Below are 122,752 nucleotides of genomic sequence, written 5' to 3'. Positions count from 1 at the left end.
AAGTCATTTTTGACTATCACAGCTTCAAATGCTTATGCTAAAACATGTTAACAGGTTAAACAGAACAATCGATTTCTGAACTCAGCTATGAGCCCCAAAAAACTGAATCCATCTATTTTCAGTTCATGATTAGGACATAGAGATTTGGGGCCTGCTCTGATAGGCACAGGGCTTACATGGGATAGTGTAGAGCAGTGTTTCTCAGCTTGGCCCTTGAGAACCTCCAGACGGTGTGTGTTTTTGGGAGGGAGCAGAAATATGGAATGTCAGGGAGGGAGCAGAAACGTGTACCATCAGGGGCTCCCCAAGGACTGGGTTTAGAAATACTGGTGTAGAACATGTTAAGCTGCACAATTACTCATTAAGCACAATATAATTCACCTGAATCTGCATCTTATCCAGGCAACACAGAGCAGGGGACACCTTGGGCAGGACGCCCATCTATCTCAGGGAACTTGCACAAACACTTGGTATTTAAGAAAAGCCCCATATCACAGGAAGAACATGCAAACTCCGCATGCACAGAGTGTGGGTGGGAATTCTTCTCTCAGCCCTGGAGGGGTGAAGCAACAGTGTTACCCGCCATTGTTAGAATATTACAGTCATGATTGCAAATGAAAGCATTCAGCCGTGAAATGAAGGAGGTGCACAACAGTTTGGTTCACAGGTGGCTAAAACTGCTCCTGCTTCCTGTTGCTATTCAGTTATCGTTATTATTTCTTTTTAATAACATATACATTGGCTCTGTTTTCAAGATTCTAATTAAAGGGAAACAAGGAACAGCACTTTTCACGCATGAACCATTTTACTTATGCACTATGGGTAAAAGTAGCCAGCATCTCTTGAAGGAGTGACCTGAATTCCCAGAGTAGATATATTTGTCCAAGTAGCAGAGTGTTGGGTATTCAGTCCAATCTCTGCTCCAGAAAACCACATGAATGTTTTGTTTAAAAGCCATAGTAATAACAGGTATTAAACACATATTAATTAAAATACATTCTAATATTAGAACCAATATGTGAACCTCAAATCCGTCACAGAGCCTGTGTTCGAGAAAATGCATCTATAAATAAAAGCACTGCAGTCACATGACATAAGTGCCCCACACAAACATATGGGTCATATATAATCCAGCCCCAGAATATTTGGAGTGGAATATAAATATATTCCAAACAGGTAACAGCATATTTCAATTCATATTCTGAACTTATGTAAAAAATAATAGTAAAATTAAATGCAAAACATATTGCAGTACATGTTGTGTTTCTCTCCAAAATACATGACCGTTTGAGCTTTCCTGTAGATTCACTTTTGAAATGTGAGTTTTTATGGAAAAGATTATATATAATCAAAAACGTTAAGTTTTCCTGTAATTCTAATAGTGTTCTGCTGTAAAACACATGAAGGTGGCTGCAAAACATTTCAACAACTGAGGACTCAGATCACCAGAGTGGTTTTTATTATAATAAAAAATGTCTATAGAGAAGAGTCAGTGGGACAGAATAAGTCCAGGAGCAACTGGATCATTTGAATACTTTTTGATAGGAACATATTTTGGGTTTTGCAGTTTAAAGAGCCGATGGCCTGTGTGGTTCTGTGTCTTCCCCTGTGAGCCCGCGGTGTTTATATGATCAATCCAGTGAAACCCTTTGAAATGGTGAACACTTCTAAAAGTGCTTTAATTTTCTGCTTTCTGTGTCCTCTGAGAGTATCAGATGATACCCATTTACCTTCCAAACACTGATAGATATCCATCTATCATTCTGTTTGTGATTTTGCCTTTATAAAGCTGCTTTATAAATCAACTATATGATATTAAGTCAGCCCCTGTGTTGGGGTAGCGTGTGGATCAGCGTGTGGATCAAGTCTCTGTGTCTGTGATCAGAAGGTTGCCAGTTTGAGTCCAACCTCAGCATCTTGAGCTGGACCCTTGACCCCTGGGTGCTGCTATGGATGGCTGCCCTTCATGGTCATCTAGGGAGAACAAGTTGGGGGAGGCATGAAAAGAATTTCCCCTTGGGGGTCAATAATTGTTATTATATTTAATTAGAAAATCGATTGAGCCTTTACACTTATATTTTGATTCCATCTACCTGGGTGACACATTGAGGAAATGCCTCAAGTGCTTAGCTTGCTTGCAGTTGTTACAATATTGATTCCCATCTTCTGGAGAATTTGGTATTTATGGGTGTAATGTTTTAGCTCAAAACATTTTGGAAGGTATGATGATTTTTGCACATCAGTTCCCAACATACAGCAGGCTCACATGAGTACATTTAGTCTTTCCTTGAGGATAACTTGCAATTCAGTGCTATTTTGGATTACTTTGGCTCAGAAAGAACATAAGAACATAAGAAATTTACAAACGAGAGGGGGCCATTCGGCCCATCAAGCTCGTTTGGGGATTTTAAAGGACTGGTTAGTTTCTGAAGTATAACAAATAGTGTTACTTGCATAGATGTGATACTGTATCAAATCCCATTATTTCTAAAAATTTACAATTTACTGCGTCTTCTGAGCCCTTTATTACAAAAATCTACAACATACTGTGCATCTGATGGCACCGTAGTCCTGGAAAGGATTCAACCTTCTGCTTTGGCTTCTTCTGTCCCAGTTATCCCTTTTGGAGTTAAAGATTTTTTTAAAAAAAGGAATTGTGAGCAATTTCTGACAGGAAGGGACATAGTGGTATTTCATTGGTCAGTAGTGTTGAGTTGCAGATAATGTGCCTTTGCTCCTTTGAAGTTTCAAAGATGGAAAAAACATGAATATTTCCATATAATCTGAACATATAAAGTATTATCCTGGGATTTCCATAATGTGTCAAGTGTGACTGCAGGCAGGGTTATGTTTCGCAATTAAAACCTATTTGTATTAATAAGCTGTGTTCTGCTTTGCCCACAGAACTGAAAGCACAGTAGATGGAGGCACAAGCCAGAGTGTTGGTCCAGCCCTATGTGTGACAAAGAAAGTCAATTTGTGCAAAGGGCATATCCAGCTTCCCAGGGAAGATGGGCCTTTAGCAACACCTCGATGAAAAGGGGGGCAGCATTGTTCTGCCATTTGGCCAGCAAATCTATTGTAATCCTTCAAACATTAAAAAAGGAATGAGTCATGCAAGTTTTGCATCAAAGGGATTTTTTTTAAATCCAATTACAGCACAGCATGAACACCAACGTCAGTTTCTGTAAGAATTACTTAGCAAATAAATTGAACACAGATCTTGAAAAATGCTAAACTGGCAATACTTCCCCCCGACCTTAAAGTTAAAGGGCCCTATTTTAACGATCTAAAGCACACACTACAAGTTCTTTTAGGGCGTGGCCAACACACTTTTGCTAGTTTAATGGCAGAGAAATAGTCACTGCGCCAGGTCCATGGTCCAGAAGGATTGTACTTAGTCTCGTAATTAGTTATGAGTGTGTTTGGGCCATGGCATGCTATAAACCAATCAGAATGTAATCTCCCATTCCCTTAAAGAGCTAGGTACGCTTGCACCTTGGCGAATTACTATTATAATGGCCGATTTGCCAGGCAGTAGAAAAGAACACTTTTCTGCAGAGGAAACTTGTGCATGAAGTGAAAGTGCATCAGTAGACTGTTGTGTTTATGGGTTATATTTTTGTGTTTGTGGGTTATATTTTAATAAAAACACAGAACTCAGGACTATGACTGTAGCGGTCCTTTTCTTCTTCACACTCTCAACAGAACACTGTTTGTAATAATAATAAACAATAAACTCCAACTCAAATATGTTATGTGTTTGAACTCAAATATGCAAAATGTTTCAGTACAATCAACATATTTTAAAGTTTGACTGTCCCTTATTGATTTCTTATTCTTACAAGATAATGTTTTTCTTGAAAGTTAGAGTTACTTTGCTTTACAGGCAAGACCTGTGGTTGTGGGACAATCACAGGTTCTGGTGGAACCTCTGCAGCTCTTGACTTAAATAAAATGGTTCTGACAGTGTGTGGCTGTAGTGAGGACACTTGGAACACTTCTGGAAAACCTCTGGGAACACTTCTGGCCATTACTGCTACTGAGAAATTTGTGAACATGAATGGTCCGACGAACTCGACATGAATTCTCTGCCAGGGAAATGCAGGCCATTCCCAGGGATGAAGAGATGCTGCTTCTAGAATCTTCTGAACACGCTGGCACCCAGAACAGTGCATATGAAGCTGCTCAATGCCAATGCCTTCATTTTGACCACACCAAAATGACCAATGTGTAGCTCCTCCAACACTTTAGCTCTGAGCTTGGATGGTTCCACAATTCTCAATTGTCACATAAGGCAACCCTCTTCAAGGGCAAGTTCATCACTGGGCTGGTAAAAATGGAGAAACTGGGGTAGGTCTTTTCTGGTTCCACTTTTCATCATTTGTACTGTAATATGGAGACTCTCAATTTTACTGAAGGAAAATACATCGACAGGAGTGCTCCCTTTTGAATGTTTTGATGTGTTACCTTTTCCAGAGGTAGAAAGGACAGTGCATCAGCATTTGCAAGATTATGAGTCCTCTTGAATTCAATCTTGTACTTGTTGTCGTTAGGTCCAATCACTCAGGGCTGTAGCCCCAAGTATTTTAGCCCCAATGCCAATCTTCCTTCAAAAAAAAAAAAAATAGCGGGAAACTCCCCTGGTGTCCACCCATAAACAGAGCCCACCTCTGCATTCTTGCTGCTGTGGTGAGCGGAACACCCCTCTGTGGGTTGACCATGCAGACTAGCAATGTTGTGCAAGTTCACAGTTAACAAGAACTAGCTCAAAGTTCAGTTCACACAGATTAAAATGAACTAGTTCACATTCATAGTTCACATTTTAGAATTTTGAATGAAGCTCACAGTCCCAAAAATGAACTAGTTCACGTTCATGTCTGCTGATTTTTTATGAGCTGCTCTGGATCCAAAGTGAAATTTTTGATCATCAATCCAAACATCACTAGCATCACCCACCATTAGAACGCTCTCGGAGTTTACTTTATTGACATAAACAAATAGTGTCACAACTAGTGCATCAGAGCATACCAACACTGATCAAAGCAAGAAACAAGGAAAATCAAGATCAGTGGATTTGTGCAAAAATTTTTATTTTTATATCTTGTACTCACAACATAACAACATAACCAGGGTGTTGAGCACACTTCTGAGAACATGGCACACAAACGCAGCTCATAAAGTACTGATAAAGCTAGCTTCATATTCAATATTCAGTTTTCCAGATTTTAACAAAAGCAAGCCAGACAATTTTAATCACAGATTCATGATGTCCAGTACATGACAGTGATGCACACCAATAATTTTTGCAAGCCCTTTTACTAACTGCGTTTAATCTTGTTAAAGGCTATGAAAATAGGCTGTAATGGGATGTTGGTTCAGCATTTAGAGTAAATGGCAACTCTTGCACCCCCCTTGCATTTCCAGACTCCTTCATGGGTGAAATTTAAATACATTTTTTAATGTTGGATTGTGCACTTCACATTCACTTGTAGTCAGGTGCCCCGAGTGTCCATTCATAGCACACAGGGTGTAATAACTGTTATAAGTACTCTACAATAACATGAGACAGAGACGTCTAGTAAAGTGTGCTTTTAAAGTTTGTCTGTGGGGGGCTATCCATACCCCATTGGATTTCCATATACAGAGTGGTACCTCAGAAATCGAACTTAATCCATTCAGAACTCAGGTTCGAATCTTAAAAAGTTCGAATTTTCCCCATAAAAAATAATGGAAAACCAATTAATTGGTTCCTGGCCCCAAAAAATTACACCTAAATATATTTTTCTTAGCATTTAAACACAAAATGAACAGGATAAAACAAGAAGAGCATATACTGTACTAAACACATCCAAGCACATTTATCAAAACAGTAATTTGTAAAGTAAGAAAATGTATCCAATGTGTAAGTTTAAAAAAAAAACGTGTCCTGCCCTGATTCACTCCTTGCGTGTGCCACGCCCCCTCGTTAACCTCACGTGGAATCCCCGTTTGATCAGCTGTTTCTTCTTGTTGTCATTAGTCCTCTGTATTTAATACGCGTTTCAGTTTGTTTCCACAGTCCGGTCATTGTATTGTCCGTCTGCATTTTGCCTGCCTTACCTGTAATTAAACCCCGTATTCCACGATACCCTGACATCTGCGCCTTTGTCTCCGTTCTGTCCCTGCTCGGCAGGACAATATTATTATAATTAAATGTATTAATGGTTTATTATTAATGATGTTAAAAAAATAATAAGAAATCTTTATTTTTAAATGTATTTTATTATATAATAATAATTACTGTTACTGTCTATCATTGTCTAAATGCATTTTTACTGTCTAAATACAGTGGTACCTCGGTTCTCGAACTAGAGAATTTCTTGAAAGTCGAACAAATCAGTTTGACCTACAACTCGATCTGAATATCAGAAGTTAAACCGTGAACGCTGACCTAATATAAATTGTACGCGCCAGGAAATGAGTCATACTACAATGCAATTCTTACTTGAATGCCTTCTTCACAGACTGGACGATTAACCAAATAAAGCAGCGTAACATTACAGTAACTAACAATAAATAAACCACTAACTTACGTGTACTATTAGAGCATTTATGTAATTTATTTAAACTTTATTTTACCAGGTAAATTAACTGAAAACCAGTTCTCACTGCTTTACGTGATATTCGGGAGAAATAGCAGATTACGCATAGAAACTACCTGGGATACAAACGTCCTGCGTGTAACTAAACTCTTCAGCCAATAAGGGCAAAGGTGTGTCGTCACGGAGGCGGTTCCAGTTTGTGCAGCCGGGTGAGAGGTCGCAATGCATCTAACCGTAATGCATTGCGTCAGGGTCAGAATGCGTTGCTTTAAGCCAGCGCTATAAGCAAGTCGAATGCACCCAATGACTGGACTGGAGAAACAAACTGAAACGCGGACTTAATACAGAGGACTAATGACAACAACCAGAAACAGCTGATCACAATGGGATCCCACACGAGGTTAACAAGGGGGCGTGGCACACGGAAGGAGCGGCCGATCAGGGCAAGACAGGGGTAATGTTGGGAACTTGGGATAAGATCTTTATCGTTTTGGTAGCCATTAAGAAAAAAATGCTCTTCTTGTTTTATCATGTTCATTTTGTGTTTAAATGCTTAAAAAAAAACATGTTTAGGTGTAATTTTGGGGCGCCGGGAACCAATTAATTGGTTTACCATTATTTCTTATGTGAAAAATTCGATCAGAACTCGAACTTTTTAGGATTCGATCCGGAGTCCGGAACGGATTAAGTTCGAGAACCGAGGTACCACTGTATATGTATTCAGCTAGTGTAAACATGCACGATGCTATCACAGCGAATGCAAGTCTGAGACTGAAGCCTTACCCTTTGTTTCGGCTGAGAGACATGCTGCGTGACTCATTTTCCCGCGCGTACAAGTTATCTTAAGTCGGCGTTCACGGTTCGACTTCTGAGATTCAGATTGAGTTCTTGGTTATTTTTTTTCTTCAAACTGGTTGTTTTGACTTTTAAGAAATTCGAGTTCTAATGAGTTTGAGAACTGAGGTACCACTGTATGATTATCACTAAGTGTGTACTGGACTTTATGCAACTATTATACATTCAAACATGTCCAGCTATCCTTGTTTACTGCTGCTGAGATGTAAGTTGTGAATGTCACGACGTGACAACTTGGTGGCGATGTGTAGTTATCTGTAGAAGACGGGAATGACGAAGGATGGGGGAGGGGATTATAGATGCCATCTGACTGAGGAAGTTAATTCACTGACCAGATTACCCTGACTGCAAGTTTACTGCAAATTTAATGACGCATTATTCACAGTCAATGTTGGCGCATTATTGGTTGACTGAATAATTTATTGATACATTACAGTTTTACAAAATATTGGGTTAGCATGTAAACTTAAATTGACTGGTACAACACCACTGATCAAGACCATCAGGTAATAATTTTCCACGGTGCGATTCTAGGACATTATAATATATCGAATTTCATACCACAATATGAAAGTTATTTTTTTGCCAAGTATTGTTACTTCTGGTGTGTGAGCATCTTTCACTCTCACCAGAGTGAACGACATTCACATTCATTAATTGCAAGGTAATGTGTTCAGTGCACTGTTCACCAAAAAATGATTGGCATTCAATTAGCACATTCATGCACAACATTGGACACTAGTAGCTAGTGGTCTGTGATAAGGGTACACTCTGTCTCATACATATATCGGTTGAAACATTTTACACCCCAAGCCAGATTCAAAGTCTCCTGCGGAATCTGTGCATAATTCTTCTCTGCCACAGTCCCCGATCGTGATGCAAATGCTACTGGACATTCAAAATTTTAAAGAATCCTCTCAGCCTCCACGCGATCCAGCTCACTGGCTACTTTGTCACGGATGCCATAAGGAACTGGACGGGCTTTGTGACACTTTGGTGCAGCGCTTTCATTTAACACCTTTGATGTGTTTCAGCTTGCCAATGCCAGGCTTCACTACTGCAGAGACATCATCCAGTGCTTCACTCAGTTTGCTATCCATTGACTGTATTTCAAGGGATACAGCAGGCAGACTGTTGACTGATCAGTAATCTATTTGTAGTTGTTGCAGCCAATCACGACCCCACAATGCTGTTCCTCCTGTTTTTTTCCACATAAAAGCCCATGCTGGCTTGTTAGTCCTTATATTTCATCGGCACAGGTGCTCCACCAATGGGAATTTTCTTTTCTACAGTGTAAGTTCTTAATTGGATGTCTGCAGGCTTCAACTCGGCATATTTAAAGTTTTCTTCAAACCCAGACTGGAGAATAACTGATGCTGCAGAGCCAGTGTATAAAATTACATTTTAATTAATTTGCCATTCACTAAGCCATATTACTCAACTTTTGGCAGCTTTTACAATGAAAATGAAAAAATTAACGAGTCCCGTGTCAATCTCATCATCAGATTTTTCATTGACAGCATGCAAATTACTGCTCTCTTAGAAAGTTCTCTTTATCTTTTTGTCTTTTTTGTCCTCTCCCTGGTACAGTCCATTTATTTTGTCTGCCTGACATGCCCTTTGTATGTGTCGAACTTTGTTACAATATCTGTATGTTTCACTTTTGGACTGACACTGGTGAGGTGTATGCGAGCTCTGTCACAATGATAACAACTCCTTCGGCGCTTCTGTTTAAAAGTTGCCGTTGTGTTTACATTTGTTTTAGTCCCTGAATTCAACTGCTGCTGCTCCCAATTGAAGCAATTTCAACTGCTCTTTTAAACCTGAGTTGCGCTTCATTTAGGAGCCGTTTCTGAATTCCTTCATGTAGAATTCCACAAATTAAACTTCTCTCAAAGCACGGTTGAGTCCATCTCTGAACTAACAATTTCTTTAATTCAGCTGCCTAGGCTTAAATGGACTCCCATTCCATTTGATTCCATTTGAGAAATCAAAATCTTTCAGCAATTAAAAGTGGTTTCAGCTCTAAATTTTCCTGCTTTATTTTCACAATATCCACAAAACTCATTTCAGCTGGTTTATCGGGGCAGTTAAACTCCTACGCAAACTATACAGTATGTCTACATCAATTATCAGCTGAGCAATCAAAAGTGTCAATTTTCATGATGTAGCCAGCTATGTCTTCTTTATTATTAATTTAACCCAGTACTCACTGATTATGAGGTTATTAGCGAAGCCCTCAAGCTGCACTTGTTATTAAGTTAATTTAATCCATTTTCTCTTTTCAACTTGAACGATCATTTCAATCCTCTTCCCCTTTGAAGAAAAAAAAATGTTTTGAGTTCCACTGGTGGGTTGTCTGGGTTCTTTTTCGGAAAATGCGTTGTCGCCAGTGTTGTGTTTGTGGGTTATATTTCAATAAAAACATAGGACGCAGGGCTATGACTGTAGCGGTCCATTTCTTCTTCACACTCTCAACGGAGCACTTTTTCTAATGACGTAATACTAATAATATACAGCAAACAACCAACAGTTTATGCAAATGAACAATACCAGTCCTTATTATGTTAAATACACTTCGCAGACCATCTACAGCACTGGTCACCAACTGTGCTCCTGGATGTGTACCACCCTGCAGAGCTTAGTTTAACACAGTTGACCTTAATTTAACACAGTTGATGCAGATAATCAGGCCCTTCAGTATTTCAGTATTAGAGCCACTAAGCTTCAACATAGCTGGCTCCAATACTTATCTGTATCAAGGGTGTTAAATTAGGGCAGCGCCTAAGCTCTGCAGGGTGGAAGAAATCCAGGAACAGGGCTGGTGGCCACTGATATATGGCAACAGCAGGATTCCACCAAAGCAGAGGTCGTCATTCCCGCAGGACCTGCAGCAATGGAGTGTGGATTTTACGCATGTGTGGACGATGCATTTCATCATGCAATCGTTTTGGTGGCGTAAGAATAGGTGAAAGGATTCCCCTCTCTACCATCCCCCTGACATCATTCACAGCATAACTCTCACACTATTCTGAGTGCCTTATTATACTGATTATTTATAAACAGTTTTTTTTTGCTTATGATGCTGATGATGTGATAATGATCTTGTCTGTCATTTACTGTGTTCAGACTTCAGAATTTACAGAGATCACCCAATAGCAAACACACGAATGCACTTTGTGTAAATATGCTTTCATTGAATTCATATAAATATACTATTGTAAATTTCTATGCATTATGTAACTTGAAATGAAAATGAAAGGCTAGAATTATTACATGAGTTGATACTGATTTGAAAGAAGTACACCATCCATCCATCCATCCATCCAGTCTTGGTCAGTGTTGCAGAGATACCTATTCCAAGCAGAAGAAGAAGTAGAATTCCTTCTAAAAAATATAATTTCTTCTAAAACATAAACAGTCTAATATTGGGAGTCTGAGAGAATTACACTTCCAGGAACGCCATACCACATTGCAAACGGGATTTACCAGAAAACATGTTTGGATAAAAAATACATTATCGGGAGACTACAGCTTGAAATCATGCGGCTCCAGTGATGTGCCTTTTTCAGGCCCTGTGAGGCGGTGAAGCAGCTCCCAGTCCGCAGAACCAAAGCTGATGAGGTGTAAATTGTGGAGATTTTCCCAGCCCATGAGGCTCCTGCAGGTAAACACTGCCTGTTCAAATAAAGCTGCCCTCCTTATCACAATAGGAGCATAGCTGTAATGGATCTATAGTGGCCAGATTGGGTATCATGCTTTCATACCATAGTTTCAGCTCCTGTATTCAGGGCCGGCGTGCATAATTCCTGGACCTGGGACAAACTGATTTCTACAGGGCCCCCGCATAAGGATCACTGTCTTTCCTGCCCCCCACCCCCCATTTCCCCAGTTGTTTCCCCCAAATGCCAGACCTGCCTGTAGCACTGTGAGGTAACTTCTGTTTCTAAACAAAGTGAGATTCATCTTTGAGACAAAAATGCAGTAAGATGACTATTAAGGTTAATTTTACAAAGCAGATGTTCCAAATTATTTAATAGAATTTTTCCACAGCAGACCAGCCACATTTTACTGATCATGTTGGCTGGTAAAATGACCATCTATCTGTCTTCCAGCTGTTTATTCTGGTTAGGGTCAGGGGGGGCCTGGACCCTGTCCCATGCAGCACTGGGCACAAGGTTGGGGTACATTCTAAACAGGATGCCAGTCCATTGGAGAGAACACCCACGCAGTATTACAGATTTGGTTATTATAATCATGAATTACACATAGACATTAAAACTTCAATTCAACTTTTCATTAGTACATGGTGCAGCTTCTGTACATGCAGTCCTTGACTGCTTTGATGATTTGCTTGCGCTAAAGTTGAGACACTGAATGTTTTAATAGTCGATTTGACTATGTCTGGGTTAGGCTTTTTCTACACAGGAAGATACTTTTTGATAAACAGCTGCCTGTACAATATATGCACAATATGTTTTTTTAGCAGGGTAGGGCAGTATTTCCCAGTCCAGTCCTCTGGGACGTGCAGTCAGTCCATATTTTTGCTCCCTCCCAGCCCCCTACCGGGAGCAAAAATGTGGACTGTCTGGTAGGGAGCTCGGAGGGAGCGAAAATATGGACTGACTGCATGTCCCCGAGGACCGGACTGGGACACACTGGGATAGGGTATACATTATAAGAAGGCCCCAGCCAGGGTAAACTGGGCAGACACCTTTCCAATGACCATTATATTCTTCAGTCTAGCCTTGGTATTATAGCGCAAAGCATGACATATGACACATACTCCCTAATTGGTGTGCGTTCTGTTTTTGACAAATACTCATTTTATGCTCATAATAATTTTCTTGTGCTAAATGCACATACTGATAATAAAATGGCACAGTAAAGAAGAAGAGGACGGCTTATGATTGTAAGTTGTCACTTTTCCTAATTCATGCAGGGTAACCAGGATATTGCCCTGTCCAGTGATCTACAGTGTAATACTGTATTAGTACTGTGCAGCAGAAACATCTCCAGATGTTACCACATCCACCATCACTGTCATTAACCTCAACTGACCTGTAGCTCCCTGTGGGTGTGCCTGTCACCTTGTCACATCTTATGTGACATCCCCACTCCACTGTTTCCTATGTAGTCTCTTTCTGTTGCAAGCAATTTGGGCCAAAATATATCAGTGGCTGCCTGCACATCAAATTTTATGTGACACACTCATGAGTCAACCCTGGAACGGCCTCAGTGTAGCTAGCTGTGGGTTTGGCTTCACACTGCATATTTTCAACCCAGATTGAGTACGAGCTGACAAACACTGATCGAAGTGGGCATCTTTTTCAGAGATGGGGTGGCCAGTATGGACTTCAGATTGCGTGGCTTCTGTACTGGGGTGACATGAAAAATGTAGCTACATAAGATCCCTGAAGGCACCCCTGCTGGCCTGATGTCATGGAGAATACCCTTTCCAGGACAGAGACATTCCAAACTGGAGCCCGAACATACTCGCCTAGTGTTCTCCCTAAGGGGTATCACTACCAATGTCAAAGCGGGTAAAGCATGACTGCTTTTCCAACTTTTTAGGAAAAGCTACACCACTCCTGGCAAATTAATTAAAAAAAAACTATTTCTGGGATGATTTCAACTGTTGCATCATCTTCACTTTAAACAACTTCTGCAAAACTGCATATGGGTACTTCCTATCGAATCGTAATGTTCTAATAACAACTATTCATTAAAAGATTAAGCCTAAAAGAAGTGATTAAGCATATGCAAAAGTAATAAAATGAAGGTAACTTATCATCTTGAGGTCATTTGGACAAAATGTAATAAGGGAGCAGAACTTCCAGATCCCCACTGATGGAGCGTAACCAGCTTTTAGCTACTCAGACATAATGTTGAAATGTTAATATTTTAAACTTCCAACATTTCTAAGTCATTTCCTTGTGGTTTGGGGACACCTTAAAGATGGTAATATCTTCCCAGCATGCAGATGCATGGATCAAAGGATCTAAGCTGTCATGTGACATGATCTTCTTTTAATTCCCCCTCTTCACATTGTTTTTTTTTGTGTGTTCAATACAAGTGAGTCTGCCTTCTTTACCTGTTTTGACTGAGGGTTTGGGTTTTGCGCAGGTAAGAAAGGAGAGTTATGACAAACGTGATCAAATGAGAGATAATAAAATATTGGGCAGACCATTGAAAATCCTCCTGTATATAAAACCCATCAATAAATTAAATCGAACCTTTTCGTTTAGTTCAGTTGGTGCATTTTTTCTTGTATTTTTATCTTTCTTCATCCAGTTCATGTTATTGTCATTACTGTTCGTGTTATGGCAACAGTGCAATGACAGGAAGTGGTTTAATGTTTGCTGGGTAATGTGCTGCCTAATTAATGAGTGAAACAGCCCTTTTAAAATGGTAACAAGATGTTCCCAGATCATTAAGACTTTTAGTAAGTAATACATTTTCATGAGGATAGTTTGTTGATAAATTACTAAGTTTTAATGTACAAATGGTTTGTATCCTATGTATACAACATGAAGCCATAACATTAAAACCACCTACCTAATATTGTGTAGGTCTCCCCTGTGCCACCAAAACAGCTCTGTCCTGTCGAGGCATGGACTCCATAAGACCCCTGAAGGTGGTATCTGGCACCAAGACGTTAGCAGCAGCTCCTGTGAGTCCTGTAAGTTGCGAGGTGGAGCTTCCATGGATCAGGCTTGTTTGTCCAGCACATCCCACTGATGCTTGATTGAGTTGAGACCTCAAACCATTCCTGAACATTTTTTGCAGTGTGGCATTATCCTGCTGAAGGAGGCCACAGCCATTGGGCAATACCATTGCAATGAAGCGGTGTACTTGGTTTACAACAATGTTTAGGTAGGTGGTAGTTATCAAAGTAACCTCCACATGAATGCCAGGACCCAAGGTTTCCCAGCAGAACATGCCCAGAGCATCACACTGCCTCTGCCGGCTTGCCTTCTTCCCATAGTGCATCCTGGTGCCATCTCTTCCCAGGTAAAGAACGCACACATCTGGCCATCCACGTGATGTAACAGAAAATGTGACTCATCAGACCAGACCACTTTCTTCCATTACATCATGGTCCACGGTCCCATTGTAGACAGGGGTCAGCATGAGCACCCTGACCGGTCTGTGGCAATGCAGCCTAATACGCAGCAAGCTGTGATGTCCTGTGTGTTCTGGCACCTTTCTATCATAGCCAGCATTAACTTTGTCAGCAATCTGTGCTGCTGTAGCTCTCCTGTGGCTCTGGACCAAACAGGCTAACCCAAGCTCGCCACACACATCAATGAGCCTTGGGCAGCCATGACCCCGTTGCCGGTTCACCGGTTGGCCTTCATTAGGCCACTTTTGGTAGGTATTGACTACTGCATACCAGGCACACCCCACAAGACTTGCCATTTTGGAGATGCTCTGACCCAGTCATCTAGTCACTACAATTTGCCCCTTGACAAAGTCTCTCAGATCCTTACACTTGCCCATTTTTCCTGCTTTCAGCACATCAACCTCAAGAACTGACTGTTCACTTGTTTAATATATAATGACACCCATGATAGGTGCCTTTGTATGAGATAATAAATGTTATTCACTTCACCTGTCAGTGGTTTTAATGTCATGGCTGGTCGTTGTATATGTCATAATTAAGCAATGAATAAGTTATGGATAAAAATGTACAAACTATATAAAAAGTGATAGATAAGCTGACAGTGTAACAACAGGAGTTTAAGTAAGAAAAGAATCAGTGGATGGGGAACATTTATTGCTTCTCTGCTATTGTGACTATGGTGATAGAAATAGTGGTTTTACCTCATAATGTGCACATGAGTCATCTAATTGTTGATGATGCCTTTCCTGAAAATGACTTGATATTTCAGCTGCAAAATGAAAGCTGGAGATATTATTTATTAATGTGCACGACGCATGGTCGAGCTAAATACTGTAATCTTGAAAACTACACACCTATAGGCTGTTATTATAACATTAAAAAAAACTTCCATCAGGCCATTTTACATAGAGCTTGCCATGTCCTTTAGGTATGAGCAAAGTGTGGCCTCATTCTTGGCAAATATTTCATGGATCTGGTGCTCAGAGATGACACTAGACAAAAGCCACAAAGCAGACGTCAAAATGAATTTTAATGACCACAGCTAGCAGCCTCTATACACAAAAAAGGTGCTTTTCAATATTCAATTAGGTGAAAAAAAATCATTTGTCCATCCATCCATCCATCCATAGATTCATTCATTCACCTTCTATACTACCTGTTCTATACCAAGATGTGGGGGTCCAGAGCCTATCCATGAAACAACTGCAAAAAGAAAAAACTAAAATATGAACATAGATTTTAGCATGGAGGACAGCCTCACCTGACCTTAGGAAGTATATGACTCTGAATCTGAGCATCATTTTGACAGTGTAGCAAACCTGCCGCAGCATCCCAGCGTGAAAATCCACACAACCCACCGTGTGTTGCTCACGTTACCTGCAGTCATGGTGCAACACAGCGTAAAACAATACAGGCTTCGATGCACACAAACCCTCTCATGTTCCGTGGTGGGTCCTGATTTACTGAGCTACGCTCAAAGCAGGCCGCTCTCACGTGTCAGCTCCTACCCGTGTGGCTCCTGGCTACATCTGTGTACCTCAAAGAAGCTCCATAATTTCAGGGTATTCTGGTGCCCAAAAAATCTGAAAGCAAAAGCTGACACTGCCTGTTACACAAGCAACAGCAATGACATCATTGTCAAAAAATACATAAATACAGAAATATAAATTATTGCAAATTAACGTTTTACATACTTATACCAGTGCAAGCAGAAGGTCTAGCTTGCTGTCGGCGATACTTTAATCTTGCAAAAGTGTGATAGATTCATTAAAAAAAGCTTCAGTTTCATAACAAGATACAATATACTTTGCTGTTCAGAGCGAAACAGATCCACATTTCTTAAAATAGATAAGTAGGTTGTTTTCTGTGGGGGAATTTGGTAGCAGAGAACTACAAGGCTCACATCATTTTCATATTCCTCTGTATATCATTAATTATAAAAATACAAATTACAGGTCTTTTTATGAATACATTTTACAGCTTTTGTCATCATGGTGTGTTTATATGTATGTGCGTGTATTTATAATATTTTGCTTGATTTTTTTTACATCCTTTTCAGCATAACATAGCCAAAAGCATTCTTGCATGCTTCACACACCACTGAAGGCTGTGAGAATACAAATGCGGGGAGCTTTTTTGAAAATGGTTACATATGTGGTGAATGAAATATATATGCGTTACACATCAACAGCTGAACAGGAGACTTACTGGACCTACTCAGACAGATAAGTGCAGAGTAACCAACGGCTGATTAGTTCTTGAGTATATTATGGGCTGAGAGTCCTGCACCTGGACCACAAGAGACCTCCCACAAATAACCCGGCCCTGAACACACAGATCACTAGACACTCCAAACAGGTCCAAGACATTTATTTATATACCACACCGCAGTTAAGCTATAAAAAGCTTCTCGCTGTTCCCTCTCAAGTTCCGTGTGATATCAAACCCAGTTCTTTGTAATCTCTAAGAAAGTACTTGGTAAAGAGGAGCCTGGTCTGTATCCCAAGCACACTCCCAATCTCTGGTAAGTGCAGAGCAAGCATTGAATAAATAGCTACAAATAAATAGAGGTGACCCATTTTCCAATGGCCTGTCCTGACTGTCCACTCATGGGATCTAAGTAAGTCTTGCTTGCTCTTTCATTCACACCCAGATATGTATGAGGGAAAGGTCTAGGGGAAAGGTCACAGGCCTGCTCTGTGTTCTTCCTTCCAAATTCCCTTCCTGCCATGATGGAGCCTTATCTGACCACCTGTTCACTCGACTGAATAATAACAAATGCAATGATCCCTCACCTGAGATGTTAAAGTACCCTGTAGATAAGGATCCTCCCCTAACCTCCCCCAGAGCGGCATGCAGCCTGGTTATGGTTGGCCAGCCTACTAAGCAGCGAGGTGTCATCTTTCCCTCTAATTTGTCAACAGCAGTCTCCTGTCTCTAAACAAGCGCTCACTGTGTTCACCCTCTAAAGACCCCAGATTCTGCTCTCGCCGCTCTCCACGCTCTCAAAATCACTTTAGAAACTTTCCACAAACTTTTCAAGGCATACGCACAAGCTTACCTCCCACTCGACCTATTCTGACAGGTACAAGCATAAGGAGGGTAACCAGACGTAGCTCATCCTGACACAGACTTCCAAATTTCACTACATCCTTACTGTAGGCTGCCAGCCCTTAGACAAATAACTGTCCATGATAAAAAAATAAAAATATACCATGTAGATCTGCAGCGTTAGGAAATCATCTTTCAGATTTATCCTGTTTCTTCCCCTATCTACCTAATTTTTTTACTCTGAGGATTGAAAATGCATCTTGATCATTACAATATTTTGGTAAACAAGACAGATATATGAGAAAACATGCATGGATTTATGGATTCGTTAGCACTGAAGACACAATATTTTGAAAATTATATGTCCATTATTCACTTCTCCCCATAACCCTGTTCTGGACTAATGGCTAGAAGATGGATGGATGGATAGATGGATGACAGATGGATGGATGGGGGAAGGGATGGATGAATGGATGAGTAATCACTTATATAATTCTGAGCCTAGACCAGGGGTGGCCAATCTTATCCGCAAAGGGCCAGTGTATATGCAGGTCTTTGGGATAACCTGTAGGTCAGCTGTTCAAACCCAGGTGTGAAGACTCCTCAGCCAATCATCCTCTAATTAGTAATCTAATGAGGGAGTTTCAGCAAAAACCTGTGTACGCAGTGGCCTTTTATGGATAAGATTGCCCACCTCAGGCCTAGACCCTATCCCAGAATGCACAGGGCATGGCAGTGGGCACACCCCAGACAGGATGGCAGCTTATCAAAGGGCACATATATAATGGAAACATAGAGTAACCAGTAAACTAAATGTCTTTGGACTGTGGGAGGAATCCAGAAGCAACCTACATAAACACAGCCAGGGACAGGCCACCATGCCTTTCCCTGAGCCGCTGTGCCAGCCTCATACACAGAAAAATCAACTTGGGGATTTCAGCAATGGTGTCCGTGATGGAGCCACAGGGGTTACTTACAAAACCCGGAAAACAATATATGACAGGCAACATCTACGAGGAACCAGAGAGCAGAATGAGAGCTGGAGAAATGCAGGTAGTTATCTCTATCGGAGCCATAAGCCAGGGTAGGAAATGATCTGGAACAGGAATGGGCGTACTTAGAAGAGTGCTGCTGGGGACACTAGTGCCACATTAACTTTCCTTTACTTTCCCAACGAGGTCATGAAAATGGTTAAGATCGCGATTATTCCCCACACCATCAGGGCTACTGAACCATCTGGCTGGATCAGATGTGACACAGCATATAAGGTTCTACTAAAAAATAATATGGGATACTTCACTTTATGTAGTTGACTCACCTACGTTTAATAAAACCCAGTCTCATTACTGCATAATGATTTGCAAATAAAGGTAAGGGTGCATATACATACTGTATGAGCTCATGTCATTAGACAAACCTTCTTGTTAATGCAAAAAGCAGATCGTATGGCATGGAGAGATGTGGTCAAAAGGTTTACTTTCTGTTCGACCACTGCGCAACTGTGCCGACCCCTGTTCAGTCATTTGCTATATTATTTTATTTTTGATAATGTGTTACTACATTAAGTCCACACACATAATAACTATAACCAATACAGCTGCATGAATAACGCAGTTTATAGCGTTTTCTTTCAGTTATAAGAAATCTTTATATCGTTTGCTACGGTCCCGGTAAGGTTATATACACACAAATTGTGAGACGTCACTTCAGAGAGAGGAGGGGCGTCACTTCTTAGTCATTACTTTTTTGCAGCGTTAACGTAGTTCTTCTCAATTCCCATCACGTTCCTTTTTACGTGACAAGGTCTTAACGTCTGATTTGTTTAATTAAAATAACCACCTTTAAAAGAGACATATCTCGAATCAAGTGAGTATACTTTTTACTAATAAATACTGTACGTGGAAGAAAGCACGTGCAGGTTTCAAACTTAGCAAGAATGATACACTTTGAAAATGAACTGTTATAATACATGTTCATTGTATTGAATTAATTAGAGAAATGCGTGAGGTGTACTTTTTTTAATACTCTATAATTTATTTTATCTAAACATTATATAAACATTATCCAAAATTATAGTTCCACAAAGTGCTGTTGATAAAAGTCTTGCTGAAGAAATTAAAATCAGCGCTTGCAAATAATAGTGATTGAATTAGTTATCCGCGATATGCATAATTTCAAAACACATATGCAAATGCAGTTTTGTCGTAATATTTATTGTAACACAGCAGTTGCATTGGTATAGAATGAGCGTATATTTACAAATAGTTTTTGTATGTACGCATTTTAGGATTTCCAGTAAATGATGCAGATAAATGAAATGGAAGTATGTCTAAGAAATTGCTGGATTGATTTATGAAACATTTTATAACACATTGTAACAATTTGAAACATTGTACAAACCCCCAAAAAGGATTTAATGATGTGTTGGTCTGTAATAATTTGGAAGCAGTTACTATTTCTTTCACAGATCAAAAATACTAAATATTTTATACAAATTTATTAATGGAAATGGTCTTTATCCGTGGCTCTGTGTAGTTCGGCTGGTTAAATGAAATGGAAATGATTTTATTAAAGAAACGAGCCCAGCCAGAATCTCCATTCAGCCAGTTTTTAAAATGCAGCGTTATATCGGCCTGGCTTTACAGACTGCCATGGGCTGCACAATGAATTCATCAGTCTCTCATTTTGGAAACAGGAGCTAGTGGTGACTATAACTGGGAGAGGCTTTCAGTTTGCTGGTCAGGGGTGTGGCCGGTTTATGAAGCATTTATATACCACAGCGTCCAGTACAAACGGGTAGCCGTAGGCAATCGGTGGTACAGTAGATAAAAGAGACCACTGCAGGAACCGCTGTGAAGTATCCGCTCCTCGCTTGGCTGTTTAAATTATAATCATCAAGCTGTCAGGGCACTCTTTTCCTCAGGATGCCCCGGTAGGCATCCTGCATCCTGCAAACATTTGGCAATCTTCTTGCAAACTAATTGAGTTACTGGGGTAAAACAATCGGCTCATTGCTGACATTTGCAGTGACGTGCGTTCAAGACGTCAAGAAATAAAGGGTGCAGATGACTGGAACAGTTTAGTTGCTAAGGGATTTCGTCCCCCCTGCACTAAACAATGGACCTTCCATAACCCAACCTGACTTTTAATTGCTCTAAACCAGTGTTTCCAAACCGCTCACGGGGACCCCCAGACAGTATACGTTTTCGCTCCATTCCAGCTGCGGACTGTCTGGCAAGGTGCTGGGAGGGACTGTGGAAAGTCTGGGGGTCCCTGAGAACCAGGTTGGGAAACACTATTCTAAACACTTTCTTTTTGTTAGTCAATCAGTTCATATGAGGGAGGGGGCTCGTGTGGTAGGTGTTATTTATGCTCCTGGGCAACAAAGATCCCCCTCCTTGCTATAACTTGCTATAATCTTCTCTTCTCTTCTCTTCTCTTCTCTTCTCTTCTCTTCTCTTAATGTGCTCCATATACTGTAAGTTATTCTGGACACCCTCACTGTACATATTTATTAATGAAAATTACAAACACATTTTGTATAATACACAAATACATTTTTGTTAATGTCAAAATATTACAAGTATGCACCCTATGATTGAACTATTGTGGTCAACAAAGTTAACACATTCCAATACCGTGTGACCTATAATGAAATGAGACCAATGCATATTAAAAATTATAGAATTATTGTAGAATCTCTTTAAGTGTATCTGCAGTGTGGCAAATTTAGGTTGCCTTTAAGATAATTGATTATTGCATTATTGCAGCTTCACTCTTTGGATTGTTATCAATTAAGTGAATACAAGAATACATTTAGATGGAACTGAAAAAGAGTAGACCTATTTTATGACTAAATGTATACATGCAATTTACTGAGCTTTTAGTAATAACATGCTTTTGAATATTTAAATAAAATTAAAACTTATTGGATGACATCAAGAACAACAACTTTATATAGCTCGTATCTGCCTATTCACTTAGATTGTGAGACTACCTGGGTGAAAAAAGCAGGGTTGAGCTTTATCTCAGTGTTTTCTTTAGAATAGAGGTCAGCGGTGTTGTATCTTCAGCCGTGAAAGTGCAAGGGTGTGTTATCTGCTGCTCACTGAGCTCTGAACGAGAGTTTGAATCGGTTTTTCAATGAAAGATAATCAACAGTGCACGCCAGCCCTTCACTACTACGAATTTGTCCTTTTTCATGCGACTGAGGTTTCTCTGAAATGTTATGCCTCATAACGATACAAAGTAATATACATTAATATAAACAATAGCTTTACACACGCACGATAAAAATGAACACTTCTCGCTTCTTATGACATGCATTATAGTCAGTCCTCTTTTCCATTTTCACTAAGAATGAAAATGGGAATGAGGGACTTGAGCAGAGTGTCCTCAGTGAACGGCAGGAGAGTTCACAGCCAGGTATTTATGGCAGCAGCACAGGTATGGGGGGGGAGGGGCATTTAAATCATTATCCAAGATTAGGACATGCTTTTCGTCTTGGGAGACAGCAAAGAAGCAGCAGATGCCTATGTACAGTATGTAGCCGAGCTAAGCTGCATGAAGGTGAATTTTCTCAAGTGAAGCCCAGCCCAATGAGAGGAAGGTAGCACGTACGTCTGGTCCACTGCTGAACATGAGAATTTATGTTGGGGATGGGATGTTGGGGATGGGATGGTGGGGATGTACAAACACAAAGATTAGTCACCATGACCTTTAAACAAGCTATCACAGTCACTATTCTGAACGTTGCGGACAAAAACAAACAAAAGCTAACTGTGGACTACTGACTTGCGTAATGTATCGTTTGCTTAGGGAGGCAAAAAAGATCAACCCCACCTACAGTATAAGGAAGGGAACAACGGGTTTCAGTATTCTGATGCAGACGGTTCCTTACTCTTATTTTCTGAACTTTTTTAATTTCATGTTTGGGTAGCGTCACTTCCATATTTGCTTTATTCGCTATCTTATGTACACCAGGCTAATAACTACTATGATTAGGTTTTCATATTTTTGTGTGATTAAACTTCTTTTGTTGTGTGAGTATACCAGAGGACCTACACCTGTGAATATATGCTGCACATTAACATTACGACGGCCAAACAAAATGCAGCGTCTTAGTTGCTTTTGGTAATCTGTTAAACAAATAAAGAATGTAAATGTGTTCCTTTTTTTGGGGGGGGGGGGGGACAAAATATGCTAATGTTTGCGAAAAATAGTTGTAGGATATTGCGTCGGAGAGCATCCAACGTCAAACATATCAGATTAAATCCAGCAGAGCATCCTGGGTATGAACCGGAACACAAAATTAGGACAAGGCGCACGATGACCCTGTTTGGTAGTGAGACTTATCGACGTCTAATAGTGCTACAAATGCCACAAGTGAAAAGGTTCCATAATGCACTCAAACACTTTGTTAAGGCCAAAAGTTTCTATGTAACTTCGCAAGATCCGTTACATTTGGTGAAATTGTATAATACAGTTTTGGCTTGGTTTTCCAGTTCAAAAGATTTGATACACATGTCAATAATAATAATAATAATAATAATAATAATAATAATAATAATTTGTAAATATGCAGATGAAATGGCCCAGACTGTATTTCGCAGTCAAACCTAGTGTGATCCGCATGTAAAATACCCGGTGATGACGCTGTATTGTCCTTTCCTGCAATGAATAGCCTCTTTGTGCTGGTACTGCAAAGATTAGTAAATGCAAAAAACAGAAAGATTTGAAACTGATAAGGCCACAAAACGGTCCAGCAGTTTGACACTGATAAGACTGAGGTGTTAGCACAGCGGCTTTCTTGCATTCCGACTAATTGCATTTGAAATATGGTGTTTCTGAAGTGCAATCTGCAGAGGGATGGGTGTAATACTGCAGTGTTGATGAAAGCAAGTGAAGAATTCTAAGACTTTCTACTTGGTTCAGTGTTAAACATTTACACATTTAACTTTAGGAGGAATTTTAAGAGAACTATTTCCTTTGGCTTACAATGCCATGTTTCAACCTTTGTTACAGTTTTCTCAGTATTTTAATTATGTACAGTACTATTGGTGCAAAACTATGATGTTATGCCTGTCAAAGTGTGTCAGCTTAGCCATTTCAACTCTGCTAAAATCACCCCAGCATTTACAGCAACCATTCAATACACCCATGATTTTTTTTACTCAACCACTAGCAGACATTGTATAGCTAATCAATATTTTACTTTTTAAATTAATTTAAATTTGCATATGCTCTAATGCTAAATTGTGCTTTTCTGTTCTAAGCCAAAATGCACTTACTACACAGATAACATTTCTTTTGACTGCCTAAGACTTTTGCACAGTACTGTAACAGTATAATCTAAACTCATATTGTGTGTGTGTGGGTGTGGGTGGGTGAGAGAGAGAGAGAAAGAGAGAGAGAGAGTGTGTGTGTTTAAATCTCTATGTTTATGTTTGGTCACATTTGAAAAGGGAGGTCAATGCAGTGACAAGCTTGGCTTTAAAAGAAGAGCAAAGATTCTACTACCAAAAGGACTGGAGACAAATGATTAAAGTGTTTGGCCTGGAGCAAAATGGAAAAGCTCAGAGAGAAGCTTACAAGATGTGCTGATTTTAAGATCTGAAGGTTTTTATTAATGCTGTTGCAGCCCAATGTCCTGAAGTCTTTTCGTGTTTTTGAGCTGTAGGATTCATTCTTTAATAGTTCGCGTTAAGAATTCATGATGTTTTAGTAACTCTTTTTGACTTTGTCCCTTATGTCAAAGCCAAATTTATCACATACTCTACAGTATGTTACCTCAACAGTAAGAGCTAAAACTTTCCACAGGACCAATCACGCCGTTGGATTTTGTGTTCAAATTCCCTTCACCTTTCAGCCCCTTCACTCTCCTAAACATGCTGGTCATATTGGCATCCGTAACAACATTCCATATAATATCAACTGTACTTCTCTTCGTTTCGACAATAAGCAATGTAAGTAGATAAACAAAATCCTTTTTTCCAGAAATATTACTTTTTATTGTTAGCTTTATTAGCTGAAGTGATCAGATAAACAAAGTATTATTATTAAGAATAATATTTTAATTACAAAGTATATTTTGGTGGTAACTATAGCAACGTGCAACATAAGCAAAACATTACTTATAAGGAACGTGTGAAGGTGATGGTTTTCTGTGCTTTACATTTCCCTGCAGACTGGTTTCCATGTGACATATTTTGTTGCTTTTCTTGCAGGCTTGGTGGGTGTCTGGAAATGTCTATGTTGGTCTTTGGTTTGCCTGCAACAGCACCTGCTTTCCTGTCATCAACAGTGAATCGAAAGGTAACCCACTCTTTACGTGATTTAATTATGTCTTTTCCTTCAGTCTCTTAAAACAAATAGCTGTCCTTTCAAAGCTGATACCATATGTACCAATATGCAAATGGCAATCTGTGTGCCTGTTTCAGTACAGCCCTATGGCATGTAAGTATATGATCCAGAATGTTTTGAAATAACTATGTTCAACCCAAATGTATTTCTATTTGCAATGAAGGATATCTTCAGGCTGTCCAGACCACCATGATACTGGCTACCATATTGTGCTGCGTGGGATTTATTGTATTCATCCTTCAGCTTTTCCGTCTAAAACAAGGAGAGAGATTTGTTATTACCTCCCTTGTCCAGCTGGTCTCTGGTAAGTGTTGAGAATAGTTCTTCCCTGATGCATTTTATTTTCTGCAGATCACAATGCAAGGTTCATAAGTTCAACCTTGAGTACTGCTTTTATGTTAGTATGCTCAGAGGAAAGGCTCTGTGCATGAATGAGTTGTTCCAGATTCTGGTTTTAAAGAAGACTAGGTAGCATCACCGACTGATTGGTCACGTTTAAGGTGTGTAACCAGAGACAGCCTTGTACGATACAGCAGAAGGACTACATTTTTCTGTAGTGTGCATGATTTCCTCATATATGCCTTTCATTTTCAATAAATTGAATGTAATTAAACATATAACACAAATAACACAATAACAATATTAAATATCAATACCATTTACGTATAAAATATAAGCCTTTCAATTTAAATTAATAATAGCACAGCACATACTGTGTTGATCTGGCATATTGTCCAAACTGATGCTATGAGGTTCTGTGAGGTTCACACCACCACTCCAGATGTTTCCAGAGGAACGGTTTCTCTGGAGCCACGTTTATTTTAAACAGCGGCGTGAAAAGGAAGGTACACTGTGGGATGGCCCAGTCCTGTCCGGACCTCAGCCCCGCAGAGATGCTGCGGTGGGACTCAGAGAGCTGAGCATAAACAAATGCCCTCAAATATCGATGAAGGGAAACAATCTTCTAAGAAGCAGCCAGCCACAAGTGCCCGAAAAATGGTGCGAGAGACTAGCAAACTCACACAGCAAACGATTACTTTAACTCATTGCTGATAAAGGTGGTTCTGTCACTATTATGTACTGTATTATTGTTTTTCCCTCTTGCCTACAGATTTGACTTAAAGACTTAGGTAATGGATCTCGTTCGTAACCTGGAGACTTCCTATATACAGTATATGAAACTGTATTATAGTACAAGTGATACGTTTGTATTTCAGCTGTCGGCTGAATTAAATATATTTTCTCCCTTCACTTACTATGACTGCCTCTATGACAGAAAATATGTATCTGTATAACCGACGCCCAAATGTACACACACATATAGATTAGCCATTTTTAGTTTGTATATGTAAGCCAGCTGATTCATATATACACATGCCGAGTGGAGCAGCACAACCTTCACATACTGCTTCATAGCTGGAAACTATTGACGTGAATGTCACAGTGATGTATGGGCAGTTTATTTCTGGATATCTTTCATGCATCCATTTCCAATAACTGCTTATCCAAATATGTCTGCAGTCGTCTGGAACGTCTCTGTGGAAACGCTCAGTGTCAGGCATTCAACATGATGCCGGTACATCGCAGGCCATATACACACCTTTATTCACACTGTCAGATAAGGAAACTCAGGATAGGTATCTCCCCATGATTATGCATATTCTAACGGGGGAACCTTACAGCCTGTAAACAGAAAAAGAAAACAAATGAATGGAGAACCCAATAAAGACAGTATGTATGATTACACTACAATACTTTACATGTAAGTAAGCTCACACTTATGAATATTTATGTTTAAGAGATTAGACTCATACACAAACTAAGGGTGCAGAGACAGCGTCCCCCTAATCCTCATGTCTTTGGGCTGCGGGAGGGAAGCAGGGAGACATAAGGACAGCCAGAGGGAGAACATGCAAATTCCACAAACACAAGGCAGGAGTTAAACTGCTCACTGAATGCAGGCCTTGCCGGGGCTGAGTACACACTAGGGATACCTCCTAATCCATGTCAGGGAGGAAACTTTGAGCTAGGACAGGGTTTGTAATCTACCACTTCAGTCAAAGGGACCTGAATTTCCCTTAAGCACTGAGTTACTGCTGTGTGCTGATTGGTTGGTCTAATATAATTATGCATGTGTCACTGATGTCAATGTCAAACAGCTGGATGAGTCTTTCAATCAAAGAATCAAGCCTGTCAAGGCACAATACCAAGCTGAAGTATTTAGCCGAGCACAGGAGCCTTTCAGTTTTAATGATGTTTGCAAAACCTGAAGTAGCTCAGACTATTCTTTCTGACAGATTTGAAAAGTTCAGGTACAGAAAATTCAAATCCAGACCAAGATTTTGTTTCCACCAAGTTTCCACCAGTTTAAAGAGTCACAGTCACAGAGTACTCAACTGGTTGGTTAAAACATAATCTTGGTCTGGATTTGAACTTTCTGTACCTGAACTTTCCCCCTCTGTTTTCTGACATGGATTATGTGGTAACCCTACTACACACAGACACACTGTAGCTAGAATAAGCCTAGAAACGTAGTCTGTAAGGGTTAAATGCTTGGTTTTAAATTTTGGAGAAAAGCAGAAGGACAAAATGGCTGCCTCCTTTTGATTTTGCAATTCATGATGGTCTGTCGAAAACAAGTGTCATGGTTTTGATTTTTGTAATATTGCTCATTGTCACAGAATAAGAGTCAGTGAATCAGTGTGGTTGATAAAATGGTGAAATTTGTTTACAATATTTTTTTATTATCTTTGTATTTGCGCATTTGCCATCTGTTGTCTTTTTTCCCTCTCAAGCATTCTTTATTATGATTGGAGCCTCAGTTTACACCGCACAGCATGGGAACTTCCAGGCGAAGTCATTCAAAGATGGGAATTATGGTTACTCATTTGTCCTAGCGTGGATCGCTCTCCCAGTCACCGTGATCAATGGGTTAATGTACGCATTCCTCAGAAAGTGTAAATAGGACACTCATGCCTGTAGCAAGCAACAAACATTTACTGCTGTGTGTGTATTGTCCTGTAGATTGAGTTTCTTGGTGTACAGGCATAGTAGCCAGTGAGATTGGATAAATAATCCAATAAATGGAGCTGTTTTGTATTTTGTATTGAATTAAAGGGCATGACATCATCACCTACATCAGATCAGTCTAATCAATCTACTAGAAGAGGGGTGGCAGACCTGATCCATGGAGAGCCTCTGTGGATGCAGGATTTTGGGATGACCTCTCAATCAGCCAATAACAGTAGGTCCCCAGGACTGGAATTGAGAACCACTGCTCTTTATTGGCTGATTGAGAGGCCATCCCCAAAACCCGCACCCACACCGGCCCTCCATGGATCATGTTCACCACCCCGGTACAAGAATGAGTGGGTGTGCCCAGATTCCATAACTCCAACAGAGACACTTTTTTGTATGTCATACATATTTGTTATTTATGTATGTATAAATAGTAATGGCTTGTAATGAAATTTGTTGGTCTACACAGCCGAACTCTAAAATGTATTAATGTTCATGCTACTGCTATTCAAAAAATGTTCTTTTTTTTATCACACAAGGAATTCATAACTATCTTTAAAAATAAAGTAATGCACACACTACAAATGTCGGCCCTTTTCAATGTTTGATTTTTCCGTTCTAATTCGGATCTTATTTCAATTATTGCTTTTCCATAGTTAGGCACTCGGTGAGGTGGTGTGGATTCAGCATTCTCTTAACTGCAGACCTCAGCTGAGGATTGGCACTGCAAAGCTTCAAGAGGACTTGTTCATTACTTGAGCATACTGGGAAGAGGAGAACAGCCATAATTCACAGTATTTCAAAAATCACTCGGTAATGAACTTGAAAAGTATCACGCCTGATAGCATCATCTTTTGGACATTGCTGATAAGAGACCTGAGTGGAGACTCATCTTAGCCTGCTTTGGGCTTGACGTCAGGCGACGGCTTTTGAATTTCTTAAGTCGGTACGGGTCAATAACCTGAAAGCGGAAGAGACCAAAAAATCCAAAGGCTAGTTTCCTTTCCTCTCCATGCCGCATAGATGCTCATGTCCACAATGAGCCCTCAGGCTCTTCTCCATAAGCAGAACTCAGAGGCTTCCAGGGTGACAATATGAATTGTGGAGATTCAGCTAACAAGGGTGTTGTCCCTGATCTCTACAGGATATTCACTGACTAGTAAAACACAGTAATATGCTATATTAATCTAATAAATACCAGGCTAATGTGCACTTTTTATTTAATGCCTTTTCTTAAGAAACTTCTTCTTATAGCCAGCAGACATTTGCCAAAATCACTCGTGTTCCTAAGCTTATACTTTTACCAAAAGCTATTTAAGATATCAGTATATACAGCGTGATTTCCAACTGGAGAAAGTTAGACGGTAATTACCCAGTTGGAGGGCCTGTAATCTATCTCACTGTGCCTTCTGCCCCTTAGGAGACTGCTGTTTTGTGTCTTTAGTAATTGATATACTTTAATGGACTGAATGGTACTGAACAATTAACATTTTTCTTTTTCTTTTTTCTACCTTTTATCCAAGAGAAAATATCTAAATAATATAACACAGCATATCACAGCACTCATTAGCCTTGAAGTGAAATAGCTGTGTTCTGCCTATTTAAACTGGCGACTACAGAATGATACAGAAAAACATGGTGGAACAAGCAATCAGATCTAAGATGAATGAGATACTGCTTAAAATGACTTCTCCCGTTTACTTTTCTATGCAAATTCATACACTGTACCACAGAATTGCTATAGTGATGGATTTTTATAATGTTAGTTATACTCGACCTTTGATCTGACTGGTCATGGAAGTTTTACTTACATAAAAATGTTCTGAGGGCAGAATGAAAAATGATTGGTTCAGAGAGATAAACAATCAGATTGTACAGTAGGTGGGTCCAACCAACTTGAGGAAGCAGGACCAAGACACCTGATTTGTTGGTTCTGCCTCCTATAGTTGCTTGGACCCACCTCCTCTACAATCTGATTGTTTATCTCTCTGAACCAATCATTTTTCATTCTGCCCTCAGAACATTTTTCTGTAAGTAAAACTTCAATGAGTGCTTTGGCTGGTATATCAAACTGTAAAAGCCGTATTGTATTTTGCCTGATAGACAATGATAAGGCTCTTTACAATGGTTGTTTTCTTAAAATACCTATTACCTTAACATGGTATGACACTGTTGGAACGATGTGTTATCTAGTGTAACATACACATCCCCCATTATACTTGATAAAACTCAGGATTTCAAACAGTGGTGTGGAAATTGTCTAGCAGAGAAATCTGACTAAAATTAGGGAGGTTCCGCCTCAGATCTGGAAAGATGTACTATTGCTAAGATTTGAAAAATGTCCTCAAATTCTAAGCACAAGTTCCTGGATAACAGTATAATTGCTACAACTTCAGTGGCTCCACCCAAACACATGATATAACATGATGAACTGGGTGACAGTTTGTAGGGTGTCGGCCTACATCATAGGCAGATGACTGGCACAAATCAGCAGGAGCATCACTGCAGACTTTATTAAAAGGGGGAGAGGGGAAGCCTTTACTGGAGGGTCTGTTTAGAATGAAAATGAATGAATGAATGAGCACACTGTTTAAAATTATTAGTGCACATTTATTGAGGGGGAGTAAAGAACATTTTGGGGGAGCCCTAGTGATGCAGTATGGTTGTCAAATACCTAAAAAACCTCCACTTTCTGTCTGGTCACGGTCATCAAGACCCCTGTCACAGGCAGAGATCCAACATGTTCAAAGCTACACAGTCTATTCTCTACCCCTGACCCTGAAAGACTGTTAACAAGGCTCATTTCACATTCACAAGTCGCCCTGCACTCTGCACACAAGCCTTCTGACATGTCAGATCAGATTGACTTTTAATGGAATTTATCTACATCCCTTAAAGGGCTTTTCTGATTGGCTCATTTTAAAAGTCAAGACCCACTGAGTCTTAATGAGCTAATTTCTTGTTGCAAGATAGACTCCTGATAATATGGAGGTGGTGACAAGGCTGCTGCAGAAAATTAGAGCTTTAGCTAAACATTGTTTATCTAGCTTAAATGTCTTTTAACGTCTTTTAAAGTCTGTTGAAGTGCTAATACTGTAGCCCCAGTTCAAATTGCACATTATGTAAAATATCTACTGATCTTCCAAATGCTTATCCTTGACAGGGTGGCGGGGGAGGCTGGAGGGCCAACCAGGCAGCATGGGGCATGATTCACAAGTGGATGGGGGTTCCAGTCCATGGCAGGGCACACACACGTGTTTGGTCCTCATAATGTAATATAAAGCTAATACACACACACACGCACACCGCGCACCACATGTGTTTGGTCCTCATAATGTAATATAAACCTAATACAGACACACACACACACACACATGCATGCACAATTATACTGCCCTAAAAATGCAAAACACAGTAACTATGCTGACAGTGAAGCAGAGGAAAAGGGCTTCAAACTTTTTTGCCTGTCCACCTGTATGTGTAGAAGGTATATAATTGTGTTTTCATCAAAATCAAGATAAAACAGAAGATAAAACAGCCTAAGAGACCCAGTTTTCACTATAACTCAGTTTTGATAAAATATGCAGTCACTGTGTTTTGCTTTTGTAGGGCAGTATACACTACTACCAATGTACCAATTTGTCTTTGACCTGCAGGAGGAAACTACAGGGAGATCATACGCACTGCACAGACACACAAAGCAGAAGTAGGATTCAGACTCTTAGCCCAGGAGGTAGGAAGCACCACGGCACCCTTATATGAAATATTTTTTGGATTGAATTAGCATATTCCATAGGATTCTTATCCACGGCCCTCAAAAGCAGATGCCTCTTCATGCGCTGCGAACAGCTCTGATTGCCTCCTGTCATGAGCACTCCACTAATTTCCACCTAAGTACCATTTTGTAGTTTTGTCAAGATTTAAAAAAACCCCTCCGGTGTTAAAATCAATAAGGGCAAGTCCTGAGTCTTGACTGGGAAACCACTTAACAGTTCAGAAATCAAGTTAACAGAGTTTACTGTTTATAGTAAGACTCATAGTGTGTTTAAGATAGGCAGTGCAGATAAGGCTGGCATTTTTGTATCCATTCCAAAACTGCTTATCCAGGACAGTATTGTAGTTACCATGGGACTACTCCACTTAGCACAGGGCACAAGGAGGTGGGCACCACCAGTCTATTGCAGAGCTGGTATGTTTATTCTATCAAATAAAAATCACATTTGTAAAAAAATACACAAAATCTTATCCAAAAAAAGCTGAGAGCATGCAGCGAGATTCCATTGTCTGTCTAACACTCAGATAGCCCCTTTATTCTGGGGCTTTGTTTTGTCTGGTTTAGTGATATAAAAAATAGTAAGTGAGGATTTAGGGTGGCATGGTGATTGGATGGTGGTGCTGTGGCCTCACCTGTCCAGGGCTGTGGATTCCTGCCTTCCTGCTGTGGCTCTGTATGTGCAGAGGTTGCATGTTCTCCCCATGACTGCGATGGTTTCCTCTAGGGGCCGCTGTTTCCTCCCACAACCCACAGACATGTGGTGGGGTGAGATGGTGCCCCATTGCCCCAAGTGTGTACCCTGCAAAGAGCTGATATCCAAGGTGCCCCCTCCCCAGTGCGTCCCGTGAAAGGCTTCGGGCCTACCATGACCTTGCTCAAGATTAGCGCTTATGAAAATGGTTGGATGGAACACAGAAGTATTAATCTTTCGTTTTGTGTTTTGTTTACCTCCTCATTCATTAAAGTCTAATGTTACCCACAAGTGTCCCAGTTATTTTGTTTTCTGTTATTTAGTTAACAATCCCGGTCTCTTATTGACACGTTCATATTTTGGATAGAAACAACTTGCTGTGTGCATATTTTTGTATACATATCCACAAAACATATGGTTCTATATACATAGCATACAGATGTACATTTATATTTTATACAAAATCTAATTTCTGATCAAGTTCATGGAAGCCATGGAGCTGAAAACTCGATTCCAATATTAATAAAAGGAAGATGTTTTGTGCATTTTATTTAAGTGCAATTACCTTGGAATTGCCCCATGCTTTAGTATCGTATATATAATGTTCTCATAGTTTCTCTATCTAAAAATGCTTTTATAGAAGCATATTTACTGCGGTACTGAAATAATTAGAAAATGCAGCACAAGGGCCCCAAATCAGATTCGAAACAGTCCAGGATCGTGCTTAATTTTTGCATTTATATCAGCAATGCATCCATATTTATTTTTTAACCTTTATCCAAATTTGATTATAAATTCCCATACTACATTACATCCTGGTTGTAGTTTAATACATTTCTGTTAGCCATATAATGAATAACAAGACATGAATGCTGCCATATGAAATCAAATTTTAGCAGCACAGTGAAAATTTTATAAATGTGCAGCTCCTTGAAAAAGCACTGAGCTGCAAACATTCACACGTCAGATGATCCTCTTAACAAATTCTGGGGAATGGAACGAAATCTTTTCAAACATCCATAACATCTAAGTTCATTCCACCACAGAAGAGCTGATTTTTTTACACAATGCTATCCCTTTAAACTTGTTGGGCAAGAAACACACTTGTTAGACAAGCTAATATGAGGCCAACTGTAAGACCGAATGTGTTTCAGAAGTCAGTGGCTGCAGCTGTAAATGATGTTCAGGCGTCAATTGCATTCCACAGAAAAGTCCTTCATGGGAGGTTGGGCCCAGAAAGCAATCTTTGTCCTGAAAGAGTTTACAAGAAGTCTCTTAGAAGGTACTGTGAACATGTGACAAAAAATGCTCTGACATTTTGGCAAAAAAGCCTGGTGTGGCTGTCACCCTGCCAGTCAGTGTAGGGTGCGGTATGATGGCATTTTGCCATGGAGGTACATTTCAGAGGATTCCTGGATTTAAAAAAAAATGCAAACCATGCTAGAACACATTCAACTCCGGTACTGAAAGATGTTAGAAATTAGTCTAGGCCTTAATTCCATTGAACATAAGTGGTTACGCCCTCAGTTTGCTGTCCATTACTGTTCCCCACCTAGCATGACACAACTTTTTAAAAGGGGCATGAGCAAATACTGTTCCACCATGATTTTAAAAAAGTAATAAAGAGTCACCCAAACTGGCCAGAGACTGTTGATTTACTGTTGAGTACTAGGAGTGGTGCAACAAAGAGATAAATATTGAGGGGAGGGGCAGGGCTAGATTTAGCAATAGGCAGGACTGGCGGTTGCTGGAGCCCCTGAATTACCTGCGTTGCAGAGAAAGTGAAATGATCGTTAGTTTCCTTGGTAGAGGGGCCTCCCAAGTGAAGCTTTGCCTAGGGGCTCTGAGAAGGTAAAGCCAGTGTGTGTGTGTGTGTGTGTGTGTGTGTGAGCATGTATACCTCAGTCTAAGAACGAAAGCGGTCACTTTACTCCAACATGATGTGAAAGGAAAATTCATTTGACACTAGAGGGCACTGTGGTCAGAAAGGCTCATGGAGCGTCACACAGAAAAATATTGCCATAGCTTAAAATTAAGAGTAAAGCAGTGAAATTAATATTTAATGAAACATGCAACTCAAAATACGATGAAACCAGACCCACGGTCAAAAGAAGAAAATGCACCATTTCACGCCATTTAAATTGCAAAGGGATAATGTTATGCCTACCTATTGTTTGAATTGTTTACCTGGCTTAATAACTATAGTTGCTCATAAAAGGAAATTCCAAATCCTGTTGTGTACAAAAGCAGTGCAGACAATCTGGAAGCCAGGGTATGAGGGCAGTGCATGGGTCTGATTTCAGCTGGGTGAATTATAGCGTCATGCGGATCTAAGGGGCGGCTTGCTTTGTATGAGTAATGTAGTGCCCCAGTTACCAAACACAGAGCTCACCGCTCACGCCTCATGCTGCTTCTCTTTTCTCCCTCACATTTCTTGCTGTCGGAATCTGTATTACACATAAACAGAAAGCAAAGTAGCTTCTGACCCAAATATGCACAGAAAATCAATTAGCTGAGAAGGATGCCGCTAAGAGATGGCACTAATCCTCGGCTGCTGCCCTTTTGGAGTTAGCTACCCTTGTCTGTGCTCCCTGAGAGCCAACCGAAGAGAGAAGTCGCAAAGGTCACTGGTTTGTGCCCTGAATTTTACCTTTGCCTGGTATACATTGTTTAAATTAAATTACAGATTATATGATCAGGGCTCCCATGTGACCATCACCAGGATAAGCTGTTAAAAGATGGATGGATGGATCTTATAAAAAAAAAAAAACGATTTCACCGTCATTTCATATGTTCCTGTTCATACCCAGGGCTGGTGCTAAAGATTTTTGGTGTCATGGGGCTGTGACCTGCAGCAGGCACTGGGGGGGGGGTTTGCAGCTGGGTGTGAGGCCGCCGGGATGAGGATCAGCACTTCCAAGTCCATGGTTCTTGACCAGAAAAGGTGGGATTGCCCTCTTCTGGGGGAGGATGAGTTACTGTCTGAAGCGGAGCAGTTTAAGTATCTTAGGGTCTTCTTCACGGCTGAGGGAAGAAGGGATCGGGAGATTGACAGACGGAGTGGTCGCCAATAATGTGGGCGCTGTACCGTTCTGTCATGGTGAAGAGAGCTGAGCCAGAAGGTGAAATTTTTAATCTATTACTGGTTCTACCTTCTACCCTCACCTATGATCAGGAACCTTGGGTAGTGACCGAAAGAATTTTAGTATTGCCAACCAAATTTTATCATTGTCTGGTATTTTTTTAATTACCCCGATTATATGATCAGGTCTCTGCTGTGACCATGACCAGAATAGCCTGTTAGAAAATGGATGGATGGATCTTATAAAAGGGGCAGAAATGTGACTCCTTCGTAGATTGTCTGGGTTCAGCTTTAGAGATAGGATTAGGAGCTCATAGATTCGGGAGGAGCACAATGTAGGGCTGCTGCTCCTCCACATCGAAAGGAGCCAGTTGAGGTGGTTCGGGCATCTGTGTAGGATGCCTCCTGGACGACTCCCTGGGGAGGCGTTTCAGGCATGTCAAACACGGAGGAGACACGGGGGCAGACCCAGGACACGCATTAAAGACTCAATGTCAATGCCTTGATATTCTCCTGGTGGAGCTGGAGGAGGTGGCTGGTGAGAGGGAGGTCTGGGCATCTCTGCTTAGACTGCTGCCCCCGTGACCTGACCCTGGATAAGCGGCAGATAATGGATGAATGGATGAACTGATGGATGGATGAAATCATATCATATTAGGCCCCCAACCCAGACCAATTCAATCATGTTCTAAATTTTAGGGCCCCAAGGAATCATCCTAACTTTGTCCCCATTTACGGGGTCCCTGTTCATGCCTTTTCATTTCTAGATTTTTCTTGATGTATCTTAATACTGAATAGACTTCTGAATCTGAGAAAAGCCAAGAAACCCATTATTTTTTTCCTATTTTTGAAGCAGAGTAATTTACTTTTTCATTCACCTTTTTGGGTATTGCTGCTGTGCAAAAAAATAAGGTATTCGTTTACAAGCCTATTAACCTTACAACCCCAGCTGTAAAGACAATGTGCTTTCATTGGATTACAGTTCAAACCTGCAGACATGATGTGCAACTGGGAGTAACAGTTTTTCCACACTGTGCTTTTACTAACACAAGTTTGCTCCCTTCACCACCTTCTCAGAACTTCCACTGTGTGACAGCTGCAGCTCAAAACACCACATTGGACTTTATAACACAATCTACAGACAAGAAACCCATCCGTTGTCACTTGCCGCTTGTATGTGGCACTGTGGTCCAGGCGGAATGTTATTTTGTGCTGCTGTATACCTGTATATGGTTGGTGTGACAATAATGTCCACCTGACTCGACTAATCAGCAGTCTGAGAAGTTTCGGAGTAAAATATACATATTTACGCACACATCTCTGGTTGTCACTTTCCCAGATTCACACATTTTATCTGTATTATCCAAAGGCACGATCTGTGTCTATTTTCCCAGCAAGTGTCAAGCGCTTCACAAGTTTCACCAGGCTGTGAGGAAATTACTCACTTAGTTTGCAGCGGAGAGGTGGGCTTGTGTTACAGCACGTCAGTTATCTAGCCCTCAGACTAAGGATCACTCCTATCATGGAGGAGGTCCTGAACCCCAGCAGCTTAAGTAGAAAAAGCTCTAGAAATCATCACCATGACGATTAAAACAAATATGCAATTATTAGATTAAATAAGGCCAGAGCCACCTTACAGAGAGTGCAAATGGTACATCCAGCATGACATATAGAATTTATCGGTTTACATAATCCTCCCATTATAGATATGGCTGCCTCTTCGCTCACATAGGACATCCCCGTTTGCATCAGGAGAGACACTCTGTGAGGATGAGGGCAGCTTCCCAGCAGACACAGTCAGGATGGCGATCTCACATGCCGAACAGAATGCGTGATGTGCTACACCCCCAGCCGTCCCACGTGTTTCCACCTCCCCCGCACGTGCACCTGCCAGGCCTCAGCGTGCCCCCACATTCACAGCCCCGCTATCCACTTAGCACCCTAGCAGCCCCCGGTTAATTTCCCAGGAGATGACCCATTGAGAATAGAATGCATATTAAAGTTTGCTAATCTGCTAAGGGTACTATGCGTGTTCTCTAAACACACTGGCATTATTGTTCATTTTTTACTTTTTTTTTCTTGAACATGCTACAGAATAGTTTGCATGCTGGTTTCATAACCAGCACTCCGTCTGACTAACAATATTAGAGACTGACTAAGTGCTTCCATTGCTTTTCCTTCTTGGTTATACTTTAATGTTGACTTCCAGTAAGAGCAATTAATAACATCTGTGCAGCCTTCCAATCTTCCACACTACTAACCCAGTACAGGGTGACAGTGAACCTATCCCAGGAAGCAGAGGGCACCAGGCTTGAGCCACCCTGGACGAGATGACTAATGAATGACATGTTCATTGAAACAAAAAAAGAAACAAAACAAAAACAAATTACCCGGCTTGCCTGGTTACTCTGGGGCATGTAATTCATTAAATTTGATCAATTTCTAGTCTACAATAAAACAAATGTTTGCAAGAATACTGACTAATCAGAGTGCGGAACAAATGAATTTAATGGTGCTGAAATTTTAAATACATTTTCTTCATGAAGACCTGCCTTGAATTACAGAACTTTCCAGGGCTATGTCCGAAACTGCTGAGTTTAATTCTGATAAACAATAAAACTTCCATGAAGGCAGAAGGGATGCATGGGAAGGGAAGTTATGCAATGATTTAGGGAGCTGTGGCTTAAACAGTCTTGCTTATTTTTATAGCGATGGGGTACATTTATGTAGGAATGTCTTAAACTTGAAATGTCTTGTTGTCACGTCTCATTGGTCTGTGAAGTCCTGTAAAGGTTAACTGTATTAACATGCCCTACACTCACACTCCATTTAATTTGCCATCTTATGGCACATGTTTCACTGATATGACTATTAATTTCTTTGTGTCCATAGAAAGTGAAAAGGGGCCAGCAGGACTTGTTCACCACTGGCAATCATCCTCCCAGAGCTGACTTTGGCTCTCAGCCATCAGTGGGAGGTTTTCGATGATCACTGCACGATGTTTCAGCAACACAACACAGATGTAGTACTATTGCGGGTGTCAGAATCGCGTTGTAGCTTCACAAAAGTAACTGCGTGGGCAGATGTGTGGCTCAGGTTTTATAATGTATGATATATGGATGCATATGTGCTGAAATTTGCTTTTTGCTGCAAAGTTCTCTGCTTTCTCACATTTCAGAACCTCATTGTGAAGTAACATTATCCTGCTTACTAAAGAACTATCGCATTTTAACTGTGCACAGAGACCAAGCATCTTTAATGCTGAGCATTAGGCATTTTTCCAGCACTTATGGTACTATTTACATCGGTACTTTTGAATGCTTGTAGGAGACATGACTAAGAGACCTCTAATTGCCATTAAATAATAAAAAAAAAGCTAAATAAATAAACAAGCAAATTAATATAACTGTGAGATAATTCTTAAGCAAATGTGAGATCGTCAGTGGCATGAACTCTTTAATTGAAAAGTTTCAATCCCTGGATTCCTCCTTCCGTTACTGATGTACCTGTGGTTTGCCCCGGTGAAGTTGTCTAAAAGCTTACTGTAACTTATTATTTTGGAGGACGGCTGATTATACACCGAAGGATGACAGTTATGGGTGTCACACCCTCACTTTCAAATACACACACACATACTCACACACAGACACACACACATACAGGTTTGTAATTATATCTTTGTGGGGACTCTCCATTCATTTCTATGGGGAAAACTCTAATCCCAACATGATGACCTTAACCCCTACCCAAGCGCTAACCTTAAACATAAATAACCAAACAAAATATGAGACTTTTGGCATTTTTAGTTTTTTGATTGCATTCACAGATCTTTGTGGGGACCTGGAAAATGGTCCCCACAGCATCAAAATATCAGGTTTTTATTACATTGTGGGGAACTAAATGTTCCCCGCAATATAATATAAACATAATACACACACACACATTTGGGTCTTGGATTAATATGTTGTTTTCTGCTATTGCTAGACCTTTTTCTTTTGCTGTACACTAAGCACAATGGTCTGCTTGCTGCTTTCATTTTATGAAATGACACAATGTAAACACTGTATAATAAATCAGTTCATTGTGATGCAGTGCAATGTTTGTTAGCCTATTCTAACATATTCACAAAACAATAAATTAATGCTGTCATTTTTATAGGCGTGACTATTTGTCAATTTATAATGATATTGGTTTAAATCAACTATATGACTCTAATATAGGTTATTGAGGTAAAATTAGATTTTGTGATAAATATGATGGGAAGAAACAAATAAATGTCATATTGAAAAGTCAGCAATATTCAATTTAATCGAAAATTCTCATTCATATGTGTAAAATTGGACAGCAGTAGTTTTAATAATGCCACATCTGTTTGACATGTCTACTTTTATAGTAATATTAACCTTTATCCAGTTTTAATAGCTTTTTAAATTGATAAATGCGTAGGTAACCAGATTCTTTTAACGGATTCATATTGATTTTAATTGACTCCCATTCACTAACCTGGAAATACACTATATGGGCAGAAGTATTGGGACACCCACAGGAATTATTATGACACCCCATTATAAATCCATGGCCAATAAGGAGTTGGTCCCCCCATTGCAGTTATAATACCTGCCACTCTTCTGGGAAGGCTTTCCACAAGATTTTGGAGTGTATCTGTGGAAATTCATCCAGAAGAGCATTTGTGAGGTCAGGCATTCATGTTGGACGTGAAGCTCAGGTTCTAGTTGGCGTGGAGGTCAGGGATCTATGTTGGCTAGTCAAGTTCTTCCACACCAAAGTCACCAATCATGTCTTTATGGACCTTGCTTTGTGCACTGGGAGAACAGTCATGTTGGAACAGAAAAAGGCCTTCCCCAAACTGCTCCCATAAAGGTGGAAGCATTGAGTTATCCAAAATATCTTTAGAAGCATTAAGGTAGGGGTGTCAATCTCCAATCCTGGGGAGTCGGAGCCCTGCACATTTTTGGGTTTCCCCTCATGTAACACACCTGATTCACCTCCTTGTGCTAATTTTCATACAGCTCTTGAGCTGAATCATTTGTGGTGGAACAGGGAAAGAACTAAGCTACACAGGGCTCCGGCCCTCCAGGACTGCAGTTTGACACTCCTGCATTAAGAGGTCCCTTCACTGAAACCAAGGGGCCTAGTGCAACCCCTGAAAAGCAACCCCATACATTACAGGTGGCATAGTGCAGTCAGGCAGGTAACGTTCTCCTGTAAACCTGAATGCATGGCTAGGTGCTTGATTTTATTTCACCTGTGGTAATGTGTCTGAAGGAAACACCAGAATTAGGTGGCTAGGTGTGTCCCGACTGGTGTCCATTAAGTGAATGTACCTAACATACAGGGCTTCAAAACTGAACAAATAATTATCACAATACACGGATGCATGTTAATACACACACACACACACACACACACACACGTCTGTATTCATATCTGTGGGAACCATCCATTCAATCACAAACAATGACAACCTTAATTAACCGCCACCCAGCCCTATCCTTAACTATAGGTAACCAAGGAAAACAGAAGATTTTTTATTGCAGTCACAGATTTTTATACAATTGAGTTTCCTCTTGTGAGGACTGAAACTGTTCCCATAAAGTCAAAATAACAGGTTTTTAACACAATTGTTTCCCACAATGTAATATATACATGACCATACACAGACACACATTCACACAGTGTTTTTGACAGAAGTAATCATAGTCGATCATTTTAAAAACCCTTCACTGTTTGTGACTGGTAGGTTTTGTGCTACTTAGTTACAGACACCATATTGCTTAGAAAGAGTAACAACTTGCTAGCGCAGTATTTATTTCCATTGTTATTGTGATGTGGGAGCGGGGTGCACCTGTTCACATTAATTAGGCAGGTAAAGCAAACATCTACCCTGCAGTAAACAGCACTTATGCGAATGGTAACGCATGCAAGAATTTATTAAATTGCAACATAGATGTCCAAGAGAAATACATTTTTGTTCAATGCATATTTAGTTTCCTTTAATAAGTACTATTACATGTTTAAGGCTACAGCATAAATGCACAATGTACATAGCTATTTGAAGAGATTCACAATAACATATGACTTGTAAATTGTCTGTATGATTTGATGAACAGAAGGCTATTTTTTATGCTTATGAATATAGTTGTTATTGTCAATGGTCTGTTTTTTTTTTAACAGTTCAAATCGTTGAACTTTTGCAAAAACACACAAGAAAGCAGGAGCACACTGGTGGAGTCGCATTAAGTACCACTGAGCTGCCCTCTTAACGGTGGGTATCTGCTGTGAAAGCTCATATCGCCCTTCACTTAAATCACTGGTTAACACAGTGAACTTGTTTTCTGTGTGCATGCAGATCCCCACTCTACAACACAACAGAAAAAAAATTACTGTGCTTAATCAATGACCTGGGGGGGCTTCTCAAGCTCAAAATTGCCTGAGTGTATATCATATATTGATTCTTTGATTAATTGTGGCACTATCGAATATCAGTACCCTGGACAAAACAATTATTAGCCTACATTTATTACAAATCATAACACTTTTAGAATAACTCAAATTGGAAAATAATCGATAAGCAGTAAAATGATGAATTCTGATTGAATTTTCTTAGCTGACTACTTAAGGAACAGAAAACTCTTCCAAACTCTAGCTTGACAATTTCTGACATGCACTGCCCGCTAATGAAAACAGCCTGGTCCTTCAAACAGGGAATCGTGTTGCTGTACCTGGATACATACAGCACACAGACAGGGTCAGGAGGTTCACTTACTGTGTGGCTAAGCACTAGAATGACTATGATGCCTGATCTAAGCAGTTCTGAATGTGGCTTTTCTGTGGCTGAAAATGCCTTGTTAATAAGAGAGGTCAGCGGAGAATGAACAGATCTGCTAAAGCTACCTGAAATCCCGCAAATGCAGCTGTAAGAGCACGGTACAGTGTTCAATACAGTGATGTGAGGAAAGGCTTCTCTGAACACACAACTCGTCTACCCTTGAAATGGTTCTGGTGACGAGAGTGGGTCCTACCTGGTACTAGCTAGGTGAACTTATTAAAGGGGCCACTGAGTGTAAAGTTGTAGTATCAGTATTGGGTGCTACAGTACAATACCTCTGAGCAATGAGTCCTCATCATCCTGTTAACAGGATGTGGGGCGGCCACAGCTACAGTGGATCTGATTCGCCTCAGGATGAGTGGATCTGCATCATCAGCACTGGGAATATCTGTTCACGTCATGTTTTGGAGGCTGCTTGTGCACAGAAGACTCATGCCGACTTGCAAAGGTGCTCCTTATACTAATAACTGCTACCCCGCTCTAAGTGTCGTAAAATGGTTTTTAAAGACCAGACCACTTATGTGGCATGACAAGGATATACGAAATGCAAACCTGAAACCAAAGGTTATGCAAAATCAGGTAACCAACAAACAAACGAAGTTCCGCTTTAGTGAAATATGGTTTCTTCCCTGCATTTACTTTCATCTGCATGCGTTTTATTATCGCTAAATATCGGTATTTATAATATGGTTGTGCTGAAATCAGGACTGATGAGTCTACTGGAAGAGGAAACAAAAAGAGTGCACATTTTACACAAATTGCTCTTGTAAACCATTGTCAACACCTCTAGTCAAGCCAAACCCAGTTTATGGCCATATACAAGTTTCTGAAGGAGTCCACGCATCGCGTTTCTGTTACATTTCTGTATAAATGCTCAAGTGCGACCCTGTCATATCCAGGCATTTCACTAAACTGACTTGTTTTATTCAAGATGTGACATTAATGCATTAGTTTAAATTTCACATAAAATAATGCGTTACTGTCTAAAATATTAAACGAAGGCTGAAATGCTTTCACAATAACAGCCCATTCATTTAGGCTATAGAAATAAATCCAAAAGCTATATATTTCTTTTAAAGAGCGAAAAACCGTGAGGCAATACGTAGGCTATATCATTATTTTAAAGATACTTTCTACGAATTAGATTACTGTACATTGAATTTTCATAAAATAAGAACAGAAACGCCAAATTTCATTTTAAAATATTTAAAAGTCATTCTTTATTATTGTGGCAATGGCGGTTTGTAAAGCCAACCTTGTTTCATTATGCGCCAGTACAATGAATTTAATGAATCGTTTAACTGCTTTGTTCAATGTTATACTTTATTCAGACCTCCAATTGTCCGCAACTTTCGAATCTTGGTTTCCGTTTGTAACAGCTATTAGCACTGAAGCGTAGTTTTCAATTTACATAAAAATACCCACCCCAAAAACATCCATTAAAATCTATTTCATTAATTGCCTCTGCGCGCATTTAACGTAATACGTCCCAGCTCAAATAAATAAAACTAGTCAAGCGTGTGCGTCTTGCTGCAAGCGATAGCGTTCAGTAAATGCGATCGTTTACTTCTGTTTCTAGTCATGTTAATGATTTTACTAACACAACACTTTAGTGCTGTTGTATAATATTATGGACTCCGGAAATATCCCCCAAAAAGATGGCAGGTTATTTGTTATTGCTTTCCCAATACCAAATAATCTCATTGGCAATAAGCATCCGTAGTTTAGAAACGGTAACCCTGTCATTGATGATCCAGGGAGGATCACTATAGATCCTTTGCAATGCGTCCCTGAGAAGGTGCGAATATCACTCAGCGTAACAGATGAAGATCCCAACAGGTAGCGTCAATGGGAAACCACGTGACACAGATCTACACGCTTTTAATCACATTACATTATTTCGTAAATATTCATAACTGGGATGCTATTACGAAGTATACATCAAATAGCTCAAAATACATCAAAAGGCTTGCGAGAGTGTTTTACCGGGCCATTTTAGACTGAGAGGCTCGCCGAACTTTTTCAGTTATTCTTCCGCAATTCTAGTACAGTTGTACATATTTACTATTAAAGAGCAGTGCTTCGATCATTTGTAGTTTACCGCATTCCTTGCTTATTTTCTCAATAAGCGTAATGAAGCTGCATATGGGTGTAATTCCCCCGTTCACCTCATGGATGTGTGTCTGACAGAACTGCTCAGTTCCCGGAGAAACTGCGAGGAATGCAGAGCTGATATCCTCGGAGCTGTCCGGCAGTCCCACCGCAGAATTAGCCCACATATTACACATTTCTAACAGATCCTCATGCATTTGTTTCAGCATCGTTGAAAAAAACTGTCGAAATGCAATACAGAGCGAAGGACTGAACAGAGGAAACCGAAGGCAATGAAGACGATTGGATTTACCTGATTAATCGGATTGGTGAAGTTAGAGGATTGTTCAGTGGAAATAATTATTCAAATCCAACCAAAGGTTGCTTAATGGAAGACTTAATTACAATGCCATTTCAAGCTACAATTTTGGAATTTTGTGGAAGGGGAATTCTGTAAGTACATACAATGAATTGTTTTTTTCTTTATAGCCAATACTTGTTTAATCGCCGAAAATTATATTCAGGTGTCGCTCAAACAGCCCACTCACCAAAGTATGCTACTCTAAATAAATAAATAAAATTTGTCGTGTCGATTGAATGACTGTTTCGTGACGTGTATCTAATGTGGTGTCATTAAAAAATCCGAAAAACATGCTTGAATTGGATTCCCAGCGCGACCCCCTTTTTAAAATTACAGAGGCTAGGCAGGGTCTATGTAACATACATTTTTGGTTCTAACTGACTGCATTTTGTATATGCCAAACCATATCAGTTTTATCAATTATTTGCCTTTTAAATAAGCTTTAAATGGCATCGACGTGTTGCGTAAGAAAACAGTATATTGGTTGTTACGTACACGAAAACTCGTGTCGTGTTAATGTGAGCACCAGATTAAAAAATAATAAAAAACTGTCCGCCTTCGACACAGCTTTTTTGTCGCGGTAAATATTTTGAGTGAAGGAAGTAAGAAATATGGTAAGTCTATGCTGAACATCATTTTAACTCAATCCTTGTTGGTTAGATTTTTAAAATGTGAAAAATTAGAGAAATATCGATGAAATGAGGTATTAACTTTGCGTACTCTCCATGCCTGAGATACCAAAGGGAGCATTCACTATAAATGGCTGAGGTTTTCTGGAGTAAGTCTAACAAAAAGGAAAATATTGTTGTTTGCTTACAAAATTCAGGATGTGTCAAACTGATAACTTGTGACACTAAAGGTATGTCCTAAAATAATACAGGAACTAATTATACCGACAAAGACGATGAGGTAATAAAATATACGACAAGGGGGCGCTCTTGTATAATGATTATCTTTTAAAAGTAATGAGAACTAGAAGTGGACCGATATCAGGGATTTATTGTGTATCGTCACGTTGCTGAACCGCAGCTCAAAGAGACGTCAACAATCTAATTTTCATTGCAGTGGTTAAAAGTACATTAGACATATGCTCAATGACGGGAAATGAGCCAGAATGCAACTTTTGAAGCGGCAGTCTGTTATGAATTTTAGGGCAGGGAATGAGCGCGCGCCCGCACGCGGGCGTGTGGGCACGGGCATAGGAAAGCCTACGCCGAATACGATGCTTGATGTCTTGGGGTGGAGAACATGTGTTGCTTTGAGAAGCATGTTATTTGAGCCATAAATTAATAATTAGCATTTCGATAACTACAAAGTTTAATGTCCCTAAATGATAACAGACAAATATGCGTTTTTTTTTTTTAAAAATCTTCATTCATTTGATGGGACTTCCGTAATCTAAGCGTAAGGTAATAAAGGTTAATAGGTGGGATATGACGTCTATCTTGTGCAGGAATATTCTGGTATTTCACGGAATGAGTCTGCTTTATTATTTTACGATTTCACAGGGGTTTAAAACCATGCGTGTACTGCCATTTGCAATGCATAACCGCATATGATGTGTCTATGAGAGCATCACATTTTACATAACACCCAGTAGGGACCACAGCGTTCCCAAGGTGTCGGAGGATAGATGTGATACCCTATAAATGGTGTTAAATCTTGTTTCTTAGGTTGTATTCTTAAGATGACCCTTCTTGTGTCTCTGTTGGATAGTTTCAAGTTCTGCTCCCACATTGACTCATTTATCCAAATGACTAGCATTTTCTATGTTATAGTAATATATCACTTTTTTGTTTTTATAAACTAAGTTCATTTTAAAAGTCACTAAACACTTAGAAGTTATAGGTCCAAATAACCATGGTTTACATAAATATAATTTCAACCAGTGTTTTTTGATATCATCCTCTTTTCAAAGAGTGTTTTTCTGTCAATGAAGTATCTATTTCAACAATTTTTAATATAGAAACAATGAATTATATCCAAAAAATACTCAATGTAGTATAGGAGTAACAACTTCTTATAATCTTCATTGTCTGTGTAGACCATGTACTGTGTATTACCCTACTGATTTTTACTGTGTATTACCCTACTGATTTTTACTGTGTATTACCCTACTGATTTTTACTGTGTATTACCCTACTGATTTTTCATATCTTCTGTGATGTATCCACAGGGAGTGAAGTTGGCCACTATGGGGAATTTCGTGTTTGCCTTCCTGACACTTCCTGTTCTTCTGTCTCATGTCAACGTGGCTTTCGGAGCAGAGAAAGTCCCCATCCTAAACGTAGCAGTGATCCTCGGGCAAACCCGTTACATCTCGGACCGAGACATAAGAGCTCTGTGGAGCAAGGAGGACCCCATTGATGTAAACGTGGTGACACTGCTGGTGAATGAGACTGACCCCAAAAGCATCATAACTCATGTATGCGACCTGATGTCTGGGACTAAAATTCATGGACTAGTGTTTGGAGATGGCACCGACCAGGAAGCCATTTCCCAGATTTTGGATTTTATTTCATCCCAGACACTGATCCCCATTATGGGAATCCATGGGGGATCTTCTATGATTATGGCAGATAAGGTAAGTGCCAGAGGTTGTGAGCATTATACTTTATTTTTATTGTGCAGGCAAGGCAGAAAACTGTCCCCTGAATTTGGACCAGTAGGATGACGTGAGAAGGGATCAACGATAGTCCCATCCTGGCAGTAACGTCTTACCTTGTTCTGAATGGATTTGAAGAACATATGAACATGTTAACTCAAACTCGGTGGTATGACTACCTTCAGGCAGCCAGAATGTACTGGTAAAATATTTTGACTATTTTTCTGGTTTCCAAACAGAACCAGAGCATATGGAAATAGAACTTATGTACTACTTGTTTTTCTCTGTGGCCTCATTTTTTGTACTTTATGCTGGTATGTATTTTAGTAATGAATTTGAGATAAATGGGCTGTGTCCAGTCTGCTTTATCATAAAGCATAATGGTGCTGTGAAATTTCACTCTCTTCAGAAAGGTGAAATACTATTCTCATATTTGCCTGAATGGACATGCATTGTAACTGGTCAGTGTGCTTTAGTTTAAGCTTGGGGACTGGACAGGTTGTTTTATTTTGGGCCTTTGTACCGTTATTTATATTTTATTGATCCTCCACATTGCTGACAATCCTTTAACAGCAGTAATTTCTAAAATACTTGCATGATTTACTCAGAGTAAGGAGCAGTTATGGGACACACAATTGTGCCACTGCTTAGAATTTTACTTTAATTAACCTGAGCTTCTGAGTTGTGTTGGCATGAGCTGCAATTTAATCACACTGACCAGATATATTTACCTCTTCACAAGGAGTTCCCAACAGGTAGGCTACAAGTGTTCTTCATGGCGCCCCAAGTAAACCAGTGCTTTAAGTGACATTATTTTCACACACTCTGAGCTTATTTAGTTTTTACATAATAGTCAGAAAATGTAGACAACTTTATGAGGTGAAAATGTATTGCAGGATTCCCCAATTCCAGTCCTGGAGGGCCAGTTCACAACACATTTTAGCAGATTTCCCTGCTCAGACAGACCTACTAAACCTGGTAATTGATTTAATGGTAACTGATTAAGGGTGTGTTTTAGCAGGGAAATCTGATCTGCAAACTGTGTTGGATTCCGGTCCTCTAGGACTGGAATTAGGGAACCCTGATACTGTATATTGTCCTTAGGTCAAGACTTAGCTGCAGTGTTGTTGAAGTGAAACGACAGATATGTCTGTAGTATTTAGTTTGTACTTCTTCATGAAATACTTCCTTGATTGTTATGAGGTTCATATTGGGCTTTCATTTCATCATTAGGTTTAGAGATTGTTCGTTTAATTTTTTCTCTTTTTTTTTCTTAACAGAAGTACCTGTAGAATGTGTTAGGAGTTGAGGAAGGCATTGACATTTTGAGGAAAGTGAGGAGGAAGTGAAATTATTTGACATTTTATTCATGCTGAAACCATGACCCTCATTTTAGGAGACACAGTCAGGTCATAGTAGTCATCACCATCACCCTCATTGGGAGAGGCAGTTATATCCTAGTAGTCATCACTATGACCCTCACCAGGAGAGGAAATCATATTATAGCAGTCATCCTCTTTTCCTTCAGATTTTCAGCAAAAAACATCAATGTGTTATTTAAGTAACGTAAAGAGATTGTTACTCGATTTTCGTCTTGTTGTTGATCCCATGCAGTAGACTATAAGCTCCATATAATGCTTTCAAATTAAGAGCCACATGACTTAGAGCCCATCTCCATTACAACAATCAAACCCTCGGGTTTTCCTGTGGTGATGTGATTGAGTTTTATATCTTTCCTCTCCAAACTTTAACTGAGCTGTATTTTCTACAGCAGTAATTAAAGTGGTGACATCACAGCTTGCTGCTGGACTGAATTTTTGTAAAAGTCTGTTCTTGTCTTATTGTCTTTATTACTAATATAACAAAATGTCGTGCAGTTGTCTGCTGAAGGGAATTTTGTAAACGAGTTTACATGATCAAAGAGACATACAGGGTGTCTCTGTGTTTCTGTTTTCAAATTTTGCAGGAATGTGGCAGCTAGAAATAATTCAAATTAAGCTGTAATAGTTGCCCTTTCAAACTCATAGTATGTACTAGTAATTAGTTCCACAATATGATCCATCACTTTTTTTGATCGGAAGTAAAATTCAGAAAAACAACCTATTTTTATGTTAGGAGGACTGTTTCATAAACCATGGTACATGCACAAAACAAAAAAAAAACAAAAAAACAATGCAAACAGACAAACAGATCATGCGTCTTTTAATTTACTTATCCATATTCGTCTCTGTTCTTCATGTTAACAGTAATAAGTGATAACAATAATGTATATTCGAAACAGAAAGTAATTATAATCAGTTAAATTCATAGCACACATTTAAATGCATGGATTTTCTTCCTAGCTAACAGGATTAGACTCTTCTTGGTCCAGCTCCAGTTATGAATACTGTATTTCAAATGGTTGCTAAGTAACAAACTGCTGGGGAGTTCAGATCAATATAACTGTACATGCATGATGAGGATTTACCGTCAGCATTGCCCAAAATGTGTGCGCGTGACATTGTTTGCAGATCAGCCCTTGAAACAATAAAGCTCATTTTTTGGCAACCAAAACTGGAATGCTAAAATCTGACTTAAGAGGTAACTGAAACGAAACGAACAGGAATGGTTTACTGTTTTTGTTTTTTGGTGGAAATGGCCCTTATGAGCTAACAGCAAGATTTTTGCTTTCCAGGTATGGCCTTAATTGATTTTTTTGCCTAATATATATATATTTTTTCATGAATAACTGTAATCTTCAGTAAGAATATAAGTATATTTGAATAATTTTATGCAAAATAAGTAATTGATTTAGAGCTTGGTAATTTCTTCGTAATTTATTTAGTTTTATCTAAGGTTTTCAGACCACCAATGTTCTCATCGAGGACTTGTTGAGTGTCTATCAGTGCGTCATTTATTAAGTAACTGCTTATCCAATTGTGGAGCTCTGGATCCAATCCCAGGTAGCAGAAGGTGCTATCACAGAATAAAAAGAATGTACACTAACCTGAAGCGTATGACTTTGGAATGTGGGAGGACGCCAAGAAAGCAGGAGGATACCATCGTGAACACGGGGGAGCGAATACTTACGAAGGACCTGGACCAGAGTGAATCCTGCCACAGAGGAGGCTCAGCTTCCATGGTGCCCCTCTTTGCTCACCACATCGTTTTTAGACAAATTTAGCTTAAGAGGCAAAAGTAAAAACTAAATGTTTAACTAAATGAAACTTCAGGTATTACTGCCCCTATTTCTCCTTATAAATTTGGGTAGATTGAATAGCTACCTCCCCCAACCTCAAAAGTTCTTTGTATCAAAAAAACGTGGTGTCCCTTATTCTTCCAGCAACGTTGTTTTAAATTTGTAGACTATGATCCAATAGCTGGGAGAAGTAACGTTACAATACATCCAAATGCAAGCATTGTGTTTTCCATGTGCACTTCTCTCCTGATATCGCCCTTTTTACGCGACAAATGTGGAATGCTGTATGTTTAAAGGGATTGGCAGCACAAGGAACAGAATAAATATTCAATCATGATACCTGATGGAAAATGGAAAACATTTTATTAATTCTTAAAAGAGAGACTGAATTTAAAAAATATGGCATAAATACTTCAATGGAATTCATGAAACACTATCAAGGGAGACTGTTGTGCATACTGTTGTAAACAAAAGCCATATTTTATTTGTATGTGAGCTGTAAAGCTTACAAATGTGCGGAGCAGCCAGTCACCTAATAGCTAATTGACTGTGTTCCATCACTTGCTGTACAAAAGTATGGCTTCCATTTTGAGTAGTTCTCTTCATTTATTAAACGTTGCTGGGTATTTATTGAAGCACACTCAAGCTTCTAAACCAGCACACCACCTAGTCTATTCTAGTCATCGTGGCAGCGTGGGGAATATAGGAGAGTTTGGCAGTTAGGTCATCTAAGTCAGGAGGCAAAATAAAAGCTATTTTTGTTCTTCTTGACTACGTGACGGCAGATAGGCCGTGCCTGTTTTCATATCACAACAGCTACCATAGCTACTCGCCAAAGAGCTGCTCAGAATCAGAACGCGTTCCGTAACACGATGTGCTATTCGGCAAGTGCCGTGCAAACCGAAATAGATGAAATCCGTGGCACATTTAAATGTGAAGATAAATTGCCTGTCCTGGCAGTAAGCGCCGCTGACTCTCACATGGATCGCCTTGTATTCTCGGCCCAGTGCCGCTCTTTGCCTGTTACTTTAAAGCACTGATACCAGCCCCATATGTTACATAACCAGAAGGTGGAATATCTTAAGAGAGGATGATAGGGGGATCGCTGATGGGTTAAGACATGCTGAAGTATATGCTCTTATATATGAGGAACAGTAATGACAGGCAGTTCTTGTTTTTCTCTTATTTAACAACATTTAATGACAGTTCAATTAGGCTATGGAGTGAATTGAAACGAAATGTAGCATATTATGTATAAAAATGTCATGATGTTTATTATTTTCGTCGCCCACTTTACCCAGTCATTGATTCCATGGTAAAACCGCTGCCACTGGTTGTAGATTTTTTTTTTTCCATTGCAATTTACCTCACTTTGAAACCAGTGCAGTATTATTCCAGGACACCTATTCTGATACATGTAAATGAGCTCTACTTTGTGCATCAAAAGGCAAAGCTTGTTCGCCTGTATTCCCGTGACTGACACAGGGGCTTAAGAGACCTGCATCAGGGAATATTATGCATTCGCCTTAGAGTCTGGAACTGTCGATATAAAGTGTTATTTTTAAGCACACTTGTAATCAACATTTAGCACTTGGTCTCCTCGACAGTTGTCATCATTATCAATCATTCTAATGGGCTGCAATGCTTATTTTCACGTTGCAGATCTTGTAATGTTCAATTGCAAATGTATGCTGATTGCCCATACATTCATGCTACTACTTGTTAGTAGATGCTGTTATTTGGCAGGAAGTACTTGTTTCTCATCTTCCCATTATCTAGACGACTGTTTACCTGATTCCTATTTGAAAGAACTATCAGATTCATGGGACCAAGTAAATGGAAGGGGGTTTTCACAAGGGTTTCCACTAAATACTGAAAAATATAGACGGGATTTTCCAGAGGATTGGGAGTTCCAGAGGTGCATGTAAAAAAAGCATTTACTGATGGGTATATACACTTTTTACACTAGTGATAGGGGCCCTAAAATATTTGGAACATAACTGGATTGGTCTGGGGTGGGGGCCCAATATGATATGCTCTGATAGGACCCAAAATCTCTAGTGGCATCCCCTGTTAGCGATAGACGTACAATGTAAAATTCTCCATCTTTTCTGCTGTACTGGAGTGCATAACAAGTAAATTCATCACATGATGACAGGAAAATGCAAAGTCTTGACCTATCTTTTATGGTTTGTTAAAACGGCAATACAAAGCTAGTGACATTTCTTCTTACAGCTGTCACCCTTCCTGCACCTATAATGAGAGGTTTTACTTCTTGGGAAAGAGATACGTCTGAATAAGAAAATGAAGGAGCCTGCATGAACAGTCTCCTTTTCTCAGTTCCCCGGGAGATGCCCACTTAGGCGAGTTCTGTCCGCCACACTTGCATACCTGTGTGGGTGGACTGATGTATAAATAACGATGATGTGTACCGGAAGTGGTAGAGCCATGCAGGGTCTACACACAGAGGGGAAAAGCAGCAAAACCGGCATGAAAGCTGTAGGGTGACTCACCACGTTGACACTGTAATATTCGAACCCTACAGCTCAGAGAGGAAACTTGTGTCATGAGAATAGGACAGTTTATGCAATCATGGCAATACAGAGTATTCCTGCTCAGGATTACATCACCGAACCCTAGGCAGCAGGTGCACCCTTACAGGTGTTTCACACAGGTTAAGTATATGCTAAGAACTTCCCAATGGTAAAATCAAAATTTCCTCTCTTGTCAGTGTGATGCACATTGCTCATAATTTTCTGGCTTGTGAACCTTCAGCTGATTTAATTTCCTTTTATTTTCTTTGCTTTTATTTTCTATCTGAATGGTAAAAGTATTTTTTTTTAATTTCCACTTTATTTCTATGTCTGAAATGGGCAACAGCCTTGGAAATTAAATCGTTTATTATTTTTTTAATGTTTTTTTTTCACCGAGTTTGAGTCAGAGGTGAGTCAAGGGACTCATGGGGCCCTCCAACCCCCCCCCCCCCCCAGCATGGTAGCATTTATTATCTTTATTTTACTGTGAAATCTATATTAATAATATCAGCAAAGATAATTAAATAAACACAAGACCTTTATTTTCACGTTTGTGAAAAACAGAATGCACGAATAAAGCAGAATAAAGCAGATTTGTCATTGCAAAGTCCAATTTAGGGGCCCCCTCCCAGCTCGGGGCCCCAGGTCATTGCCTGTCCTGCATCTCCTGTCACTATGCCTCTAAAACCTTATATATAGGTGAAAAATCCTGATTTCACAAACACCCTGTCTGTGGAATAAATGAATTCGCATTAGCTTCTATGCCATTAGCCGCATTTGTGCGATGAAGTTTGAAGAACGGCAAACAGCCAGCCGTGGCTGCTGATTTGTGCACACTATACCAAGAGCCCCTTATCCTCTGTATATATTTTTTCTCGCTGTGATAATGATTAATCTGGGCACTGAGCTTTGAGAACCCGCAACGTCTAATGATCTGCAATCAAATAATCAGTTATACACTCGGTGAGCAATAAAAGCAAGATAGATTACTAAAAGGGTCAGCTAGCTGGATGACTCTGTGAGAAGTAGGCCAGAATGAAATAGCTATATAATGCTAGGGAGCAGTACTCAGTGTGAGTCTGAAATGTTATGCTCTGAAATTGTATTCATGAAATCATTTGTCGTATGCCATTTTTAATGTTATTCTTAACGTTTTATTGATTTGATATATAACAGATTTCGATGGCAACTGCAGTACTCATTAAACCAGTATCCATTGCAAAAAACTCAAACATTTTACTGATCTCTTAAGTTTTACAGTCTGTTTCATTTTCTGCCCCATCCTTTATTCTTTCCAGACTTAACACAGTGTGAACTGAGTATTATCATGTTGTATAATATTTTGTGATGTGTTTTAATACCCCCAGCCTAACAGAACACATTTCCTTGTCTCACACTGGAAAATAAATCTCCCTATCAGAGTTCCAGGGGGAAGACCAACTTGTGTACATTAGTGTCTAGAAAAACATTTAGTTAAATTTCCCGTTCCGGAAATACCCTCTGGACCTGCTGGATGCTAATGTTTCCCTAGCAGGTGTTTTCGGCGGCGCTGTCTGGGCAGTCATACTTGCGATCTGGTCTCAGTCACAGTGGGCACTTTGCTCAGACAGCTGTAGCAACTCATTATTTCCCCTTGTCTTTCTCTCAACCCAGCTGAAATGCCCCAGTGTCCAGTTATTTCAGTGTGTGTAATTTTTCATTGCTTCCTTATTCCCAGCGATGAATATGTACTAGTTATTAAAGTTGCCGGGTTTTATGGTACTGCAGTAAATGGTCTCTTTAAGACCTGTGCGGTTCATCACTAAAAAGGAATATCTTCTGTTTTAAGACCCAAAATCAATTAAGAGAAGGGAAAAGGTAGTTAATTGAATAATGTATTAATACAAGCGTTATTTCGTTTGTATGTGAAGTCATTGTGTTAATTTAAACTGGCGTGGTGTTCATAAACTCCATGCCAAATTGTACAGTAGGTCTGTGAATTTGACTAAAGTTGCAAGCCCTTTACGTGTTAATTAGCTAAAGTAATGTTCAAGTGACAGGTCTGTCAGGATCACCGACACCAAATTGAGCAGCCTGTAAACATTAAGTTTCCTTTAATTGCAGTGGACACTGTAATGTGCTATAAGCTGAATCTGTACTCATTGCTATAGTCAGGGCCCTCTGTGCTGCAGGACAGGCTGTTTATCCATCATCAGTACCACACTATGTTCTTTATCATTACAGTATGCCCTATGCTGCCCAACTTATGCATATAGTCAGAAAGCAGTACTTGCAAATTGTGTTTCCGTCAGTTTTGCATTACTGTTGCTCATAAGCTCTTTTCCTGTGAAACCCTCTGCGTTGAACTCTTTATTTTTAATAGAGTGGGGACCTGGGAAACACTAATCTCTTTATACGATTTTCTTTGATCCTGGGCATAAGGACACAAAGCCGTAACTTTTGGTATATATATAGTCTTATTTTTGCAGTCTGCAGCTGAAACCGAATCAATTTCTAACACGATTTACCATGGCTTACATCTTATTACATACACGGAAAATGACTTTTTAAGGCAACGAGTACTTGATGTTAATTTATTCATATAGATTTACATGTTTGTTTTAGCATAAAGCTGTTTGTAAAGTATATCCATGAAATGCTTGAAGACATCGATAGGGCACAGAGAAGTGATTTGATTATTCATTATTCAGTATGGAGTTCTCTCTAGCTGGGAAAATGGTGTTGATGTTTTGTAGTCATGAACCTGCAGCCCGAGAACATGACACATGCTATTTTAAAACTGAGAAGCAGAGTTGTAAGAAACATGTTTGAACTAAGGATGAGATTTTGTAAGCTGCAGAGTGTCAGGAATGGAGTCAGGTGAATAACACTGATTTTAATAAAAGCTGTTACCTGTTGTACAAAAAAAAGTGGACTGGTGGAAAAGCAAGAGAGTGCTACACGTGACTGCGTTCAAATTTAGCACAAATGATGCATTAAAATAGTGATGTGCCACTATGTGAGATTTAAAAATTGGCTTCGTCATTACAGGGGGAACCACAGTTACTGCATCATGATTTGACTTGTAAGGTTCCAAATTAGAGAATTTGGCAGACGAGGGGTTGCACATTTTTGCAGGATTACCTCACTGCTGTAGCTGTATTGCTTTTGCCCATATAATTACAGAAAGAAAGCCAAATGTAGGTATAATCAGATATAAGTGAGCAGAAGCTGTAGAATGTGAAGAGGGAGGAAATCCTGGCTAAGTGTAGGGTGCTGAAGTAGGGGGTGCTTCAAAAATCAAAATACTCTTAGTAGTGATGCAGAGGGACTCTATGCACTCAGTGGTCTGGTAACTGCAGGTTTGGCATTATTGTTAGAAATACTAATTGACAGCCAAGTTTTGTTACACTGATGTTTATTTTTGCAGACACAACAAGCTGAATGCTTAAACATGAAACTCTTGTAGTTTCAGTTTTACATGTCTTTCTTTAAGATTCCTGAAAAGTGAAAACACATTGCCATTTTGTGCATATATTCAGGCAGTTATGTCTAGTTACAGTATATGCTGACAATTGAGCTGAGGTTACTACGGGCACTTTTGTCTTTGAAAAACACATTAATTTATTGTCATGGTGATGCTGAGTGATTTTTGTCAATTACAGACGTTGTTCAGCTTCTCATATCATCTGAGCTAAGTGAATTTGATAATCTACGGGGAGTTTACGCCTTGCTGCATTGGTCTACCTTCAATTGTCATTGTGAAACAGCTCTTAATCGGCTCGGCACTCTGACTCGCACCCATTCTCACAGGCCATGCTCTGCATTACGTTTATTTCCCTGGCTAACTAGTCACTAACACAAGAGAATAACCTTGACCAATAACTGTACCTGATTAATGGCAGGAAGCAGAATGATGTATCTGAGTCTCTAAGAGTAGATAAGGCGATAACCAATTCATGGTGTTGCTTTCTGTGTGGATAGATCTACAGTACCAGACTTGCCATCTCTGCTATCATGATGTCAGTGGCTCCTGGCAAGAACATACTCAAGAGAAGTTTTGCTGACTTTTCTCTCTTTCTCTCTCTCTCTCTCTCTCTTTCTTTTTTAAAGCAAATCAGTCCTACGTGCTAAATAATTTATGGACAGCATCCAGTGCTTGTATCGTGAAATGATTTGCCTTTGCTTGTATTTGTCACTAAAGAATAAAGCACAAGGTTGCATAACATCAATGTGAGAAGGGAGTCATATTTCCAAAATGCTAGGACTTTGGCAGGATATTACAAACATGGCTTCATCATGATGGCACATATGAAACAGAAAAGGCAAACATTTCTCTGTACTTCTCAACTTGAATTGTCTAAATATTTGTCACTGTAGCCTGCATCATTAACCCAAAATGGTTGGACTGAAGTACCCTGAACCACATACACTTTAACTAAGAAAAAGAGACTAATTCAGTAAATTGTCCAACAAGCTGCATATATTTGCACAAGAATAAATGCTTTCATGTTCCACACATTATCAGTATCTGAACTGTGTACAGATGCAATTTTATTATTGACATTTATATGATTCATTTTAATTCAAAGTGATTTATAGGGCAGTGCATTGAAGTACAGCTGTGAGTTGGCTCACACAAGGTGAAAAGTGTGAACATTTCTGGAGGTCGAAAACACGGCATGCAGCAGTGTTCTGGAGGACTTGGAGTGCCCGATGGTGCAGGCAGGTAGACAGGAGGCAGGAAACTGTAAAATGTCATGCGGAGAGATGATCATAGCTTGCACCAACAACTGAGAAGTTCTGCAATTAGAGAAACATACACCCTGTGTGCTCTCTGTTTAGCCTTAGCAGGTGTATCTTAGCTATAATACGGAGTGTGGGGGTCTTCTCCATGTTTATTGGAGTGTAAAGAACAACACACTAATGATCTCCCAATACATCAAGACAAACTATCCTTTGCTCTTCATCTAGTCAATGCCGCAGACTAAAAATAACCAAGGGCTTTATGGGGATTATAAAAACATCATTGTTAATTTTCTGGTCAGATCTTGAAATAACAAGCTTAATTACATACCCAGGAGTAATTTTACTGGTGATGTGGTGGAAGCACACATTTCCGATTCTGTCTGGCTTTATTGTTTTCCATAACATTGGCTTTCTGAGAAGGAAATGACTGACAATATTGGTAGCTGTTCTCAGTTCACCTGGAATGTTCTGATTGTTGGCACGGCAAAACTTGTCTTTATAGTGCTATATATTTATAAACTTCTTTACAGAGTGGCCTTCCTCGAAGAAAGGATGTCGTTACTTTTGAAACATACTGCATTATGTTTTATTTCCATTGATGAACCACTCGGAAAAATCTCTCTGTGTCCAACAGCAATTATGACATCATCCAATAAGAATTTAGCTGAAAACGGGAAGTGAAAGCCAAATAGAAAAATCATCACCATACATTTTGACAATTCAGAAATTCTCATATTCATCAGTTCTTCACAGAAAATGGGACAGCAAATGTTCAGCTTGGCAGCTATATACAGTCAACTGTCCATTTTGTTTCAGTTAAACCCAGTTTCTGAGGTGTGGGCTAATTTGGCAAGTTTATTTAGTTGCATATCGTTACATCTGCTGTAAGAAATTTTGCAAGCTTTTTCACATGAAAATTCTAAAGTGATACATACAGCAATATTATACCAGCTTAGGTTTAATATTACAATATACTAAGCTTTGGTGGGTTGTATGGTGGTGTATCAGTTAGCAGTATATTGGTTACCTCACACCTCTGGCTCCATGCGTGTGGAGTTTGCATGTTCTCCCCATGTCATCCTGGATTATTCCCTGCCCTTGCACCCATATCTTCTGGTATAGGTTCCACATCCCCGTGACCCTAAATAGGACAATTGGTAGCATGAAATGGATGGATGGATGGACTAAAATTTTGGCAGGAAGAGCTGGAATTTGCTGAATTGTAATTGTACATATAGGTCCAAATGTATACTTGTAGTATTCTGTCTATGTTGTTGATTCACTTTGCATTGTAATGACACAAAGTCAAATCATATGCACTTTTTCAATGAGGTGATAAGAGTGCAGACTATATGGATGCTGAGATTGTTACATTTCAGTACCTACTTCAGAGTTATTAGCATACATCCAAGTGGAAGGTCCTTTAGCTTACACATTTATTGCTATAACAATCCAACCTGCCTATTCAGCAGGTCAGTGCATGAGTGACTTACTTACGGTCATACATTTCTTGCAATTTCATTTCACTGATTCACCTAACTTGCTTACATTTTCACTTTGGAAAGGAACCAAGAATACACTGAAGGAAAATTACACAAACATTGGCTGAATGTCCAAATTCTACAGACTTTTGTGCTGTGGGATGACATTTTAACTAATATTAACATGACCTATGGAACTACAAAGCTACAGTTGCTTCTTTGTTTTACTGTACCTACATTTTAGAATGATGTCTAATGATTACAGTGCACAGTCATATACATACTGTAAATATAAAATTTATGTAGTATCTGTTCAATGTTCAGTACAAGATATTGTATTTTTAACCACTTGAGCTTGGCTTTTTTAAACATCTAGCTTACGGCATCATTGCTATGAACCCCAAAAGCAATATTTGCTTCAGAGGGATTTATTCTTGTCCCAGATGATCTATAAGAAACGAGGAAGTCAATGCATTTGGCTGTTGTAGACTTAGATGATACCCTTCTGCCATTAGACGACTCGAAAATTGTGTCATAGAACTTTCATAAACTATTAAAATCAGAGGCTCCTTTTTGTTGTTTTAGTATTTGGCATTTTAAAGAGCTTAATCCGATATCAGCAATCCTAATGCACAATAAATCAAACTCTCAGTTGAAGAAGCATGACTATTTCTACCTAAGTTATAATTCTCCTTGGCTTGGAGTGGTTGGCTGGAATGTATCACACCTGCCTCCTGATAGACACACCATATCCTGCCTTGCCAGAGAATTGAATGCACCTGCAGCTCACTTGCTAATTGCCTGAAGCAGATACAATGACGCTGTGAGTGATCAGTCATTCGTGAGATTGTGCTTGCTCTCTGCTGAATGGCATAGATGCAGCTTGGTTTTCAGGTTCTGGTTCCTGCCTTTTCCCCGTCCCTGGCCCAATTTCGGACTTACAATCCGCGGATTACGTCTTGGACCTGTAGTCCTTGATTGTAAAAATAAATCTGCACTTCGCTGGATCAGGGGATTTGTTGGTTACAGATTTTGCTTGTTGTTACTGGATTGAAAGTAACCGCTCCTTTGGGACCCCAAAATGTTGGAGTAGGAGAAGCGGAGGTGGAGGGTATTACTTCCAGCAAGACCTGTGGCATGCGCCTCTGATTTTTGGGAATCAAATGAATATTTAAAAACTCTTTTGTGAGGGCCATTGGGATAATCACTTTGTAAGCATTTATTTAAAAAAACAGCTGGACTGGAAGCTGTCAAATTCAAAACATAACATTTTTAAAAAGCCAACAACTCTGCACTCTGAAACAAAAGCTTGCGTTTCTGCCATTATCTAAAAAAAAAAAAAATGTGTCTGATACCCTAAGTTGAGAGTAATCAGGTGTAAAACAGCTCTTCTTCATAGAAGTGCTGCATTTTTGTTTCTTTATTCTTGAAGTGGAAAAATAAGAAAATATCAGTAAAAGTCTCAGTGTTACAGCTTGGTAACTGGATTAAGGCTCCGGCTACTTACAATATTCAAATGGCTCCAAATTGTGCACTGTTTACATGCGAACCTTTGGTGTGCTTCTGAATGTTTTTCACACCGCTAACTATATTTGATCAAATAGGAATTATTTCAGTGTACACCTGGACTCAATGAGTCGGTCATTAAACTAATGTTCTGCATAAATCAGAAGTCTACTTACTGTCAGACAGCATTAGCAAAATAGAAAAACAGCAGCCATTTTAGCTTGTTGAATTCCTTATATAAATACACTATAAATAGCTGGGTTATTATCACTATAAATTATTGAATAATTTAAGCGGAGTTTAAATCTTCTTCAGTGATTGGTTGTAACTCCTAAATTTGAATAGGGATACGGAGCAGAAAGGTAAAATGAATGAGATGTATTATTCATATATATAGCCAGTATGCACTGTGTCATTATTCATACGTTCCAGCTATTTACCATATTGTGTCATTATGGGAGCTGGGCTATGTACATTTCCATGCATTTATAGCCCTGTCCATTATGTATGTTGCCCTCTGCTCCTAGATATACACGGTTTCACCCCCCATACTTGCATATGGATGGGATGACAATAAAGATGATTTGAACATAGCACAATAATTTGGCTTTTTTAGTATTTAATAATAGTACTAAGATAATGAATTACATTTAATAGCAAAATTATCCCTAGAGAATAATGAGAATAAAGTACAAACATTCATGTTTTAATTTTCAAAGCATAATGCACGTAAAATGTGAGAGTACTCCAAGTGTTTATTACTAACGGATGCTTGTGTTCAAAACATTCCAGATACCTTGTAATAATATAATACTTTTGCAATTCTAGCAGTTACTTAGCTGATTTACCTCAAGGATGCCACAGCAATAACTTCCTTCCAAGACCATTTAGACATATAGAAAACACGTTGAAGAATAAGGCCACAGCCTGCCCTGCTATATCAGCTAATAGATTCTGTTCATTATCTATGTGCAAAATATACGTTTTTGTGTGTGTGTGTGTGCGTGTGTGCGTGTGTGTATATATATATCAGGTGTAAAAACGCACACCCATACATACTCCGGTATATTGACTTTCATTTACCCCATCTCTTGCAAGGTCACTTCCTCCCTAGACAAATTTGGCACTGCAGAATGTAGGTTTTAGGTCAAAAACCAAAAGCAATGAATCTCCTGCTTTACTGGGGTTGTCATTTAAGAAATTCCTAGTGGATGGTGCTGTACCTTCAGTTCAGGTCAACGTGAAGGTGTTCTGAGGAGTCACTGAACGTTTCACGCGTGACTCCATTAGTGAACGTCTTTGACTTTCACATTCCTGCTTTGATAGCTCAGACAAGCCCGGTCGTGCAGTGCATGTACTTACATGGATCATAAGAAGAAATGTGTTCATTAAAGAAACTGCTATGCTGTACCTCACATTAATCTAGAAGGAAAAAAAAGCAACATTTCTACTAACACTGGGGAAATGTCTCAGAAAATCTTTTCATGTGGATTATTAATTGCCTGCATTTAGCACTAGCTTAAGTACCACGAAATACAACAGACCGTACAGAGTATTAATGAATGTGCGTATAGACTGTCCACGCACCTGCAGGACCGTAGAGCAGATATGTGCTGCTCGTTGAGCTGCTGGAGTCCAACCAGCAGAGGGCTGCCCTCATCTCCCTCTGGCTCGGGAGACTCGCTGGCTCCTTGCCACCGCACAGTGGGCTACAGTGCCGCCTGAATGCTGATGTGTCACTCTCCAGCACAAGACTCTTTATCGAAGTAACCTTGTTAAGGCCCCGAAGTTCATTGCACTTGGCTGGCTCTCTCTCCCCATTTTGGTTATCCCCCTCCCCCTGCCCCTTTCCTGCCATCCTTTTCCTGCGAGGCACAGAAGCGTGTATCAATCCGTTTCTTTTTCTTTTCTTTTTTTTAAGTAAGCTTAGCTTGAGCTTTGAAGTCAGGAGGATTGTGTGTTTTTGTGTGCTAGACTGAAACTCTACACAGGATGAGGCATACAGCATGAAGTTCATTGTTCTGGACAGATGTTGATTACTTATGTACGGTCATGTTTCGCTGGTTCGAGTGTGACTCTAGAACTATCCCCTTGCTCTAGTTTTTACTTTTTAAGTAAGAAAAAACTTGAGCAGGCCTGTGCTAATGAAGGTCATATATTAATTCCTGTTGAAACAACAAAAGCCTTTTCTGGCCTAACAGATGTCCATCCACTTTCAGCACATATTCTGCTCACACTGAAGTATGCAAATGAGAAAATTTGTTTGTAATGTTTGCCTACTCACCTCTTATTTACTCTTGAAGAATTAGATGTGAATTATTTATATTATCACACATACTATAACGCACTATATGATAGACATTATAGCTTTATAATATCTTGAAAGCCATTTGTCATGCTTTTTCTTGTGTGACATGCATTCTTCTCCTTGGGTGAGGTTTATCTTTGATTTCAATTATCTACCATAACCAAAAGGCATTTCTCTTATCATTGCTTTATGCTCTGGAACAATAAGGAAGTTTGTTTAAATGAGTGCTGAAGATATCACAAAATGTTAATATAAACATTAGATTTACAAGGACAGATATATTTTCTATAGAGTATGCTACTATAAAAGTCTCCAAGGGGATTCCGTACCATGTTCACATTTATTGGTATTGATTCATGCAATAATCAACCTTCTCCATTTTTTAAAAACAACACTAGTTCTGAATCCCAGTGTTACATGTAATTGTATGTTAAGCAGGACATGTAAGGTACAATAATGAAAATGCCTATATGTTCAAGACTTCTGCACCTTATTTGAGCAAACTGTGGCTTGCCTTGCAGTACTGTGGGTTGGGATTATCACCGTGGGCACAGATATTTTTAAATCTTCCACTCCTCTGCTCACCGCTCACTTTGGAAGAAAGTCAGAGCACATCAAGTCTTTTTTGCCGTGGGTTTCTATATTTGCACAATAACGAGGCTATACATCGCTTCCTACCCACAGAGGACCACACTTCAATCCAATTAGCCGGCTGCGGTTACCTGTAACTTCGCTGGCCAGTACTTTACAGCTTGACACATTAAGACAGTCTTCAGACATTTATGCAAATTGAAGGAACTGCAAACATAGGTAAACTTGTGTGTGTGTGTTTTTTGGACACCAATTAAAACAAACTACCACTGGTTCACAAGGAGTGCTCAAGCAGATGGCGAGTCTCATGCCAAACATACTGCCTTTATGCATTACATTAATAACATCTTATTCAGTGTTCTATTATTAAACTTAATTGAACATCTCACATACAAGTTACTGTGATTTAGACATACCTGTGCTTTGCACCAAAAAACAATGATACTAGAAGGTCTTTGTGTTCATTTCACCACAGTAACACTGCTTTTCAGCGTTTGACATTAAAATATGTCCCTGCTTAAATGAATAGTTTTTGTATACCTAACTAGACTACCCTTCACCAATTATAATGTAATTAAAGCCATCACCCTCGGAACTTAATGAAGCTGCAGAGCACCACTCATATATTAATCAAGACAAAGTCCAAATAAAAAGTAAACAAGTATGACTTGTATGGCAATGGTTTGGTATGAAGACAAGTCAGGAGTATTAAACAATAGAAGTAAAAATGTATGCAAGCCAATTAATTCTGAGTTCTTAGAAGTCTCTGTGGGACCTATCCACAGTGTGTTTAATTTACTGGTTATTTTTGCGGTCAGCTGATTTTCCTAAGGAGGAGAGATAAGAGTGGATGTTTGGGGTTACTGTATATACTGAGTTTTAAGAAGCAAAGAGTTCTTTTGTTTTGTGCCATAATTCAGGTACCTGGATTGTCATGTATGTGGCTGCTGTCTTCCACAATATGCATTTTCTCCCACTAAGCTGTAGCTCTCAAAGTTTGTTGTGATCTAAGCTGAAATGACAAGCGAAGGAGGATCAGCTTCAAGTACTGCACCATCATTTGCAGTTTGTTTTTTTTTGTGAATAATACTGATGGACTTTTATTGGTAACTTAAAAGGGGCATCGGGTTAGAAGTAGCCGAAATGGATTAAGTTTTAAGATAGAAATTGCTAGAATCATAAGTTTAAAATGATTATCTTTCAAGTGAGAATGCAGCTGTACACGTTATGCCATAACATATGACGAATACTCCGAAGCTTGTATTGGGTAAAGACTATTATAAAGGCATGTGGGGCTATTCAGCTTTAAACCATGACTTGATGTCTTTACAGTGTCAGGAGCCCATTGAGGGCTTCATGAACAGCCTGGTAGATTATAAGGATATGCATCTGAACAGTGCCGTCAGGTAATAATGATCAACTGCTGATTGCTTCTGCGGGAGACATGAGAATGTATATCTGAATAAAACAGGATTCAGAAAGGATATTTATCATAATGTCTGAATAATCCTTAATCCCTTGCCCCTCGTCTGCTTAAACTTCCAAATGAAAAACAGGACATTGTTCTGAAGAATAAAAGCCAATGTGCATTAGACATGCACCAAATGATCAGATAAAATCATTTTGTACTGGAATAGTAACATAACAGATTCAGCAAAAACTAAATAATTAATCAACATCTTGCAATGTATTGCAGAAGGGATATTTCATCCTGTGAAAATGCTTGCGGACTCCATCACTGCTAGCAGTGAGCTCGTGTATTAAATACAGAGCTGTGGGGGTATTCTGTTGGCTTGTGTTGTATTCCTTTGTCGAGATTTCTTTTTATCGGCGAGATGACGTGTGGGCCCAAGGGCTTTTTTAAAAAGCTACCCGGCTGGAAACAAACCGCACAAATATCTGCCACCCTTGCAATTAACTATCCTTTAATATTACTACTTCGAATACGAGAAGACAGGATCTCAAAGGGTCTCTGAGTCAACGTCAAGGGGCACTTCCAGCTGCCATATCAGCACCCTTATCTTATGTAAATGTTCTGGGACTTTGGTGTGACTTCAGTGGACTACAAAGAAGAAAATGCACAGCACAAAAAACTAGGATAGTTTCCCTAAGGGTATTTTGCTCGAAATATCTGCATTCCTTTGATTTACAAATTAAGAGTCTCTTAATCTTCTCCCTCTTTTCAGCAGTCACTTGTGTCATTTATTTATATGGAGCCATAATAAGTGAACTTAATTGCTCTAATCTCACTGAAACACTACAGGCAAAGACTGTTGTGTTTGTAACTTAAAAACAGCTCGTGTAAACTCTGTAGCATGCCCAGAGACAGAGGAAGATCACAACAGTGTTGGTAAGAGACATTAATTCACCAATCAGGCAAATAAGGAGCCCCGGGAAGTAATGAAATTCATACTGAAATTTAAAATGTTTATTGAAGCATCAGGCCCTTTCAGAAGCCCCTACCCAAAATGTTTGCATCTAACTGAAATGCCCCTTGATGTGATATAAAAGACCTGAACATTTAGTGCGGCTGTAGAGTGAACAAACACACCATGCTTTCAGACACTTTTGTGTTTTTTTAGCCTCATTGTAAAACTACTTTACATTTCAGTCATGAGAGACGATGAATAACACATGAAGACTGAATGCTTTGAAAGATGATCAATATGTATTTTTTTCTTTTCATTTTGGCAATACAAAGGCTACTTAAATCATACATCGCATAAACACTCTCAAAAAATGTTTCATCATATCTATGTCTATCGATTCACTTCTTTGGATTTTGTCATTTGCTTGATCATCCTCACGGAGTTTGATAAGTAAGTTTTTCTTCACGCTGAGCTCCCTCGTGGGCAGTTTTCCGTCCATGTCCATGCACTGTATTAGTTTCTCTCCAGTTCCAGTCATTTTCGCACCCCTGTCCCAAAATAATTTCTGCTGACGTCACTGCATCGCAGTAACGCTGCATCTCTCCTAAACTGGATGTGTCTGAGCCTGGCACATGTCACATTCATGGTGACAAATGTCCTTTAAAGACAGACAAGAAATCTTGGCTTTCAATCATTTAATTGACTTTAACTGTCAGTCTTATTTATCTTCTATGCCAGAAAAGTGTTTGAAATAATCTCTGAATTGTCATGCCATTTAACATCACACCTTTCCAGTACCATCTCCAGCCCTCCTCCGTATTGTCTGAGTGCTGTGACACTTTGCTTCCCTTCCTTTTCTCTTTTAGTAGATGCATCACTTTAATCTTCCCCCAGTATCCAATGGGGAGCTAAGTAAGAAAATTAAGGCCCGGTGTCTAATCCACATGGCGTGACCCAGGAAGTGGCCAGAACGCTCCAGCTTAAAGCTTATACTCCACAGTTTTTTTACTGAGTGGCCTAAAAGACTTAACAAGTAGGTCAGCTGCTTTTTAGAATTCCCATTGTACCTCTCGGGCTCTTGTTGTCCCATAAAATGTAACAGAAACATGCAGTATGTGCGCTGTAGTATTTTTATACAAAAGAACTCATCCACGTCTTCTCCCAAAATGATTTGGTACCTGGTTTGACTTGGATAAGAGAGTCTGTTAGTTGGCAAAGATGCATAGCATTTCTCTGCATCTAAACATAAGGCAGAAAGAAAACAAAATCATAAATGAATGATCCTGACTGGTATTGCGAATCCTTTCTTTGAGTAGTCTTTCATTTAGATGCTTTGCAATAAAACCTCAAATGAAAACCCCAGTGAAAAAAGTCAAGTTAATCTGGCTCCCAGTTCCCTTTAAGTAACTGCAAAATGAAATTGTACCAAAACTACAAAGGGCTATTGTCAAATGATATCTCTTTTAACAAGGGATTTCATAAGCGATGCATATGGCGTTCCCCTCAGTTTCAAGTGAACCTTTAACTGAGCCTGGCCTGCTGCAACAGCTTGGCTATTTCTGATTACAGTCGTTAGTCTATGCACCCTAAGTAAGAGTTGACACAGCAACAAAAATGTAAATTATAAGGAAACACTATGAATGTACACAACATTTTCCAATAACCCAGACATAGTCTGGGTGTATAATATAATTTCAGTGTAAATTTGTAATACAGAATGGGTGGATGAATGATGTGTACAGCCATGTAATATTTTTTTTCTTTTTCCATGCTCACATAGATATAAAAAAATCAACTGGTTATTTGAATGTATTTAATAAAGATGGTGCATTTTGGTGGTAATAATTACAGAATCATGTCAGGACTAATGAGAACAAGTAAGCATTCAAGCATCTTGTTCTAAAAACAGACTTGTCTCCCAAATACTTCAGGCATTGTTATTTGTTGGGTTGTGTAAGGCAGAATGATGGATAATTTCACATGCTATTTATCTAACTGTCTTTCGGATGACCATGTACTGTGTTGCAGGGATGATGCTGTTTGATTACCTCACCATTGCTTTCAGGGCGAATATCTTAGCACGGTCAGTTCTGACTACGTGTTACGAGATCGGGAAAGTAACGCTGTTAAATAAGGTGCCGACCTGGTACCGTATCATCGTGCCGGTCTGCAATGTGCAGTATTAATGGCCCTGTGTCAGATCTCGTCTGGTACAGGGTTTGATATGGCTTTCCCAGGGGAACATTTTGTCATGTTAAATATGAAAAGTCCCTGTGACTTCATCCTTTTTACTGTTCGTCTGTAACACTTTAAGTATGATTCACTCAGCAAAGTGTTTCTCAGCTTTAGTCTTTATTTTTATCCAGACAGCTGAGGTCTTGGTAATACACAGGTTGTCCCTATTATGACATATGGGCAAATACAATCATAACAAAATTACTTAAGAAATACAGAAATTATCTCTTTATGCTGAGTTCTTATGTCATTATCCAAATTACACAAGTAACGAATCTATTCTTTGTTTTTAAGGTTGCCTGACCTCTTATTTCCTTTGAAAGAGATGTGATGAGGAGATCAGAGAGTGGCTGCTTTACAGTGCGGAGCCCAACATTGACTATAGGGCTGCAGTTAGCAAATTAATGAAAAACATGTCAATTGAATAACACAAAACATTTTTTAAAGCTTGTTTAATTATTTCTGGCATAAATATGCATATGATTCAACAAGAATTACAAACGGTGCTTATCCAAACTCAACCCCCCCTCCAACATGAAAAGCTAAAATATCTTGCCATAACCAGGGCTGTGGAGTCGGTAGATAAATGCTCCGACTCCGACTCCGACTCCTCAGTTTCTAAATCTTCCGACTCCGACTCCGACTCCGACTCCCCGACTCCGACTCCTCTGTATGTATATACTATGCTGATGTATTTTCTACATCCATTGAAGGAAAGGAAGGCAACATACATGTCATTTCACCACAGAACTACTGGCTAGGAAGCCAACACTCTACTATAATGCCAGATTAAAGACAAACACAATGAAAACAAGGTTTTCACTAGCGCATAGCGAAGGGGAGCCGACGGAGCTGAGAACACACAAGATGATTTTTCCGCCGTTTGACGCGTGATGACTCGTTGAACGGCCGAAAAATTGGCAGTGCATCTGTAAATGTATGGGGGGCTTTAGGCTAGGTTCACAGTTCCCTGTAACAGTGGAATACGACACAATGGAAAGCGATGCCGCACCTTACCTGTGCATTACATCCCATATAGTGACGCATACAGTCAATGAAAAGCATGCTTCATGGTTACTTGACATGTTCGTTTTGTGGTAACATTATGCACTGCATGCATTGGGCTTTATTCTTACAGCAGAGAAGTAGTTCATTATGACTGTTTGTGAATTGGGACATTTCAACTTACTTTTTTAATTCCCATTTAAATTTAGTAGGAGTCGGAGTCGGTTAACTTTTTGCCGACTCCGACTCCGACTCCAGGTACCCAAAATTGTCTCTGACTCCGACTCCTCGACTCCGACTCCACAGCCCTGGCCATAACGACCATCCAGTGTGTATGGAGCTATACTATCTGATTATTTACATTAGATTTACGTTAATTTAGTGTACAGTTTTGTCCAAAGGGACATAGAAGACAGTAGAGCAGGGTTGGCCAGCATCCCGAACCCCTGGAACAATTTTTAGGGGTAAGGGTCAATATGATGACCCTGGAGCAATATGATGACTCTGATAGGATTCAAACTCACAACCTGCCACATATATTGCTAACCCAAATAAATATATAGGAGGCTGTAATTGTCACGCCCGGCTCGTCCGATCCTCGTGTGTGCCACGCCCCCCCCCGTTACCTCGTGTTACTTCCGGATTGTAATCACCTGTTTCTTGTTAAGATCAGCCTGTCTTGTGTATTTAGTCCGCGTCTAAGTCAGTATTCCCCAGATCTGTCATTGTGGTGTTATGTATTGTTTCATGTTCCTTGCCGTGTGCCTTTGTCTCCCTGAAAAAACCCTGCTCGCCCGCTCGCCTACGTGACAGTAATAACCAGTGAGACGAGGCTAGGGAAGGACCCGTTTGGGTACCAGTTCTGGTTCTCAGAAATCAATATAATTTTTCAAAGCTATGTATTATCTAGTAAAACGATGACCGGTGGTGGGAGGGGTCAATGATGAGTCTTTAAATTCCGCCTATATTTTGTCAAACTTCCTGACTAATTTGACAGTTGACTCAGTTTTACACTTACATATATTTTGGGATGCACTTGTCATATGTATATATACAATCAGGACTTTTGTCGTTTTTATGTATAAAAAGGTGCTATTCTAGCAACTGTCCCTAATCAGGATGGTGTGTAGATTAGTGAGTTAAAGATTACTGATTGTATCCAGAAGGTCATAGGTTCAGACACCCTGCGTTGCAGAGTAGTCATATCAGTGTTGGGCCCATAAGCAAGGCTCTGAAACCCAACCGCTCTAGAGGATGCTAGCTGAACTTGCCCTCTGATCCCAAGCTTTCATCACTGGTGTGTTACGAGGAAATATATGTAAATATAGATAAATGTAACTAACAAGCTATATCAAATGTACAATTTTGTAGTGGCAAACAACGGTGTAGGACAGAGTTTGATATTGGGGGGACACAACTTAATTTGAATACAAAGGTATATTTATTGCGGGGATGACTGAATCCAAATTAGATATTGGGGGGGGGGTTTCTTATACCCCATGTGGCAAATTTTACATCACAGTCAGCATATTTTTCAAAGGGGTACAGGAGACTTAAAGGAATGGTATTGTATCCTGTCATTGTTAGGTTACATTTCAGGTTAGATTGTCCTATTAAATGCCTTAGCAACATGTCTTATGTAATAGGACAGTCAATCAGGGCAGTGATGTAATGTGGAATACTAGAGGTACTGCTGAATTATTATTGTGGATATGAATTTACAGCTTGGCTCATTATTTGAATTGGTTTGACTTACCTTAAATTTTGCCTTGAACCTTCAGTTCAATATTTCTCATTAGCAAAAAGCTAATATAATAGGATGCCTATAGTAGTGATTCCCCTAAATGGGTCTATTCTTCAAATTATGACAAAATGAGCAATGAACTTGGAAATAATTAGGCATAGTCAACCTGCTTTCATACAATTATAGATCTGTTTTTCTCGAAAATACATTGGGAAAAGAAATTATTCAATTATGAGTAGAAACTACAACTTTTGGCATATTGAGATGAATAAGTTTCTAAAGCCATAAGCCCATTTTCAAAGTCTGTACATAGGCAGAAAATGTTAATTCTGAGGTTGTAGCATTCAATAAAATGCAGACGTAGTGATTTCAAACCAATAAGTAGCATAATCAGACTGCCTGTTTTAAAAGTCATGTGCTTCCAGTAGCCACCACTAGTGTTGCCCTAAAAGCAGTTGCAGAACTGATTTCACTATAGAACACTGAACTGTATTCTGCACTGTCTTTTATAAGACTAATAACATTTTATACCAAATGGTAATTTTGTATTTTCTCTTTAAAACTACCTTTGTTTACGCTAGCATAAATAATGGGGCACACTTAATCAATTAGAAACATGCTGATTGGTCGGTGAAGGAGCACAGATAGAAAGTACTAGGATGCTATTGTTTAGCTGTGCAAATTTCCAGAGTAAACCACTTTAAACTATCTCTGGGAAGCTTCTGGGATTGAGTTACCTCAGAGCAATCAGAGATGCAATTCCAGAGAATTCCCTAATACTCAACTACGATAAAAGAATATTGGTGGATTAATGTGAGTAATTAATATTGTAATAATATTTGTGTTTACTGGTTTGAGTGCACCTTGAAATCTACAGTTAGGTTGGTGCCAGGGGTTCTTATCTGCAGCTTAATGACTTAAATGCACTGTAAGCTAAAATTGCTTAGGGCTATGTTGTGTGTGTACCGATATATCTACATCTAAACAACTGAGCAGTAACTTAAAGGCAAAACCTTAAGTAGATATGACCTTAACATAAACATGAAAAATTTGAAAATATGTTAAACTGGGCAGGGCAATATAGCAAAATATTTTATCACAATAATTTTAGTATTATTATTTTTTGTATGTCCAACGATATTGATACTATACAATATAGCAATATAGTTCAAGTCCTTATTTCTTTCCTTCAGTACTCCATGTTTGCTTAAAATTCCCTTAGAATTGCCCTTAAACAGATTCAGAACATGAAAAAAGGTGACAAATTGAATGGACTGCAAACTGCAATCTAATTTTTATAACTAAATCATATAAAAATAAACTTTTTTGTAGTAGTGCGGAACACTAGAAAATACCAACAGTACGTTTTGTTGCTAGGATTTTTCTCTGACTGCCTCACTGTTCGTGCCAGGGAACGGGTTTGACTACAGCTGAAGGATATGCCCTAAAATTATTTCAGCATATTTTCACAAAATTGATATTCATCCCAACATTCCAAAATTCATATGTAGTAAAATATAACAAGTGGTTTTGAGTTTTTCTGATTATCATGACCAAAGTTTGTAGGCCTACTGAAGCCATGGAGCATTTCATAGATATAATGTTATATTACGCTAAAAACAGACTCCTTCCTTGATGAAAGTTGTGTAAAATACTCCATTGTAATTATACTGCTGTCAATTATACAAGAATACAAGTGTTATGTTCCAATAAACCTATCGTCAGGCGAAAATATAGTGAAAATGCTATTTAATACAAAACATCTAACCTAACAAACATCATAGCCTTGCCTAGCATACCTTAAACATGCTTGGAACACTTACATTAGCTTACAGTTGGGCACAATAATTGACACAAAGCCTATTTTATAATAAAGTGTTGAATATCTCATGTAATTTATTGAAATTACCCATCACAAAGTCGAAATATCGTTACTTGGACCATCATAACCGAGGGAGCATCTATGTTACGAAAATTATGATATTCAAATTGATGACGATATAAATGTTCATTATCACAATAATGAAGTATTACTGCTAGATAATGATTATGATCATTAGTATTGCATGGCATAATGGGCTACATAGAACACAATATGATATAGCAGCATTGTTGTATAGTCAACATGGGTGATTGTATGACGGCTAGGAGCCAGAACAGTTAAAGTGCATATTCTGCATGTATAGTGCATGGTGTGTGTTGTATGGATAAGTCTCAGTTCATTTTGGTTTGGTGCTGTTGTGAGACGGCTAGCGGAATGACAGCTTTGGGGTTAGCAGAATGAAAGCTTTTGCGAACATACAGGGCTGTGTAACGCTTGCCAGATGGCAGAAGTGTGAAGATGTTGTGTCCGGGGTGGATTGGATCATTGCAGATGTTCCTGGCTTCGCGACTGCAGCAGGTTTGTAGAGTTTCCTCTGGGGTAGGAAGTTGTGAGCCCAGATATCGATATATCACTGAGCTTTATGTTAAACAAAGAATGCTACGAGTTCACACCATAAATTTGTGGCCCCTTAGAAGTGATACATGTAACTTTAATAGTTTACGGAAATTTAAGTGGTGTACATTATTTCAGACATAATTTAAGGTTCACTCAGCATTAGTGACTGTTATAAGAAAATATAACGTAGTGCAAACCCAACAAATAATACATTTTAAAATCAATATTACATCATTTTATATTCCTAGAAAGCAGTACCTTTCTTCAGGGGTTATATAACTGTACTTTTTGGGTTATATATCAAATGCCTTAACTACCACCACTGTTTTTTTTCTAACAGGTCATGTGACATTCAGCCATATCTCAGATTTAGTGTTTGTGCCTGCAGAAATTACTCTAAAGTGTTAAATTCAAGATGATTGTGTAGGATGAATATTTTTGGAGTATGTGGCTGCAAAGAAGGATGATTCATTGTAAGTGCTGGTTGGGAGTGCAAGATAAGATGAATTTGACAGCTTGGCTCATTTAGACTGGCCTACTGTCCAGGTTCCAATCACAGATATGTTTCACATGGTCACTATAGCGACCTGCAGCATGAGGAAAATGTTGTACAACATTTGAAATTCTTGTTAAGGAAAATCTGACTTTTTGACCTTACGAAAAAGACCTGTAATAGTTGAACAGACACTGCAAATATCCATCCGTAACTGCTTATGCAGTACGGGGTTACAATGAGTGTGGAACAAGCACAGGGCATGAGGAGAGAAATACCTTGAATGGGATCATAGTCCATTGCAGGCCACACACTCACACACATTAATGATAATTTGTATGTATTGATTCAATGAACCCCAGAGGAACCCAATGTACATGGAGGAAACTCACTGGAACATGATAAGAAAATGCAAACACACAGTTTACTGAGGACAGGAATCAAATCTGCTACCCTGGAGGCATAAGAGTACAGAGCTGAGCCATCAAATATCCATCCATTCATCTCCTAAGCGCTTATCCTATTGAGGGATTCAGGAGGCCTGGAGCCTATCAGAGGCTGGGCTGCACTCTGGTCAACAATTTGTGTACAAATTGCAAGTTATGCTTTCCCATGACCAAAAAAAGTTATGTAAGAAATTTTAGGTGCAGGACTTTTTATACAATAAGAATATATCTAATCTGATTATTAAAGTACACTTTAAAAATTGCAAAAAAGATCCCAAGAAGGTACCAAAAAAACACACACATTTTAGCAAGGAAAGGAAATCTGAACAAAATAGCTTGCTGTAAGGGAATTAGGTTGTTCATACTTCCCCTGGGCATACTAGGGGCTGGGATGGAAAAAATCAACTTATATGTAGTTGGGAAACAATAAGCAGTTGGATGGACGACAACACAAACTTGTGCATATAGCATATAAGCTGCTGCCATATGTTTTGTTTTGGGGGAAATATATTTGAACAAAGTGTTTGTAAGTAGGTAAGCTATAGTTATGTAAATGTTTTCACATACTTAATAGCTTGGAATTCTGATTAAAATGCGCTCTAAGTTTTTATGTCAGGATGATGCAACACAAATGTTTTCTGTTCATTAAGTTTATTAGCTGAATGTACAATAGCCCTCAGTGTTTAATAACTCAGTATTTGGAATAGTTTTGGTCACCATGAAATGGTCTACAATTCAGTAACTACCACCTCATCCAGGAATAAAATCTTCTAAATCCTTCTCATGCATCACATAAATCCAATCATCACATAAATCCCCCGGACTCTAAGGACCAAAGTTACTCAGTTTTATAACTGGCAAGCGAGTGCAAATCAGGCCTGATTGCTTAAGCAGCTGACCTTAATTATCCCTTAATTTTGGTTGAGTTGGCTAGCATGAAGATTGTCTGTTTAACTTCAGTGCAGTGTAAATGAAAGTAAACTTCATTTATTTTCTTCAGACTTTCATTATTGTAATATTGGTATGCACCTACTGATCTAACTAAATTCATTGTGGAGATTGTGAATAGATGAATGAATTCACATGGGGCAAATGCTGACCCCCCGATATTTCATGCCTGTATACAGGTATCTGTCTTTAAGTGGTACCCCTGTTCCACAGTAGTTTATGTGGTGTACAGTAGGCTGTAATGGAAATGTTACTGGTACTCGGTGAGTAAAAATGGTCAATCATTAACATTCCAGTAAAGATTATTTGAGGAATATTCTTTCAGTGTTTCGACTGAGATGATGTCTCTCTTTTATAGTGGTTCTATAGAAGTATTGTATTATTGCATGGTTTGGAAATCTAAATTTTTCAAATAGGATTAGCCTTGGAAGCTTGCAACATCTCTGGATGGAGTCAGGCCAAGTAGTTGGACATTTATAACAGACAGGGCTCAAGCTATATTTAATTGTCAGATCATCCTCTGAAGATGGAGTCTGTGTTGTTGCCCTCCACATTCTGACTGTTATTTGGCATCGGTACACCAGTATATTGTATGTCCAGAATTGAAAATATTGTACTTGGGATGAAGTGTACTTTTCATGCACTAATGTGATTACTGAATTGGTAATTTTACCTATGGTCAATTTTATCTATTATATCTATTGTATTTTTATCAATTGCATTATCTATATTGTATTGCATTGTGTGTGTTGATGTCGGAAGTTATGTTGTCCTTGTGCTTTGTTGGATGTGAACACTGGTTGCAAAATATTTTCTCTTGAGAGATAATTAAGTTAGTTGAACTCTTGAACCTACTGTAGGGTCATTGCCAAAAGAATCCTTTGGATTTTAAAGATAATAAGTAATGTTATGCAGTTGGTGGGTAGAGATACCACAGGCCTTTGTTTGCAGAGGGATTCTTGGAATATGTTTGCCAACATATGTGTCTTTCCTCTCTTTGATCTTGTCATCTTGACAGTGTTTTTTTTTTTCGTGTACCGACTCCACATGTATAAAAGAAGAACTTCAATCGCAGGATACAAACTGTAAGAATGGTATTTGAAGATAAGTCAGCATTGCACCTGTGCTTCATAGACTGTCAATAGCAGCTAAAGTTGATATTTGTGCATTTGCACTATTTTAGCCATTTTCATCCATTCAATAATAATATTAATACTATTATTATTATTATTGTTATTAATAATAATAATAATAATAATAATTCCCCCACTGGTCTGCCTAGCTGCGTGTGGGGGGTGAAACCCAGAGGCTCACCATGTGTGCTTTCTGCCACCTGCTTCCTTTCACCCTCAAGGCCGCAGTCGTCACTCAGCAACTTAACGAGCTCAGAGGAGAGCATCGCTTCCTGGAGTCCGCCCACAGCCCCATAGGGGTCCGGCCGACAGCGGGCGCTGCCGTAGAGCGATGAGAGGGGCCCAGCGGTCTAGCCCACCTGACAGTACATGAGTCAATTTGCGCTGGGGCTCATCACCACGGGCGGTTAATACGGCACAGTGGGCCCTGAAGCCAGGCCTACGCGACACAGCTCAGCCGCCTGTGATTGGGTGTCACGGGCAGCCCTGTTTTTTTTTTTTTGTGATTTTGTCCTTTCATATAATCAAATTAAATTGATTAAATTCTCATCCTTACAACCTTCTGCTGGTTCTGTTTAGATTTCTAAATAGCTAGCATATATTAGTAAGACACTTTCTTGCTGCCTATAAGTGACTTAGCAGTTCAGTCGGTCTAGCGTGGGTGCAGGTGCTCCGATTTCTTCCGGCAGTGGACAGGTCTGGAAACTGCCCATAGTCTGTGGCTGTGTGCGTGTACCATGCTGACATCATGTCCAGGGTATCCGCCGGCTTTCCCAGATAGGCTTCCTGGTATAGGTCAGTCTATGTGCTCAGCGCTATGGCTTTAACAGGACAATTTACAAAAGGTTTTTTTGGTGGGATTTAAAAATGTAAAACAAAGTGTTTCATTTACTGTATTGTTTTCCATCTATTGGTCATTTGGACGAGGAGCACTGTGTAAATAAACTAAAAAAGATTACTTTGGCTAGGACAGTAAATGTTAGGATGTGAAGCATTTCAGTTTAAGTCGAGCTTCAGTGTTTTGGGTTTTGTCTGTGGTGATGAGCACAATATTGGGGCTGAATGGAGGCTGATTTTTGTATTGGTCAATGGAGTAATTTGGATGAGGCAACTACTAATTAAATAACCCTTTGCTGTCACACTGGCTGTCTCTGCAGGGACTTGACAAATGGTATTCATTAACATTAATGGATGGTTTATCTGGAAAGACTGATAATCATTCTCATAGGAATTGTTGTTAAATGCCTCAGTAGGTCTGTATTTTATTCTCTGCTGGAGGTGATCTGTGATCTGTCTGCTGTGTTTAAAAGTAAAATGTTATTATAGGGTAAATAATATAAAGAAATATTTCTGTTAATGCAAACTGACTCCCAATGTTTGGGAAGGATTGAACCCTTGTAGCTATTTAATTTTAGTACATTTTGCCTACTGATCTGTTTTCTATATATATTGATGTATTTTTTGTCTTCTTCCTGTTTTTTTCCATCTGAAAGGATGGAAAGTCCACCTTCTTCCAATTCGGGGCTTCCATCCAGCAGGAAGCACTGCTGATGCTGAATATCATGGAAGAGTACGACTGGCACATCTTCTCTATCGTGACCAGCAAGTTTCCTGGATACCAGGATTTTATCAGCATCCTGAAGAGCACGGTGGAGAACAGCTTTGTGGGCTGGGATTTACAGAACATCATCACTCTGGACGCCGTGGATGGAGATATAAAAACTCAGGTGCAGCTGAAGAGGATTCAGTCCCCTGTCATTCTGCTCTACTGCTCCAAAGATGAGGCCATATACATCTTGGAAGAAGCTCGCTCCTTGGGCTTGACTGGGTTCGGTAATATATGGATCGTCCCCAGCATGGCAACGGGCAACACAGAGTTCATACCAGAACAGTTTCCTTCCGGAATGATCTCAGTGTCTTATGACGACTGGGACTACCCTCTGGAGATGAGGGTGCGGGATGGCCTAGGGATCATTACCACTGCTGCTGTGTCTATGCTGGAGGAATATGGTGACATCCCAGAAGCCAAAACTAGCTGCTATGGACAACCGGAGAAAACTAAACTACCTCCCAGTGCTTTAAAGAAGTAAGTTCCTCCATTGGTAATTAACACTGGTCCTACTCCCTCTTCCACAATGTGATGAGTACAATATTTCATCTAGTAATATAATATATTATTGCACAAATGTTCCAGTGATCTGGATAAGCAGCTGGAAGATTCTTTGAATGCTTGAATTGTCGTAAAAATAGTTCCAAATTAAATCATACAGAGGAACAATTTGTTGCCTGTTTGATGTTGGACAGTAGTGCAGCCCATATGTGACTGAGCTCGTTAATTAATTATGCTTTGCAGTATCTTAGGGTCCTTTCCTGAGGATTAGGGGTTGTGGGTTTAAATTTCAGCATCGCACTCTGTTCCATGTTCCCGATAGATATCCAAATATACAGGCAGTCTGCCACCTACCTTCCTCTAACATTGGCTTGTCATAGCAAATTATTTACAACTGATGTGTGCACGGTATCAGGGTAGGTAAGGTAATGCACACCACAAGCAACTCAAACTTGTGTTCTGTGGAAATATTAATAAACTGAGCGTAATATTGTTAGAGAAGTTTATATTCTAGTATATTCTTAAAAATAGGCTGGCAGGTGGAAGAGAAAGAGTTGATAAACTGAAATGTCACCCAGGCCCCATACTGGTGTTTGCTGTCAGTCTTTCATCTCCCAGAGCCTTCTGGTATCTCAGAGAACCTGGTCCCCAGGAGAATTGGGCCAGACACGTCATACACTGCCCATCACAGTCTATCAGGCACAGAAATTGTCATGCGAAAGTGAACAGAGCCTGCATCTGGGATGCTAAATTTTCACTTGGGTGCTACTAGTGGTGCATGATTCGCGGCTCTCAGTCCACAGGAACCGCAGCTTATCAGATCCGCCGGTCAGGGCAGCACACCTGTACGGGAGAGACCTCTAGCTCGTGTACATTTTCTTTCGGATACATTTATGGCTTGCATCTGAGCAGCAGAAATGTTTTTCTAAAAGGCACAGAATAAGTAGGCCAGTGTCACAGTGACAAGAATGGCAGATGTATATTGATGACAGTGACTGTACCTGACAGGTAGGACTACACTAGCAAAATATCTAAAAAATCAGTAAAGAGTACAAATAAACTTATTCATAAATACTTTCATACATAAAACGTAGCAGTCATAATAATTATTTACAGTTAGGCCATTTTATGATTTTGCATTAGCTATTTCTGCAGATCGTGATCAGATTACAGTACAAAGCTTTTTGGCCAACTGTCATATTTTTATTTTATTTTTTTTTTATTTATTTAAACCTTTATTTTACCAGGCAAAGCATTAAGAACAAATTCTTATTTACAATGCCAGCCTGGCAAGTGGCCGATATTCATTGAAGTTTTCCATGCGATACAGCAGGCCAACCTGTTAGTTAAAGGTTACAAGTGTCCAAATGTGTAATGCAGCGTTTCCCAATCCGGTCACCTGGGACCCAGAGCCGGTCCATGTTTTTGCTCCCTCCAAGCACGAAAATGTGGACTGGCCCCGAGGACCGGATTGGGAAACTGGTGCAAAGGCATGCTATGATCTCATTACCCCTACCTACCAATCTGCTGTGCGTCTACAGACGAATCTGATAACAGAGGTTCCTCTTCCCAGTTTATGTGAAATGCGTTTAAGTAGGAAGCAATGGTATGCACACTGATTTGGAGAGCTCACAGTTTGGGCTTTAGAGAGAAGCCAGCATATTCCCAAAACCCCTGGGTAAACACTCTCCAGCCGCCCCCCCCCAAATGAAATACCACCCGTTCCACAGTAAAGTCAGGGCTCAAAGGCTTGTGCAAATACACGCCAGCTTCTGGTATAACATATGGGTAAGTATCTTCTGAAGATGTGCTGCTTGATTTGCAGGGATGAGCACCATGTTTGGTGTATTATAAATGTAGGAATGGTTTACAATGACGATTCTTCGAGAGAAATGTCTAGTGTGGCACAAAAATGAGGCTTTGCCTGCTAATGCAAGTTTTACTGTGTATTTTCTCACTGAGCCCCACAGATGCATATTTGGGGCTCAAATTATTGCTGTACAGTCATATTGCCTACCTCAGCTATTGAGTCATTACCATATTACCAGAAATGTGTGCTTGAAATCATGAGAATTATGAACAACCTTGCAGGATCAGAACAAGTCTAGTATTCATCTACCGTTCCTCACTCCCTTCATCTTTGCATGGCATTTTAAATAGTATTTTTGTCACAAACAACATGGTTGGCTGATGGAGAAACCACTTAGATGCTGCAGCTTATAGGATACCTAGGAGTCTTCACACCTTCACTTAAAGAATATTGAATGGATATAAATAGTGATTTATTTAGTTAAGAATATAAATTTGAGGAAGCTGCATTTTTAGTGGGATGTGACAGTTTTGCAGGATTCAAACCTGCTCTTTTAAGATGTATAGTGTTTTTGGCAAAATCAGGCTTTGGGCATTCAGGCATCAAGTATCCTATTATGTAACATGGCCATCATCCCACTCAGATTTTATTGTGGAAAAAGCAATTACAGGATAAAAATGGTCATGATGTATTTATATATGAAATATGACAAGTGGTTGATAGGATTTATCGTTGGAACATGATGGGATTGAAAAGAGAGGTCAAGAGGTAAATAAAACACGAAAAATAAAACAGCTGTTCTGATGAAAAAAAAAGAAAAATAATAATAATCAAACGAATCATTGAGCACAGAAAGACACTGATACTACCAATTTGCAATGGGAGACAGACATCGAGTGCTTGGTCAGGGTTACTGGAGAAGTGACCCTAAGCAGGAGCTTCACAAGGGGACGAAGTTAACCAAACTCACCTACTCATTCTGCCTCATCTTCCTGTTTTTTATATCTTAATTTCTGTGGCAGCGAGATACCTGGAGTTTAACATTAGTTTATCAAGTGGAAAAAAGGATTATAATCATGGGCATAAATTATAGGAGGTGGGGGTGGTTGTAAAACCCCCAATAATCAAAACCGGCCAGTACAACCCCCTGGATCCCCTTAAAATGGGTGCAGATCTCAACCCCCCCAGTGCTTAACCCAAAGTTATGCCATTGCTTATAATTACAAGCCTTACTTTATAGGAATGAAGTGGACTCACAGAGCACACGTGCTGTTCATTCAGGAGGATCACTGCAGCACGTAGGATTTCACTGAAATGAGTCTGGGCTGCTGGGCTAGACCTGGAAAAAACGCAGGCTCAGGCCCCGATGGGGGTCTGGCAGGCTGAGCACGGTGCTTGTGCTGCCCACAGGGCAGCTGCGAGCGCGGCTGTGCTCCCCCGTTAAAGCCTGGACAGCCGCCCGAGTGAAGGTAAACAGAGCGTGATCCTCTCAATGGCCTGCCACCGACTGCGCTCCTCTGAATATGTAGGACAAACGTCTGCGGACGCGCTGCCAATGCCAAGCGGGTGGACGCCAGGCCGGCGCTCCCAAGGAAAGGAAACAAAAGCTCTGTTCAGCTTCTCGCACCGAGGTTACGCTGGGCTTTAGTGGGAATATGGCAGATTGGCGAACCCACTGCAAGTACATGCGTAGGAGCCAGAGAAAGTCATTGTCAGCTGTCTTTCATTATTTGTCAGGATGGACAATTAATACACGTATAAGCAATTTAACCATTTAGCTATCATCGATTGAGAAAATCTACTAAAATAGGTCAGGGCACTGCTACATATTTTCCTTCTCAGATTAAATTCATGTTGTGCAAACCTACCAAATCATAGCCTGTTATAAGATAAACATTTCATGTAAAACCAGATATAAAGGTTAGGTTAGATTTCATTTCAGAGATTGTGATCTTGTGTGTTTTCATGTTTAAAATAGTAAGATAATAAGAGTGTTTGAATACTGCCATCAATAATATTTTGAGGTCAGTAAAACTGGAGGGAAGATTATGTATAAAAGGAGGTACACATCAATGTGTTGATAGATGTCAAGGACCATGTTTACATTTAAAGAAGCCAGACAAATGTTGTCAGAACCCTTTTGGCTTGAATACCTTCTCACATGAAACATCCGATTGGCCATATCAAAACATGTTGATTATATAACTGGTCTTTCATGATCTGTGAGAGCGTCTCTAGTCTTGCAGCCCTGATTCTTGCATTCCCAAATGGGCAAAATGCACGTCTTATTTATAGAAAGTAGAAAATAGTTTGTGCCCACAATGCACAGAGAGCGCTGTTGTTATTTTAATAAACCAGGCCCTCGAGGAGCCTAAACCCTACACACTGCAAGAAGAGGAAAAGTGAAAAAAAAACCGCTCCAGGTATTTAACCTTTCGGTGAGCCTTGGCTGGTGTACACACCTCTGACCTGACCCAACGAGTGGACACTCGAAAACAAGCAATTACTAGCTACACTAACCAGGTTTCTACATACAAGCTTCAGTTTAGCAGGGTATGTAATTCTTAGCTGCATATATTTAAATATAGAGGTCCATCGCTTTGAGCGCATAAATTCCTACAAATAATGCCCATATGTAAATGTATTAATTGCCACCTAGTTACATTTATGACCTTGACTGAATGTCACACATGACAGGAGTCAAAATACATGCTGCGTGGCATTATTAATTATACCCCTTATAAAGTGGAATTAAACATCAGAGACAAACATTAACCATGTAAATTAATTCAGTTAATATATTTATTTAATATTAAAATTAAGATGGAATATAATTAAAATCTTTTTACTGATGTGCATTATAAACACAATGAAATATTGATATATTTTGCCATATGACTTTAGATGTTTGTTGATGCTTTAGCCCTGCGGGAAGTCCTGTCAATTATTTATTAGCAATAATGTCTTCTGTCATAGAATAAGCTATGGTATGATATTATTGTGATATTTCTTAAGGGAGTGCTTGAGATAATATAAGAAGATACAGGGTATGAGTGAGCAGGATACGAGGGTGTGAAATCAGATCAGGGACAGGCGTGTGTGCCGCAAACGTGCGCACTGCAGTAGAGGCTGTGTGGAAGGGCGTGCAGTGATACTCTGGTCTCCTGAGATGACCCTGCTGTGCCGTGCGCCAAGAGGAAACCCTGTACATATGCCGCGCAACAGCTCAGACAAGAGCGGCAGCACGGCGACGGGGAGAGCTACCACGAGATGTCATGACTCATGTCATCGCGAGCCGCTCTCTCTGAGCCAGAGGCAACCAAAAAAAGGAAAAGCAGCGGGGATATGTGGCACATCCTGCTTGTGGCCACCCCATACGGAAGCACGCTCCACTCATCTCACTGCCACTAACACCCCCCCCCCCCCCCCCACGCCTTTGACCAGCAGGTCCCAAGCTGATGAATGGTGTTTTTCTAGAAGGTGTGTCACATTAGCTAATGTCACACACCAAGGTGACTGATTAGTGGCCAGACAGCTCATTCATTATTTGTCTCTTTTAGATATATGATGAATGTGACCTGGGATGGCAGGGATCTGTCCTTCACAGAAGATGGTTACCAAGCCAACCCCAAATTGGTTGTTATAGTCCTGAACAAGGAAAGACAATGGGAAAAGGTAAGGTCCCAAACGATGGCTATTCAAACTTTGCTCAAGCTGTTAAGTCTAGATTTTTTTGCATTTAAAGTAATATTCATGGCTGTTAATATATTAATACTGCATACATATTGAATTATTCTCATTATGGACTAGACAGAATGAAGTGTCAAGGAGAGGTCTTTGCATGTCTGTTGTCAAATGAATTATAGGGCTTGTATGGGGCTATGAACAGTTTAAAAAAAAAGGTAAAGAAAATACTGTATAAACAATAGACTCATTTGAAAACAATTAATCAGGTCAGCATTGAAATGTTTAATCATCTATGACTATGAATTACATGGTTCTTTATAGTTCGGGTGTTAAGTGCATTTTGACTGTTTTAGCTCAGTCAATGTTTTGTATATGTGTCATTTATAATAAATAATAGGTCTGACATTTTTCTAATAATGAACTGTATGCAATTACTATGAATCACACCGACAACTCAGGGCATAATGTCCATAAAATTAGAGACCATGAGAAGATGTCCAGAGAAAATAAACAAGAAAATTATAGTCATTTGCAGAATAGTTTGAGTTTCAAGAGGGAGGCCGGAAAGATGTTTGTAAGTCATATAGTGGGTTGGTAGAACATCCCACAAGCTAGGTGCAAAGAGCAAGCTTTTCTATCAGCTGTGGTGCAGAAATAGTTGGTGGATGGTGTCATCTCATCTTGGGAAACCGTAGGGGCTGCTGAAAAGTGTGGTAGTTTATTAGCTGGCTGAAAAATCTGCAGACAAGGCCCCATTTGCAATGTTTTTACATCTTATATCAGTTATACATCTGTTACCTCCATTCGACCTGCTAATGTTTCATAACAATCTATTTGCAATAACTGATTATATAGTCATGGTGTGGAGTCTAATATGAGGAGTTTGATGTGTAAGAGAAGGTATGCAGTGGCTGTGTACCAGTCTATCATTGGGTATGCAAGCAAGCACACACACATACACACACACACCCACACACACACACACGCACACACACACACGCACGCACATAGTCATCAAATTCACACATTCAAGGGATTCTAGAGTCACCAGTTCACCCAAACAGCACGTATTTAGATTTAGCCAGAATAAACCCACGCATGAATCGATGCGAACAGAATGGACTGGATCCAAATTCAAATCCAAAAAAAAAAAAAACATAAAATAAGGCTGTGAAGTAACAATGCTACCTGCTGAGCAACCGTGCCACCTGCAATTCATAAATAACGCATTATATAAATGATACAGCTTCATCTGTGACTTTCATTATGAAACCACAAGTACAGGACAGCAAAATCTGCCAAGAGCAAAATGCATTGAAATCCAGCAGGAAAATGCAACAGAATGCAACAGAAATTCAGTGAATCCTCACTGAATTTAGCACACAGAGTACATTATTTTTCTGTGGGCAATTTCACACACCAGTGAAACAGCAGACGGAACAGACATACAGATGAACACCTAGATGAAAGCTTGATGCTACTGGATGCCAGCTATACAGAGGGAAGTATGATGCTTCAGATGGCATCTAAAAATGTTACAAAATGGTTACAGGTTGGAATATAATGCTAACTTATAAAACCATTATTATTAAGAATTTAAATAGCATGTGAATCTATACATTTTTTATGGCTGTTTTAAGTAATCTTACATAATTATAACATCTTTGTTTTTACAAAATCAACAGCACATTTTCCAAAAAGAGACTAACAACTAATGTTCTGTTTGAGCTGTATATAGATTGTTTTGGTCGAGTGTTTTCAGTGAGGTTTCTTCTTTGTATCAGATTAGATTCTGAGATGGATTCACAGAAGAGAATAGTGAAGACTATGGCACACTGTCAAATGATCTTTGATGAAAATATATTCATACATTCAAACATTTTCAAGCCACATGTTATACAGCTTGGTCTCTGGCTTGTTTTCTTTTCATATGCTTTGTTCGTTTTCGCTCTATGCCCAGTGACATCTCCCTAATGCTATGCACGACACTCTTTGAAGATTTTACCCAACTAGAATTTTATCTATAGTTCTGCAATAATGAATCAAAGTACAGAGCTTTAGAGCTCCAAAAGTAACCAAAAAAAGCAGAATTTCTGTGCTTCATCTCCCCCATTCTACTTCCTTTGTTCAGCCACGTTGGCTTATATATTATTAAGAGGCTGCAGGTTATTACTGCCAGTAGGGTGTCTGCAAGGTACACTAGGTTCCTCTTAAATATTTTTCACTGAAGGTGGAAGTTGTGAATTGCAATAACAAGGGTTTGATGTCAAGCAATGTGCATGAGTTCTTTCCCCATCGTTGACTGATGATGCAGTCCAATATGGACATGTTGCAGACTGTTGCTTTCCTGATCTTTGATATTTACATGGGATGGGGGGAGGGGACAGGGACGGCACAGTGACAATGGGGAATGCTATTATTTTATCATCACCCGTGACTTGAGTGAGTCAGTTTTATTCAAAAGGGACTTAGTCCTTAAACAAGATTTGCTAACCCATGCATTTTGCATAACTGGTTTTGCAGTGCAGGGCTGCAGTGAGCTTGGAGCTTATCTCAGGAAGCTCAGGGCATGAGGCACCCTGGAGAGGATACTAGTCGCAGGGCACACACTCGCACACCAGGAGATCCGGAGTCACCACTTCATCTAACTGCATGTTGTTGGACTGTGGGTACAAAGCTGAGTACAGTGGAGTAAAGCTGAAATCCACTGGAACACGGAGAGAACATGCAAACTGCACACCCAGAGAGCCAGGGCTAGAGATGCATCCCACACTACTCCCCTTAGAGCCAACCTGTCATCTAAAGCAGGATCATTCCAGCCAGATGAGGCTTGCAAATGGAAATGAATGCAGGAATCTTTCAGAAAACCCTGATCAGTACAAAGTCTTGTGGGTACCTTAAGAGGTTATTGTTCTAAATGCACAAAATGTTTCAAAACAGGTTTTTTTTATGCAGCGTGGTAGCATGGTGACTCACTGTATGACACTGCTGCCTCCCTTACACCTCCAGGATTGGGGGGTGCATTTCACCTCGGCCGTGTGCGTGTGTCCATGTTCTCCCCATGTTGTGTGGGTTTCCCCTGGCTACTCTGGTTTCCTCCCGCAGTCCAAACACATAGCAGTTAGACTAATTGGCATCTCATGGCGTGTGTCTGTATGTGCCCTGCAGTGCACTGGCATCCCGTCCAGGGTGTACTCCAGCTCAGTTCTCCACGCAACTCGGGATGGACTCCAGGCTTCCCTGGATGCATAATACTTCAGAGCTCTGACTCATGTATTGACATTTGCTGTGCATACCACTGTTCTTTCAAATACAGGGAACAGTTAAGCGGAGTTAAATGGAATCCCAAGGATCGTAATTTCATAATTATATTCTTGGGGTTTACCCCAGACCTGACAAGAAGTGTATCAGCTCAGTACATCAAACGTTTCCTTTTCAGCAGGTTTAAGCTAGGGGCTCCTCAAATCTTATCGGTCTTCACTCATATCACATTGCATTCTGCTTTTCATGAAGAACCCTTCTTGGCGACTGGCCTGGATCCTACACACCCATCAGTCATCTCCCTTGTCACCGCATTCTGAAGTTTGCCCCGCGGCCAAATACAGCTGTGATGCTGCTCCGTTCCCGTCACCAGCGCGCTGGCAGCTGTGTAGAGTCAGCCTTTACGGAGCAGGCGCTGCTCCCGCTGCTGATCAAATGATCTATCTGTCAGCCTTTAAAATTCAAACAAAATCATACACATGCATCGTTATCCTCCTTCTTAAATAGACTTATAATAGCCATTAGAGAACACAATTTAGAGTAATTTACAGTTCATGTTAATTTGATTTTCATTTATTTCTGTCTGATTTGTTATATATTTCAGTAATGAGGCAGAAGAGGAGCTCATGTAAATACATATTATTAGTTAGTTGCATGATGCACTATATCCAATGAAAACCAGATAGCATGCATTTCAAGAAAAAGAAAAAATAATTTTTATTTTACTGGCTTTGCTAGGGCACATTTTTGCTCTAGTTTTTATTAGTGGATTTTGCGGAGAAGGTCTGTAATTCAACAGGATGGATCACTGGGTAGCAATGTTACTTCACACCTCCAAGGTTGGGGGGGTTACTATAGGGTAAACCCCAGCCTCCTGCTCTGTGCAGTCTGGGATCGGCACCAGGATTCCTGTGATGCAGAGCAGGTTAAGCAGTTTGAATATGGATGTAGGTAAATATGTGAATATGTCGCTCCACATGGATCTATACTGCTAGCAACTCAAAGCCTCATTAAAGGGGGCTGAGGTGTATATAGATGATGGGATTTGCATGCATGTGTGTACATACAGTACGTAAGAATGTATTGCAGATGGTACTATGTACAAGTGACAGGCAAAACACCATTAGTCACGGAGACTGATCACCAAACACAAGAGCCATATCATATATTCAGCACAGTGAATGAGAAAAGCACGTACACACAGGTCTGTAATTATGTCTTTGTGGGGACTCTCCATTCATTTCTGTGGGGAAAACTCTAACCCCAACATGTCGACCTTAACCCCTACCCAGCCCTAACCTTGACCATAAGTAATCAAACAAATTACGAGACTTCCTGCATTTTTGCTTTTTTGATTACATTCACAGACCTGAAAAATGTTTTTATTACACTGTGGGGGACATTTGGTTCCCACAATGTAAAATAAACCTAGTTCACACGCACACACACACACATGCACACACACGCACACACATATATGTGAGTGTGTGTGTGTGTGTCCACCCGTGTATAAGGTAGCCAATGAGGCTGTGTGGACCTAAACTTTAAGCTTTGGCTTCTCTGTGAAATCCCACCTCTCTTACTTTCCCATTAAAATATTTGCCAGCAATTCAAGAGACATTAATCTAAACCTTTCAGGGTAACATAAATGTCACCAGTCTATTGCTGTCCTTTCTGCAAATTAATTAATGACGGCTTATTTAATCAAAGTCAGACTGTAGGTTAGGGTCAGATCTACCAGCAATCAGAACCCAGTTTCTCTGTCGGCATATTTATACAGGAGATGTCCCCGGTGCTGTTCTAATCTCTGGCACCTTTCCAATATTCTCTTCGATAAATGACTGAACATGAGCAACAAATAACATTGATACATAAGAAATACACTTAACAAAATAGAAATGCAGCTCATGCACTATAATCCCCCCAACATCAAAAAGCTTCATCCATCTGTCTGCACCTTCAACATGCTAATTCAACATATGTGTTTGGCTTTCTGTCTTGCTGATCTCCTTCATATTTGCCCGAATCTCCGCCCATGCAGTGGTCACCATCTGCTTCTCCCTGGGTGCCAGCCACCAGCATGCCTTGGGTTTCATTCTGGTTCAGTGCCCCTCCTCCTGGGCCACGGTCTCCCACCCAACCACCCCCTACTATGATGGAGGTGCTCACCATAGAACCATCCTTCCATGATATAGTTGCATAGTAACAGCACATCTACCTGCTTTACCACCACAGAACCTCTCTTATATTTGTAACCCTCCATAAACCATGTTGTTCTTCAACATCAAATCACTGTTTTATAGCTAATTGCATGGCAATACAACATGGAGCAGAAAATTGCATTCAGTGATTAATTAGAAATTTAGGAATTAGATTACCTTTTAATGAATCTGAAGGCAAACATTGAAAGGAATGAAGGAAGTATAGTGGAAGTCAAAGCAATGCAATTCTCTTTCGCCCCAGGATGCTGTGTGGCTTGATTGCAAAATTTCATGTGGTTTTGTTTTGAATTGCAGGCCAGCAGGTAGAATACAGCCAGGCAGTGGATTATGGCTGCCTTCTATATCTATTGGAATAATTGAGTGAATGGAGGCATCACCTTCTTAATGGACTTAGACAATAACTTACAGAAGCAGTGAGTCATTCTTGAAGTGAGTGTTTCAGGGAATCTCGTGTTAGCCATCTGGAGGCTTAGAGTTGACTGAAACATCTGTAGTTATTGTTCTCTTCTTTTTAAATATTTTCTTAATGCTACATACAGACTAGTGCATTGGAATAGTGCATCTGCTGAAGCTTCTGTCAATTGCTGCGATGATGCATATTTTCCAGAATCACCACTGTGAAATATTGGACGATTCCACAAATAATATTTGGCTAAAAATCTTAAGAGATTAAAAGTAGGCAAAATTGTTCTTTGAACCTATTCATCACTGAAATTCACATGAAATTAACAAGCTGTATACCTAAATTAATTGAACCACCATGGTGTCCCTTACTGGGGGGGATATTCCATGACAGTAGCTAAAGAAAGCCAGACTTTCCCGAAAAAGTCAGACTCAAACTAGTATAATCTCTAAACTTAGCCTAATGTCGTTCCAATAATGCAGTTCAGCTTTAACTAATCAAAGCTCATACAAGACAGACTTGCATAGTCTCACTTAGTGCACAAACCCGCGATATTTAAGAAGCCCAAATGAATGGATGAACGATAGATCGATCAAATTATTCGGAAAGAGTCTAAAACGGGAATGGTGTCTTTTTCCGCTGCAGAACAAACGCTGTTGATGGAGCTGTATGAAAAATACAAAGATGTAATCAAAAAGGCAATACTGTGGCCATAAATAAAGCCAGGGAGTTGGCTTGGCAAAGAATTTCAGACTGACTAAATGCATAAGTTCTGTAAATGTTACAAGTGCCTAATACAATGGTACAGTGGTTTATGCTGTCACCTTATACTGTGAAAGTTCCTGGTTAAATCCCCATAGCCAACGGGGAACCTTCACGTGTCATTCTTACTGTATAATGTTATTCTGTATTATTTGATCTCTGTAAAATACTTTCAGTCGCATCTCTGTGAAATGTTCTGCACGAATTACCGTGTCTTGTCTTTGCTTTTTACTAATAAACTTTCAAAGTAGACTGTGACTAAACAAAATATAAAATACTTCCTGTTCAAATTAACAGATTTTTCATATTTTTTTCTTTTGACTTATTCATTTAAGACACGTTGATGGAACTGGACTCCCACTTAAATGAGCCAGACTTGTCGAAATAAGTCAGACTTTCCCTTAATCCTGCTTCGTGGAACACCGCCCTGGGGCATTGTTAGACAAAAACAAAATAAGCAGAATGTTTCACAAGAAGATTCTGAATTTATAACAGGTCAAATGTGGATTGCACATATTGCAAAAGCTATCCAAATTTCAGCAAAGGTCTGATGATTTAAGTATTTGTGAATATTGTAATCAGTTTTGTTGCTTTTATTTTCTTTTTTCTTCTTCATTTTACACAAGTGTCTCTGTAAATATACACTTCATAAATCAAAGAAACCATTTTTTTTTTTAAGTGATCTGTACTTATATTACATATACAGAATTTAACTCAGTATTCTTTCATCATGCATATCAAGCAAGTTTAAATACATTGCTGTTTTTTTATGTCTTTTAATTCCACCAGCATCCTGTCTAAAGCACTAGACCATAACTAAAAAACATTGGACATGCTCCCTGGGAGATAAAAACATTTATTTACTCTGTCAACTTTGGACTGTTTGATCTAAGCTAAGCTGAATCCAGCGTAAGGAATTAAAATCGTCTCGCTTGTGGCAGTTTTCTTGAAAACTGATATTGATGGCTGAAATGCCAGGACTCGGTGAGATGCTTGTGCTTTCATCAGTGCTGCGGTTCCAGGTTAAAGAAATGTAAATTTAAGCATTATAAAGAAACATTCTTTTTCTTAAGAAAAGGGAGGAACTACACACGTGCATAAACACACATCTGTAAAATGCAAGGAATAGTTTTCTAAATATTTCAGTGTAGTAGTGAGTTACCAGAAGAGGGCACAGCTAGAAATTCTGGGTAAAAAAATTCCCAGGGAAAATCCCGATGAGCCCTAACAATAGTGTTTGGGGTCCCTAAAATGTGCTGGGCCCCCTATATCTGCCAGGGTATCCATGCCCCTCCAATGCCCCTGGTCACCAGTGTACTGGGAAAGCGTCAGCTTTCGGCAATAAGGCTATGGCCTGTTCCACAGATCCCTCTATTGTGAATGATGCAGATATGACTTCTAACATATGGGAGGGACCCTGCTGTTTTCTAGTAAGTTTGTGAAAGAAAATCAGATCTCATTGTTGCTGGAATATTTTCACCAACATCATATGACCATTTAGAATTCATTTTGATAGAAACCATTAGAAAACATAATTTCCACGTTAATTGAAACTGCAACAGTAGCAACTTTGCTGCTCATATTAAATTAAACGTGAAACAGTAGTAATACCCATGAGCGCAAATGAAGATGGGAGGTGTATTATTGACTAGAATTGTAAGTTCAACACATTTTACCTTCTGCTTCACCTCAGTGCTGGAATAGATTAATATCTTAATGCATAAATTTGTGAACCCAGGGCTGTCTCTTAGTTCAAAAACAAAACCACAATCCATGTGACATAAATTACCTGTTTTCTCCCCTCCAGTGTGAATAATGAGAAAGGCAAGAAAGGGTTACTATAGTTACCCAGTACACTGAAATTGCAGAGCTGTTTCTCATGAACTTCATTAAAATAATATACTTGGTGAAAGATGTTTTTTCTACAGTTCATCAAAGATAAATTACCCAGATTTGTCACCCACTATCCTGAAAGTATTACTGAGACATGAGATCCTATTCAACAGAAATGAAAGGGGAAAACTCAAATATTTAGAGAAAATGAGCACCGCAGGCCTGTAATATAATGTGCCTGATATACATTAACATTATAAATGCAGAATCTGCTTTTTAAATCTTTTTTTTGTTTATATTTCCCACAATGCCAATTGGATAATCACTTTCCCCGGAGTGGCTGATAATTGTGACATGCACTGGAAAAGCACATCTGATTTGAACACCATAAGAAACTATTTTAATCTTAATCTGCTTCAAAAGGTGACTTTGCATTTTAAGTTCAAGATTATACTTAATCTCTCAATACTCAGCAGTAACAGACAATACTAGCTTGCAAATTTTCAAAGCATACATAACAAAATGAAAACAGAGATGGATGTAAATACAACCTTATTAGTACACTACAGATTCTGACAAAAATATGGAAATACCTCCACTACATCTACTACAACTACTACTACTACTATAACTAGTAGTAGTAGTAGTAATAAAAATAATAATAATAATAATAATAATAGTACTTGAACAATTAGCAGTGCAATGATTATACGGTTTAATAGTTAGTCATTTGACTGAAAAACAACTTGCCATAAAGGAAAGGTAAAAGTTGAATTTTATTTTTTGGGATGTATTCTTGCATTTTGAAGGAGCATTTGACATACTCTTGTCAAATTGTCCTGGCTGAATTTTTCATCAGATGTGTTGAATATGAATGAAAATGTATCTTATCAACCTAAAGCAATTACACTTTATTGCAGCAGGGGTCCCACAAAGGTCAGTGCTGTCCCATTATCTATCAATGACCTGCCCAGAACATATCCTGCTGTTGCTATTAAATTTAATAAGACGCCATTCTATCCAGATGCTTGTACCAGGCACGTCTTTTGTATTATTCATGGTAGAACACCAATTTTTTGAAGTCATGCAATATATACAAAAAAAAAATCAGGGTCTATTTTCAGTCTGATGTATATTAACATAGGACTAGAAGCACACGTGTTAAATACACTATATGGATAAAAGTATGAGGCCACCAGCTTGTCCAACACCCCATTAAAAACTGAGGGTATTCATATGAAGTCGGTCTGCCCTTTGATGCTATAATACCCACCACTCTTCTGGGACGGCTTTCCTTCAGATGTTGTAACATTGCTGGTGGGATTTGCTGCCATTCAGCTTGACTATTGATTTTGAGCAATCAGGTCCCTTTCTGTGAGCTTGTGTGGCTACTGTACCACATGGCCACTGAACTTGCTCCTAGATCTTTTGACCTTCACAATCATTTCACTTGCAGTTGACCAGGGCAGCTCTAGCAGAGCAGAAATGCGGCAAACTGACTTGTAGGAAAGATGGCGCCCCATGATGGTGCCAAGTGGAAAATCACTAACCTCTACAACCACCCATTCTGCTACTAATGTTTGATGCATGGCTGTGTGCTTAATCAGATACCTGTGTCAGCAATAAGTGCGGCTTAATTAGGCCATTCTTCAAATTATTAGGGGTGTCCAGAGGGGTTAAAGTGGGGTTTGGCAGGTGGGGGAACCCTAAAATCTGACATAGCAGCCCTACTGGGAAGTATGATACGTTAACACTAATAATGTACTTTCTAATTCGGAAATGCTCATCCCTGAATCTGTTGTTCAGTTAATTAGCTGAAGAACAGATCAGTACATTTAGTGAAGCCACTCCAATGCTCATCCCAATTTGAGTAAACTTTACGTACTTAATCCCAGCAGCGGGACAAGGGGCGGAGCTAAAATCATCCATACTGACTGCTAGTACAGACAGACCAGGAAAGGAGGGCCCTTTTCGGGGATTCCTGATAGCCATCGCTGGCAGTCGCACCCCTCACCCCTGTGCTAGCGTCGCTTCTGAGTGGGACCTAACGTCACGCTAGCTAAGCCAGCCAAAGTGCCAGCTAAAGTGTCAGCTACTGTACTGGTAGCTAGCAAGACTGATAGCCAAGTTGCGCATAAACCAACTTGTGTGTTTGGTGATATTTGTTGAGTTACATTTGAAATTACGTACCATTTGAGAAAAAAGCAACTAATTTTATGCTTGCCCCCCAACTGTAGCTAGCTAGTACCGCGACCACGAGTTTAACTGCAGGCATGAACCCACTGAAGGGAATGGATGAGAACAGTGTTGCCAACGACATTCAATGGAAAGTAGCTAAAACCTGCTTGAAATGTCACTGAATGTCACTAGATGACGCCATGTGTTAATTAGCATATTGGTGACTTCATTATGTCATGTTTGTATTTTGCCTAGTGTCAGATGGTGGCAGTTCTTTACATGTTTGCTTCTCTGCTACTCTCTGTGCTCACATATACGATTAATACGAATGAATTCCAAATATAGCTGTTCTCATTTACATTTTTTAAATACTACACTGCTAAAATTCTGATTTTATAACCATGACGTCATCTGACAAAATCACCATACATGTAATTTAAAGACAGTGGCTGAGCTGTGATTTTGCCCGTATTTACATGTAAAATGATCATTCAGAGAGAAAGTTAGAAGCAACAGAATTTTTCATATTTTTTCTCACACAGCGTCTAGGTAACAAAACACAAGAAGGATGTTTCGTATAATGGCGACGGTCAAAACAATCACATTTAAGTTAAAACAAAGGATGAGCAAACAATGCAGATTATAATGACACATTGTTGATCCCATGGGGAAATTCTCTATTTGCCAACCCATTCCGCTGTCCATGACACACAGACAATTGTGTAGGTGGGAGTAAGCTTGGCCGTGTCGGGCAGCCACGTGCAATGACATCCATGGAGCTGGGGGTTAAGGGCCTCGCTCAAGGGCCCACGAACATGTGACTGTTCTGCCAAAGCCAGACTCAAACCAGTGATCACAGGCACAGAGGCTTAGCCTACTGAGCCACACACTGCCCTCTAGTGATTGGTCCTTGGCAACACTGTTTACACATGTGCAGTTAATTCGCATCTATGTCAGTTGCCATGCGGACTGAATATGCTGCTTCTGCCACTCATAAAGCAGGATTGATACAGAGAGTGTTGTGTGTGTGGGTGTCTGATCTATGGAAAGTAGCTTAGGTTTATCTAAGACCTCACTAGATTTGTTGCTAGTTGTGTTTTGAACAAAAAAAGTCACTAAACTGCTCTTACAAGTTGCTAAATCTAGAGACACAGTCGCCAAGTTGGCAATACTGGGTGAGAATGGAAATTTGATGTGTTGAATGTGGGCGGGTCTTGGGGTGACATTACTTTCTGATTTGTTGAGCCTCAGGTTGCGTCCACACTACATTCATCTCCGTTTTCACATTTTGTACATACTACCCTGGAGTTTTCAGCTGTATACTTTTAAAAACTCCATTTTAGAGTTGCAGTATACATTACAGGTAGTTCCCAGGATACGAACAAGATCAGTTCCCAAGTCTGCCTTTAAGTCAAATTTGTAGCTAAGGAAAGATAAGAACAGAGTACATACTACTACTACTACTACTGCTACTAATTATTATTATTATTATTAATTATTATCATTTGTATTATTTTTGTTAGTATTACTATTATTTCTATATTTTTTTTAAATTATTATCGTTGTTATTATAGAAGGAACTACAAATGGTGCTTGAGCCGACGAACTGCTGAAGTCATGAAGTGTTTCACAAGCATCAAAAAGTAGTGCATGCCTTCGTTATTACAAACCATTGTATTTAACCTGAATTTTTAACATACTAATCTTTGTTGTAGTCCATTCATAATTTGCATGTTCTTAACCGAAGGACTGCAGCTACATTCCAAAAAATGTTGTTGTTTTTTTGACGGCTCCCTTGTTCCCTCCCTCGATGACTTGCTGTCTAAAGCTGAAAGTTCATGAAACTGAAAAGGGAAGGAGCGCAGACAAAAAGATGACCTTGCATCCTTGATGACTTACCGCGCTCCACCTGTATTCAGTCATCACTTCATCATGAAGTCGAAGCTTTTATGTCCTCGCCCACCCCCACAAAAAACGACTGTGTTTTGGTTTGGTTCTCAGGATCCTTGCTATGTTTCCCTTTATCTTATTGTAAAAAAACCATTAAAACAGACTATTAAGGAGTATAAACCCCAATCCACACTAAAATGTATTTAGATGCCATTTGAAAACAAAACTATGACAAGAGCCAAATTTTATACTTTTAAGTAATTAAATAATGGTTAATTTCCTCAGGGAAAACCACTGTTAGAAGGAATTAAAATCTTTCTACAAATAAGGCATTTCTTCTCTCTCTCCACATTTCGTATGTAAAATGCTTCTGACACATACATTTGCCATGTGTGGGTGTTACCAAAGGTGACTTTCTCTTCTGCAAGGGGTACTCTCAAGTAGACTTCCACATGTCCCTGTCGAAGGGGTGATTTGACCAAAAGTTGGCCCTGGATGACTCGTTCCATAAGGTATTGGGACAGCACTTCAACATCTGGAATTTGGAAAAACTTCCAGGGCGAAGGAAAGGTACTGAGGGAGGGTAGCGAAAATAAGGGCTTTGGGATGTAAAACGGAGACTTTTGAAAATGCAGACTCTAGAAGTGTCCTAATTGGTCCAGACTCATCACATGACCTATTCCTGATTTGATTACACCCTGTCATTGCCTGATTGGTCACTTGGTCACCCTACATGGAAGTAAACAATATTCCAACATGTCCCACCACTCTCAGGCCCCTTAAGGTTCACACACACACAGAGCAATTCGGCATTCTCAAGCCTTGCCTCTCTCAGGGCCCCATATGCACAAAAGAGAATAAAATAAAATAATAAAATGATTATTATGTAACGATGTTGCTTCAGTACTATTTCAATCCTGATGTTAATGTATTTCATGAGTCCAGAATGAATAATGCAATAGATATTGCAATAGATGTTTCTAAAACATTATACCATCCAGAATAATTAGAATGCTTCAGATTTTAAAAGTGATCAATAAATATCTAGGTATGACATTGACTAGTAATTGTACACAACTGCGGATGTCAATAAACATGCTATTTGTTTTTGTTGTGTGATTTTTTATGCATAAACAGTAAAACTTTAAGCAGAAAAATATTGAAATATTAAATATGTAATAAAAAAATTTAGATTTGTAATAGATTGACAATTATGAAAAGAGATTGTGCAGAAATATATGTGTAGGATTTTCTTTTCCAAACATGTCAAACAGATAAAATACACTTTGAAAATTTGTGAAATGTTACTCTGTTCATGCATCAACACGAATGGGCCTGAGAGTGGCGGGTCTGACAGTGGTGAGCCTGAAAGTGGCAGGCCTGAAAGTAGCGAGCTGAGGCCTGAGAGTGGCAGGCCTGAGAGCGGCGGGCCTGAAAGTGGCGGGACGAAGCCTGACAGTGGCAGGTCAGGGCCTGAAAGTGGCAGGACGAAGCTTGAGAGTGGCGGGCCTGAGAATGGCAGGCCTGAAAGTGGCGAGCTGAGGCCTGAGAGTGGCAGGCCTGAAAGAGGTGAGCCGAGTCCTGAGAGTGGTGGGTCTGACAGTGGTGAGCCTGAAAGTGGCAGGCCTGAAAGTAGCGAGCTGAGGCCTGAGAGTGGTGTGCCTGAGAGTGGCATGCCTGAGAGTGGCAGGCCCGAAAGTGGTGAGTCGAGACCTGTATGTAGTTAAATAGCGAGTTACACAATATGACTGCTGCATATTTGCACAGAAAGAAACTCATTTATTGGTAAATGTGTGGATGTACTCAGTGTAAGCTAATAGCTGTGTCATATACTTTTTTGCTTGTTTTAGTGTGTATGGAAATACTTTCGTAAACGATGTGAAAACGCCTGTGTGGATGGAGTTAGTCTTCATTTTAAAGCTCTGTTTTTGAACAGTGTGGACGTAGTCAGGCTGCAGCACATGAAAAATGAACTTACTTCACTTGACATTATTATGTATGAAACTGCCAATCAGATTTATTTATTTATTTACTTATTTATAGAAGGTGTCAGAAGGTGTTTGCGTTCTGGATTGATCTGGCCTGCTTAAACCTCTGCTTGTCCTCATCCTTTTGCCAATATATACTATCTATATTGCCTCACGCCCACTCTGTTCTGTCTCCTTTACTAAGTGTGGCCCATTAAACAGTTAATGTTACTATGTAATGTGCTTGATTCCAGTTTATATGCAAATGTTAAACTTGAGGTTGTACTCATGATATCCTCTTGGCAGGAAAATGAATGGGACTGTTTTAAACCCGCATTACAGAGTCAATCTAAATATATCACGTCCTCTATTCAGACACCAAGCTAATCATTTCTGGTGAAAGCAAAGATATTATCATACAGAGACACTTTTGAGATGCATCATTTGCATTATAATAAGCAGGGTGTTCAACTAAGATGTGATTTAAATTAACTTATTGACTTGCACTGAAAAAGCTCATGACTTAAGTTTGAATGGCAAAGGAGAGGGCAGGTACACCCAAAAATCAAATTATGGGCTGAAACTCATTTTATCCAATTGTTAAATGTATAGGAAAACAATGTATTAAACAAAAAAGCACAGTTTAAAGATTAATGTTTTTTTTATATGTCGGAATAACACAATTTGGAAAATGGATATGTCGCTGAATCTGTTGAACTGAGAGCCAGAATGATGCAACTACTGTATGATCATCCCGTGAATGGCTTGATTTGGTTTGAGAAGGAGGATAAAAGACCCCTGAAAGACGCCGCACAACCTGGAGATGCTGCTCCGAAACAGCCCGTGGCAGTGGGCAGAGGCGGGCATAAGCTTTGCCTGTGATTGACGTGTTTAATCGCAAGTCAGTCACAGGCGTTGGTGGCAAAATGATTCAAAGTCAAGTTTCAAAGCTTTTGCAAAACGTAGGTTTGAAAAGTGAGACAGAAAGGAAAAGAGCATATTAGAGAGCAGCTTAGTTTCAAAACTTTACAATTTATTTTGCAGAAAGTTTTTGTTTCCCCAGATGGTAATTGTCAGACCCTCCCTTGGCTGTACCATGATCACCGCACAAACATATTTATTTGTCACTGCGTTATAAATTACGCAGCAGCTTATGAAAGAGCAGGTTGTAGCTAAGAGAATGGCACTAATTAATGGTGTGTAGTTATACCAAACATACCTCAGGATCTGCTGTTCCATGACAGAGTAAACTATACATCAGGCTTACTGCTAATCAGCAACGCGTATGCTTTGTATGGGGATTATGGAATTTATGCAAAAAGCTTTATCTAGCACCTGACGTTTGTATTTATTTCTAATAAACATCAACTGTCTATTCATAAAAAAGAATTAAGTATATAAGACACCAGTACTCAAGGAGAACATTACTGTCAAGCAGGCTAAAATAATAACTATTGACGTTGCTGGGTGTGCTGATTTCATTATTATTTTGAAAGGTGTGCAGTATCCATGTTTTAAATGCTTTGCAAAGCAACGGAACATTTACAAGCACAGTCAATATAACCTGCATATTAAATTATGTGCTACATTTGCAATTATGTTATTGTGAAGAATGTATCAAGCTCACTTTCTGTAAAGGTTAACCTTTAAAAGTAAACTAGAACCACAATACCTGTATATAAAATTATTCACAATCCACCACAAGATATTTCTGTTCTCTTACTTTAGGCAACAAATGGACAGGATTCTTCTTCCTCTTAGTGAAGTGTGCAGCCAACACTAAGCTAGCCGTTCCTACCAAATGCCTCCCACAGCAAGATGACTGCAGTGAGACCCTGTCTTGTACAGCACCCTGCCTGCCTCTTGCGCTTACAGGCGTACTGGACCTGGCGTATTTGAACAGGCGGGGATGGCTTTAGCCCTGCCTCTGGTCTTTTGCAGATGGGGAAATGGGAGAACAAGACCCTGACCTTGAAGTACCCAGTCTGGCCTCGCTTCAACTCCTATGGAGACAACGAGGCTGACGAGAACCACCTGAGCATCGTGACACTGGAGGAGGCGCCCTTTGTGATCGTGGAGAACGTGGATCGCCTGACGGGCACCTGCATGAGGAACTCCGTACCCTGCCGCAAGCACATCAAGGAGTGAGCACTACCGCCTGTTCCTCTGCCTCTGGCCCTGCAGTCTCATGCACTTAAACCTTTATGCCAGTGAAGTGTTTCCCTGGCTGGAGGAAGGAAGGAATTCTATCCATGGGACACTGAAGGCTTTTTACAGGGATGTTTCACAGATGTTGTACATTTACAACTGTGACCTTCAGGAATGACCAAGTCTAAAAATCACACATACATTTGTTGTCATGCAGGCATTTATTACTGTTTTTTATTATTTTAGACATTTATTATTGTTTTTATCTTTACTTAAGGTAAGGAATTTGAGCTGAAGGCAAGGAAGTACAGTGGTACCTCAGTTCTCGAACTCATTAGAACTCGAATTCCTTAACAGTCGAAACAACCAGTTCGAAAAAAAATTACCTGGAACTCGATCTGAATCTCGATCTGAACGCGCAGCGAAATGAGTCACGCTGCACGTCTCTCAGCGGAAACAAAGGGTAATGCTTCAGTCTCAGCCTCGCATTCGCTGTGATAGCGTCGTGCATATTTACACTAGCTAAATATATATATTTAGACAGTAAAAATACATTTAGACAATGATAGTAACAGTAATTATTATATAATACAATACATTTAAAAATAAAGATTTCTTATTAATTATTTTAATATTAATAATAAACCATTAATACATTTAATTATAATAATATTGTCGTGCCGAGTGGGGACAGAACGGAGACAAAGGCACAGATGTCAGGGTATCGGGGAATACGGGGTTTTATTACAGGTAAGGGAGGCAAAATGCAGACGGACAATACAATGACCGGGCTGGGGAAACAAACTGAAACGCGGACGAAATACAGAGGGCTAATGACAGCAACCAGAAACAGCTGATCACACGGGGATTCCACACGGGGTTAACGAGGGGGCGTGGCACACGGAAGGAGCTTTAACTTTACACATTGTTTGGATACATTTATTTTCTTACTTTACAAATTACTGTTTTGATAAATGTGTTTAGATGTGTTTAGTACAGTATATGCTTTTCTTGTATTATCCGGTTCATTTTGAGTTTAAATGCTAAAAAAAAAGAACATATTTAGGTGTAATTTTTTGGGGCCGGGAACCAGTTAATTGGTTTTCCATTGTTTCTTATGGGGGAAATTCGATCAGAACTCGAACTTTTTAGGACTCGATCCGGAGTTCTAAACGGATTAAGTTCGAGAACTGAGGTACCACTGTATTTGCCTCCTGAAAGGGTCATTCTCACAAACCTGATATTTTTTTGTAAAAATACGTGCTAGTTTTTTTATATAGAGCAATTGACATGACCTTTACTTTTTAGGTGTATTAAAAAGTTAGTTATTGCTCAGATTTATTGATTTCTTTAACCATTATTTAACCATTTTCCCCACATAGGTAGCCAAAAATCTCACCACTGTAAAACTTTTAAGGTCAAGTAACAGAAAACTACCTGAAATGTTTATAAATCTTTCAATTGCTTTGCATGTAACCCAAATACACAACCAATTTGTATGATAATATGTACATATTTTTGCTATTTTTTTGTTAGTTTTGTTATATTTCCTGTATCTGTAGCTCTTGCTTTGCATTTGGTGAAGTGTTTTTGTTTATTACAGAAATAAATGCTAAAACTGGTTAACTATCCCAGCGGCAAAATTGACAGTTCAGACAATGAAGTTATATAATTTCAGTCTGTCATCAAGCTAATCTTAAAAATTAGAGAAAACTGATATGTTACGGTAATGAGTTTGTGAGAATGACCTGAACAGGAGCAGTGTAAGTACTCAATTGTGTTTGACTCAGCAGGGGAACTAGGGATAACTGATTGAAACAGCAGTTACCAAAGTCCACACTCTGGTCAGTCCTGGCATGCCATTACCTCCGCAGTACAGTTGTGCCTGTACGGATTTTGAGTACTGGTTCAGGCTTACTGGTGACCACACAGTGGGGCAGTGCTTGGACAGTGCGTGTCCCTCAAATTCTCTCTGGATGTTTGGAAATCAACTGCTAAGTAAGATGTAGCCAGAAATAAATTTGAGGGCTGACAAGAGGTAAGCTTAGCTTGACATATGTGCACACACATACTGGGTATATTTATATAAGCATGTCAGGATTTTTTTGGCTATTTATTGTGAACTAAGGCTCAGTGTTTTATGAAATGTGTGACATCTCTATGTTATATAATGTATTTGCTTACAAGGAGCTTAAAGAGGTTTACACCAGTCAGCTATTTTTGTAGCTATCTTCCTGCTGGGATATGAACCTGTTTCATCTTGGTAGTACAACTAGCTTCTATCTTAACATCTACTGCTACACATCAGCATTTAAGACCACATATAAGCTTTTCCAGAGAAACTGGGTTGCATTTCTGGGCTGCAGGCACTTGTATAATTTCTCAGTTAATGAAGTCCTATTTAGAGTAAATATCTGCAATGATGTACAGCTTTAGTGGCCATTTACAAGCGATCGAATTGTAGGAAGCCTTGAAAATGACTTTACATTTCCTTTTAACAAATGCACAGTAGGCAGTACAATATGAATAAGTAGTAATACATGGCTGGAAATATTACATAATAATACATTTAATAAGCTTTTCTATAGTACATGTAGAGATATTGCTATCAATGTTGTAGCATCAGATGAGCCATATGTATGGAGCCTGCAGCTTTTTAGATGTGAATCTAACAATTTTTATAGTGTAACACAGGGAAACAGGGAAATCAGCTGCTATCATCTGGATTATGGACTTCTTATGTATATATGCATGTACAAAGTTCCTTTACCCAGGGAACAATTTCATTGCTTTCAGAAATAAATTATGCCTGAATTATCATTACACTGTTTTGAAATGATTGATATTGTGTGTTTTTGTACTGAATGGGAATATCATTGCATTTGCCAGCAATACTACTGTGGAAGGAACATACATCAAAAAATGCTGCAAGGGGTTTTGCATCGACATCCTGAAAAAGATCGCCAAGAACGTCAAATTCACCTATGACCTCTATCTAGTGACCAACGGCAAGCATGGCAAGAAGATTAACAACGTGTGGAACGGGATGGTGGGAGAGGTAAGGGCCGCAGAGACTTTGCCGCATTTTCAGGTTCTCTGCTAAGGACTGCGCTCGTGCTGAAAGTGCTCTGATTTTCGCTCTGTTTCTGATTTCTCCTGCCCCCAGGTGGTGTACAAAAAGGCCGTCATGGCTGTGGGGTCACTGACAATCAACGAGGAGCGGGCGGAAGTCATTGATTTCTCCGTGCCCTTTGTGGAGACGGGCATCAGCGTCATGGTGTCCAGGAGCAATGGCACCGTATCTCCGTCTGCATTCCTGGGTGAATATAATGCTTGTCATTGAGTGAAACCATGTGCTTTTATCTACCATTTTTATCTGTCTGTCATCTTTTATCTACCATGCATCACACTCACAACCGACACAATGGCTTGCTTAAAAATATATCAGACGTACATTAAAATAATAGGAACTCTCTGAAAATACGGTAACCCCTTCGCATTTGTGAGGGTGAAGGGCAGATGATGCCCCTCAAATGTGACAATTCACAAATAATACTTGGGCACCATTAACCTGAACCCGTAACAGTCTGCTAGTCTGAACAATAACATAAAAGTCTATTTATTATCAATTTCTAAACACACCGAACCACAGCTTACAATTCACATTAATTTTCTATCTAAACCTTTTTATATATTATTACTATTACATGTATTACTACTACATGTACTACTGTATGCACTGGGAACAATATGTTCTTGACCCATTATTAAAAATGATAAATTAATGCACTGAAAAGTTTAAAAGTTACTGCAAGAAACACAAGTCTCCAAAAATATTCCTGTTTAATTGCTCATGGAATAACCAAATATATATATATACTATATGTGTAATATATACATAACATGTGTATACACATATTCTCTAATAAATATGTAATTGTATATTTGAATTAATGCATTTTAATGTTTTAATTACTGGACATTTTTTATATTTGATGTGAAGCTTTTAAATACCTTATGTGGCCTGTGACGGGGGGTGACATAGTCACATATGGTGACATAGTGTCTGTGGCTGACTGCTCTTTCGTTGCTTCTGCAGAGCCCTTCAGTGCGTCCGTGTGGGTGATGATGTTCGTGATGCTCCTCATTGTGACAGCCATGGCCGTCTTCGCCTTCGAGTACATCAGCCCCCTGGGATTTAACAGAAACCTTGCACAAGGCAAAGGTAAACCTCAACTCTGTAACATGGCACGTCCCAAAACAAGCCACGTGTACAGGAACAATCCGGTGGTCAAGCATGTAGTGGTGCTGGAGCTGGAGTACTGGCTCGGAAAGTATTATAGGACACAAACCGTACAATTACAGCAATTCAGCAAAAATACTGAGACACAACAGCCAAAGCTTACTGAAATCTTGCATGTATTATACTGTTTTCTGGTCCCAGTGTGAAGTTGTAATACCTCAATAATTTTGTTCCATATTTACTTAACGCAATATGTTTGTAGAGGTTTATTTGTCAGCCTTTTCCACCAGACCAGAATTTTGTCCATCCTTCCCTGTAAGATTAAACTTCTAACAGCTTAGCTGACATTTCTACCCCAAAGTGAGTTGCAATGTTCATCCATTTATACAAATAAGTATTTTTAATGGATCAAGTTTGGGCAAGGGCGCTACAAGAGAGCCCATTCAGGGGTTTGAACCAGCAGTATACCGGCTCCAAGCTCATGTTCTTAAATCCAAGGAATTACCTGCTGCCCTCTAGGCTAAAGACTTGCATAACGTGTTTTATTGTTATTTATTCATTTTATTTTTACAGTGTTTTATACATTACATAATGATAATATTACATTTAGACCGTGACACTGTGCTGGAAAAGTGGTCATGGAAAGACAGATTGCGGGATATTATGTTTTTTTTATATACACATAAATATGTGTACTGTATATTCTTTGAATTAAAAATAGTTGCGTATATCTTGCAGACTGTAGTCTCATTCATTGTATATTGTCCTTCTTCACAGATCCCCACGGACCCTCCTTTACCATCGGTAAAGCTATATGGCTCCTCTGGGGCCTTGTCTTCAACAACTCTGTGCCCGTAGAGAATCCCAGGGGGACCACCAGTAAATTCATCGTATCCGTATGGGCCTTCTTCGCCGTGATATTTCTGGCCAGCTACACTGCCAACCTGGCGGCCTTTATGATCCAGGAGGAGTTTGTCGACCAAGTCACTGGCCTCAGTGACAAGAAGGTGAGCGGTGATAACGAGTGACACCACCAGCTGTCTGCTAAGCTAACTTAGCTCACTAGCTACTGAACATTGATTTTGGTGATTTATAAGAATGGAGGAAGTCCTGTGGCCAGACCATGGATAATTTGTTATTGTTATTTCCTGCAACACCAGGCTATGCTTAGGAATCTTTTTATACCCTCAGAATATTATTTTTCTACATGCTCTAGAATTCCTAATCGTATTCTTTAATGTGTGTTTTCTTTCTAATGCAGTGGGGCTGGTTCATCTTTTCAGCCATACTAGCCCTAAGTGTGCATTGTTCATTTGAAAATCGTCATACCAGAATTTGTGTGGATGATTAGTGTAACTCATTATGCTGTGTTATGTGGGAGTCTGCCAGAAAGAAACAATAAAATTATGCAGAAAACTTGGACTCAAAACAGTTTAGTTAGTTAAGTCGATGCACATAATTTAATAGTATCCAAAGCCAACAGTATAAAAAAAAAGCAAAAATTATCATGTAGAAAAAATATCTAATTTTATTCCTTATTAGGTAATGTGTTTATTTTGATACAAAAGAGATCCATACTACAATACAACAGAAATAACTAAATAGATGGTAACACTCTTTGAGGGGGCACAAATAATGTAGTAGTACATGTTTACTTAATGCATTAAGAAACTAAGTTACGTACTTATCCCCTGTTCGCTCATCATTAATCGATCATAACGGTTCATTATTTCATGCAGTTACTATATTTGTTCATGATTTTCACTTGAATAGCAACTGAGTTACTAAGTTACTTGTACACCCTCAACTAAAGTGTTACCAGATAGAGATTAAAATGGCACATGCAGTCATTTACAGAAATCAGTATCCAAAACATATCCAAATATAGTTAGCTAACAAAGTAGTCCACAGTCAGTTGTGGTGTGTACCGCTAAGAATTACATTGTTTGAGGTGTTAGTGCAGTGGTACAGTCCTTGTTGTTTTAATGATATGGAATGCTTATTAACATGGAATCAGTAATATTAAATTCACACCATCACCATAGATGGTGAAGCTCAAAAAAATCCTGTGTTTAAAGTATTATAGATGCACCTGTTCTGAGGGTGAGGAAACCATTGCATAATGAGTAGCATGAAGTGAATCTTATTGGGCAAAATGTATAATTACCACCAATGATACAAGTTAAAGATAGGTCCTTGGCTCTTTCCTCTAGCTGGCCTAGCAAGATCTTTCCCATGATTCATGGTTAAGAAAGAGTTAAAGGAAGAATACATCAGATTTCATACCAGTTGAACACAGTATTTTAAAATGCAATTCAAAAGGTTCCACAGAACCAGGGGTATCATTGCAGGACACGGCCTGGTGGAGATGTCACAGATGAGAGGGCAAAGAGTGAAGTGGCCAGATCTTACAGAGCAAAGCTTTTGGAATGGGTTGTAGGGAGTGATTAGGAATTGTAGATAATCTGGGCACGGTGCCCCTGGCTGTGTTACAAGGGCATCATTAAGAAGTGAAAACAGCTAATGCAACCATCAGTCCCATGCGTGTCCTGGAAGGTCTGCCAAAGGAATTATTTTCTTCTAAGAAAACTGTATTCTGTTTCATGAGTGTGTCACTCCAACCAACACTCCAGAAAAACGTTAGATGGAAGCAGGGATAGACCAAGCCACGTTTTTTTCCGATGCCGAGACCGACGGAAGAGCGACAGAAACACATACACTTTACATATTATTCATATTTTAAAACTAGTAAATACAGATGAAAAAATATATGCCAAAAAAAATTACTACTAGAAACATGCATAACGTACTGTTCCACCTCGTTTTTACCACATGATTTAAGCATTTTGGAGGCAATTACCAGTTCAATTTGAATATCTTCCAAGCAAGGGTACGCAAGTCTCCCACTGGCCACAGCGTCACTTCCTTGCGATAGCAGCCCCCTCGTGTATCACAAGCTGCAGCGAGTGCGCAAAACAGCCCAAGCGACTCACAAATCATCCATTGTTTTTTTCATATTACTCGCACAATTGGGTGCGCTTTGTTTAGTGGAATTTCCCATTGAACGCTACTCCCACCTCTCAAATATTGTTTTTACACATACTGCAAAGCGCTGCTACTGGTTGCCATTAAAAGCGTAAAATACTTCCAGATCCGATATTCTTACGCTCCCCTTACTGCGAAGGGTATGCGCATGACATCACAGTAGGCGGAAGTCCCTGCGCTCACACCCACTTAGTAGCAAAAAAACTGAGTGGCAGCGTAGGAAATGGGAAAGAGCTGAAGAGCTGTCGTGCGATTGACTGTACAAATAGATTTAACATGAATAGGAGCTATCTTTGAGAGACTGACAAAATGTGAATAAACACGTATCGGTCGTGGATCGGTCACTTATGGCCGATACACAATCCATTATATACAGTGCTTGAAGTGGGGAAAAATAAGTGCAGGAACTCTAATTTTCCGAAATTTGACATTTGTGCGGTGAAAAAAAAATCAAGTCTTTAGGATGTGTTGGTTCAAAAACTATTTTAATTTAATCATTCTTCCAAGCAATAACCTATAGGCATAGGCTACTTTTTTCTAATTCACAAATGGAATACTGAAAAACCATTAAAACAACATGTAGTCTTTTATCGGTATTGTGATATTGTCTATTCTCGGGCCACTGTCGCTGCGTCGGATCAGTTTCAGTAAGTACCGGAACGCAGAAAAAAGTGGCGGAACCCAAAAGACGAAAATACAGAAGTTCCGGAACTGCGTTCCGCTGCGTTCCGGCCCACTTCAAGCACTGATTATATAGGTCTGTATCAGCGTGGATGCCGATCTGATTATCGAATCGGTGCATCTCTAGATGGAAGCCAGAGCATAACGGTTATCACAGGCAAGAATTATCACATTCTCAGTCTAGGAGTGTTTGAATTAAGATTCAAGTGGTAAACGTGTTAAAATTATTTTTTGATTAAATACAAGTCCATTAAACTGGTCAGATAAATTATTTTTGGGAAATAAAAGCCTGATATTTACTTAATACATTATAGCACATTTGATATTGTGTCCATGTAATCATAATGATTATATTCTCTTATATTAAAATAATAACACTATCATTGCACATATCATTTTCGTGGCTTTTCACTGTTATGCCTCCCCACAGTTCCAGAGTCCAAACTCCTATTCACCCCCATTCCGCTTTGGGACCGTTCCTAATGGAAGTACGGAGCGGAATATCCGGAAGAACTACCCAGATATGCATCAATACATGGTAAAATATCACCAGACTGGCGTACAGGATGCACTGGTCAGCCTTAAAACTGGGTGAGTCTTATTTGTAGATGGTAGAGAATTTTTCCTTGTTCATTGTACCCTGAGAAACGCCATGTCTAACTAGGCTAGTGAATAACACAGACGGGTTTATTTAAGCACAGTAGGCTATCCACCATAGAGAACATACATTCTGACAACGTTCTGCAGTTAATAGAAAAACAAATAAATCTCGTTTGCCGATATAAAACCTCCTGATATACTTGGTGACAGCTTCAGTACTCTTGATGTTTTACAGCAGGACACACTTAATAAATTCAAGGAAGTGTGATGACTGTATTTATTTCAAGTGCCAGTTCTTGGCCACATTAGAAAACCCAATTTGTCATTGATGTCACCGTGATTTGGAGAGCTCACTGTGCCCACACTGGGTTCTTAGTTGAGACAAACGCGATAGTATGAGGACAAATGTGGCTACATTTCTGTTGAACAATCCCCCTGTGCAGTATCCTACCCTGTTCTGTCAATAATGTCAACTCCTCTCATTACAGCAGATGCAGCCGGTGTGTTTCATATAGCCCAGTCTCAGAGAGGTCAAATGCCCAGTATTATACTCTCAAACAGACCCTTAATTTAGACAGTGACTCATAAGAAAAGACAATAACTGTCACAGAGTTTAAGAACTACAGCCTGTGATTCTGTGAACTTCCTGTGAATGGTCTCATTAATGAATCACCCTACTCACACTTCAGATAATGGTGCAACCACCGTTAAATATTTTGAGCTTCAGCTAATAAAAAAATACACAGTTTTCCCATGGTGCATAGCAAGCAATCATGGAGTAAAGCAGAAAGAGACAACTGTTTTGTGAATATTACTGATTACGATAACGTCTGAATCTGTAATCCTGTAATTGTGCTTATTGCAAAGCAATCACCTTTTGACTGTGGCTATCACTCTGGTCTGGCAGGAAACTGGATGCTTTCATATATGATGCTGCTGTACTGAACTACATGGCTGGTCGAGATGAGGGCTGCAAGCTTGTGACCATCGGAAGTGGTTATATCTTCGCCACCACAGGCTATGGGATTGCCCTGCAGAAGGGCTCGTACTGGAAGCGGCAGGTCGACCTGGCAATCCTGGGCATCATCGGAGATGGTAAGAAAGCCCAATGTGGCATTCTTAGTTGTCATTAGGAAGAGAAGTGCATGAGGCAGAAAAATAGTAAAAACGCATTACAGAACCACCCACATGACTCATGGGTGTTTAGCTTGGAGGAAAGAAGGAATCCGCATCATTTTAAGCTTCACTTTTGAAGTCAGAGGGAAAAAAAAGATGTAAACATGTGGCATAAATATGTGATTTGGTATTCTGTCTTAAACCCAGATTTACAACCAAGTTTTAAAGCACTGTTTTGTTTAGCAAACAAAATCTATCCATTGGTTTATTGCATATTTTATATATTTTTTTATACATATTGTAGATTTATTGGTTTGTTAACAAAAATCATTATTTTATTCATATATTCTAATATATATAATTAGAAACAACCAGTAATTTTCAAGTGGTAATAAATTGAAACCCAAATTATAGTTCTAGAACAGCTGTTCTGAGTTAAAAAGTTCATTGACAAGGATTCTCATTGGGTAATATTTCATTTGTAACACCGTTGCAATAACATAGAATAACAAACATTTGTGTTTAGTATCCCTTTAGGAGCCAGTGGCTACAATTGCAAATAATAGCAAAATGGCAGGAACAGAACTGAACGAGTCAGTTAAAGAATTATGAAACTTCAAAAGAAAATGCCTGTGCAGAAGATATATGCCAATATGTTAAACATTGCTTGTCAATGGACTCTTGTTATCAAACCATTGAATTTGCATGTTGAATGTTGCATTCATTATTACCATATATAAAATACATTTACACATGTATTATGCATGTGTGTTTATTAATTATTTTTTTAAATCATTCACATTTAGCTGGATAGTATAACCAACGTTTTATTATTGTTTAACCGAGAAGTTTAATTAGATTATTAATGTATGCTTAGCATAATAGCAATATTTTTTATCAATTATAACCGTATATTTAAGTATTGTCTTAATGACATGTTTTGTTAGATTAATGATGTATGTTTAGCTTGATCGCATCATGTTTTTTTAATTATATCATTATATATAACTTAATAGCGACATTTTATTATACATAAAATACATTTACAAATGTTTTAAGGAAGATCAACAACATTCACATGAGCACACAGAATTCAACACTGATTTAAGAGCATGTATTTATTATTGTGACATAACGATGTCCTACACTTGAATGTGACATACAATACAGAGGAATAAGTGTGAATTTATAGCTACTGCTTCAGTTTGTACTTGAAAATTTGGATTACATATAATACAATTAGGCCTGCAATTAAATGCACATCAATAAAGCACAATCCCTAATATTATGAAGGTAATAATTATTAGAATCATGCCAGTTAAGCAAACATGATGCTATGTAGCTAAATATAGTCTTACAGTTATTATCGATATAACATATCGCTATTGAGCTAAATATACATTAATAGTTTAATTAAATATGTTAGTTAAGTCATAATAAAACATGTCAGTTATACTATCCAGGTTAAATGTGATCAGTTTTTTAAATAATAAAAACACACCTTTTTTTGAGACATTTGTAAATGTATTTTATGCATGGTAATAGTCAATAAATCTTGTCGCTATGGAACTAAATGTATAGTTATAATAATTTTTAAAAATCATTATTATTCAGCTAAATATGCATTAAAATGTTTTGGTGAGATGATTCTCATTGAGCTAAATATATGATTATAATCGATAAGACATATCACTCTCAAGCTAATTATACATTAATAATCTAATTATATACAACATCGGAAATAATTAAGAGACCACTGTATTTTTCCTGTATCCTGGTTCTGCTGAGCAGCAGGTTGGTTCCAGGTTCAAAATTTCTAAGGCAGCAGTACATAAGAATAAGGTGAAGCAGGAGACCATAAACCAGATAAAGGGTAGAAGCAACTTTCTAATGCCAGACATGACCGTTAAGTTATCTGACAGTTTTTCATCAATCATAGGATGACATCAAGTGACCTTCAAAAGGAATAGGAAACATTAAGTGCAGGTGTGAAGTGCACTGATAAGACAGTTGGTATAAGGTTCCTAGAAGCAGGACTGAAGTCCCATAAAGCAAGGAAGAAGTCCTTCATTAATGAGAAACAGGAAAGAAACAGGCTGTGGTTTGCACAGAAATATATAGTATTCACAGACACACACCCATAAATTGAGAAATGAGTGAAACAAAAAATTGTGCTGTGGTCTCTTAATTTTTCCGTGGCTGTACAGTATGTCTATAATAAAACATCAGTTATGATATCCAGCTAAATGTGAACATTTAAAAAAATAATTAATATTTCTTTTAAACATACATGAATTATCTACAGCTTTTGCAAGTGCCAAAGTGCCTGGTAAGTAGGTCTAGTCATGTTGGCGTTTAGTAGTTCAGTTCTTTGGCTTTGGAGCATTACAATGTCTTATGCTCCACCTGCATAGACAATAATGGATATAAGGCATATGAATTTAATGTCACAAATCATCAGACAGGTTTCACAAGTCTCAAAGTGCATACTGTATGTGTAGGGCTAGTCATGTTCCTCGACCACGAATCGAAAATGAGTCGCTAAGATCTGTCTTTAGAGCATTATGATGGCCTATAAACCTCCTACATAGAAATTAATTTCACAAATCGCCTGCAGATTTCAGAAGTGCCAAAGTGTTTGATATGTGTAGATTTCCTCATGTACTTTGACAAGTTGAAATTTAGTTGCTGGGTTCCTTGCCTTTGGAGTATTACAGTAGGTTCCCTATATTCCACCTGCCTAGAAATATAATGGACACATTGTCTTATATTATTATTTATATCACCAGTGTAAGTGGGCCCTATATGTGCTTCATGTATATCACACGTTGGAATGGAGTTTCAAATTGGTCTATGTCTTCCGTAATAAGCATTTGTCCTTGTTTTTCCATTTGAGATTTTCATTCTGAAATGTCGCAGACTGTCAAGCCAAGTGAGTGCGTGAATTCTCAACAGGGGCTGGATTATTTCACATTTTCACAATTGGATGTAGTAACTGAATAACCAAGGTGTATATGTAATTTCACAAATGTACACAAATTTGTGAATGTGGGGTTTTTTTGTTCTTGTAATGTTTTAAAAGAGTAAATACAGTGATTTGTGAATGTTTGCGAATATCAAACCCACTGCTAACTTTACTCTGGTTAATAACCAGCGATAAAACATTCTTACTCTATTTATATATAATATATAAATTATTGTATGTTTTGTCGGCTTTGCTTTGCTCCACCAACTTATTTGAAAGACTTTGCTGGTAATATGTTCTGTTTGGCTATATAGTTAATTTTCAATTCCTAAATATCGCAATGTGAAGTTTTTCCGAATTCCATTCAGCCCTAAAACGCATGATACGGTATCCACAATATATATATATATATATATATATATTTTATATGGTTATTGTGTACCATATTATGTATGATGATGCGGCAAGATAATTTAAGCAAATATGACGACAAAGAGGCTAGGCTACTTCGCAAAGCTAAATGGGACATGTCTATGGTTAACCTCACATTATTGGGTGAGTGCTTCAAGTCCAAATTTGAAAAGGTATTTTTATTGCACTTCTTTAGGGGTGATATTTAAGTTCTGCTTTGCTGTAGCGACAGATGCTGCATTTTCATTCACTTTTAAAGTGCTTCCACAGAACTGATGGTTTCACTCTTTATCTACACCCTCATCTGCTGGGTTCCGTCTTCCTTCTGCCATTTTGCTGAGTAATCGAGAAGGATTATTTTAATCGATGCTTTTTAGTACTCAAGTAATCGAGTTTAATCAAGTGAACGTGATAGCTTTCTAAATAACTATAATCTTTAAACTTTAGTCTCTGCCAGGGTTCCATGTGTGTGGAGTTTGCATGTTCTCCCCGTGTCGTCATGGGGTTTCCCCCCACACTCCAAAAACATGCTGGGGCTGATTGGACTTACCAAATTGGCCATAGGTATGCATACGTGAATGAATCGTGTGTGAGTGTGCCTTGTGATGGGTGGGTGCCCCATCCTGGGTTGTTCCCTGCCATGCGTATGTCGCTTCTGGCATAGGCTCCGGACCCCTACGACCCTGAATATGACAAGTGGTTTCGGAAAATGGATGGATGGATGGATGGATGGATGAATATCCATGTGATCTCTGTTGTGGATTAGCAGAGGGTTCCCTTGGGTATGTTGCAGACTCATTGTGGACTCTCTGCATTGTGTGTAATATATTTATACAATGAACATTGATGTAATGACACTGTGGTGGGTTCCTGTTGCATCTTGCAGGTGAGATGGAGGAGCTCGAAGCACAGTGGCTTACTGGCATCTGTCACAATGAGAAGAACGAGGTGATGAGCAGTCAGCTGGATGTGGACAACATGGCGGGTGTCTTCTATATGCTGGCCGCAGCCATGGTCCTCAGTCTTATTGTCTTCGTCTGGGAACACTTGTTCTACTGGAAGATGCGCTACTGCTTCACTGGCATGTGTAGCGGGAAGCCGGGGATGCTCTTCACCATCAGCAGGGTGAGATCCGCTTTCACTTCCTCACATTTTTGGTAGATACAGGCGGGAAACAAAGAAACTGCCCCAGCTTCCAGCTGAATGAACAGCAGATTGTTGGCTTTTCATGCATATCTCTATACTGCATTCTAAAATGGCTGCATTCATTCAACAGCTGTTTTAAAGCTCCTTTCCCCTCATGTTTTTGTGCTGAATCTTTTACACCAAATTTCATGAGCCACCAACACCACAGATGGTACTTTGTGATTTCGTGATCCCTGATACTTAAACTTTAAGATTCAGTTTGATAAAATTCAAGATGAATGTTGTCAGAAAAAGGACCATGTTCCTAAAGCAAACATATCATTCAAAAGACACAGAAACACGTTTTGCACATGCATGTATAATCTGTGTTTATTTGATTGGTGTACTGTTACAGACAGAGGCAGATCAGCTAATGTCATATTAATGCTTCTGAAGTAGGACAAGTAAAGAGTTATTCTGACTGAAATGTTAAACTACTAAAGGAAAGTATCCAAGGATTTTGTACATGCAGTTGGTTCAATGTTTGTCCATTTTCTTTGGCAGATTTGCTCATGCTCATTCTGGTGGCTTGGGAATTGCTAATGAACCACAGTCTTTCCACAGATTCTCAGTGGGATTTCAGTCAGGACTTTGGCTACATGAAAACATTCAGTTTGTTACTCATGAGGGTTGTTATAAAAGCTGCTATTTAGCTGGATGCTTATATTGATCACAACTGTACATGGTACTATGTAGTAATTTTTGGAAGTACACACATTTAGTTATATTTTATGTTTTGGGTATTGTACAGTCATCTATGACATGACATTGCTTTGACAACAACACAGGATACATGAGTAAAAAAATTGTACTACAACTGCAATAAATACAGCTAAGAAAATTTTTTCATTAAGAAATATAATTTAATTATCCTTTTCAAAACAAGGACAATATGCTATAATGACATTTTAATACATTTTAATTAGTAAAAACTGCCTTTAGTTGCTCAGATAGCCTGGAGACTCAAAGTGACCCTATTAATAGTATTAATTACGAGCCATTGTTTAATGATTTGTATAAAATTTGATTAAAATGTAAGTTCATCCATCCAGTTGTCACTTTGGTAAGTAGGTCATATGTATGTGTGTAGGTATGCGTCATATTTAGTATGTGTTGTGTTAGCTGTGTCTTAAGCTTAATCCACTGAGCCATAATTCCCATCATCGCATTGGTTTAAGTTGGTTCCCTTCCTCTTCCAGGGGATATGGAGTTGCATCCATGGGATCCATATTGAGATGAAGAAGAAGCCCGAGCTGGACTTCAGCCCACAGGCAAACATGCTGAACATCATAAAGTCTGCCAAGCAGATGACCAACATGACCAACATCAGTGTGTCGAGAATCAACTCTCCCAAGCGTCCTGGGGATTTCAAGCACTCCAGTACTCCCATGCTTATGGATATGATGGCGGATAAAGGGAATTTTGTCTATACGGAAAATCGGAGCTATGTGCCGAAGGAAGGGATCTATGGCGAGACCACCGACATAGCATACCTGACCAACCGGCACAAGGATCACCTGAACAACTATGTCTTCCCGGGTCAGCATCCCCTAACCCTGAATGAGGCGAACCCCAACAAAGTGGAGGTGACCGTCAGCGAAGACGCCTCTCAGGCTAATTCCAAACCACGTGCCCTGTGGAAGAAGTCAGTGGAAACGCTACGCCAGAACCAGAGCTCCATCCAGGGTACCCTGTCGCCTGACCCTCGCCTGTCTATGAAAAGCCAGCGATACCTGCCTGAGGATGCTGCCCACTCTGACATTTCCGAGTGCTCCAGCAGGGCCGCGTCCTACAAAGATCTTGACAACAACCAGAAGCACCAAAAACCTAAAGATAACTTAAAAAAAAAATCCATGACGTTGAAATTCCCTAAGGATTGCAGCGAAATGGAGTTGTCCTACTTAAAGGGCAAGCAGGTAGGACAGTCTCGAGAAAAAATATACACCATAGACTCAGACCATGAGCTTAGCTTGCGTTCAGATTCTCTGCTCTACAGGGGGAGCAGGGGTGTACCCGAGGATTTGGATTGTCCCGACATTTATTCAGATCACAATGACAACTACAGGAAATCAGATCAACTAATCATCCAGCTCAACAGCAGCCCTTTGCATCACGTCAGCACCAACGTCACCCCTAACAATAAAAACAAATTCAACATGCATACCAAACATTTTACCCTGAAAGAAAAAAACGTCAGCTCGCATGAAACAAATGACCGCTATAAACAGACTCACTGTCGCAGCTGCCTGTCTAAGGTCCCAAATTATTCGGGCTTGTACACTGTCAGGTCCCCTTATAATCGCTGTGAGGCATGTTTGCACATTGGCAACCTTTATGACATTAGCGAGGACCAGATGTTACAGGACTCCACAAGCCCCCCTGTGCAACAGGGAGAAATATTTAGCCATTACTGGCCCCAGACTGTGGGACCACAGACACTACAAAGCAGTAAACTGGGAATCACCAGGCAGCATTCCTATGACAATATCCTGGAGAGGCCCAAGGAGACTGATGCGGATAAGCCGGCACGCAGTGTCAGCTTGAAGGACAAGGAAAGGATTACGGACGATGACCCGTATGCAAACGTTTTGAACGTTAAGCCAGACTATGCATTCTTTCACAAAACCATGCCCTTCAACCATAACTTGGGGGAAAGCAAACGCAGTAGGTCACTTTACCCCGATCACCCATCGGACAACCCTTTCGTGCACTCTTTTCGCGACGATCAGCGCCTGGTGCATGGCAGCAGCTACTCGGACATTTACAGACAGCTGGCACCAAGAAACGACAGCAATCTGAAGCTTTCGCTGAAGTCCGCCACCTCCTATTGCTCTAGAGACGGTCGATTAGCCAATGACGTGTACTTTTCTGAGCATGCAATGCCTTATGTAGCTAACCAGACTATTTCATACACGACACCCCGGGTTCTGAATTCTTGCAGCAATAGACGAATATATAAGAAAATGCCTAGTATTGAATCAGATGTATAATGCTCTTTGTAAAGCTCTATATGGAACTATTTAAGTAAGTCACTCACATCCAAATGAGGAGTATTACATCTTTCTTGGAAACAGATGTTTTTAAAGAAGTGTATTTTTTCCTCTTAATTTGTTTTTGTGTATTAATATGTTGACCATATATGGCTTGCCAATGGTTTATAGCATTTTAATTTAGACTTTTAGTGATATTTTCTGACCTTAGAGTATATTGGAGACAAACTGGTGTTTTGAGCAGTTAGAGTTACTGGTTGAGGTTACCATCTTTTCTTAGGATAATGGAATGCAACTTGGGAAAGGGGGGGTGAGGGCTTATATTGGGACTCGGAGGTGGTGAAACTCTCTTTCAGCATTGTGTCACCGTGAGGAAATCGATAGGCTTGGTAATTATTAATATTTACATATTTTATTGCCTAATGTTTGAGTCTGAATGTAATGTTGCAATGTCTGGACTAATGTACAATAAAATAGCTTCAGTGATAATCTGGATAGTAGAATATTTACACTGGATGTTTGTTAGTATGTTTTCATCCTTTTTTGTCTTTGGTTGATGAACAGTTTAATGAAATACAACAAATATGGTTTAGAGAAACTGGTGAAAATTCAAAATAGCCATTCAATGAGAAATGGGCCATATCAGTCAGAAAATTAAATAGCACCTTGAGGCATCTGCAGTACATCCAAAATATTTTAGTAAGTTTAGTCTTGGTTAATCACCATATTATTTAGAAATCCCATTTTGTTGATTATATCTGGAAATTAAAAGGGAATTCCCAAGATAATGTTAACAATGTTTCTATTCTTCACCAGATTATTTCCCATATATCCAAAGAATGCACCTCAAAGAGAGAATTGACCCTCTATTACTCAAAACGACCAGTCTGTCTTTTTGTTCAGATTACAATGGATAGATTTATCATCGATGTATTTTCCTGATCTCAGCCACCATAGTCTGTCTTCTGTGAATCAGGTTCATAGAGCAACATTTTTATACAGAAGTCATCTGCATTTCTTTAGAGATCCGTGTCATTGCACAATGTGTACTCATTTCTGATAACAGAGTGAAGAAGCACCAGGTATTAATCAGGACCATGAACATAGCAACCAAAGACTTTTCGCATAGCCGTCTGATCATCTCTGCTTTGTTAAAATGTCTCCATGCATCCTTCTTGGACTGCAATGTGATTTCATTCTCTCACAGTTTGTAAGTGACATCATCATTCTTTTACCTGACAGAATCCCGGCAGTCTATTTCATGCGTCACTATCAAAATGTTGATTCTGTCAGTATAGCTGAATCACAAAGACTGCTGATTGAATATCCTGAGCAAAATGGCTTGGTCTTCCAGGTCAGCCTGCTAACTAGTGTATGTGCAACTGATACAGAGAGTGTTTCAAGGCTAAATGATCTGTTTTTTGATGTAATTCAGTGAAATCTGCCCTCATCCCCTTCTGGAGGTGACTTTCTTAGTGTAGACATGGTCAGAAAAAACTTTTTTGAATATCAATCTTTTTATATATATACATAAATATCAGAAAGGAAAAAAAAATAACATGGAGATTTAAAAGCTTCTAAGAAGGTCAATATATCCAGATTAAACAAAATAATCTCTGTAGGGGCATTTTGTTTGATCACATGCAACGCTGAAATCCAACCAAACCACGTATACATTAAACTTTCTTTAGGAAACAGTAGACTTAATATGTGCTTCCGCGTTCTCTGTTGTAAATGCTGAATTTAGGTGGTGGGACTTTGCAATCAAAAGCATTACTTTGCAGCCCTAGATGGTGGAATAGAGATTCACCCCTTTACACACTCAATATGCCCTTCCACGTGATTTCACGTCATAGGTTCAAAACCACATCATGGTTGTTGGTCTATGCTAGGTTTTCAGGTAGAAGCTCATTAAAGGTGTGTTCATTTTGTTAAATTTTGTAAAATACTGATAATAAATTATTGCAATACTACCTTCTCAGTATTATTATAGATGTGGGGCTTTTAGTTTAATGTTTCTGGTTTATCATGTATCACACTTACTGCCATTCTTAAAGCATTATTTCATTTCTTGTCTTTGGTTTATTTAACAGTAATTCCTTACCAGAATTTATTATTTTGCATGTATATTTGAACAAAAAAACTATATGGAAATGTTCTTACTGATCTAAAGTGGATGCTTGTGCAGTCAAATTTGCAAGCTGTAATTCGTGACCCTGGCTTAACAAGCACAAACCATTCCATGTGAACATTTGCCATGCTATTGTGAAATACTTTATGGACTTTCCATCTGAAACAGGGTAATAAATAATTCGAAGTTGTACACGATATTTTGAAAGCTTTATTACTCTTTTATTTCACTATTTTTTTTTTTTTTTTAGTGCTATCATATTTTGGAGCTGTACGTTGTGTAATAACCTGTTCGCATTATGCTGTCATTCAGTCAAGAGCGGCATGTAAAGCTACGTATGGAATTAAACATTTAAAGCCTCAGCTGCTCATAATTATAAGTTAATAAAACCGCAGAAAAGAAATTCTAGAGAATATGGACATTAAGCTCATTTTCAATTTATTGTGTCTTTTATTTCATTCTGCATAGGTTTTATGGACAGTATTCTTCTGCTGACATGAATACGTCTCGGTCAGTAATTGGGACTGACATAACAGTGACCGGACCTGTTCATAAGACCGAGGGTTCTGTACTTTGGCTCTGTGTGTCAAAAGAGATCCAGCCGTAAATCATGTTCTCATGTACTGCACATTGTATTTTTGGGTGGCTTGCTTTCATTAGCTCAGGCTTTGCATGCAGTCCATCCCTTTTGTGATTTCGTTATAGAACTTGCACTTTATCCAAATAAATTTTTCAAGTAAATGAGAATTTATTTTTGAGGGATGTTCTACCTTACATGATTGAGGCGGGAGGTAAATACTGCACATTTCTACAGCTGTTCATGTTAATTTATGTACGCCTTAAGCTATAGTCAATATTTTAAGATCAAACGTTATAACATATCATATTTAATGTATATTGTTTACCCTCGTGTTGTTACTTGCAGTTTTCCCACTGTTCTGTCCAGTCTGCTGGAGCTTTCTGCACACAAAAATGTTTATTTTTTGACAGTTATATTAATCTTCATTTTCTGAGAAGGAAAGGTGACGCGTGAGCAGCATTTAAATGTAAAGCACATAGAAAAGAATTCCTTTTTTGTATCATCTATAGATTTTCATATTTTAAAAAGTGTTAAATATTTGAAGCATGTTAAATGGCGTGCTAAAAAGTTTATAACTGAAAAATTTTAAAAATGTATCTATTATGTTATTTAGGAATTTGTCAACGTGTCGCTTAGGGCGAACATCATAACCTGTTTAATATCCCCTCTGTATAATACCTCTTTCCTGTGTGATAAAGGAGTGTGTAATGCAAATGGATATAATGCCTTCTTTTCCTTAACTGATTAAAATCACGTCAGGTTGAAATCTTTTCTGTACACATATTTAACTTTGTATATTGTATATACTTATACACACTATAAATCTATAGAGCTGATGATATATTTCTGTAAATGAGGATCTGCTGGAGCTTCTGAGGTCTCCATGTGGGACTCCGACGTCTCAGGACCATGGCATGGAGAGTGTGAGTGTCTCACTGATGTGCTGTTCATGCAAAGTGAAACGGATCTAAGGTCACACATTAGAAAACCACTAAAATGAATTGTTTGTTTTTAATGACTAGAATATGAAGCAGTTCCATGTTCGCTCGAACTGACACAATCATTAACATTCAACATTACTGCAGCAATTTACAGGGAAACAAAAAGGTTAGACTTTCATTTTACAGCTTTAAATATTTTACTATTCATAAAGACAGAATAAGTCATTTTATTGGTATCTTTAATTTCCTACATAGATATTTCATCCAACAAGCACCCGAGAAACTATTTAGTCAATGGGTAATTGATTTTCATATTGCTAAATGGCACTTTGTTAAATGGCAAGTACTACTGTGTAGGTAATATTGTGAATGTTACTGGAAATTACATACTGTGGTGAAAAACCATGCTTCTTTTTCTGCATATCGTGCATACTTTTCTGACTATATTTCAGAATAATTTTGGATTTGTCTAACAAAATCTGTCTATACTAAATAATGAAACATCAGCCCAGTTAATATGAATGAGAGTGTTACTTTACCCTATGTTATTGAGAATAGTCTACATAATAATAAGCAGCACTTTAATAACAATATAACAGTTACACCGGTGTACTGGATCCATATAGGTGAAAACTGTAATAATGTAATAATGTTTAATATTGTCATTAACTTTCAGTGAATTTAAATCCCAAAAATGCATTGAAAGTCCAGTGTCAAACACACTACCTTAGGCTTATAGTAACAATACACAGTGTTGGAAGTTTCTCACAAAAGTGATCCATTATAGACAGTTCCAATCTAGACCAAGGTTCTGTTTCAACCAACCAGTTCAGTACTCTGTGACTGAGACTGATGCTCCATTGGTTGGTTGAAACAAAACCTTGGTCTGGATTTGTACTTTCTGGACCTGAACTGTCTGTAATGGATTACCTTTGTGAGTAACTTCCCCAACACTGATAATACATGTGTGTTTTTACGGTCAGGGCTGGTCAATCCTATAGGC

The 122,752-nt window shown here is 39.2% G+C and overlaps 2 protein-coding genes and 1 long non-coding RNA gene across 9 annotated transcripts; 2 read left to right on the top strand and 1 right to left on the bottom strand.

Annotated features, from left to right (window-relative positions):
• The first annotated feature begins 19,374 nt into the window (after positions 1–19,374).
• On the top strand, positions 19,375–28,597 carry LOC111845546 (epithelial membrane protein 2-like). 2 transcript variants are annotated; one of them, XM_023815046.2, is made up of 5 exons: positions 19,375–19,482; positions 24,485–24,581; positions 24,843–24,930; positions 25,142–25,282; positions 27,774–28,597. In XM_023815046.2, exons 2-5 carry the CDS (start codon positions 24,504–24,506, stop codon positions 27,941–27,943), a joined length of 477 nt encoding a protein of 158 aa, XP_023670814.1. In that variant the 5' UTR covers positions 19,375–19,482; positions 24,485–24,503; the 3' UTR covers positions 27,944–28,597. The 2 variants fall into 2 exon arrangements, with proteins under 2 accessions (XP_023670814.1, XP_023670811.1); XM_023815043.2 differs by having other exon boundaries at positions 24,436–24,581; positions 27,774–28,595.
• Positions 28,598–44,104: 15,507 nt separating this feature from the next.
• On the top strand, positions 44,105–118,586 carry LOC111845544 (glutamate receptor ionotropic, NMDA 2A-like). Of its 6 annotated transcripts, XM_023815039.2 has the most exons (14): positions 44,105–44,233; positions 44,713–44,938; positions 47,023–47,430; positions 78,084–78,676; positions 84,071–84,185; positions 100,655–100,857; positions 103,751–103,919; positions 104,028–104,181; positions 104,961–105,086; positions 105,882–106,111; positions 109,261–109,421; positions 110,338–110,525; positions 114,809–115,047; positions 116,307–118,586. In XM_023815039.2, exons 3-14 carry the CDS (start codon positions 47,041–47,043, stop codon positions 118,095–118,097), a joined length of 4,359 nt encoding a protein of 1,452 aa, XP_023670807.1. In that variant the 5' UTR covers positions 44,105–44,233; positions 44,713–44,938; positions 47,023–47,040; the 3' UTR covers positions 118,098–118,586. The 6 variants fall into 6 exon arrangements, with proteins under 6 accessions (XP_023670807.1, XP_072568625.1, XP_023670810.1 ...); XM_072712524.1 differs by lacking the exons at positions 44,105–44,233; positions 44,713–44,938 and adding an exon at positions 46,213–46,255; XM_023815042.1 differs by lacking the exons at positions 44,105–44,233; positions 44,713–44,938; positions 47,023–47,430 and adding an exon at positions 75,425–75,485.
• On the bottom strand, positions 56,544–62,625 carry LOC111845547 (uncharacterized). Its single transcript, XR_002838647.2, has 4 exons — positions 62,466–62,625; positions 58,919–59,032; positions 58,220–58,303; positions 56,544–57,890 (listed from the first exon to the last, which is right to left on the bottom strand). It is a non-coding gene; the product is annotated as an uncharacterized lncRNA (long non-coding RNA).
• Positions 118,587–122,752: the final 4,166 nt, after the last annotated feature.

The sequence above is a fragment of the Paramormyrops kingsleyae genome, chromosome 5 (assembly GCF_048594095.1).
Source record: "Paramormyrops kingsleyae isolate MSU_618 chromosome 5, PKINGS_0.4, whole genome shotgun sequence".
Lineage (NCBI taxonomy): Eukaryota > Metazoa > Chordata > Actinopteri > Osteoglossiformes > Mormyridae > Paramormyrops > Paramormyrops kingsleyae.
This window is presented reverse-complemented; position numbering and strand designations above follow the sequence as displayed.

Excerpts from the sequence above, each read along its gene's own strand:
- LOC111845544 (XM_023815039.2), top strand. The coding sequence starts at position 47,041 with ATGGGGAATTTCGTGTTTGCCTTCCTGACACTTCCTGTTCTTCTGTCT. Across the intron at positions 84,186-100,654 it reads AGGAAAGACAATGGGAAAAG|ATGGGGAAATGGGAGAACAA; the intron begins GTAAGGTCCCAA and ends GGTCTTTTGCAG. Across the intron at positions 115,048-116,306 it reads TGCTCTTCACCATCAGCAGG|GGGATATGGAGTTGCATCCA; the intron begins GTGAGATCCGCT and ends TTCCTCTTCCAG.
- LOC111845546 (XM_023815046.2), top strand. The coding sequence starts at position 24,504 with ATGCTGGTCATATTGGCATCCGTAACAACATTCCATATAATATCAACT. Across the intron at positions 24,582-24,842 it reads TCGTTTCGACAATAAGCAAT|GCTTGGTGGGTGTCTGGAAA; the intron begins GTAAGTAGATAA and ends CTTTTCTTGCAG. Across the intron at positions 25,283-27,773 it reads CCTTGTCCAGCTGGTCTCTG|CATTCTTTATTATGATTGGA; the intron begins GTAAGTGTTGAG and ends TTCCCTCTCAAG.